The sequence below is a fragment of the Heterodontus francisci genome, chromosome 1 (genome assembly GCF_036365525.1).
Source record: "Heterodontus francisci isolate sHetFra1 chromosome 1, sHetFra1.hap1, whole genome shotgun sequence".
In the NCBI taxonomy this organism is placed as follows: domain Eukaryota; kingdom Metazoa; phylum Chordata; class Chondrichthyes; order Heterodontiformes; family Heterodontidae; genus Heterodontus; species Heterodontus francisci.
The window spans coordinates 60641862-60786040 of NC_090371.1; the positions used below are offsets into that span (position 1 = coordinate 60641862).

The 144179-nt window shown below is 42.4% G+C and overlaps 1 protein-coding gene across 1 annotated transcript; it reads right to left on the minus strand.

Annotated features, from left to right (window-relative positions):
- Nucleotides 1-7733: 7733 nt before the first annotated feature.
- lman1 (lectin, mannose-binding, 1) lies at nucleotides 7734-79719 on the minus strand. The gene is made up of 13 exons (XM_068031153.1): nucleotides 79510-79719; nucleotides 68270-68424; nucleotides 68078-68185; nucleotides 66578-66639; nucleotides 65061-65160; nucleotides 59515-59638; nucleotides 59293-59351; nucleotides 54757-54889; nucleotides 52103-52293; nucleotides 46719-46789; nucleotides 12429-12573; nucleotides 11007-11128; nucleotides 7734-7866 (listed from the first exon to the last, which is right to left on the minus strand). The coding sequence occupies exons 1-13, from the start codon at nucleotides 79691-79693 to the stop codon at nucleotides 7830-7832; spliced, it is 1491 nt and encodes a 496-aa protein (XP_067887254.1). The 5' UTR covers nucleotides 79694-79719; the 3' UTR covers nucleotides 7734-7829.
- Nucleotides 79720-144179: the final 64460 nt, after the last annotated feature.

Consider the following 144179-nt stretch of genomic DNA (forward strand, 5'->3'; position numbering starts at 1 on the left):
CCGAGGCCCCATCAATGATCTCAGGTAGATATAAAGGATACTTTGGCACTATTTGAAGAAGAGCAGTGTCCTAGTCAATATTCATCCCTCAAACAATATCACAAAAATGAATTATCTGGCCATTATCACATTACTGTTTGTGGGTGCTTTCTGTGTGCAAATTGGAAGCCAGGTTTCCTACATTACAACAGTAACTACACGTCAAAATTATTTCATTGGCTGTAAGCACTTTGGGATGTCTGGTAGTCATGAAAGGCATTATATAAATGCAAGACTTTCTTTTTGTAAAAAATTCCATTGACTTTTGAAATATTTATTTTTAAAGTTTATTTATGATGTTTCAGCTTCTACTTTAATCCCATGTGTATGCCCCAATCTTTATTTTGTTGTCTGTAAAATGACAAAATGAAGGAATCAGTACTTTTTGTTTCCTAGTTTACTGTCTGAGAGAATTCTTCAGTGTGATTGGTTGCTTAGTCTGCTTGATGACATCACTATTGCTGGATGCCAGAGATTCCCTTGAGCTGACACTGAATGAAATTAATGGCAGAAAAGGTGAAATGCACACTAAAGAGATCGCAAGATCTTTGTGGGCAGCTTTCTTCGTGGTCAGTGGCAAGTGGCATCACATCACCACTGACAGCAAATTCCGGGCCATTGTGAATTCCCCATTTCTCCAGGCTTTCTGACAATCTTCTGTGGAAATTACGACAATCAGAAGAAAACGGGTGAAAATTGTATCTATGTTTCTATATTGCACTGGTGAGTTGAAACTCGACTTAAAAAAATTTTGGGAAGGACTGGTTTTGGAGACTTTGATATTTTGGTTTTCCAAAATTGATTACAATCGTATACAAGTCAAGAATTGTATTGCAAATTATCTGTTATGCAATTGTTTGTTTCTGTGTAAATAAATTTACTACTTTTAACCTGAATTATGTGTACGTAAACACTTTTCAAAAAGGGTACAAGTGCACAATGAGAATGTTGTGCCTCCTTTAGCGCAAGGGAACTCAGTAAAAGATAGTAAAAAATATTAAATCATGTGGTATGCTACTCACTTTCATGTAAAGGTGCAAGTTTTATTATTGATCATAGGAGATTTAGACCTGCCTATTAGAACCACATTTTGCTGTGAATGTGAATAGAGAATATTAGGCCAAAATAAAAATTGTAAGTCACAACCCCTGCTAATATAGCTGCTCTGAGCAAGTTCCATGATTCTCTTTTTTACTTGTTCAATGGATGTGGGCATTGCTGGCCAGGCCAACATTTATTGTCCATCCCTAATTGCCCTTGAGAAGGTGGTGGCGAGCTGCCTTCTTGAACTACTGCAGTCCTTGGGGTGTAGGTACACCCACAGTATTGTTAGGAAGGGAGTTCCAGAATTTTGACTCAGCGACAGTGAAGGAACGGCAATATAATTCCAAGTCAGGATGATGTGTGGCTTGGAGGGGAACCTGCGGGTAGTGGTATTCTCATGTATCTGTTGCCCTTGCCCTTCTAGAAGGTAGAAGTCATGGGTTTGGAAGGTAATGTTGCAAGAGCCTTGGTGAGTTGTTGCAGCGCATCTTGTAGATGATACACACTGCTGCCACTGTGCGGGAAGTGAATGTTGAAGGTGGTGGATGGGGTGCCAGTCAAGTGGGTTGCTTTGTCCTGTATAGTATTGAGCTTCTTAAGTGTTGTTGGAGCTGCACCCATCCAGGCAAGTGAAGAATATTCCATCACATCCTGACTTGTGCCTTGTAGATGGTGGACAGGCATTGGGGAGAGAGGAGGTGAGTTACTTGCTGCAGAATCCCCAGCCTCTGACCTGCTCTTATAGCCACGGTATTTATGTGGCTGGTCTAGTTCAGGTTCTGGCCAATGGTAACCACAGGATGTTGATAGAGGGGGATTCAGCGATGGTAAAGCCATTGAACATCAAGAGGAGATGGTTAGATTCTCTCTTGTTTGAGATGCCATTGCCTGGCACGTGTGTGGTACAAATGTTACTTGCCACTTATCAGCCCAAGCTTATCAGCTTCTCTGATCAGTTTGTAACAAGAGTTACAACAAACCAATTACCCCCCTCCCAAAAAATTGAATGTTTTCAAAGCTAGCTTGAGACTGAGTAACGGTTTTTCCTTAAATATTTAAATTTGGGGGAAGTTTTATAAATAAATGCTGGAGCTTCCTTTCAATACTTTATCATTAAATTAACAGTCCTGGATGAAATGAATCAGATTGTTTTCCAGGTCCTATATTTTATAATGAATTCAATTTTATTAAGAATTAAATTAAGCTTCAATTGAGGAAGTGGTAGGAATCAATGTATATGCAAGACAAATCTGCAGCCATCTTAAAAAGTGACAGCACAGAATGAGACTTTCTCCCAAGTTACCTATGACAGACACATGAACACCTGCAATAGTTGTTGGACATGCTTCAACTAAATGGGGCTCAGTCCACTTTACAAGATAATTGAGAACCATAAGGATGCATTACTGACAATATCCTAAAGATTGATATCAGATAATTTAAATATAGACAACAGAGCTTCTTTAAATGATTGTGACTTCCGGTACGCTTAGAAGTTGTAGACTTTCCAGTTGAAGCAAAATCATTACCCTTTGATTAGACATGTCTTCTCTTCTGACTTTGTGAAGTAGTTCAATGAAAGAAAAACTTTGGAACTTCGTTGTAGGACACTTACTTTATCATAGATATAAATTTATAAAATGTATATATTTCAGGCAGTGATCAATGCATTTCAGGATTAAGCATATGAGAGGATTGCCTCTACCTTGTGTAGTGATAAATTAATGCCACTTTTTATTTAGAGATACAGCACTGAAACAGGCCCTTCGGCCCACCGAGTCTGTGCCGACCATCAACCACCCATGTGGTTGAATTTTACCAGCCCCTCACCATTGGGGGGCGTGGCGGGGGCCCGTAATAGTCTGACGGGAGAGACCCGCCTCAATCTCCAATGCCGAGAAGGCCCCGCCACATATTATCGGCGGCAGCGGGACCTCGGTGCAGCCCCCCACCGGCGCCACTCAGCAGCAGTACCCCAATTACCAGCTAAAACACGTTTCTGAGCTTTAGCAGAACTGACAGTGTTGTTTTCAGAGTTTATGCGGAGGGGATTCTCAGTGCTACTTGTCTGCACTGAGTGCTGCTGGAGGGCACAAAGTGTGAAGAAGGGAGTTTGGTGAGTGAATTTTAAGGGTTTATCTCTCAAGACCAGTTTTTTTTTTACATATAGCAATGAATTGAAATTTCTGGAATCACTCAGCAGGTCTGGCAGCATCTGTGGAAAGAGAAGCAGAGTTAACGTTTCGGGTCATTGTAATAAAATGTTTTAAAAGTTACGTTATGGCAGGTCAACTTGGACACGTTGAATGTACATCCTGCGGTATGTAGGAACTCATGGATGCACCACGTGTCCCAGACGAACACATCTGCAGGAAGTGTCATCGGCTGCAGCAGTTTGAGCTCCGGGTTTTGGAACTCGAGCTGCGGCTGGAGTCACTGTTGTGCATCCGTGAGACAGAGGACTACGTGGAAAGCACTTTTAGGGAGGTGGTCACACCGCAGGTTAGGAGCATGCAGGCAGAGAGGGAATGGGTGACCGCCAGGCACTCGAAGAGAACCAGGCAGACAGTGCAGGAGTCTCCTGAGTCTATCGTGCTTGCTAAACGGTTTTCCATTCTGGATACTGGCAAGAGCGATGGTTCCTCAGGGGAGTACAGCTAGAGCAACGCCTGTGGCACCACTGGTGGCTCAGCTGCACAGGAGGGAAGGAAGAGGAGTGGAAGAGCGATAATGATAGGGGATTTGATAGCCAGGGGATCAGACAGGTATTTCTGCAGCAGTAAACGTTACTCCAGGATGATGTGTTGCCTCCATGGTGCCAGGATCAAGGATGTCACAGAGCAGCTGCAGGATATCCTTCTGGGGGAGGGTGAACAGCCAGAGGCTGTGGTCCACATTGGTATCAATGACGTAGGTATGACGAGGAAATGACCTGAAAACAGATTTTTGGGAGTTCAGAAGGAAATTAAAAAGCAGGACCTCCAAAGCAGTAATTTCAGGATTACTCCCAGTGCCATGTGCTCGTGAGCAAAAGAATAGGAGGATTGATCGATTGAACACGTGGCTGGAGAACTGGTGTCGGAGGGAGGGCATCAGATTTCTGAGACGTTGGCATCAGTTCTGGGGCAGATGGGACCTGACCAAGATGGATGGGCCACACCTTAACACGACTGGAACTAACATCCTCACAGGGAGATTGCTAGTGCTGTTGGGGAGCATTTAAACTGGCTTGTCAGAGCGATGGTAACCAGAGGGGTAGCTCAAATTGGAAGGAAGTAAACAGCAGGTAGAAAAGGAGCAAGCAACATTCGAAGGCAGGCAAAACAAAGACAAGCATCAACTAGGTTCAGAATGCAGAAAAATGTCAAGACGACAAGGTTAAGGACATTCTACCTGAATGCATGCAAAATTCACAACAAGGTAGATGACTTAAAGGTCCAAATAGAGGTAAATGGTATGATCTGATTGCCATAACAGAAACGTGGCTACAGGGTGACCAAGACTGGGAACTGAATATTAAAGGATATTTGACATTTAGGAAGGACAGGCCAAAAGGAAAAGGAGGTGATGTTGTGCTGATAAGGGATGGAAGTGAAGATCTCCGATCAGAAGAACAAAATGTGGAATCTGTTTGGGTGGAGTTAAGAAACAACAAGGGACAGCAAACATTGGTAGGAGTTGTTTATATAGGCCAAACAATAGTAGTGTGGGGCATGGCAGTTATCAGGAGATTACCTATGCTACATGCTTCTCTATAGTAATCATGTGATTTCAATCTGCATATAGACTGGGTAAACCTAATGAGCACTAATGCTGCAGAGGACAAGTTTCTGGAGTGTGTTAGGGAGGTTTTCTAGAGCAGTATGTTGAGGAACCGACTAGAGAACAGGCTATTTTAGACCTAATATTATGTAATGAGAAAGGACTAATAATAATCTTCGTGTAAAAGAACCTCTAGTGATGAGTGACCATTATATGATAGAATTTTACATTACGTTTGAAAGTGAGATGGTTCAAGCTGAAGCCAGGGTGGTAACTTTGAACAAAGGAAATTATGAAGGTATGAGGGGCAAACTGGCGGAGGTGGATTAGGAAAATACGTTAAAAGGTATGACAGTACATAGGCAGTACATCAAAGAAATATTACATAGTTTACAGCAACTATACATTCCTTCAAGGTACAAAAACCCCAAAAGTAAAGGCAGTCAACCGTGGATAACAAAGGAAGTTAAGGATTGTACAAGTTTAAAAGAAAAGGCCTATAAATTTGCTAGAAATAGTAGTAAACCTGAGGATTGGGGGGATTTTAGAATACAGCAAATGAGGACCAAGAAACTGATAAATAAAGGGAGAACAGAATATGAAAGTAAGCTAGCAAAAAATATAAAAACAGACTGTAAAAGCTTCTACATCCCAGAGCGTTGAAAGAGGTAGCTATGGAGATAGTGGATGCATTGATCATCTTCCAAAATTCTATAAATTCTGGTTCCTGCAGATTGGAAGGCAGCATGTCACCCCACTATTTAAGAAGGGAGGGAGAGAGAGAAAAAAAAACAGGGAATTACAGACCTGTTAGCCTTACATCAGTCATTGGGAAAATGCTAGAATCTATTCTAAAGTTTGTGATAAATGGACACGGATAATAATGATCTGATTGGGCATAGTCAACATGGATTTATAGTTTAGTTTAGTTTAGTTTAGAGATACAGCACTGAAACAGGCCCTTCGGCCCACCGAGTCTGTGCGCCCTTCGGCCCACCGAGTCTGTGCCGACCATCAACCACCCATTTATACCAATCCTACGCTAATCCCATATTCCTATCACATCCCCACCTGTCCCTATATATTTCCCTACCACCTACCTATACTAGGGGCAATTTATAATGGCCAATTAACCTATCAACCTGCAAGTCTTTGGCATGTGGGAGGAAACCGGAGCACCCGGAGAAAACCCACGCAGACACAGGGAGAACTTGCAAACTCCACACAGGCAGTACCCAGAATCGAACCCGGGTCCCTGGAGCTGTGAGGCTGCAGTGCTAACCACTGCGCCACTGTGCCGCCCCAAAGGGAAATCATGTTTGACAAACCTGTTGGAGTTTTTTGAGGATGTTACTAACAGAATTGATAAAGTCAGTGGACGTGGTATACTTGGATTTTCAAAAGGCCTTTGATAAAGTTCCCTACAGGAGGTTGGTTAGCAAAATCAAAGCACATGGGTTAGGAGGCAATATACTGGAATGGATTAAGGATTGGTGAACAGGCAGAAGGAAGACATATCAGAAGCACTGTTGTGGAAGGTTGCATCATTTTTGTGCTTTTGGACAGAGCTGTTCATTATTCTGTATTTAACACTATCTGCACTAATGCTTTGTCTTTCATCACACCATTAGCACACTCCCTTTGCCTTTGCCCCATGACCTCCTTGTCAGCTAATCTCTCCTGCCCGATCACACACCTTCCTTTTTCTTCTCTTCCATCCCAACCCTGCTTCACATGCTTAAGACCTATTACATTTCTAACCTTTCCAAATTCTGATGAAAGGTCACAGACCTGAAATGTTAACTCTGCTTTTCCCTCCAGATGCTGCCAGACCTGCTGAGTATTTCCAGCACTTTGTTCTTATTTCAGATTTCCAGCATCTGCAGTATTTTGCTTTTTTTAAAAACAGTATAATGAATTTGGATTTCAAAACACTGAGGATTATAGGGGAGAGCAGCAGTATGTAGCATGGCACAGCTGGAGTTAAGAAACAAACAGAGGAAAAGTTCAAAGAAACACTAACCATAATGACGAGAATTAAGACTGAGATACAGAATTTTGACATGACAGATGAGGGGAGATTTTTGGTATCTTTTATTATTTAAATATCTGTATCATGTCTTTTCAACTGCTTTTTTGTGTATCCTATCTAGAAGGGGCAGAAATGGTATCAGAAGTACAATGATGAACAGTATTCAATTCCAAAATGTTTAGGCTATATAAAGCATTGAATTGTTAAGAAAACATCTGAGACAAAAAATGAAATCAAGCTTCTTTATAGGCCACTAACAATGGAGATGCAGGAGTTCCACTTGAGATCAGGTCAGGCAAAACATAATTTAAAGATACATTTTAAAAAATTTAACTTTTTAAAAAAAGTTTATTTTTATTTCCAAAGAACAACTTTATCCTGATGGGTAGGAAAAAAAAAATTCTAGATTGACAAAAAGTTACATGTGGCAGAATTTAAAAGTAAAGCTGGGTAAATGGGGGAAAAAAGTTAAACAGTCATAAAAAGGGGCACTTTTGCAGTATGCTATGTATGTATGTGAAGCATTTAAAAACAAGACACAGAGACAGCAAAGCAATATAATTGTTAAACCAAACAATGCTTTTTGGCACCTAAGCATTTTTATCCAGTGCTTGTCAACTCATTTGAGGGACATCTCCAAAATGAGCAGAAATCAGAATCTTTATTGCTTTCTTCCCCTATAAAGTGTATGCTTTATCATGTAAACATCCATTTAATTCTTCTGTAACTTTGTAACTCCATAATGCAGAATTTGAAAAAATAACGTCCACAGCTTCACCTTTAGCTGTAGAAAAATAATTCATATGCCCAAAATAGCCTTTACAATTCATAAGGAAATAACACCACAATAACTTAGTTTGTTGAAAAATATTTTTTTTAAAAAAATTCCATCATTTACAGTTTTCCTTTGTTTCATTCCAGGACATTAACAAAGTAAAAACTAACAATTACATCAAAAGAACTTCTTTGCGGCTGCTTCTTGCTGGCTCCTGTGTGAGAAAGGAATAATTATTAGTATGAAAAATGTAAGTACACAGGTTACAGAATTGTACTATACAGGTGAAGGGAAGTTCCCAAGTTCGCTGCACAAAGTAGGATGGGTGGGGGGGTTGACTAAAGAATAACATTTCCATTTTTCAAAATAATATTTTTCTGTAAGTTTCTAACATTTATAAAAAGGACAATGAGTGATTCTTATTCAGGCATCTATTTAAGTTGATTATCCCAAATAATACATTGGCAAGCAATATTCTTTACTGAAGAGTTATGATATAAACCAAAATATTGCAACTCAAGCAGTTTGTGATGCATGTGAATCCTTCAAGTTCTCTTTTGCTATGGTCCACAATAAAGGCCAGAACCAGGTCAGTTGATGTCTGAAGACTTCCTCAAAGAATAACCGTTATGATGTAATCACAAAAAAAGGCAATGATCAGTAGCAATTTCTCAGACTATGCCAATATCTATGTAAAAATGTTTTGGTGCTAAACTTGAATATTTTAAAATTACCAGTAGCGAAAAGGAGTATTTTCCACTGATAGTACCTCTCATGTTCTCCTTTAAATGTGTTTCAAATAACCGGTGGTTGACTTTTTAAAAAAATCTTTTACACAAAGGTCACTTTTTCATTCCAATGGTACAGTACATGTGCAAATTCATGACTTAAGTACTTAACAAATACAAAGTAAATTAAAAAGGAGGGATTGGTCTTCACACAAAAGACAACAGAGGATAGCTAAAGAATGCAGTAAAAAGAAACAGATAAAATTGCAAAGGGTAGCAAAAGAGATATATAAAGTTCACAACTTTATTATTAAAAGGAAGGTCAAAGAACAGGATAAACAGTAAAACTATTACAAATGAAACAGGATATGATAGCTATATTGAATTGATTCATCTCTAAATCAGAGTACACTAATTTCAGTCACAAAAGGATATTCCATAACATAGAAAAACAGGTTAGAGATTAAAGGAAGGATTAAATATCCACAAGGCACCTGGGCCATATGGGATACATCCTAGAATTGGTATGAAATTCTAAGGAGCAAATTAGCAATGTCTTGGCTCATGTTTTTAGAGCTTCATAAATACTGAATTAACAAGATTGAAGGATAACAAACATAGTTCCAATATTCAGAAAGAGTTAGGCAAGATCGTGGTAGTTACAGATCAATTAGTTTAACAGCTGTGGTGGGGAAAATGCTTGATGGTATTCTACAGAATATAGTCAAGAAGGATTTAGTGGTAGCAAGTCATACCACACATTTATGGGAATTCTTTAAGAGGCTAATCCATTAGATATAGTTCACTTAGATTTTCTATAGATATTTGAAAAAACTATGCAATCTTATTGAATATATAAATTATCTAGATGGATAAAGAACCAGCTAAACAGGAGATAGTGATAAAAATGCTGTTTGAGAAAGTAACCAGCAGTATTACATAAGGATCCATTTCAAGATCCATTCTGTTCATATTTATGAAGGATATGGAAACAATATTTAAATTTGATGAAAAAACTATGGAAAGATAGTGAAAAAAAAGATTCTCTTCAGAAAGAGTTGGATTAATTATATAGATATGATATACTGCAGACTTATTTTAAGGTTTATAAATACAGGGGAGTGCATTAAAGCAGGCAGAAATGGCACAGAAAGAGTAAACATGAACAGCATGAAAGGGGTTTACATTACAACTTCATTGACAGAAATTGGACAGGAGAAAGGATCTGGAAACAACCACTGATCACATCATAAAAAGGTAAGGTGAATGTGAAGCAATTAATTGAGCAAGTCAGGAACTGGGATGCACCAGAAACATTAGGCTACAAATCAGATGCTTTATATCATAACAGAAAAATATTGGAAATTCACAGGTCAGGTAACATCTGTGGCGAGAGAAACAATTAGTGTTTCAGTCAGTGACCATTCATCACTGATCTGAAACATTAACTCTATTCCTCTCTCCACAAATGCTGCCCGACCTGCTGAGTACTTCCAGCCCTGTCTGTTTTTACTTTAGATTTTCAGCATCTGCAGTATTTTGCTTAAGTTCTATATCGTGTTGATTAATCGTGAGGTCAGTTCTTGAGTGCAATATGCCGTTTTAGTGGCATTACCTCAAAAAGCATATAGATGCACTAGAAATGAATCAGAGAAAGATGAGCAGGATGATCAAGGAGACCAAGTTATGAAGAAAGGCACAAGCAATTAAACATTTTCGCTGAAGAAAGGATATTATACAGGTCTTTAAAGCAAAAAGAGAGAAGGCTGAAGCAATCTACAAGCAATGAGGAGACAACTAGAAGAATGAATAAAATTTGCAATCTCTGAATATGGTTAGCGATTAGGAACTGCTCTCTCAAAAGGCTACTGGGTATGTAAAAGAGTTCCGAATAGATACTTGATTTGGGGTGACCTTGCCCCTTTAAAAGATTGAAAGGAAAGTTAGCTATTGAGAAGCAGGGGTGGGGGGGGGGGGGGGGGGGGGGGGCGGGCAAGAAAGAGAAAGAGAGAGAGAGAGAGAGAGATGGGGTGAGCAGCTTTGCTAGCTATTGTAAGGGCAAGAAGCATAGCATTCCTTAAAATACAGACCATCTAGCGGCAGTGAACAAAGTCCATGATGCAGTAATCATAAGTGGACTCTGGATGGAGCATGCTTGACAAGCTAATGTCCCTTTCTTGTTCTGGACATTATGTTTATGACTAGATTTCACCTCTCGACATTTCCGCTCAATTCCTACAAATTAACCGGTTCAGTCCACCAATGCAGTGAGTCATTAGGCTCGTCAAGGCTTTTCATTATGATATACAAAGTATTAGGCATTTACAGAAAAATAATTTCTCTAGGTTTGACTAATGGAAAGCATGCACCATCAGGAAAAATGCAATCATGGTTAACTGAATAACTGTAACATTAAGACTTTAGCAGCAATGATGCTAAGCTAACTTTATATATCATAGGATCACATTCTTCACAGGAAATGGACTAACAATAAACTTCACACCTATTAATCTTCTGAATTTGCATAGCATCAAAATTAGCATTTGAAATTAGATTTACCACTTACATTCCTAGAAGGGCTACAAGGACAAGTAAAATCTACTTCATCAATAAAGAGTATACTTACCGATACATGATATAACCAATAAACAATACGGTTTGAACAGCCACAAACATGAAGAAATGAGTTGTAGACAAACATGATGGAAATGGAGGCAATTCTGGGCATTTAGGCTTTTCAACGTTTGCCTGTTAAAGACAATAACTATGTATTAGTCCTGAATTAAAACTAGTATTAATTAAATGTACAGTGGAACCTTCCCTCAAGATTGCCTTTATAAAGCACAAACCTGTCTGTAGTGAGCACAGTTGTCCAGACCATGAAAATACTCTAATACGATAAAGAACAGTTGCCTATGTATTTTATATTGTGGACACTGCTGCACAGAATTATCAGTCAGGATCCAGAGATGTTAAAGTCATAGTCCCTGAACCGTCTTAAACAACATTTTCCAGAAGGGCTGACCAGAATGCATTCAGTAGAATGGTTGTTTGGATCTTTCCAGGGAATGTACAAAAAGGTGGGTGTGAGTGTGTATGCAAAATACAGCAGGGGACAACAGCAAGGAGAATTCTCATACATGACCAGAGACTTTGTGTATATATTGTGCTCCAGATGATCAGACTGATAAAAGGTCATTCATCTGAAACATTAATTCCGTCTCTTTCTCTGCCGATTTGCTGAGTGTTTCCAGCATTTTGTTATTATTTCAGGTTCACCACTTTTGCAGTACTTTGTGTTTTGATGCTAATTGCCTGGAGCTGTGCCAAGCTATAATAATGCATGAAGTTAGGAGATTTAGCCCATCTCCTTGCTTGAGGATTTGAAGTCATCTCCTGGGCAGGGAGGCATCTAAGAAGAACTTGGGAGACATGCTCATAAAAAAAGTGTCAAAACTAGCATGCAAGGTTGCAAACAGGCAGCATATAGAAAAGGCTGGCAGTGAAGTGAGTGGAATTTTAAACTTCATGTTCCACAAATTGTTTATTCAAGTGTCATAAATCTAGAGAAGAAAGATACTCTACCTAAATTTAGATGCATGATAGAAATGAGATGGACACTGTATTTTCTAACTTGTTTACCACAATCAAAAGGCAATGAATACAAAAGCAATTTTGTAGTTTCAGCTGACTTACTGGAATGGACCAAATGCTGGATATTTAAGTTGTATTGAACAAATGAGAAATGTTTAAGAGTCTGCACTGTTAAAATTTGTTACTGCACAACAGAATGATATATTTATAATTCAATGTTCGCTCCATAACACCCAAAATTGGGTTTTCTGAACTTTCTTACATTATGTAGAAGTGGGCGGCAACATGTTGTAGAACTCTGCATGCATATTTGACCATAAGTTAAGGTTTCCTTTCTGAACAGTACAAAGGGAAAATTACATGAAACTGAAGATCTTCTGCAGCATGAAACATTTTACTGTACAATATTAAAATATAGTTTCTAAAATATAAACATTAGATTTAAAAGACTTACATTTCTCTGTACTAATGCAGCAAGGTCTCTTTTTACTGTATGAAGGTGTTCTTTTATATCATTGAAATGTTGAATTGTTTCATAGCCTCCAGTTGCACCACCTGGAAGTTGAGCTGCTTGATTCAGGGTATTAGCTACTGAATTCCTATAACAGACAATATACAAATCCCAGTAAGAGCGTTTAAAGGCATCTGCCATATTTAATCATCTGTTTGGAACAGATTATTATTACTGCAAAGAAAGAACTTGCAATTATACAGCACCTTTCATAACCTCAGGATATTCCAAAGCACTTAACTTAAGAAATAGGAGCAGGAGAAGACCATTTGGCCCCTCGCGCCTGTTCCACCATTCAATAAGATTACGGCTAATCTGATTGTGGTCTTAACGCCACTTTCCTGCCTGGCCCCCAAAACCCTCGACTCCATCGTAGATCAAAAATCTGTCTTAGTCAGCCTTGAATATATTCAATGACCCAGCTTCCATTGCTCTCTAGGGTAGAGAATTCCAAAGATTAACAAACCGCAGAAAGAAGAATTCCTCCACATCTCAGTCTTAAAAGGAAGACCCCTTATTTTGAAACTGTGACCCTTAGTTCCAGATTACCCTACAAAGGAAAACAGCCTCTACCCTGTCAAGCCCCTTCAGAATCTTATATGATTCAATAAGATCACCCCTCATTCTTCTAAACGCCAATGAATATCGGCCCAACCTTTCCTCATAAAGTAACCCCTCTATCTCAGGAATCAACCTAGTGAACCTTCTCTGAACTGCTTCCAATGCAAGTATATCCCTCCTGTATGCAGTACTCTAGGTGCGGTCTCACCAATGCCCTGTACAGTTGTAGCAAGCCTTCCCTACTGTTATACTTCATCCCCCTTGCAATAAAGGCCAACATTCCATTTTCCTTCCTAATTGCTTGCTGTACCTGCATGCTAACTTTTTGTGATTCATGTACAAGGACACCCAGATGCCTTTGTACCACAGCATTCTGCAGTCTCTCTCCATTGAAATAATATTCTGCTTTTCTATTCTTCCCGTCAAAGTGGATAATCTCACATTTTCCCACATTACACTCCATCTGCCAAATTTCTACCCACTCACTTAACCTATATCCCTTTGCAGACAGTGTCCTCCTCACAACTTGCTTTCCAACCTATCTTTGTATAGTAAGCAAACTTGGCTACAATACACTCAGTCTCTTCATTCGAGTCATTAATATAGATTGTAAATAGTTGAGGCCCAAGCATTGATTCCTGTGGCACCTCACTCGTTATAGTTTGCCAATCTGAAAATGACCCATGATCCTGACTCTCTGTTTCCTGTTAGTTAGCCAACCCTCTATCCATGCTAAATGTATTACCCCAACACCATAAGCTCTTATCTTGTGCAGCAGCCTTTTATGTCGCACCTTATCGAATACCTTTGGGAAATCTAAATACATTGCATCTACTTGTTTTCCTTTATCCACCTTGCTTGTTACATCCTCAAAGAATTCCAAAATTTGTCAAACACAAGTTTTCCTTTCACAAAACCATGTTACTCTGCCTGATTGTACTGATTTTCTAAATGTCCTCCTACTACTACCACCTTAATAAAGGATTCCAACATTTTCCTAATGACATGTTAGACTAAATGGCCTACAGTTTCCTTTCTTGAATAGGGGTGTTACATTTGTGGCTTTCCAATCCGCTGCGATCTTTCCAGAATCTAGGGCACTTTGGAAGATTACAACCAATGCATTCACTATCTCTGGAGCCATTTCTTTTAAAACCCTTGGATGCAGACCATCAGCTCCAGGGGATTCGTCAGCTTTTAGTCCCATTAGTTTTCCTAGTTCTTTTTCTCTAGTGATAGTGATTGTTTTAAGTTCCTCCCTCCCTTTTATCCCTTGATTTTCTACTATTCTTGGGATTTTTTTTGCCTTCTTCCATGAAGACAGATACAAAATGCTTGTTCAAAGTCTCTGCCATTTCCTTGTTGCCATTATTAATTCCCTAGTTTCATCCTCTGAGATTAATATTTACGTTAGCTACTCTCTTCCTTTTTATATACTTGTAGAAGCTTTTACATTTCATGCTAGTTTACTCTCATTCTAATTTCTCCCTCTTTTAAAGTCATCCTTTGATGGTTTTTAAACTTTTCCCAATTTCCTGGCCTAAACTTCGCAGCATTGTACGCCTTTTTCTTTCAATTTGATACTATTCTTAGCTACAGTCCTTCACATAGTCTTTCTTCCTCGATGGTATATATCTTTGTTGAGTGTTATGAAATATCTCCTAAATGTCTGCCACTGCTTATCTACGGTCTTACCTTTTAACCTATTTTCTCTGTCCACTATAGCCAACTTGTCTTCATATCTTCATAATTGCATTTATTTAAGTTTAGGACACTATTTTCAGACCCAGATTTCTCACCCTCAAACGGAATGTGAAATTCTATTATGTTATTATCCCTCTTGCCTAGAGGATCCTTTCCTAGATGATTAATCCTGTCTCATTCCACATTAGCAGGTCTAAAATAGCCTGTTCTCTGGTTTGTTCCAGACTTTACAGCCAATGATATACTTCTGACATTAGTCACTGATGTAATGTAGGAAACACTGCAGCCAAATTGCACACTAGGTCCCACAAACAACAATAAAAATCAATGACCAGATTTGTATCAAATGTTAGCTGAGGATAAATACTGACCAGGACACGAACAGAACTCTCTTACTCCTCTTCGAACAGTCCCATGAAATCTCTTACACCCACCCAAGGAGGCAGATGTGTTCTCTGCTGAACATCTCATCTAAAAAAAACTCTTCAGACAGTGCAGTACTGCCTCTGTACTATACTGAAATGCCAGCCTAGATTTTGTGTTTAAGTCTGGAGTAAGGCTTGAATTCAAGACCTTCTGACTCAGGCAAGAGTACTACCAAGTGAGCTGAGGATGACACCTATGCTGCAAGCAGGTAAACAGCACTTATTTTTGTAATTTAGCACACTTCAGGAATGTCTTGTGTTATGACCAGGTGACAGAGGTCTAGGGTTCCCTTTCAGCCTTCACCTGGTCTTACTGTTAACAGGGGTTTTTTTTTTTTTTAAAACACTGCTTTTAGCCTCCCCTTGGTGAATCCTTGTTCTCCACTTTCCAATTATAAGGCAAAGAAACTAGCACAAACAGGCTTTCTTAGGTTTAAAGAAGAAAGGTGAAATTTTATTAAACTTAAACTCTAATTCGGTTAACACCTACGGATACACGACATACCCACGCTAGCATGCATACGCGATACATACATGCAGATAGGGACAGAAAGAAGAAAAATAAAGTGGAAAAGTTTGAGGCAACCTGTGAAGAGGGTTTTTTTTGTTACTGTGCTTCGAGCTCACTGTAGTCCTTGATTTTAGGTGGAGCTTGCTTTTCATTAGGGCCCAGCATTCTTCTTAAACCTTGTTCACTGTAGGAAACTTTTCTCTCTTGGGGTTCATGTGTCTTCAGGGGGGGTTCAGTTTCGTGAGAAAGAGATGGGAGCAGACAGGCGGTCATCTTCAGTCCAGGAGCAAAGAACTTTCTGCAGTATTGTATGGGAGCAGGGGATATCTCCTTTGTTCCAACTCTATCTGCTAATATGCAAAAATGTCTTTCTGGCCAGGGGCCTGGCAATTCCTTGTAACAGGCCTTCTCTTCTTACCAACAACAATTTGAAATTTAATGTCCATGTGGCGAAATTAATGTGCCTCATTCTTGGCAGGTGGTGGCCTCCATGACACTTGGAATACTCTCCACTTGCCTCAGGAACCTCAACACTATCCAGGACAAAGCAGTCCGCTTGATTGGTACCCTAGCCACCACCTTAAACATTCACTTCCTCCACCAACGATGCACAGCGGCAGCAGCATGTACCATATACAAGATGCACTGCAGCAACTCACCAAGGCTCCTTTGACAGCACCTTCCAAACCAGTGACCTCTACCGCCTAGAAGTACAAGGACAGCAGGCACATGGGAACACCACTACCTGCAAATTCCCCTCCAAGTCAGACACCATCCTGGCTTGGAAATATAATTGCCGTTCCTTCACTGTTGCTGGATCAAAATCCCGGAACTGCCTCCCTAACAGCACTGTGGGTGCAACCACAGCAGATGGACTGCAGCGGTTCAAGGAGGCAGCTCACTACCCCCCTTCACAAGGGCAATTAGGGATGGGCAAGCCTTGCCAGCGATGCCCACATCCCATGAATGAATTAAAAAACTTCCATCCACCACTAAATTTACCATGGCTCACCTTGTTCAGATTGTCTCATCAAGCAGATCATTACAGATTTCATCAATATTGTCCTTCTTGTGGATATCGTTTATCCACTATGAAATACAATTAAACAGTGAGGAAGGGGTCAATCTCAGACAAAACCTCGAGACTGGGAAACAATCACATCCAGTTTGTGCAGAAATTTTAGTCATATCTCAATCAAAACTCAAGTCCTACTGAGATGGCATAATCCTTTAAAACTGCTGCTCCTGTGATTTTTCTTAAAGTAGAGAAACAGATCCATCTCTCTATCTCAATTTAGAACAATTTAATAAAAAATTACAGCTTGAAACAAAGATACTCAGTTTTTCTGGCTATTGGTCAGTTCTTTGCTTTAAAAGTTGGACAGCACAAGAAATTCAGCTGCTTCAACTGAGGCAAAACAAAGCTAAAGTAGTACAAGGTTACTTTCTTAATGAAGGATCAAACTGCTTATGTTAAAACAAACTGGGTGGACTGTAGTTATACTGTAGTGTTAATTCATGAGTTCACAGTAATTTAATTAGCTTGTTTAAAACAAACAGAAAAGCAGTGTCCGAATTCTTCAACAATGCAGGAATTCGTAGATTTTAAAAATATTAGAAGCTTAAAATTTTTCTTTTCCATTTTTAAAGGCAACAGACACTTCAAACTCATTACATAAAGTAAATTTGCAATTTTATGGAGATATGTGATTTTAATACAAGATATTGTAAGATTGTGCAATGCCTCTTCACTGTTCTAAAGTAGATTAAAATGAAAGCTAGAGGCATTTTTATTGGGCCTTTAATCCCTGTCTGTTAACATAATACACAATCATGAATTTGATCTTCGAATCATTCCTCAGTTAATCTGTCTGAAACCATACATTTCATTCAAATTGGGTCCTCATAAATCTCTACGCACTTTGTCGAACAGCAATACTACAGCAAATGAGGAGAAAAGAATCTTTTGTGGTAGTATTAAAGCAGTCAACACAGGCATGTATTTCACTTTACAGCTATAAAGGATTCAGTCACTTCATATTTCATTGTCATTTTAAAATGCTTCTAAAATTGAACACTTCTAAAAAGGCATTAAAATATTTGAACTTAAACCAAAGCAGAACTTAGTGGCAAGGAAAAAAAGAAAAAGAAAAGGCCTTAAGACATAAATAGATCTGTAATCACACTGTTAGAATGAACATTTCTTTGTATTCTGTAGTTCTTGTATACTAAAAACATGCTAAATAGCATAGCTGATGGATCTTTTTTTGTTTTAATCATTCAAATGATATGGGTGTCAATGGCAAGGCCAACATTTATTGTCCATCTGAGTAGCCTTTGCGAAGGTGATGAGCCGCCTTCTTGAATGCGGCAGAGTGGCTTGCTAGGCTATTTCAGAGGGCAGTTAATAGTCAACCAAACTTCTGGGTCAAATAAGCCAGACTGGATAAGGATATAAATGAACCAAATGGGTTTTTAAATGACAATACGATAGTTTCATGGTCACCATTACCGATACTAGCGTTATTCCAGATTTATTTAATTAATTGAAATTAATTTCCACAGCTATCATAGTGGAATTTGAACTTGTCTCTGGATCATTAGTTTAGGCTTCTGGATTACAAGTCCAGTAACATAACCATTATGCCACCATACCAGATTACTTTCAGTACAAAAGTCCATACAAAGTTTTTGAGCATGTCCAAGTGTACACTGACAGCAAAATCTGGCCCACTTATTCCTGATTTCATCATCATTTTAAAAACTACAGATTCTATTACATTTTCCAAATTCAAGCCAAAGCGGCGATCAGATTGAAGCCTGACAGATATTCCGTGACTTCACCTTTAGAAGCATGAGTGCTGAATTAAAAGAGTTATATAATTTTTAAAATAATCAAAAAGGAATATTTAGATCAATTAAAATATGGTGTACTTTACATATAGTAAAAAAATTATATAGCAAGGCTAGGACAAGACATATTTTGAAAATCGCCCCAAAAAAGCAGAACTTCCAAGTGATTTTGGGAGTGGGGGGCGGTGGTGGGGGGAGAAAGAGACAGTGGTAGTTACTGCTCTTGATTACATATTAGGTGTTGATAAATGGTTCTCAGCTATGGTGTCCAGTATGGTTGAATAGACTGCCAAGGCTCCAAAGAAAAGCAAATTAGAGTGTTTTAGGGAGGGAATTCTAGGGGTTAGGGCCCAGACAGCTCAAGGCACGGCCACCAAAGGTGGAGAAATTAAAACTGGAGATGCTCAAGAGGCCTGAATTTAGAGAAGCGCTGATATCTTGGAGGATTGTATGGCTGGAGAAAGTCACAGAAATAGGGAGGTGCACGACCATGGAGGAATTTGAAAAAACTGCTGAGATTTTTTTTTTTTTAAAAGGTGTGCCTTAACCAGCCAATGTTAGTCAGTGAGGAAAGGGGTGATGGGTGAGTTAGGACTTGGGCAGCAGAGATTTGGATGACCTTAACTTTACAGAGGGCAGAAAATGCGAGGCCATCCAGGAGTGCATTAGAATAGCCAAGTTGAGAGGTCACGAAGGTACGGATGAGGTTTTCAGAAACAGATGGGCTGAGGCTAGGGTGAAGTTGGGCGATGTTAGAGGTGGAAATAGGCAGTTCTAGTGATGGTGAAGGTGTGGGCTTGGAAACCGATCTTGGAGAACAAATATGGAACGGTGTGTGTACCAACACCACATGAACTGCAGTGGTTCAAGAAGGCAGATCACCATAACGTTCTCAAGGGTAATTAGGGACGGGCAATAAACAATGGCATTGACAGCAATGCTCAACAAAGAACAAAGAAAATTACAGCACAGGAACAGGCCCTTCGGCCCTCCAAGCCTGCGCCGATCCAGATCCTCTATCTAAACATGTCGCCTATTTTCTAAGGGTCTGTATCTCTTTTCTTCCTGCCCATTCATGTATCTGTCTAGATACATCTTAAAAGACGCCATCGTGCCCGCATCTACCACCTCCACTGGCAACGCGTTCCAGGCACCCACCACCCTCTGCGTAAAGAACTTTCCACGCATATCCCCCCTAAACTTTTCCCCTTTCACTTTGAACTCGTGTCCTCTAGTAATTGAATCCCCCACTCTGGGAAAAAGCCTCTTGCTATCCACCCTGTCTATATCTCTCATGATTTTGTACACCTCAATCAGGTCCCCCCTCAACCTCCGTCTTTCTAATGAAAATAATCCTAATCTACTCAACCTCTCTTCATAGCTAGCGCCCTTCATACCAGGCAACATCCTGGTGAACCTCCTCTGCACCCTCTCCAAAGCATCCACATCCTTTTGGTAATGTGGCGACCAGAACTGCACGCAGTATTCCAAATGTGGCCGAACCAAAGTCCTATACAACTGTAACATGACCTGCCAACTCTTGTACTCAATACCCCGTCCGATGAAGGAAAGCATGCCGTATGCCTTCTTGACCACTTTATTGACCTGCGTTGCCACCTTCAGGGAACAGTGGACCTGAACACCCAAATCTCTCTGGACATCAATTTTCCCCAGGACTTTTCCATTTACTGTATAGTTCACTCTTGAATTGGATCTTCCAAAATGCATCACCTCGCATTTGCCCCGATTGAACTCCATCTGCCATTTTTCTGCCCAACTCTCCAATCTATTGAGGTCAGTTGACAGTAAGGAGGTAGTAACAAAAGCCTGTAAGGAACTAGATAATGAAGTCAGTGTGACTAAGGGGAAGAACAGGCAGGGAGCAGATGATGAATATAAAGGGACTGGTGGTCTGAGGTGCATTTGTTTTAATGCAAGAAGTGTAGTAGGTAAGGCAGATGAACTTAGGGCTTGGATTAGTACCTGGGAGTATGATGTTATTGCTATTACTGAGACTTGGTTGAGGGAAGGGCATGATTGGCAACTAAATATCCCAGGATATCGATGCTTCAGGCGGGATAGAGAGGGAGGTAAAAGGGGTGGAGGAGTTGCATTACTGGTCAAAGAGGATATCACAGCTGTGCTGAAGGAGGGCACTATGGAGGACTCGAGCAGTGAGGCAATATGGACAGAACTCAGAAATAGGAAGGGTGCGGTAACAATGTTGGGGCTGTACTACAGGCCTCCCAACAGCGAGCGTGAGATAGAGGTACAAATATGTAAACAGATTATGGAAAGATGTAGGAGCAACAGGGTGGTGGTGATAGGAGATTTTAATTTTCCCAACATTGACTGGGATTCGCTTAGTGTTAGAGGTCCAGATGGAGCGGAATTTGTAAGGAGCATCCAGGAAGGTTTTCTAGAGCAGTATGTAAATAGTCCAACTCGGGAAGGGGCCATACTGGACCTGGTGTTGGGGAATGAGCCCGGCCAGGTTGTTGAAGTTTCAGTAGGGGACTACTTTGGGAATAGTGATCACAATTCCGTAAGCTTTAAAATACTCATGGACAAAGACGAGAGTGGTCCTAAAGGAAGAGTGCTAAATTGGGGGAAGGCCAACTATACCAAAATTCGGCAGGAGCTGGGAAATGTAGATTGGGAGCAGCTGTTTGAAGGTAAATCCACATGTGATATGTGGGAGGCTTTTAAAGAGAGGTTGATTAGCGTTCAGGAGAGACATGTTCCTGTGAAAATGAGGGATAGAAATGGCAAGATTAGGGAACCATGGATGACAGGTGAAATTGTGAGACTAGCTAAGAGGAAAAAGGAAGCATACATAAGGTGTAGGCGGCTGATGAAAGACGAAGCTTTGAAAGAATATCGGGAATGTAGGACCAATCTGAAACGAGGAATTAAGAGGGCTAAAAGGGGTCATGAAATATCTTTAGCAAACAGGGTTAAGGAAAATCCCAAAGCCTTTTATTCATATATAAGGAGAAAGAGGGTAACTAGAGAAAGGATTGGCCCACTAAAGGACAAAGGAGGAATGTTATGCTTGGATTCAGAGAAAATGGGTGAGATTCTAAACGAGTACTTTGCATCGGTATTCACCGAGGAGAGGGACATGACGGATGTTGAGGTTAGGAACAGATGTTTGATTACTCTAGGTCAAGTCGGCATAAGGAGGGAGGAAGTGTTGGGTATTCTAAAGGGCATTAAGGTGGACAAGTCCCCAGGTCCGGATGGGATCTATCCCAGGTTACTGAGGGAAGCGAGAGAGGAAATAGCTGGGGCCTTAACAGATATCTTTGCAGCATCCTTAAACACGGGTGAGGTCCCGGAGGACTGGAGAATTGCTAATGTTGTCCCCTTGTTTAAGAAGGGTAGCAGGGATAATCCAGGTAATTATAGACCGGTGAGCCTGACGTCAGTGGTAGGGAAGCTGCTGGAGAAGATACTGAGGGATAGGATCTATTCCCATTTGGAAGAAAATGGGCTCATCAGTGATAGGCAACATGGTTTTGTGCAGGGAAGGTCATGTCTTACCAACTTAATAGAATTCTTTGAGGAAGTGACAAAGTTGATTGATGAGGGAAGGGCTGTCGATGTCATATACATGGACTTCAGTAAGGCGTTTGATAAGGTTCCCCATGGCAGGCTGATGGAGAAAGTGAAGGCGCTTGGGGTCCAAGGTGTACTAGCTAGATGGATAAAGAACTGGCTGGGCAACAGGAGACAGAGAGTAGCAGTAGAGGGGAGTTTCTCAAAATGAAGACGTGTGACCAGTGGTGTTCCACAGGGATCCGTGCTGGGACCACTGTTGTTTGTGATATACATTAATGATTTGGAGGAAAGTATAGGTGGACTGATTAGCAAGTTTGCAGACGACACTAAGATTGGTGGAGTAGCAGATAGTGAAGGGGACTGTCAGAGAATACAGCAGAATATAGATAGATTAGAGAGTTGGGCAGAGAAATGGCAGATGGAGTTCAATCAGGGCAAATGCGAGGTGATGCATTTTGGAAGATCCAATTCAAGGGTGAACTATACAGTAAATGGAAAAGTCCTGTGGAAAATTGATGTCCAGAGAGATTTGGGTGTTCAGGTCCACTGTTCCCTGAAGGTGGCAACACAGGTAAATAGAGTGGTCAAGAAGGCATACGGCATGCTTTCCTTCATCGGACGGGGCATTGAGTACAAGAGTTGGCAGGTCATGTTACAGTTGTATAGGACTTTGATTCGGCCACATTTGGAATACTGCGTACAGTTCTGGTCGCCACATTATCAAAAGGATGTGGATGCTTTGGAGAGGGTGCAGAGGAGGTTCACCAGGATGTTGCCTGGTATGGAGGGCGCTAGCTATGAAGAGAGGTTGAGTAGATTAGGATTATTTTCATTAGAAAGACGGAGGTTGAGGGGGGACCTGATTGAGGTGTACAAAATCATGAGAGGTATAGACAGGGTGGACAGCAAGAGTCTTTTTCCCAGAGTGGGGGTTTCAATTACTAGAGGACACGAGTTCAAAGTGAAAGGGGAAATGTTTAGGGGGGATATGCGTGGAAAGTTCTTTACGCAGAGGGTGGTGGGCACCTGGAACGCGTTGCCAGCGGAGGTGGTAGACGCGGGCACGATGGAGTCTTTTAAGATGTATCTAGACAGATACATGAATGGGCAGGAAGAAAAGAGATACAGAACCTTAGAAAATAGGCGACATGTTTAGATAGAGGATCTGGATCGGCGCAGGCTTGGAGGGCCGAAGGGCCTGTTCCTGTGCTGTAATTATCTTTGTTCTTTGTTTGTTCTATCTATATTTTGCTGTATTCTCCGACAGTCCCCTTCACTATCTGCTACTCCACCAATCTTAGCGTCGTCTGCAAACTTACTAATCAGACCACCTATACTTTCCTCCAAATCATTTATGTATGTCACAAACAGTGGTCCCAGCACGGATCCCTGTGGAACACCACTGGTCACACGTCTCCATTTTGAGAAACTCCCTTCTACTGCTACTCTCCGTCTCCTGTTGCCCAGCCAGTTCTTTATCCATCTAGCTAGTACACCTTGGACCCCATGCGCCTTCACTTTCTCCATCAGCCTGCCATGGGGAACCTTATCAAACATCTTACTGAAGTCCATGTATATGACATCGACAGCCCTTCCCTCATCAATCAACTCTGTCACTTCCTCAAAGAATTCTATTAAGTTGGTAAGACATGACCTTCCCTGCACAAAACCATGTTGCCGATCACTGATAAGCCCATTTTCTTCCAAATGGGAATAGATCCTATCCCTCAGTATCTTCTCCAGCAGCTTCCCTACCACTGACGTCAGGCTCACCGGTCTAGAATTACCTGGATTATCCCTGCTACCCTTCTTAAACAAGGGGACAACATTAGCAATTCTCCAGTCCTCCGGGACCTCACCCGTGTTTAAGGATGCTGCAAAGATATCTGTTAAGGCCCCAGCTATTTCCTCTCTCGCTTCCCTCAGTAACCTGGGATAGATCCCATCTGGACCTGGGAACTTGTCCACCTTAATGCCCTTTAGAATACCCAACACTTCCTCCCTCCTTATGCCGACTTGACCTAGAGTAATCAAACATCTGTTCCTGACCTCAACATCCGTCATGTCCCTCTCCTCGGTGAATACCGATGCAAAGTACTCGTTTAGAATCTCACCCATTTTCTCTGAGTCCAAGCATAACATTCCTCCTTTGTCCTTTAGTGGGCCAATCCTTTCTCTAGTTACCCTCTTTCTCCTTATATATGAATAAAAGGCTTTGGGATTTTCTTTAACCCTGTTTGCTCAAGACAAGTCCGAAGAATAAAAAAAAAAGACACACCATGGTTGTGAACAGTTTGGTTCAGCTTCAGACAGTTGCCAGGGATGGAGGTGGTGGCGAGGGAGCAGAGTTTGTGGTGAGGATCAAAGTCGATGGCTTTGGTCTTTCCAATATTTACAAAGCACAAGAGACCTACCAGTGTCTACCTAACCATACCGTGGCTCAAGTCCATGAAAAGAAAATTTGGAAATAAAAGGTTTGCAGCAGTAAAAGTGGCCAGGAAGCTGTTCAACTGTTGTAAAAATACAACTGATTCACCAACGCCCTTTCGGGAAGGAATCCTAACATCTTTACCTGGTCTGGCCTATGTGACTGCAGTTTCACACTTGGGTGATTGACTTTTAACTGCTCTCTGTAGTGGCCTAGCAAGCCATGCAGTTGTCTAAGACTAGGCAAGTTGGGATGGGCAATAAATGCTGACCAAGCCAGCATTACCAACATCTTGAGAACAGTGAACCAGTTGGATTTTTATAAAAACAAAATACTGCAGATGTTGGAAATCTGATACAAAAACAGAAAATTAGAAATATTCAGTAAGTCTGGCAGCATCTGTGGAGAGAAAAACAGTTAACGTTTCAGGTCTGTAACCAGTCATCAGAACTGTGTTCCAGCGTTTTCTGTTTTTGTTTCAGTTGGATTTTATCTCTGTTGGAAAGACAGGGAGAAAAAGGAGACAGAAAATTGATTGAGAATATAGGGAGGCCTGCAGCAGGGAATAACATGTCACACTTAACCTTGCAAGCAAAACTCTAGCCTTGATCTACAAATTGCTATTACAACTGATGGCTCTTAACAGAAAAACCTGTTCATTCAAACCTGTACCAATAACACTCCAAGCTCGTACATTTCCTTTATCACACGCAGTTTGAATTTCTTGACATAATCTGATCCAGTGTTTGTTTGTGCAGTATCTCCCTCTCCTTGGCATGGCTGTCTTGGCTACTTTTCAGTGTCTTAGCTGTTGGGTTTATGTTGTGCATCACGTAAGCCTTATTTTTTGCATCAATGGCAGATATCATCCCAGCTAAACCAACCCTTGTTGCGGGTTACACTTTTACCAAAATGATGCTTCTGCTGCTCCACAGATGATTTGAGCTTAGTGACTTCCAAGCTTCAACAATGCCGGCATAGGTGCTTCCTGTTAAGGCTTTGGTGGGTAGCAAGCGTTCTAGTGACAGTGCGAAGTGCTGGTATTTGGCATCACTGTCTGTGTAACGGATGTTGACGTCATAGAGATACACAGCACTGAAACAGGCCTTTCGGCCCACCGAGTCTGTGCCGACCATCAACCACCCATTTGTACTAATCCCATATTCCCTACCACATCCCCACCTTCCCTCAATTCTCCTACCACCTACCTACACTAGGGGCAATTTACCTATCAACCTGCAAGTCTTTGGCTGTGGGAAGAAACCGGAGCACCCGGCGGAAATCCACGCGGTCGCGGGGAGAACTTGCAAACTCCGCACAGGCAGTACCCAGAACTGAACCGGGGTCACTGGAGCTGTGAGGTGATGGTGCTAACCACTGCGTCACTGTGCCACCCCCCACTGCACCGCCCCAATGTGTGTCAGGCCATCGTGTTTGGAGGGGTGGAACTTTCAGGGATGCACAGTCACTCTGCTGCTGTGGTCGGTGGTGCAATCTGTGCTACAGTAGATGTGGGTGTGAAGAATAATGGGCAGATCGCCCCTCCCCGTGATGACTAGCTGTAGTTGGTGCCAATGACTCGATGTCTTCCCTGGAAGAAGGTGTTGGTCATGCAGAGTTCGTTCATTCAGGGCACAAAGCTCAAGAAGGCAACAAAAACAAGAAATGCTGGATTCACTCAGCAGGTCTGGCAGCATCTGTGGAAAGAGAAGCAGAGTTAACGTTTCGGGTCAGTGACCCTTCTTCGGAACGTTTCCGAAACTGACCCGAAACGTTAACTCTGCTTCTCTTTCCACAGATGCTGCCAGACCTGCTGAGTGAATCCAGCATTTCTTGTTTTTGTTTCAGATTTCCAGCTTCCGCAGTATTTTGCTTTTATTTAAGCTCAAGAAGGCATTGTCTGTTATCGTTAATCTTGCACCCCCACACCTCCCACCCGCGCAAGATGACCGAGGCATGTTGGCCATGAATCACTGCCTGCTCCAACACATGCGTTGAAGTCACCCAGGAAGAATAGCCTTTTGCCATTTGGGATAGACCTCAGAATGCCACCTAGGAAGTCACAGAAATGCTCTTTTATGAGATGCTGGCCATCAGAGTTGGTGTGTACATGCATATGATGTTGACTGTGCCTCCGTCTGATGATAACCACAAGGGTGATGAGGCGCTCCAAGGTTGCTACTGGTGATTCAATTGACTGTCAGTTGATTGCTCACTGTGAAGCCTACACCATGATCAGGCGATCTTCGGCGCTCTTTCCATGCCAACATAAGGTGTAATTAGCCTCTAGAATAGAGGCTGTGTCAGCTAATCTGGTTTCTTATATAGCTCATGGTCAATCAGAACCGTCTTGCATATACTAGCTGTGGAATGTGGGTGGTTATTCATTCCAGAGCACAGTCCTCACATTCCAGCTCCCAAGCCAAAAGGTTACCTTTCTTTGTTTACTAGGCATGGTTTTAAGGAGGTGCAGACTTGTCTGGCATGTGCATCCCCCTCACGACCTTGTAGGCTAGTGTCTGAGGCCTATTCAGTTGTAGCAGTTGCTGAAAGGTGAGGGAAAACTTGAGGGAAACTCCAACTGCCTAATGTGACTCCACTCCAGATTTTGTCAGTGGACTACACTGGAACAAATATAAGATTCTGCTTCAGTCTATAATCCGCTGCACTTTTTTTTTTCTGATCTGTGGAAAAGATCAGGAAAAATCTAGATCTTCTTTGAAACTTGGCTTCAAATTTCTGGTCTTATCTCAGCATTAAGATGATGCTTTTGCTCTGGACTACACTGGTTATAACGCTAGACCCAACTCTGTCTCTGAATTGCTGCTCTGTGATAAACACACATTAAAAAGTGTTACAGGAAGTAAGATTTTTTTAGTCTGATTGTGCATGGCATGCACAAGATTTCGAAATACAAGGTCCATATTTCGTTTAGAGGGTTTTGTTTAAAACAAGCTGGCTCCAAAAATAATCCAGAAAAATCTTAAAGTTCATCTTAGGTTGAAAATATAACATAACATACTTAAGGAACGCAAAAATGTACAAATACTCCTGGAAAATTTTCTAATTATACAGCAAAATTGCAGATTCTCTCTGTTCTGGTGTGTTAGTAGATCATGGGAACAGGAATAAGCTATTCAGCCCCTGGACCACGTCCCACCATTCAACTAGATCATGGCTGATCTGCATCTCAACTCCATCTTTCCATCCTCGTTTCATAACCTTTAATACCTTTATCCAACAAAAATCCATCAATCTCAGTCTCGAAACCTTCAATGGAAATAGTCTCAACAACTTTTTGGGAGAGCTCCAGTTTTCCACTATCCTGTGCACGAAGAAATGCTCCTGAATTTACCACGAATGGCCTAGCTCTAATTTTAAGACTATGGCCGGAGTTTTACGTGGTGGCTTAAAAGTCGGGGGCGAACCCGCCTCCGCGGGGCCTGGAAGCAGCACAGCGATTATGCGTGGCCCAGGCCCTTAAATTGACCTTGGTCGGGACCTCCGCCCGAGGCTGTATGGCCAGCAGAGGCGCGACTATCAGCAGGCTGGCAGCTCTTCAATCCCACCAGTAGCAGTGGTCACTGCTGGGACTGTACCCAGTGTGAGTAGCTACACAGAGATGTGGGCCTCCATATAGGTGAGTGGGGTTTCAGGCCTTGCCAGCGACAATCGGCAGGCCTTGGCGAGGGTGGTTGGGAGTTGTTCAGTGGGGGGGTGGGGGGGGGGGGGGGGAGAAGAAGAGCAGGGGGTGCTCCATTGGGGATGGCTTGTGCTGCTCGGGGGGGCCCTCCATGGAGCAGAAGGTGCCCTATCAGGAGGGCCGCCCCCACCCGCCACCCCCCCCCCCCAATCCCCCAAAGAGGCTGTCTGGTATTACCGGGCGACCTCATCAGGTGCTGAAATTCCCGAACACCGCTGGTACTGGCAGTGGCAGGAGGAGGCCCTTAAGTGGCAAACAATTGTCCACTTAAGGTCCTCAATTGGCCTGGGACAGGCGGGCAGTTTTCAACCTCCCCTGCTGCTGGTAAAATGGCAGCAGGGGTGGGTAGGCGACGGGAACAGCACCCCTGCCTCACACTCGATTTTACGCGCACCCACACACTGCCCACTCATGGGGAGTGGGAGTTAAAACTCTAGCCTATGGCCCCAAGTTCTGGACTCTCCCACCAGAGGAAAGGGTAGTTAGTTTTTCCTTTATCAACTCCTTTACTCATTTTAAATACCTGAATAAGATCACTGTATAATATTCTAAATTCAAGGAAATACAATCCTAGTCTATGCAACCTGTCCTCATAATTTAACCCCTTTAGCCTCTATCATTCAGGTAAATTTGCGATGTACCCCTATCAAGGATAATATAGAGTCATAGAGCCATAGTGTTATACAGCACAGGAACAGGCCCTTTGGCTCACCGTATCGTGCCGGCCATCTAGCCTATCTATTCTAATGCCATTTACCAGTCCTTGGTCTGTAGCCTTGTATGCTATGGCGTTTCAAGTGCTCATCTAAATACTTCTTAAATGAGGGTTCCTGCCTCTACCACCCCTTCAGGGAGTGTGTTCCAGATTCCAACCACCCTCTGGGTGAAAATTTTTTTCCTCAAATCCCCTCTAAACCTTCTGCCCATTACCTTAAATCTATGCCCCTTATGCTCCGCTAAGGGAAAAAGTTTCTTCCTATCTACCTTATTTATACTCCTCAATTTTGTATACCTCAATCATGTCCCCCCTCAGCCTTCTCTGCTCTAAGGAAAACAACCCTAGCCTATCCAGTCTCTCTTCATATCTGAAATGCTCCAGCCCAGGCAACATCCTGGTGAATCTCCTCTGCACCCTCTCCAGTCTAATCACATCCTTCCTATAGTGCGGCGACCAGAACTGTACGCAGTACTCCAGCTGTGGTCTAACTTGTGTTTTATACAGCTCCATCATAACCTCCCTGCTCTTATATTCCATGCCTCGGCTAATAAAGACATGTATCCCATATGCCTTCCTAACCATCTCATCTACCTTTGCTGCTGCCTTCAGTGATCTATGGACATGTACACCAAGGTCCCTCTGACCTTCTGTACTTCCTAGGGTCCTACCATCCATTGTATATTCCCTTGCCTTGTTAGTCCTTCCAAAATGCATCACCTCACACTTCTCAGCATTAAATTCCATTTGCCACTGCTCTGCCCATCTTACCAGCCCATCTATATCATCCTGTAATCTAAGGCTTTCCTCCTCATTATTTACGACACCAATGTTCGTGTCACCTGCAAACTTACTGATCATACCTCTTATATTCACGTCTAAATCATTAACAAACACTACAAACAGCAAGGATCCCAGCACCGATCCCTGCGGTACACCACTGGTCACAGGCTTCCAAATGCAAAAACAACCCTCGACCATTACCCTCTGCCTCCTGCCATGAAGCCAATTTTGGATCCAATTTGCCAAATTGCCCTGGATCCCATGGGCTCTACCTTCTTGACCAATCTCCCATGCGGGACCTTGTCAAAAGCCTTACTGACGTCTATGTAGACTACATCAACTGCTTTACCCTCATCTACACATCTAGTCACCTCCTCGAAAGATTCAATCAAATTTGTTAGACATGATCTCCCCGACAAAGCCATGTGACTATCCTTGATTAATCCCTGCCTCTCCAAGTGGAGATTAATCCTGTCCCTCAGAATTTTTTCCAATAGTTTCCCTACCACTCACTGGCCTGTAATTACCTGGTTTATCCCTACTACCCTTCTTGAATATTTCATTCCTGAGTTGCAGTGCCTAGATCTGAATAAACAGGCCATTTGACCCTTTCAGTCTGCTCTGTCATCCGTTCTGAATACTGCTAACAGCTATGGTTCATCTGGGGCATGCAGACAGAGCCTAGTCCACAGCACCACAGACGACTTAGCTGTACGGGAGGGTGGGCGCGCGTGTAGGTGGAAGATCGGAAAAGCAATAATGGTGGAGGATTTGATAGTTAGGGGAACAAACAGACATTTTTGCGGCTGCAGATATGCATTCAGGATGTTGCCGCCCTGGTCAAGGATGTCACTGAGTGGCTGCAGAGCACTGGGGGGGGTGGGGGCAGAGGGTAAAACAGCTGGTGGTCATATCTGTACCGATGACACAGGGAGAAAGAGGGATGATGAGCTCCTGCAGGCAGAGTTTATGGGGCTAGGAAAGAAATCAAGACTTCAAAAGGTAGCAATCTCCAGATTACTCCTGGTACCACGTGACAGTATAGAAATAGGAGGTTAGAGCAGTTGAACGTGTGGCTGGAAAGATGGTGCAGAAGGGAAGGCTTTAGATTCCTGGGATATTGGGACCAGTTCTGAGGGGATGGGACCTGTACAGACCAGATGGGTTGTACCTGAACAGAGACAGGACCAATATCCTTGTGGGGCAGTTTTCTAGGGCTATTGGGGAGGGTTTAAACCATCTTGGCAAGGGTATGAGAACCAAGAATTATTAGAGAGGAAAATCAAGGTGCACAGAGAATTGGGAGAGAAGGATAGCACCAGAGTAGGAAATAGTGAGGTATTAGGTGGGGTCAGAGTAAGAGGGAATGTAATAAGGCATAATTAGGTTTACTGTTCATGTATGTGAATGCACAGAGTGTGGTAAATAAGGCTGGTGCACTGCAGGTGCAGAGAGTCACATAGAAAAATGATGTGGCAATAATGGAGACCCGGCTCAAAAAGGGGCAGGATTGGATACTAAGTATTCCTGGATACAAGGTTTGCAGGAAAGATAGGGAAGGAAGGAAAGGAGGAGGGGTAGCTGTATTGATTACAGTGCTGGAGAGAGAGGATGTCCTAGAGGGGTCAAGGACAGAATCTATTTAGTCAGAGCTTAGAAACAATAAAGGTACCATTACATTGCTGGGTGTAGTCTATTGACCACCAACTAGTGGGAAAAAATGTAGAGGAACAAATTTGCAAGAAAATTACAAAGAAGTGCAAGAAAGTAGTGATGATAGGGGACTTTAATTATCCCAATACAGACTGTGATAGTATTAGTGTAAAGGGCAGAGAGTGACAAGAGTTGAGTGTGTTCTCTGGAGAATTTTCTACATCTGTATGTTTCCAGTCCAACGAGGAAGGAGGCATTGCTGGATCTGATTCTGGAGAATGAGGTGGATCAAGTGGGTGGCACAGTGGCTAGCACCGCAGCCTCACAGCTCCAGCGACCTGGGTTCGGGTTCTGGGTATTGCCTGTGTGGAGTTTGCAAGTTCTCCCTGTGACCGCGTGGGTTTCCTCCGGGTGCTCCATGCCAAAGACTTGCAGGTTGATAGGTAAATTGGCCATTGTGGAAAAAAAAAATTGCCCCTAGTGTAGGTAGGTGGTAGGAGAATTGAGGGAAGGTGGGGATATGAGAGGTAAAATGGGATTAATGTAGGATTAGTATAAATGGGTGGTTGATGGTCGGCGCAGATTCAGTGGGCCGAAGGGCCTGTTTCGGTGCTGTATCTCTCTATGACTCTATAACTGAAAGTGTCATTGGGGGAACATTTAGGGGATAATGACCATAGCATCATAAGATTTAGGTTAGCTATGGAAAAGGACAAGGAGTAATCCAGAGTAAAAAATAATTAACTGGGGGAGGATCAACTACAATGGGGTGAGAACAGGCAAAGTGGAACTAAAGATTGGCAGGCAAAACGGAAACTGAACCTTTAAGAGAGAAAACAGTTCAGGTGCAGTCAAGGTACATTCCCACTTGGGGAAAAGGTTGGCCAAACAAATCCAGAGCTCCCTGGATGACAAAAGAGATAGAGAGCAAAATAAAGCAGAAAAAAGGGTGCATATACAATACAATCGAGAATCAGGCTGAATATAGAAGATTCAGAGGTGAAGAGAAAAAAACATAAGAAAAGCAAATACAGAGAATAAGAGACCGGCAGCTAAGGGAATCCAAAAGATTTCTATAGGCTTATAAATAATAAAGTGGTAAAAGGATGAGTGGGGCCAATTAGGGACCCAAATAGGGATTTACACATGGAGGCAGGAGGCCTGGCTAAGATACTAAATGAGTACTTTGCATCAGTCTTTACCAAGGAAGAAGATGCTTCCCAAGTCATAGTGAAAAAGGAGCGAGTTGAGATACTGGATGGGCTAAAAATTGATAAAGAGAAGGCAATAGAAAGGCTGGCTATTCTTAAAGTTGATAAGTCACTAGGACTAGATGAGATGTATACTGAGGGAAGTAAGGGAGGAAATTGCAGAGGCACTGGTCATAATCTTCCAATCCTCCCTAGATACAAGAATTGCAAATGTTATAACTTTTTTCAAAAAATATTTTATCCAAAAAAGGATAAACCTAGCAACTACAGGTCAGTCAATTTAATCTTGATGGTGGGAAAGATTTCAGCAACAATAATTCAGGACAAAATTAATATGACAATGACGATTAATTAAGGAAACCAGCACGGGTTAAGGGCAAATAGCGTTTAACGAACTTGCTTGAGTGTTTTTGATGAGGTAACAGAGTTGATGAGGGTAATGCGGTTGATGTGGTGTACATGGACTTCTAAATGGCACTTGATAAAGTATCACATAACAGACGTGCCAGCAAAGTTAGAGCCCATGGAATAAAAGGGACAGTAGCAGCATGGATACAAAATTTGCTGAGTGACAAGAAAAAGAGTAGTTGTGAATAGTTATTTTTCAGACTGGAGGAAGTGGGATTCTCCAGGGATTGGTGTTAGGACCCCTGTTTTTTTTATATATATATTGATGACCTAGACTTGGGTGCAGGGCACAATTTCAAAATTTGTCAATGACACAAAACTTGGAAATATTATTAAATATGAGGAGGATAGTGATAAACTTCAAGAGGACATAGACAGGATGGTAGACAAGTGGCCGATGAAATTTAATGTAGAGAAGTGTGAAGTGATTCATTTTAGCAGAAAGAAGGAAAGACAATATAGGGCACAATTCCAAAGGCAGGTACAGGAGCAGAAGGATTTGGGGGGTATATGTACATAAATCATTGAAGGTGGCATGGCAGGTTGAGAAAAGAGTTAAAGCATACAGGATCCTGGGCTTTATAAATAGGGGCACAGGGTCCAAAAACAAGGAGTTATGAAAAACCTTTATAAAACACTGGTTTGGCTTCAACCAGAGTATTGGGTCTAATTCTGGGCTCCACACTTCAGGAAGGATGTGAAGGCATTGGAGAGGATACAGAAAAGATTCACGAGAATGGTTCCAGGAATGAGGAACTTCAGTTACATGGATAAATTGGAGAAATGGGGCTGTCCTCCTTGGAGAAGATTAAGAGATGTGACAGACGTGTTCAAAATCATGAGGGGTCTAGACAGAGTATATAGGGAGAAACTGTTACCAGTGGCAGAAAGATCCAGAACAAGAGGACAACAATTTAAAAAGTAGTGATTGGCAAAAAGAACCAATGGCAACATGAAATTTTTTTTTTTTTTTTTTTTTTACACACAGCAAGTAGTTAGGATCTGGAATGCACTGCCTAAGTGTATGGTGGAGGCAGATTCAGTGGAGGCATTTAAAAGAGAATTGGATAATTTTCTGAAGAGATAAAATTTGCAAGGCTATGGGGTAAAGGTGGAGGAGTGGGACTATGCGAGTTGCTCTTGCAGAGAGCCAGCACAGATACAACAGGCTGAATGGCTTCCTCCTGTGCTGTAACCATTCTATAATTCAATAAGATCATGGCTGATCTTCGACCTCAACTCCACCTTCTCACACTTACCTCCATATCTCTCGATTCCCTCAGTATCCAACAACCCATCAATGTCTGTTTTGAATAGAGTCAATGACAATATCCACAGCTCCCTCAGGTAGGGAATTCCAAAGATTCACAACCCTTTGAGTGAAGAAATTTCTCCTCAACTCAGTCCTAAATGTCCCACCTCTTATTCCGAGAATGTGACCCCTAGTTCTAGACTCCCTAGTCAGGGGAAACATCCTCCCCCTATCTACCCTGTCAAGTCTCAATAATCTTATGTTTCAATGGGATCACTACTCATTCTTCTGAACTCAAGAGTATATTTGCACAGTCTACTCAATCTCCCCTCATAAGAAATTCCCCTCATCCCAGGAATCAGTCTAGTCAACTTTTGTTGCACGCCCTCTAAGGCAAGTATGTCCTCTTTAGGTAAGGAGACCAAAACTGTACACAGCAATCCAGGTGTGGTCTCACCAAGGCCCCAACATATTTGCAATAAGACTTATTTACTCTTATACTCCCAATCCCTTTGTAATAAAGGCTAACATACAATACGCTTTCTGTAACAGTAGGTTAACTTCCTGCAATTTGGACGAGGCATAGAGCACAAGAGCAGGGAGGTTATACTAAAATGTATAAAATACTAGTTAGGCAGCAACTAGAGTACTGCATACGGTTCTGCCACCGCATTACAGGAAGGCTGTGATCACACTAGACAGGGTACAGAGGTGATTTACAAGGATGTTGCCAGGAATAGAGAATTTTAGCTATGAGGAAATATTAGATAGGCTGGGGTTGTTTTCCGTTGGAACAGAGGAGACTGAGGTGTATAAAATTATGTGGGGCCTAGAGTGAATAGGAATAACCTATTTGTGTTAGCAGATGGGTCAATGACCAGGGGGCATAGATTTAAGGTAATTGGTAGAATTAGAGCAGAGTAGAGGAGAAATGTTTTCATTCAGAGGGTGGTGAGAATCTGGCACTCACTGCCTGAAAGGGTGGTTGGTACAGGCAGAAACCTTCATTGCATTTAAAAAATACTTGGATATGCACTTGAGGTGCCATAACCTACAGAGCGACAGACCAAGAGCTGGAAAGCAGAATTACGTTGGATAACTCATTTTCGGCCAGCCCAGACATGATGGGATATAAATTTTCTATGTTTTTATGTGGTTAATTGGATACAGAGGTCCCTCCGAATACCAACATTTCTCAGTCTCTCACCATTCAGAAAATATTCTGCTTTTCTATTTTCTTACCGAAGTGGTTGACTTCACACTTCTCCACGCGCTATTCGATTTGTTATTTTCTTTCCCATTCACTTAACCTGTCTATATCCTACTGCAGCCCCTTGCGTCCTCCTTACAGCTTACCTTCCCACCTAACTGTATCAGCAGCAAACATGGATACATTAAACTCAATCCCCTCCTCTAAGCCATTCATATAGATTGAGGCCCAAGCGCTATTTCTTGCGGTAACAGTAACAGCATTCCAACCTGTAAGTGACCTGTTTGTTCCGATTTCTGACCATTAACCAATCCTCAATCCTTGCTTACATCACCCTCATGCCACGAGTCTTAATTTTGTCGAATAACCTCGTGTGGCATCTTGATAAAAACTTTTTGAAAATCCAAATACACGGCATCCATTGGTTTGCCCTACATACCCTGCTAGTTACAACTTTAAAAAACTAAGACCAGTTAGACACTATTTCCCTTTCATAAATCAGTGCTAAATCTGCCCAATTATGATTTAAGTGCCCTGTTACCATGTCCTTAATAACAGATTCTGGGAGTCCAACCAGAGCTTTCTATAACTGTAACACATGTTCCACCTCATTGCCTTTTATCTTAAGGGGGTTGAAATACAATGTTGAATTGATCTTTTTAAAAAAACAATTTCTACTTGTCCAATAGCTTTGTGATTTCTGTAGGTCCTTGATCGCTGCCATTTCATCTCTAATATTGCTTCTACCTATTCCACCTTCTTTCGCTATATTGAAGAGATTCTAAAGCGAAAATTCTGTGATTTCAGCAAACAGCTGCACCCACGAGTGAGGGTGAGAGGTCACAAGGAGTGAGGCTTGCATTCAAACAGTGAGGGTGATATGAACCACCTGCAACAGGACATGGATAGGCTACCAGAATGGGCAGAGAGGTGGAAGGTGGAAGATGGAATTTAATACTGACAAGTGTGAGCCGACGCATTTTGGCAGAAGGAATGGGTAGAGGCAATATATTACTTAATGGCACAGTTCTAAAGCGTTTGCATTGTTCTTTGAAGGTGGCAGGACATATTGAGAGAGTAGTTAGTAAAACATATGGGCTCTTGGGGCTTTATAAATATAGGCATTGAGTACAAAAGCAGGGTAGCTGTTAAAAATAAGGGGTCGCCCATTTAAAAAAAAGAGTTGAGAAGAAATTATTTTTCTCAGAGGGTCATGAATCTTTGGAACACTCTTCCTCAGAAGGCAGTGGAAGCAGAGTCTTAAGGCAGAGGTAGATAGATTCTTGAACAAGGGGGTGAAAGGTTATTGAGGATAGGCGGGAATGTGGAGTTGAGGTTACAATCAGATCAGCCATGATCTTGTTGAATGGCGGAGCAGGCTCGAGAGTCCAAATGGCCTATTTCTGCTCCTAATTCGTATGTTTGGAGATATGTGGAACCTTTATAAAGATCTGGTTAGGCCCCAACTGGAGTACTGCATCCAGTTCTGGTCACCACACTTTAGGAAGGATGTGAGAACCCTCGAGAGGGTATACAGGAGATTTACCAGAATGGTTCCAGGGATGGAGGATTTTAGTTACAAGGTTAGGTTGGAAAAGCTGAGTTTGTTTTCCTTAGAACAAAGGAGATTGAGGGGAGATTCACTGGAGTCTATAAGATTATGACAACCTTGATAGGTTAGACGAGGAAAAACTGTTCCCATTAACAAATGGCACAAGGAATAGGGGACGCAGATTGGGCAAAAGATGCAGGGGGAATATGAGGAAGCACTTTTTTTTTAAATAAACGCAGCGGGCGGTAATGACCTGGAACATGCTGCCCACAAGGGTGGTGGAAGCGGACAGATCAATGAAGGCCAACTACAAGAAATAGACTTTCAGGGCTACAGGGATCGAGTCGGGGAGTGGGACTGACTGCATAGCTCCATGGAGAGTTGGCATGGACTCAATGGGCCTTCTTCTGTACCGTAAATGACTCCAGGATGAGAGATTAGGCTAAAACATTCTAACTCCAATTTTCTGCTCCCACCACCAACCGCCACCATTACTATGATTAACCACCGCCCCCCCACAGGGGTTTGTGGAATTATCCCCTAAATACTTGTCCAAATTTTGAAAATAGCAAATAGCTACAAGTGTAAGCAGTATTTTAGTTTTGAGATTCTGTTAAACTTAAACTACTTGCTCTGTTTTTGCTTTTTTCGTCTCATCAGTGCTGGTCAAATGACTACCTGGTAAGCCACCAGCAACTTTTATCCCAGTTTGGAGAATTTTTTTCTTTGAAGTGTAACTACTTATCGGTGAGCAGGTGAGTTATCAATTTTAGCTATTGTGTTCACAGGGCAGAAGGGGAAGGCGCTACAACGAAAACAAAATGCTGGAAACACTCAGCAGGTCAGGCAGCATCTGTGGAGAGAAAAACAAAGTTAACATTTAAGGTCTGTGACCATTCATCCGAACTGGCAAAAGTTAGAAATGTAATAGTTTTTCAGCAAGTGCAAAAGGAAAGGTCTGTGATAGGCTGGAGGGCAGGAGAAATTAAATGACTATGGTTTCATGGTACAAAGCCAAAGGGAGTGGGGAGTTGTGGTGGAGCGAAGATGCAACTTCACTAGAGGGAAGACAACAATTAAAACACAAGATTGTCACCTAGGTGCTCTCAAGTACCACCCAGCAGCCATTTCACCATATACTCTCTTGATCTGCTGTACTTGCATGTTTTCTCAGACCAACTGAATTAAAAGAAAATTTGGTTTTTAGACCAGAAAGCAAAATTTCCTTAAATAATTAACGATCCAAGCTCCAACTCCTTAATACTGCGAAAAGGTTGGTCAGTGAACAAAAATATCCACGGATAGAATTTAAGTTCTGGAAAGAACAATCCTAGTTTCTGTGTTCTTCTAAGAGGATATAGAGATTAATAAATGGGCATCTATATATACACACACAGCATCTTACAAAAAGCAATTAGGAATAATATTTAGAAATTAAATTGTTAGATTGAGCATACAAAGAAATCAAAAGGGCATGCAGGAAATTAAGCCCCAAACCTCTTGGACAATGCAAGTTATAATTTGGGAGTATTAGAGATGACAATTTTCCTAATCCTTCTGATAGAGATCACTGTTTAATAAAGAGATGATGTTGCCTTCAAAATTACAACTTGATCTATATATTTTTGCTGTTCTGATTAAAGCGATTAATACTTCTCAGCAATACAACAAGCAAATCCATTAGAAACCTAAAAGAAGTTGCTCTCTTATGACTTAAAATTCATGGCTGCAATTGTTGCTCATGTTTTTTTTTATTAGAGATTTCTTTAATCCAGTAAGTTTTGAGATCAGACATGCCATCTCTGCAATGCATGCTAATGTGCAACAAAAAGATGGAATGAGAGAAGAATTGCAAGAAAATCTAATCTGTTTTCTTCAAATAAAAGTCAAGATTATTAAAATCGAAGTCTGTCGAATGAAGTAATAAGGTTGCTGATTTGTCTAATCTATAATTTTCCAGAGATGATCGTCTCTGCTCAGCTGTCCCAGTAATTCAATAACATTTAATGTCCTGTAAAAATCTGACAAATCTGACATGACAAATATAAGCTACCCATTGGCTACAAATAATGTCAACTTACTTGTCCACAAACTGAAGTGAATGTCCCATTGTGAAAAAGTTCAATACTTTGTCATTTAAGTAGGAAATAGAAGATTAAATTTCCACACTGAGGTATACAAGCATAACAATTTAACCAGAGGCATTATTTCTCCAAAATGTCTCTAGTGGTGAGTTAAGAGAATAGCAAACAGAAGCAGATGTCCTGCATAACTGGAGTTGGAAATACTTTTGCTGGAAGCACTAATTTTTAATGTTACTAGCTACGTCTCTGTTGAAGCCCAAAATTGAAATCAACCAGATACTAGAGCTACCACATCTCAGCTCTTGACGGACACAAACAAAAACAAAAATTCCTTTAACGTTACTCATTTTCCATTCGAATTTAAAGGACAAACTTCAGGAACTCACTGTAAAGAGCATGGATTTCATTGTCAAAAACAGTAACTTTAAACAAGCATATTGTTCACATTTCCCTTCAAATTCTGTAAGTATTTTTTAAAAGTGTAAACTTTTTCATAATGTCTTTAGGAATGGAGGGGAAAAATTAGAATTAATGCCAAAAAATGAACATGTCTAATTCGGACTTTGCTTTTTATTGGCATTGCTGTTGTCACAATTAACAGTTGGTTAGAACAAATACCTCAATGACCAACCTTAGAAGTTACTCGTACAACAATGATCCTACAGTGCTTTGATACTAAATGTCATGCATTTCTATACGATCATGGATTTTCTAGTTAGGAGTGGAACCATTCAAGTACACAAAGATTACTAAAAAGAATATGAATCAAGACAGAAACTTAACCACAAATTAAAAAGCATCCTACTAAAATAAACAGGACTGGGAGCTCTTTCTAGACCTTACATTTGATAAGAACATAGATTTATATAGCAGCTTTCTTGACCGTGGGATATCCCAAAGTGGTTCATAGTCAATGAAAATCAGTGACTGCACTTCAAAAATAATGTAGGGAAGTATGTAAGCCATTTTGCACACAGCAAGGATCCACAGACAGCAATGAGATAAATTATCAGGCAGTGGTGTTAGTTGAGAGATAACTATTAATTCGGACAAGAAGAGAGAATACAGTTTTTCTTTGAATAGTGCCATGAAATCAATGATATCCACCTGTGGGAGCATAGGGGCTCTGACAGTGCAGTACTCCCTCAAGGTTTCACCATATATGTGCTCAAATATCTGGAACTGGACTTGAACACATGATCTCCGATTCAGTGGTCAGAGCACCACCACTGAGCCAAGACAGTCACCAGTGTAGAACTGAATGCTTTTGTTTCTTTAAGAAAGTCTAGGAAGTATTTTCTAAAGATTGAGGATAAACAAATATCCAGAATAGTGAACAACATTTAGAAATTCACTAGTTTAGCACCAAGCAAAATTCAGAATGCTTCTACTGATGGGACTTCACGGTCATGTTTCACCCCTTATGGATGATTCTAACATCAATGGATATAGTTTTATCTTTGTTTTCTGCAAAAAGTACAGCAGTTCCATTTGCAGACATCTGTCTTCTGATAGCCTTCCATTAGGACATTATACTCGGGGCTTAAGCTGCATGATGTCCAAAAGCAGCTTCCAATTCCTGGGTGATTTATAGATGCAATCAATTCCCTCGACTTCATGATCTTGCACACTTTAACCGTAGTTTGAAAAGTTTAACTAGGATAACCATGCTGGTCAACACTGCATGATCCATCTATCTTTGCCAAGGAAGGGTTTACAACCTTGAGTTTACTAGCAGTGGGGTCAGTTCAGATATTGAGGTACAGCTGACTAGAGAAGCTGATCCCTGCTGATATGACCTAACAGGAGGCATCTTTTAAATTAAGAATCCTCATCATCCTTGCTTTCTCTTCCACCACTATGAGGAGAGAACAATATGTAATGATTTTTTTAAAAAAAGAATCTCAATTATTTCTTTGTTCACTGGCTACATCAGCAAGTCAAGCCGGGGGAGAAAAAGAGGGGGGAAAAAACCCAAGAGCGGCTCATTTTTTTCCCCTTCCAGACATCCTGAGCTACTGCTGGAGTGTTTTCTCCTGTAGGTGGGCCTCACTAATGCCTACTGCCATCACCTTTTTATTGAGCATGTAACTACAGTTTCATAATTAAAAGTAAAACTTGTGGAAAATTTACTGTACCATACTCCAGCTTCATCCCACTTCCAATCTAGCATAGTGGCTTCTGACATCATACTCAACTTCACCCTTCTTGTGCCTCTTAAATGCCTCTAGCTTTGTCTCTCTCACATGAAAGAAATGGATGAGGCTGTGGAAAATGAAGTTCAGGAACATCCTGTTGCTCAGGAACTGCTTGGTAACAGAATTATATAATTGTTACAGCACAAAGCGACCATTCGGTCCCTTGTGTCCATGCCGACATTCTGCAAGAGCAACTCAGCTGGTCCCAACCTTCACCCTTTCTCTTTAGCTCTGCAAAACTCCATCTTCAGGTACTTATTCAATTTGCTTTTGAAACTGAATTTAAATTGAATCTGCTTCCACCACACTCTCAGGCAGTGGATTCCAGATCCTAACCACGCGCTGCGTAAAAACATATTCCCTCATATTACCGCTGGTTCTGTTGCCAATCATCTTAAATCGGTGCCCTCTGGTTCTCTACTCTTCCGCCAATGGGAACAGTTTCTCTCTATCTAGATCCTTCATAAGTTTGAACACCTCTATCAAATCTCGTCTCAACCTTCTCTTCTCCAAGAGCAACCCCTGCTTCTCCAATTAGCCACACAACTGAAATCACTTATCCCGCATAAACATTCTCATTCTTTTCTGTACCCTCTCTAAAGCCTTCACAATTAATCCACGCATGTGCAAATGACTTAATTTTATCCCAGATTATCGCTTCTAAAAGGTCAAACTGATTGGCATGTAGTTGCTGGGTTTATCCTTCAACCTTTTTTGAACAAGGGTGTAACCTTTGCAATTCTCCAGTCCTTTGGCACCATCCCATGTTTAAGGAGAAAAATTATTGCCAGTCCCTCTGCAATATCTACCCTTACTTCCCTCAACAACCTTGGATGCATCCCGTCTGGTCCTGATGCCCAATGTTAATACAGCCAGCTTTTCTATTACCTCTTTTTTTGTAAATCAATTTTTAGCCCATCCAGTATCTCAACTACCTTCTCTTTCACTATAACTTTGCAGCATCGTCTTCCGTGGCAAAGGCAGATACAAAGTACTCATTTAGTGCCTCAGTCATGCCCTCTGCCTTCATAAACATTTCGGTCCCCAACTGACCCACCCCTCCTCTTACTATTTATATACCTATAGAAGACTTTTGGATTCCCTTTTATAGCAGCCAGTCTCATCTCATTCTCTCTTTGCCTCTTTTTTCCTTTTTCATTTCCCCTCTGAACTTTCTATATTCAGACTGGTTCTTACTTGTATTATCAACCTGATATCTGTCATATACCCCCTTTTACTGCTTCATCTTTCTCTTTTGTCATCCAGGAAGCTCTGGCTTTGGCTGCCCTACATTTCTCCATGGTGAGAACATATAATGCATTCAAATGTCAACTAATCACCCTTTCCTTTCTGTTAGTGCCCGTCTACCATGTGTGTATTTGCCTGTCCTAGTGCTCCTACACAGTGCTACCTCAGTGATTGCAGCATGGCTGGTGGAAGGCTGCTGATGTTTAAGCGAAGATGGTCTTGGAGGATGGATGACCTCGAGCAGCTCTGGAACCAGCTTCTCAGTTTGAGTGGCAGCTATGTGGCTTGGGAGGGACCTTGGTCCACTTGTCCATAGATCACTGAAGGCAGCATCACAGGTGGATAAGGTGGTTAGGAAGGCATATGGGATACTTGCAATCTATGCCTCGGCTAATAAAGGCAAGAGCAGAGAGGTTATGATGGAGCTGTATAAAACGCTAGTTAGGCCACAGCCGGAGTACTGTGTACATTTCTGGTTGCCACTCTATAGGAAGGATGTGATTGCACTGGAGAGGGTGCAGAGGAGATTCACCAGGATTTTGCCTGGGCTGGAATATTTCAGCTATGAAGTGAGACAAGATAGGCTAGCGTTGCTTGCCTTAGAGTAGAGAAGGTTGAGGGGGTCCTGATTGAGGTTTACAAAATTATGAGGGGCATAGACAGGGTAGATAGGAAGAAACGTTTTCCCTTAGCGGAGGTGTCAATAACCAGGGGGCATAGATTTAAGGTAAGGGGCAGGAGGTTTAGAGGGGATTTGAGGAAAAATGTTTTCACCCAGAGGGTGGTTGGAATCTGGAACACACTGCCTGAAGGGGTGGTAGAGGCAAAAACCCTCACAACATTTAAGAAGCATACAAGGCTACGGGCCAAGTGCTGAAAAATGGGATTAGAATAGATAGGTGCTCGATGGCCAGCATAGACATGATGGGCCGAAAGGCCCGTTTGTGCTGTATAACTCTGACTATCTTGACTATACCCAAGTCATCTCCTCATTGACAGGCAAAACTGCAACAGAACAATCTTTGATTCAAACTGGCTGGGACAGATCCATGCTGAAATTGGTCCTCCTCCAGTTAAGTATTTTCACTCTTATCCTTGCATGGTTAACCTGAACCTTATAATACTATGACCACTGTTCCCTAAATGTTCCCCTACTGACCCTTGACCCACCTAATTCCCCGGAACCAGATCGAGCAATGCCTTCCTCATTGACTGGAAGCATGATCAAGAAAATTCTCCCGAACACACTTCAGAAACTCTTCCCCATCTCTGCCCTTTACGTTATTATCCAAGTTTATATTAGGATAATTGAAGTCCCCCATTATTATTACTCTATCGTTTTTGCACCTCTAATCTCCCTACAAATCTGCTCCTCTATATCTTTCTCGCTAGTTAGTGAATACATTCAGTAGCGTAACGGTACCTCTTGTTTCTCAACTCTAAACAAATAGATTCTTATATCTCTCTGGGACATCCTCTCCCTCTCTCTAATACTGTAATATTTTCCTTAGTCAATACTGCCACCCTTCCTCCCTTCTCTATCTTTCCTGAACACCTTGTATCCAGGGATATTTAGTAGCCAGTCCTGTGCTTTTTAGAGCCAGATCTTTCACCATATTCCCCTGTAGTGATTTGCACCTGCAGCTCATTTACCTTATTTAAGACACTTCAAGTATTTACATACAGGCACTGTAATTCAGACCTTATTGCATTCCCTCTTAGTCTCACCTTAGTACACCCAAGGATTTTCAGTTAAGATCACCAGATAATTACAGATGAGAAAGGCCATCAATTTAATTTAATCTATCCAAAAAGATTTTAAAGTTCCCATTGCTTCTTAAATGATTCCTGGGTTTTTACTTTTATTTCACTAACTTGACTTTTCCAAACATTGATCATTCTTTCATTTAAGAATACTTCCCAAACATCAGTTCTATATTTCAAACTAGTAAAAAGTAAACTGAGTCCACTGTCTGACTCTCTCAGTTTAACAACTGGGAGTTTTGGCCTCATAATGCACAGTGAAGTAGTACATGTGTACAAAGATGATTTTTTATACTTAAAAAAATGATTTCCTGCATATGAATAATGTTGGTAAGGCCACACTTAATATCAATCCTTGGGTTTCTGAGCAAATGGTAATGGGACTTGCCTTTAAACTTTGAAAAGTAAAAGCCATTTGTTGATTTGATACAACTGGAGAGATTGCCCTATTGGAATAAGGAAGTCATGAAAACCTAACTGGTTCACAAATGTCTTTTAGGGAAGGAAACCTGCCATCTTTATTCAGTCTGGCCTAAATGAATGCCAGTTCACACAGCAATATGGCTGACACTTAAGTGCCCTCTGAAGTGGCCTCGTAAGCCACCTGTTCTAAGCAATAAATGAATTTAAAAGAAGATACAAGACTGAGAAATTTTAAGCTTCTCAAAATAGTCAGATTAGCTGTGGCCGTCAAGATGAAAGGGTTGGAACCGCTGTGTGAATGGGCAAATACACAGATATAAATTGACAAGAAGAATGATAAAGCTTCAGGATGCAGCACAGCTTCACAGATTTTGACTTTTTTTTAAAGTAAAGGATTAACTCAGCCCACAATGTTGTGAAACATTGATACTAGTCTCTTCAGAAAAATTGACATATCCTACAGCATTAAGAATTTATCCAGATAATCTCCTCTACCCAATGCTTCTACTGTACGATTAACAGATAAAAATTTAATTTAGTAGAGCTATTCCATGAAGTACAACAATATCTGATCACCTTGTGACCGTGAGAAAGCTACAAAAAATTAGAACTTTTTGTACCTTGGATTTCATCTAATCCTTTTGGCGATCTAAATTATCTAATTTTGGATAGAACACAGAATTTTAATTTATGCTAACCCATCAGTTTGAGCTTTTTATTTTACAGGTCATATTTCTTAAAGACAAATAAGGACATATAAATTTATATTCATTTATAGATTTCCCAGTGTTGCGCACAATGGATCAGAAATTATGCAGCTGCAAGTGAGAGGTTCATGTTTTATTTTGTTTAGATGTTATAGGAATCAAGAATTTGCATCTATATAGTGCCTTCAATGTAGTAAAACATCTTAAGGGACTGAACAGGAACATTAAACAAAATTTGACACTGAGCCACATGAGATATTAGGATAGGTGATCAGAACCTTAGTCAAAGAGGTAGGTTTCAAGGTGCATCTTAAAAGGAGGAAAGATGGATAGGGAGGTAGAGGGGTTTAGGGAGGGAATTCCAGAGCTTCTGTCCTCTGCAGCTGAAGGCAAAGCTGCCAATGGTGGAGCAATTAAAACTGGGGATGTTCGAGGGGCCAGAATTGGAGGTGTGCAGAGATCTCTTGGCAGTGGGGGTGTGGTGGTAGTGGTTGGGGGGCGGTGCATTGTAAGGCTGGAGGAGTTTTTTTCTATTTATTCGATACTGGGATATGAGCGACACTGGCAAAGTGCCCATCCCTAATTGCCCTCCAGAAGATCATGATGAGCCGCCTTATGGAACCGCTGCAGTCCATGTCGTGTAGGGACGCCCACAGTGCTGTTAGGGAGAGTTCCAGGATTTTGACCCAACAACAGTAAAGGAACAGCGATATAGTACCAAGCCAGGAAAACGAGAGACTTGGAGGGGAACTTGAATTGCTGCAGTGTATCTTGTAGATGGTACACATGTGGTGGAGGCAGTGACTGTTTAAGGTGGAGGATGGGATGCTGATCAAGCAGCCTAATTTGTTCTGGATGGTGTTGAGCCTCCTGAGTGTTTTTGGAACTGTACTCATCAAGGCAACTGGAGACTATTCTATCACACTTCTGACTTGTGCCTTGCAGAAACTGTAAAGGTTTTGGGAGTCAGGAGGGGAGTCTCTCACCCTAAATACACCTCACCTTTGACCTACTCTCAGATAGCCACAGTGTTTACATGGCTGGTCCAGTTAAGTTTCTGGTCAATGGTGACTCCCACCCCTAGGATGCAGATGGCAGGGGACTCAGCGACTGTTGGATGCACAAAAAGCATTTAACGACTCACCACACAATTAAAATAGGATTTTCTGAACACAAGATTTAAAATGTTTGCAATACAATAATTTTAAATTACATCCTACACACAATATATAAATATCACGTAAAAAAGTATTACTGGAAACCATTCATCACTCACTTCAATTCACCAACATGCCTAAGCACCTCTTGCTGGTATCTCACAATATTGTCGAGTTCTCCTTGAGGGAACTAAAATAGAAAAACAAAAAATAAGTTTAAATTTTGACAGGACACCAATGGAACATGCAAAACAGCTATAAGAAAAAGATTGTTCTCCATATTTTGCATCAATTAGTATACATTGAACATCTAAAAAGCAGTTTCATGCATGTAGATACAAGGTGCATTAAAAAGCCATTTTCATATCAATGAATTCTTTTTGTATCTGTACACTTCAAGTCAATTGTTCCCATTATAAATACCTACATTTGCATTTATAAAGCAAACAACACATGTAAACTTGTCACTAATTACACCTTCACACCCAATGGAGCCACTGCAACACTGAAAGACTAATTAGTGTGCCAGGTTTAGGTAGTTTCAATTATAAATGCAAACACAGGAAATTTTAATGGAAATATAAAGATAAGCACAGAATGCATCACTTCAAAATTGGCACTAAATGATATCTCTGCACCATGGCCCAAACATCCCCACCCTCTAACCCTGATTCACCTGAAACCTTTATCCTGAACCCCCCAGACCTGCTATATGTATGGCACAAGAAACTAGATTTTAAATTTTACGATAATATAGCAGATATTTTAGTGAAAATTAAATCTAGATAAAGCCCACAATTTCACCAACTCAAATACACCTTTTTATAAATAAATGTTAAACTAATTAGTACACGCCGAGAACATCTAAAAAGCACAAAAAGCATTTGACTCACCACACAGTTAAAATAGGATTTTCTGAACACAAGATTTAAAATGTTTGCAATACAATAATTAAGTTACATTCTACACACAATATATAAATATCACGTGAAAAAATATTACCGGAAACCATCAGTCATATTTGGCACAATAGTGAAGTGAGCTGCTTGATAAATCATTAAAATATTTATATGGACATAATGCAACCACCTTTCATGGACTTTTTCTTGCTCATTTTGCACAAACTTTCAAAAAGATCTCCACAAACTTCCTTCAATTTTTTTTTGTATTCATTTGTGGGATGTGGGCATCTCTGGCTAGGTCAGCATTTAGAATCATAGAAAGTTTAAGGAGCAGAAAGAGTCCACTTGGCCAAATCGTGTCTGTGCCGGCCGAAAAACGATCCACCTATTCTAATCCCACCTTCCAGCATTTGGTTGGTAGCCCTGCAGCTTACGGCACTTGAGGTGCATATTCAGACTCCTTTTGAATGAGTTGAGAGACTCTGCCTCAACTACCCTTTCAGGCAGTGAGTTCCAGACCATCACCACCCTCTACGTGAAAAGGTTTTTCCTCATCTCCCCTCTAATTTTTCTATCAATCGCTAAATCTATGCCCCCTTATCAGTGACCTCTCTGCTAAGGTGAATAGACCCTAGACCTCCACTCTATCCAGGCCCCTCAGCATTTTGTACATTTCAATCAGATCTCCCCTCAGCCTTCTCTGTTCCAAGGAGAAGGACCCCAGCCTATCCAATCTTTCCTCAACAGCCAAATTTTTCCAGTCCTGGCAACATCCTCGTAAATCTCCTCTGTACCCTCGCTAGTGCAATTACAGCCTTTCTGTCATGAGGTGACCAGAACTGCACAAAGTACTCAAGTTGTGGCCTAACCAATGAGTTATACAATTCCAGCATAACTTCCCTGCTCTTGTATTCTATACCTCGGCTAATGAAGGAAATGATTCCTTATGCCTTCTTAACCACCTCATCAACCTGTGCTGCTACCTTCAGGGATCTGTGGACATTTACCCCAAGGTCCCTCACTTCCTCTACACCTCTCAGTATTTTCCCATTAATCGTGTATTCTTTTGCCTTGTTTGACCTCCACAAATGAATCACCTCACACTTCTCCAAGTTGAATTCCATTTGCCACTTTTCTGCCCATCTGACCAGACCATCAATATCTTCCTAAAGCCTATAGCTATCCTCCTTGCTATCTACCACACGGCCAATGTTTGTGTCATTCGCAAACTTCGTGATCATGTCCCCTACATTTACATCCAAATCGTTAATTTATACCACAAAAAGCAGGCGACCCAGTATTGAGCACTGTGGAACGCCACTGGAAACAGCCCTCCAGTTGCTAGAACAGCCATCAACAATTACCCTTTGTTTCCTGCCACTGAGCCAATTTTGTATCCACCTTGCTGCATTTTCCAGGATCCCATGGGATTTTATTTTTTTAACCAGTCTGCCATGTGGGATGGGACCTTGTCAAAAGCCTTGCTAAAATCCAAGTAGACCACATCAACTGCACTACCCTCATCTATCTTCCGGTTACTTCTTCAAAAAAATTCGATCAAGTTGGTCAAACAAGATCTTCCCTTAGCAAATCCATGCTGACAACCCTTGATTAACCTGTGCCTTTCTGAGTGACAGTTTATCCTGTGCCTCAGAATAGATTCCAATAATTTGCCCACTACTGAGGTTAGACTGACTGGCCTATAATTATTCGGTCTACCCTTCGCTCCCTTTTTAAAGAGGTATAACGTTAGCAGTTCTCCAATCCTCCGGTACCACATCTTTATCCAGTGAGGACTAGAAAATGATGGTCAGACCCTCTGCTATTTCCTCTCTTGCTTCTTTTATTTATTGCTCATTCCCAATTGCCCTTGAACTGAGTGGCTTGCTAGGCCATTTCAGAAGGCATTTTAAGAGTCCACCACATTGCTGAGTCTGGAGTCACATGTTGGCCAGACCAGATTTCCTTCCCTAAAAGGACATTAGTGAACCAGATGGGTTTTTACAATGATCGACAATGGTTTCATGGTCATCATTGGACTAGCCTTTTAATTCCAGATTTATTAATTGAATTCAAATTTCATCATCTGCTGTGGTGGGATTCGAACCCATGTCCAGGGCATTAGCCTGGGCTCCGGATTACTAGTTCAGTGACATTACCACTACGCAACCACTTCCCCACGTAAAAATGCTGCTTTTCCTAGATGTACAAATGCTACATGATCTGAAAGACATACCTTTACCTCATCCAGAGCTTGAATCTTACCTAGACTATTGGAGTAAGTGGCATTTCACCTTTGGTTGGAAATGAAAACTTGAGCCAGTCTCAATCTAGCTCCAAATGGGCACTGATTCATACTACACACATAAAATGCCTATAACCTAGTATAAATTGGAACCCTGAGGGTGGTTACAAGGGTATCTGGTCTCTGGAAATGTCTCGATGATGAAGTAAGATTGATCAAGTTAGAGGTTAAGCATATTGACGAACAAGAACTTCATTCAGCACCCAGTGTCTGCTGGATTTAACTTGAGGTTGCTAAATTGCTGATAGAGGACAGGAGGAGAGAGAAGAGGGAACAAAATTCATAAAAGTAAAGAAAAAGTTATGCTGGAATTTAATTCCCTTTAGAAGTGATACTTCTTTTCTCATTATATTAAGATTAGTCACAGGAGAGCTAATGTTGTACCATTGTTTAAAAAGGGAGAAAGGGGTAGACTGAGTACTTATAGGCCAGACTGCCTAACCTCAGAGATGGGAAAATTATTGGAAAAAATTCTGAGGGACAAGATACATCTTTTAGAAGGACACAGATTAATCAAAGACAGTCAGCACAAATTTGTTAAGAGGTCGTGTCTGACCAACCTGATTGAAATTTTTTGAGGAGGTAACAAGGAGTGTCGATGACGATAGTGCATTTGATGCATTAGCAAGGCTTTTGATAAGGTCCCACGTGGCAGACCGGTTGCGAAGTAAAAGCCCATGAGATCCAATACAAAGTGCCAAGTTGGATCTAAAAATGGCTCAGAGGCAGGAAGCAAAGGGTAATGGGTGTTTTTGAGACTGGAAGACTGTTTTCCAGTGGGGTTCTGCAGTGCCCAGTACTAGGTCCCTTGCTTTTTGTGGCCCATATCAATGATTTGGCTTTGAATACGGAGGTATGATTAAGAAGTTTGCAGACTATAGAAAAATTGGTTGTGTGGTTGATAATGAAGAAAGCTGTAGACTGCAGGAAGATATCAATGAATAGTCAGGTGGGCAGAACAGTGGCAAATGGAGTTCAGTCCAGAGAAGTGAGGTAATGCATTTGGGGAAGATACAAAAAGCAGGTGAATACACAATAAATTGCAGGATACTGAGAAGCGTAGAGGGACAGAGGCACTTTGGAATACATGTCCACAGATCCCTGAATGTAGCTGGATAGGTAGATATGGTGGTCAAGAAGGAATACTTGGGTTTATTAGCTCAGGCACAGAATACAAGAGCTGGGAGGCTATGCTGAAACTATATAAACACTAGTTAGGCTGCAGCTGGAGTAATGCATGCAATTCTGGTCACTGCACAACAAGAAAGATGTGATTACACTAAAGAGGGTACAGAGGAAATTTGAGGATGCAGCCTGTACTGGGGAATTTTAGTTATGAGGAAAGAGTGGCTAGGCTAGGTTATTTTCTTTGGAACAGGAGGCTGAAGGGAAACCTAACTGAAGTGTATAAAATTATGCTGGGTCTAGATAGAGTGGATAGGAAGGGCCAACCCCCTAGGTTGAGTGGCCCAAAACCAGGGGTATAGTTTTAGCCTAAGAGGTAGGTGGTGTACAGGGGATGAGGGTGATGGGGATCTGGAACTCACTGCCTGAAAGGGTGGTAGTGGCAGAAGCCCTCATAACATTTTAGTACTTGGATATGTACTCGAAGTGTTGTAACCTACAAAGCTACGGACCAAGAGCTGGAAAGTGGAATTAGGCTGGATGGCTCCTTGTTAGCGGGCATGGACACATGTCGAATGGCCTCCTCCGTGATGTAAATTTCTATCATTCTAAGTTTCTATTTTCTGACAGACAGTGGAAAGCTAGAAAAAAAATAAGTACCAGAGCAGAGAAAACGATTTACATAATTTTTTTTGTAATTTTGAGTTCAAGTTGAGTAATTTCAATTTTGTAGAATAGAACAGGGCATCCAATGTCTTGACTACAAAACAAACATATCAGATGCATAGTAAAGATTCTTGTACTTTTATACCAAATTGTCCCTTAATCTCAACTTCAGAAAAGCAATACGACCCCACTATATGCGCGGGAATGTTACATTTTTCCAAATTAGCTATTTTTATAGGTTGTTCTGGTTAGACTGCCAACTCAATATCAATTTGTGGGTGCAGAAGGCAGTTTGTTACTCAGTCAACACCTATAAGAACTAAGCTGAAACTGATGCGAGGCACAAGAGGAATACCTTCACAAGAGTGCTAACACTGAGTCGCTGCTGACAGCTTACCACTCAGCCCTTGATCAGCGTATGCCTAAAAACTTAGTGGTAAGAAATTTGAAGCACGTCTTTTAGTCTGAAAAACCAATTCAAACAGCCACATATTGCAGTACGTACCTGTCCTGTTTGGGGTGCGGTATTAGTCTCCCTCTTTGACATTTCTTCTGTCACGAGGGAGACATACCTCCTTTGTTCATCCAGAATCATGCTGAGTTGTCTGTTCAACTGTTTGATTTCATGGTGGATGCGGTTCTGACCTTCAAAGATTTGTCTCAATTCTCGCTCATTCACAGTTTCAAACAAATCAGCTGCAGAAATATAAAGTAAACTTGGGTTGACTTCCAGTCACATTAATTTAACTGAATGTTTGCCAGTTGCAGAATTATTTATACTCATTACAAAATATATCTGATGGAGGACCTCACAGTTCAAGAGTGCATAATTGGAAATTTGGACACATACTGCCTATGATTATCCAATCATTATTTTAAATGACCAGATAATCATGAACAACATTAATGATAAATGCTCTTAGGTGATGAGGCTCTCTGCCAAAAACACAATTAACTCTCAGCACTGAAAATCACTGCTTTTATTGAATACTTAAATCACAAGCTAAAAAAAGTTTATCCTTCAGGGATATAAACATTTCTTTAGGAACCTTACAGGACTTCTCCCACTACTGAATTGAAGTTCTACTTTCACAAATAGGAATATATTGTCAATTATCTAACCAAGTGAGAATTGGATTCCCTTTAAGAAATTGGCTCCTCCAATGGCAGTGAATTTATTTCGTGAGAAACTGAGCCACACAGAGCAAGCAGTTTCCCGATTAATTCCCTGGCCTGTGCAATTAGCAGATGCTAGCTAGCAGTGTAATAGGGGCATGACAATTGGTGTTGTATTGGAACCGAGCTAAAGAGGGATATAAAAATATTCTGAGCTCTTGAACACTATCCTTGCAAAACGTGTGTGGGGATTTGGGGAAGGACAGGATCAGGCACGGGTTTGATGTTGCCCTGTGGTCAAAGAGCTTGTCAATACTCACTGATTATATATCTCTAAGTAATCCTCATTGTTTAACCTTAATTGTGCTATCATAGATGCTTAATAAAAGTGTTGTACTGCAGTACTGTTGAGCTTCAATAATTAATCAATATAATTTGAGAATGTGGGGCAGCAAAGGCAAATAATTTAGGTATGTTATAAATCCTAGATATATATGGTAAATCCCAATGTAATCTTCTGAAATGTATAAGGTGGAGACAAGATGATCTTTTATCAATATAAATTACACATTGAAATCTCCATTAAATAATTCTTGCACATGTGGAATTTACCCATTCTACATACTATAGCAATATAAAAGCAAAATACTGCAGATGCTGGAAATCTGAAATAAAAACAAGAAATGCTGGACATACTCAGCAGGTCTGGCAGCATCTATGGAGAGAGAAGCAGAGTTAACGTTTCAAGTCAGTGACCTTTAATCATAGAACTGACAAATATAGAAATGTAAAAGATTTTAAGCAAGTAAAGCAGGGGTGGGGCAAGAGATAACAAAAGAGTAGGTGTTGATAGGACAAGGTCAGAGAATAACTGACCAGGTGGTCATGGAGCAAAGGCAAATGGTATGTTAATGGTCTGTTGAAAGACAAAGCGTTTGTACAGAGAGGGTGTGATAGACTAGAAAGCACAAAGCACTCTAAGCACAAACATTTAAAAAAATTAAACAGAAACAGTGGGTAGGCACAGTAGAAACAAACTAAACACAGTAAAAAAAACTAAAATAAAATAACTAAATAAAAAATAACTAAACATAAAAAAGGGGGAAACCGTCATGCTCTGAAATTATTGAATTCAATGTTCAGTCCGGCAGTCTGTAGTGTGCCTAAATCGGTAAATGAGATGCTGTTCCTTGAGCTTGCGTTGATGTTCACTGGAACACTGCAGCAAGCCCAGGACAGAGATGTGAGCATGAGAGCAGGGGGGGGGGGGGGGCGGGGGCTGTTGAAATGACCAGCAACCGGAAGCTTGGGGTCATGCTTACGGACTGAGCGGAGGTGTTCCGCAAAACGGTCACCCAATCTGCATTTGGTCTCCCCAATGTAGAGGAGACCAAACTGCGAGCAGCGAATACAGTATACTAAATTGAAAGTACAAGGAAATCGCTGCTTCACCTGAAGGGAGTGTTTGGGGCCTTGGATAATGAGGAGAGAGGAGGTAAATGGGCAGGTATTACACCTCCTGCGATTGCAGGGGAAGGTGCCGTGGGAAGGAGACGAGGTGGTGGGGGTAACGGAGGAGTGGACCAGGGTGTCTCAGAGGGAACGATCCCTTTGGAATGCTGACAGGGGAAGGGAGGGGAAGATGCCTTTGGTAGTGGCATCACGCTGGATGTGGCGGAAGTGGCGGAGGATGATTCTTTGGAGGTGGAGGCTAGTGGGGTGGAAAGTGAGGACAAGGGGAACCCTGTCGCAGTTCTGGGAGGGAGGAGAAGGGGTGAGGGTTGAAGGGCAGGAAATGGGCCAGACGCGGTTGAGGGCCCCGTCAACCACAGTGTAAGGAAAATGGAAGACATATCGGAAGCACTGTCGTGGAACATACTAAAGTACTAGTCAGAGACTGAAAATTTAACTTTTTTTCTTCAGAGGAAAAAAAAAGTTATTTACGTTAAAATTTCAAACATCTTCTCCGCACAACTATAAATCATAAGGGAACAATTAATACAAGTAACCAAAAAAACTTTTTAAAAAAAAACCTTCCCCAACCTGTTTCTCCTTGCATATCAGGGTGATCTTTTTGGAACTCTTCTTTCTTTTTATCAAGTGCCTGTTGGAAATTTTCATACTCCTCTCGATATTTCTCTTTTTCTTCTTGGGGAATTGCTGAATCAGCAGGCTCCTAATTCAGATGTCAAAAGTTTCTCGTATTTGAACCAAAAAATATATATATATATATATATAAAAAGTAACTTCCTCAGTTTAAAGGACAATAATTTTATTAAGCAGGCCCAGTTACTTATTAGAGCAACTGCATCTCCACAGTACCTGTAGGAAGTAGTAATAGTTCCACAGCTCTAAAAAACAGCGCAAAGTACAATAATGCTCATTAAAAAGAGATTTTAAGTTCAATTATGGGTCAGCAACTAAGTACAATATGTGGTATTGTACCGAACCATATACATCATGAAGGACCTGTTCAATCCATGGTCTCTGTTGAGTCAGCTGATCTCAACCAAGACAATAGTGAGGTGGTATAATGGGTCACAATCTTCCTGGGCTTGGATAGAACAAGTTATGTGGATTCAGTGGGCGTGGTCAGTCAGATGAGCATCGTTAGTACCTGAGTAACCAGGCCTCAGAATAAGCTACTAACTTTGGGGGAGAAGGTATGGAGAACAAAAAGTTTAAACTCAGTCATGTGGCTTTAACTCTAGAGCGAGTAATTAATTTAGTCATCTCTTACAAGTCAACATTTAAAGCTAAAATTCTAGTATTCGTAAGACCCTGTGACTGCCCAACAGATCACTTGCCACACTGTAACCATTTAAAATACTGCATTTCCTTTTCAATGGGAGGAAAGTAAGAGTAGAATTGATGACATTGTTACAGCATATTGATCACTATACTTTGTTTCCAATGACATGCTATCATAGTAATTTCCATTGCTTGTGACCAATTTTTATATGCTATAATTTCCAAAGTATAGAAAGTACGATTCAAAAAGATTAGATAGGAAAATCCAGACATTATATGCCAAATGCAAAATGTACCACTGGTACACTGTTGTATGGTTCTGTCCAAACTATTAAAACAAAATCCTAGATTGAAGAATTTATATATATAGTTTGGCTGGTTAGAGCTATACCACTATAAATTTGAAAGACACTAAAGAATTAACTATTCTTCTAGCATTACTTGACATACAGATTCAATCGTTGTATATTTTTTCACATGGTATTTGCAGGAGTCTACATCAATACATTAGGTCTGCTGGCATGAATCTGCATATTTGAAGAGCCTCGAACATTTTGAGGTCATGTCATTTCGTTGGTAATGAACCTGCAATTTTCTATCAATGATGTTTTTGGCACAAAGCAACATGCAAAATTTTATGAGAATATGCAGTTCCTTAGACACAAGGTAGCGTAGTTTATAAATAGCTCTTTAATTACGCATTCCAATTCTGGAGCTGACTACTGCATTAGAGAAACAAGAGAAACAATTGTTCTTCTGATTCTACTTCTCAGCATCTCTGTTGAGAATATGCAAAGGTTTACAATATCCAATCTCAATAAATACAATTTATTTCAGGGATCAGCTGGGTTTATCTCTACAGGCCACTTCTTACTTGGATGTAGAGACCTTAATTTTGATTCTCTGCAATCCATCATAGGATATAAAACTTGACCAACACTGAACTTTAGATACAGACATTTGATAATTGTCTTGGGGGTGGGGGTGACACTGTCCCAAGTACTGATATTCTTCACATTGATGAGCACAAAATCATTCCTGTTGAGAAGCCTCTTTTTCATAAAACCACACACATGGATCTATCTAGTTGCTCAGTGGACAATATTATTTACATTTTTGGTCCTCGAAATCTTTGTTACAACTGTGCACACAAATGCTTTGGGTTGCACAACCAAATTGGGTTATGTGTTCTCTGACCTGGTCAAAATTCACACACAGAAAACAATGGATGATAATATTGTGATCTCGTTTGATAAAATTGTCAAAGTGTCTGCATTTTCTTCACAACAACTTGGCATACGAATTAGGAGAAGCGGCCATTTTCGGCCCTTCTAGCCTGCTCCGTCATTTGTTAAGATCATGGCTAATCCGATTGTGGCCTCAATTCTACTTTCTTATCTATCTGCTATAGCCTTTGACTCCCTTGTAAATCAAGAATCCATCTAACTCAGCCTTAAAAATATGCAATGACCCTGTCTCCACTGCTCTCTGGGGAAGAGAATTCCTCAGATTAATGACCCTCAAAGAAAAAATCTCTTTTCATCGCCGTCTTAAATGGTTAGACCCCTAATTCTAGTCTCTTTCATAAGGGGAAACAGCCTCTCAGCATTCACCCTCTCAAGTCCCCCCAAAATCTTATATGTTTCAACAGGATCACCTCTCATTCTTCTAAACTCCAATGGATACAGGTGCAACTTGTCCAACCTTCATTCCAAGAATCAGTTGAGTGCATCAGAAAATGGCACAAGGGTAAAACAAAACAAAATGTATCAGGACTTCAAATAGCATATGAAACTTTTTTTTTTTAAATCTGGTCCAAACCATCTTCATACCAATACTGGATAAAAGTGATTCAACTTGCAAAATCAAGTACTGTCTCAAAATCATAAGGACTATTTGGAGCACTTGGAGAAGACAGCCTCGATGAGCTTACAAGGGATAGCTGCCATTAGCAGCAATTGACTGCTTTTACCTCTCGTATTTGTGGTCATCTATAATTTTATCATATATGGTCAACGTATCATAATTGGCACTCCATATATCTGTAACTGATATACAGGAGGATCTTGGACAATTATTCAACCCTAATTGAAAATTAATTCATTTAAGTGGACAGGGTTAGGTCACAGAATCCATCAATCATTTTCCTTGTTGGCATTAGTGCCTGGTTTGGATTTAATTTGTGACCATGCCAATCTTCAGTGTGCTTTTAACTAGCTGGAAAAACTGCCTTTAATATACATTCCAGAAGGTGGTCACTTCACAAGTCGACACAAACAGGGAAGCAGCAAAGAGGCAGGAACACACTGGGATATATAAGAGGTCCCCTATGAGTCTTGATTCAAATAGGTACACAGTCCTTGATAACTGTGAAATGGTCAAAGGCAGCAGCTCAAGGGCAAGTATCTACAAGAGCACCATAAATCAAGTAGTTACCTGGAGTAAATAATGTAATATTAATCCACAGAATTAAAAAGGCAGTGGCTGGATGGAATCAAAATCGGTTAAGGGACACTAAGTAGAAAGTGGTGGTGAATGGCGTGTTTACCAGACTGGAGGGGAAAAGACAGTGGTTTCCAACTCTTCCTCTGCTGCCACCGCTTCCCCTCCCCCCCCCCCCCCCCCACCCCTAAGTCTAAGACAACTAGGGCTGCATTCCCTCCAAATAAAGATCAAGGATGTTTTGATAAAGAAATAGAAAAGGTAAATAAATCATTTCCATTGAGAGGTAAATTAAAAACAAGCACAAACCATGTAAAGATAAGTGAGAAACATAAAAGGGGGAAGATCAGATGATACATTCTATTAACTCTAGAAAAGGTATAATGCTCTTCACAAGCATGATCGATGAAAAATCAACTACAACATTCAAAAATGTTGTTTATGGAGTATTTCATTAAAATGGGGAGTCTAAATTCAGTGCAGGTATAAATAGTCGAATGGTTTCCTACTGTGCTATAATTTCCATTGTAACACTGGTTTTCAGCCAATGGTTAAACATGTAGTCCTCCCTTTCAAAGGAGTCATAAGAAGCATGGAGGCAGAAAAAATAAGGCAATGAGTAAAGGAAAACAGGATAGGAAAGTAAAATTAAATTTGAAACAAAAAATATAGCAGACAGAAACTAGGGAAGATGATTGAATGACATTAGTAGTTCAAAGCTCATATTAGCATAATAAGGACATTCCAAAAGGTTGAGTAATTTTGTTATTTTAATAGTATATTTCACTGCATAAACTAATCAAATAAAATTAGTTAGCCCATGAAAATAGTTGTTGCTGAACCAGATAGCAACCCAAGGTTTAAATGGGCAGTCGGTTCCAAAAATGAAAATAAACAAACACTCATTAGCTCCTAGAATATCAGAAAATTTAGCCAAATAAGTTGAAATGTCTATTTTCCTTCAGTAGAGTAGAAAGTGCAAAGCAAAATGCTGCAAGAAAACTATGCTCAGCTCCATAGATACGTTTAATATATAAAAAATTCTTGCATTTCATTCCAAGCATTTCATGATGTTCATTGTCTAGCAGATTAAATTTAATTACAAACTTCCTATTTTAAATTATCCAACTACATACAAGCTTTGCGAAAAGGAAGCTATACCTTAATTTGGATTAATAAATCATACGAGAAAAAGGAAGTCTCCCCTCTCATTCTAGGCAAGATGCCAAAATGTGTTCACCTCCTTCAGTCATCCCATTCTCTTTCACTGTCACTACTTCCGAATTTACCCATATTCTCTGATTTGCAAGTAGTATTCTGCTGCATAATAATGTGCTCTGGCTTGTCATGCAACTTTTCAATTAATGATAATTTAAAAAATCTTACCACTGGTTTGCCAGGTTCCAAAAGTCTGAATGTCAGAAAAGACAAGACATCATGGTCATCTGTCAAGAAACAAATACAATGCAACATTTCTAAATAATGTGGAAGTCTGATGTGTGAACTTCACACTCAGCTATGCACAAGTTTCAGCTTCAAACAAACGTTTCTATAACCCTTAAAATAAATTTTGCACACCTTCATGTTTTTGCTGAAACAAAAACCCACCTGCAAGACCTCCAGTTGCTGCAGAAATTCCAAAATAACCCTCAGATGGAAGTACCATATTTTCTACTCTGGCACAAAGTTCATAATCGTCATTATTCGGAGTAAAGCCATTATGTAGCATAACCTACAACAGAAAACATGAACTTGTATTTTCATGAGCTTTATGGCTAAGTGCAATAGTGGCCTAGGTTTTTTTTTAAAAAGTTATGCAGGCTGGTTGTTTTTTCCCCTTCATTTTTGATGAAACATGCTGCGCATCTGCCTGAATAAAAGAACTACTTAAAAGGGATCCTCTTTGGCTGTCAATAGAACATAGTCAGGTGAGTTCTTTCTTCAAAAATGAAAACATTATAGCTTATTTTGGAGAGATCTTCAGACACAATTTAACAGTGGAAAAATATATACAATTGAGACCTTCTGCATCAAGACATAAAAGTCAATAGGAGGAAAGAGCCCTCAACAGACTGGAGCAAGGTTAATTATCAAGTGGTTCAAAAAAATACACCATTTATTAGATAATTATTAAAACAAACCAGCAATTATACTGTTCAAATGTTGGCTTTTTTATTTAAATAAAGGAATAAATTGAAGCCATCCTGATGGTTCAGTGATACCTGTCCTACCCTGTGTAGTTTTTGTCTGTGGTGGATTATTTGTGGGTTCTCTCACCGGTCTCAGTACATACATTGTTAAAGTTACCTTCGAGGTAAAAGTCAATACGGTGAGATGAAGAAAGCTACAAAATGAACTACTCTGGCTAGTCATCTCGAAGGCTAAAATTCGAAGCTAATGCTAGTGAATTATAACCCACTTAATCAGAACAAAAAGGCAACTTGCTCCGTGAAGTGATAAGAAGGCTGTGTGAGAACAGGTAAGTAACTTTCATGGAAGACTTCAATTAATCCAACATAAACTGGGAAAGCCTAAGTGGTTTAGACTTAAGAGTCAGTAAATGGCTTTCTTGGGCCACGACAGCAAAAAAGTCATGACAGGCAATCCTCATTTTGATTCAATATTTGCCCATGACCTAGAAAATGTACAAGATATAGAAGTCATGGCACCCTGGAGATGGCAACCAGAGTGACGGAGGTTAACTTGATCTGACAGTTAAAATTACTTAAGACAAGGACTTCAATGAAAATGAACAACTAAAGCAGATGAATTGGGGAAAAGATCTTCAATGGAAGACCTTTTCAAAAGGTGCAATACTGTGCAGGACTAAGAAAGATGGTTAAATCCACAGGCTGGAAACAAATAATATTCAGAGTCAGCATTCCTTCTTTTTTTTTTTGCAGTGTGAGATTAGTTTAAGTGCGCAGGCCCTATAAATTTTTTTTGCGCGGTGACGCAACTTAGAGGGAACATTATTCAAGGGTATTGAGTGTTTAAGATGTAGATGAAATAAACATGACCCTACTTAGACAAGCAAAGAGAGGTCTGTGGAAAAAAGCCTGGACAACGCCCACAGGTAGAACAGAGGAGTGGCTCACTGGGATGATTAACAAGGAAATGCAGAAACAAGATGAATGACTGAAGAGCAAAGAGTAACTTGGAAAATTATGAGGCTAAACAATAAAAAGGAAACTCTTCCAGTATTACAACAGCAAGTGGGCAGCAGACATAAAAGCTATAAAAGATGCAATCAGGTTTGAAACAGAGAACGAGCATAAACAATATGAATGTCTATTTCCTCCAAATATTGATGAGAACACACAAGCAACCTGCTCACTCCAGATAAAGATGCCCCAAGTAAAAGAATGACTGTGACTGAAAGTGGTGAGGCTGCCTCAAAGGACTTGATGAGAGGTACTTTTGAGATGAGAACATGTGCTTGAACTGCAAAAGTAGTTGGGAGTAGTTAATACATTCAATTAACACTTAATTAACCCTTATGGTCCAATATAGGCAGAAGTTTGGGATACGCAGGGAACGTGCAAGTGGTGAGGACTATATCCATATTTAAATTGAATGACAATACCGGCATCAATAACGACAGGCTTGTAAATTTTACTTCTATACCATTGTTATGGAAGTGCTTCTATTTTTAAAATATTTTTTAGTTTAGTTTTTAGTTTAGAGATACAGCACTGAAACAGGCCCTTCGGCCCAGAGTCTGTGCCGACCATCAACCACCCATTTATATTAACCCTACACTAATCCCATATTCCTACCACATCCCCACCTGTCCCTATATTTCCCTACCACCTACCTATACTAGGGGCAATTTATAATGGCCAATTTACCTACCAACCTGCAAGTCTTTTGGCTTGTGGGAGGAAACCGGAGCACCCGGAGAAAACCCACGCAGACACAGGGAGAACTTGCAAACTCCACACAGGCAGTACCCAGAATTGAACCCGGGTCACTGGAGCTGTGAGGCTGCGGTGCTAACCACTGCACCACTGTGTTTTAGAATTGTGGAGATGGATTCACTGGATGACCAAAGTGATTCCAGAAATGCTAGACTGTTTATTCTTTAAAGGGTCACTAGAAGGACTCTGTTTAAAAACAACTTTTACTGGATGTCACATATCTTCAGCTAAGTAAACAACAGGTGCCTTCTGACTATGGGAGTTATTTACAAGAGAAGTGACATGTCCAGATTTATGGTGCTCAAGAGTGGGTTTCATTTCTGAATACTGTTTTGAGGCAGTTGGAGGTCAGCCTGATAACAGAATACCAGTTAAGCTTTTTTCCACCTCTTTGAGAAACCATGAGACTCAATTGTAAGAAATAGGAGAAATGCTGCTTTGGTTTCTCGGAGAAGCGTCTGGAAGACTTCCTCTCGACATCTCCTGACTGAACTGCTTCTGAAAAGATTCCAGTGACCCATCTACGTGTACTCGGACACCAGACTATATGCCATGTGGAACATAACATATCTTGTCCTTTTCCATCAAGAATTAACAAGTACTTTGACCAAAGCATCTTTATTTTTCCTTTAACCTGTGTGTGTGTGTGTGTGTGTGTGTGTGTGTGTGTGTGTTTTGGGTATTTAGAAGGGAATTATTTCGCCACATGAACATTAAAACTTAAAATTGCAAGCCCCTGACTGGGAAGACGTTTGCATAGTAACAGTGTTGGAACAATGAAGATCCAGTCATTGCTTCTCCAATACACAGAAGAAGTGGTCAGACCAGTCTTAATCACATGACTAACTGGCTGTTGCAGAGGTTTGAACGGAGTTTTAAATTGGAGAAAACAGTGTTTGCAATCAGAAAGCCGTGCGCTCCCGGTTGGAGCGGAACCTCCTCTCCAGCCTTGCCTGCCTCCCTCCATCTCTCCCACAGAACAGAAACTTGCGAAAACGTGTGAACCTCAGAGAAAAGTCTCCTACTGAACAAGGTTTAAGAACACTGGGCCCCAACGAACAGCAAGACTACCTTCAATCAAGTGAGCTCGAAGCACAGTAAACAAGAAACACTTCTGATATTGCCTCAAACCCCTCTCTACTATATTTTCCTCTCTTTTCTCTCCCTATTTTCATGTGTTCATCTCATGCACATGCTAGCGTGGGGGTGTCGTATATCCGTAGGCGTTAACCGTATTAGAGTTTAAGTTTTAATAAAATTTCTTCTTTCTTCTTTAAACCTCAGAAAACCTGTGTGAATTGGTTTCTTCACAAAGTGGGAGCGCAAAACACTATTTAAAATTGAACCCTGTTACAATAGACCAGGTGAAGATAGTAACAGACCCCTAGATACCTTTTGCACCTGGTCGTAACAATATTTACTTTCATATTTGAAACTGTGTGGTAAAGCTTTGCATCTTTATTGACTAAGTATTATTTTATAATAATAGTTTTGTTGTTTGGTGGATTTTATTCTGAAACTAAAATAGATACAGTACATAATTCAGTAACTGGATACACATTTAAATATATGTTGTGATCTGTGGAGAAGTGGAACTAGAGAAAGACAGTGCACACCTCCCGCCATGGTCATAACACCACATAAAATAATGAAATGGATTCTTTTGGGCCTCCTTATCTCGAGAGACAATGGATACGCGCCTGGAGGTGGTCAGTGGTTTGTGAAGCAGCACCTGGAGTGGCTATAAAGGCCAATTCTGGAGTGACAGGCTCTTCCACAGGTGCTGCAGAGAAATTTGTTTGTCGGGGCTGTTGCACAGTTGGCTCTCCCCTTGCGCCTCTGTCTTTTTTCCTGCCAACTACTAAGTCTCTTCGACTCGCCACAATTTAGCCCTGTCTTTATGGCTGCCCGCCAGCTCTGGCGAATGCTGGCAACTGACTCCCACGACTTGTGATCAATGTCACACGATTTCATGTCGCGTTTGCAGACGTCTTTATAACGGAGACATGGACGGCCGGTGGGTCTAATACCAGTGGCGAGCTCGCTGTACAATGTGTCTTTGGGGATCCTGCCATCTTCCATGCGGTTCACATGGCCAAGCCATCTCAAGCGCCGCTGACTCAGTAGTGTGTATAAGCTGGGGATGTTGGCCGCTTCAAGGACTTCTGTGTTGGAGATATAGTCCTGCCACCTGATGCCAAGTATTCTCCGAAGGCAGCGAAGATGGAATGAATTGAGACGTCGCTCTTGGCTGGCATACGTTGTCCAGGCCTCGCTGCCGTAGAGCAAGGTACTGAGGACACAGGCCTGATACACTCGGACTTTTGTGTTCGGTGTCAGTGCGCCATTTTCCCACACTCTCTTGGCCAGTCTGAACATAGCAGTGGAAGCCTTACCCATGCGCTTGTTGATTTCTGCATCTAGAGACAGGTTACTGGTGAAATGATTACCGGCAGTAAATGAGAATTAATTGTACAATAGCCTAGTTAACAGCAGTCAAAGAAATGTGAATGGGGAAGATCCTGCCTGGCCAATTTCTTTAGCTTCTTTGAGAAGTGACAACCCAAGAGGACGGTCACAGGTTATGGTGCCCCTCAACTTCGAGAAGACTTTTGCAAATCCTAAGAATGGATAAGAAACTGGACCAAGAGTAGCAAATGAGAACTTGCTAGGAGAGTTGGAGCAGAGTGGGGGGTTGGTTGTTTAAAGTGGATTGGTGTGCCTCAGGATTCGATGCAGGTATCACGACTGTTTCTAATTAAATGACTTAGGCTCAGAAACGCAATGCAAAACTGTCAAATTTATCAACTTCACCAAACTAGGAGAGGAAGTGGAATCAAAGGAGTCAGGCCATAATATACAGAAATGGATATATATATATATTGGATAAAATATGCAAATGGTCAGATCACAGATGAAATGTAAAACAGACAACTGTAAAATACCATACATAGGAAGGACAAATATATAACACAATTCATGAATGGTGTTGAAATAACTATGCTGACAGGGCTAGTCTTACAGCAGCATCACAAAATCTAAAGTTTTGTAATTGATGTGAATCTTGGATATAATTGCTGAAAAAATATTATAAATACATTTTAAACAAATGATATGTTCTCCAGTTAAGCAGTGGTCCTTCCCAATATAATTGTTCAGAAGAGATTTCTTTGATAAAATTTGAGAAATCTCAAGGCTACAATATTTTTGAACACATCAAAATACGAGACTTACAGTCAGTGTTTTTCTATAGTAGATTATCCTAGCTCTCACAGGGTAAGGCTTGTTCCTAAAATCTCTCAGACAAGAGCCCAATGCTTGTGTTGCACCATCGCTGCAGAAGCAAGTTATTCCAATGTCAAAACAGGGTAATAAGTTAATCTTTTGAAGGCTATACAAAAGTTAAGTTCATCAGCAAATATAACAAAAATAAAATTAGGATATAGTTTCATATGCTTCCTTAATTTTGGTTTAAAAGCATTCAAAATTCAGTGTTCAATTTTCTTGCTATCCATTTCTACAGACCAAGTATCAAATGTATTTTTGGTCTACTTAATTTAGTTGTTAAAAGAGCTCTTTAAAATAATTTGGATCCCCTCTCCCCATTGATTAAAAAAAATCACTTTAAATGTATAGTGGGACCTTGATTATTTACCATAACTAATCACTGTGCAGTCAGTTTGCTAGAGAAAAAAGCTCTTCCATTGCAATTTTTACATCTCAGCTGGCCATGATTCAGAAGTGGCAGCAGATTCTTAGCTGCTATTCATAAATTGGGAGCTAAACATTAATTAAGTAATTCTTTGAAAGAAAAATTTGACATACATTTAAAAACAAAACATTAAATTTAGCATGCAATCATAGCATGATACAATTTGACAATTTACATATTAACAAGAGATAGGTCACTTTTTGCAAAGACATCTCCCCTTAAAAAAAGTATGAAATCAGCAGAGAGAAGGAACGTGCATCTACAACATGCATAGACACTTGTAGCTGTTTTGCTCACAGCAAGGTCCCACAAATAGCTATTAATCTATCTTCATTAGGAGGAGGAGCTAGCCAGGATCCAAGATCTGCCCTCTTCAAATCCCAGTATGGAATCATTAACATCCACTGAATCACGTAAGAGGGAGATGCTGGTTTAATGTCTCATCAAAAAGATGGCATTTTCAATAATGCAACACCCCCTCAGTATTGTACTAGAGGGTCAACTTAGATTACGAGCTCAAATGTTGGGCAGAACTTTGAATGCAAACCATTCTGATTCAGAGGTAAGACCTCTTTCAACTCAACCAAGCTGACAGTTGCAATGCTAAGATGTGTCAGAAAACAGTTGGTTAAATTGGCCATGTAAAACAATCAATATCTGAAGAATTGAGACTAGTCCTTCCTTCCTGTCAATTTTCTCTTTCCCTGCTGACTTTATTCATAGGTTCAGCAGACGTAAAGGCTAATGATGATGGAGCAAAGGAGACTGCAAAACCAAATTTTTTTTTTCAAAAATGACTTTTTGGCTTAAAATGAGGGCAACCTAGGCTGGTGGATGGAATACATGCGATTTGAGGCATTCTGCCTCAAGCACTCCCAGGTCAGATAAAGGCCAACAGATACAGAGTAAACCCCCTTCAATCCCCACCCACCCAAACTAGCCAACCAAACAATGTACCTCAGTCCAAACAGAATCTACATTAGTTACATAAAAGATAAATAATTGCAGAAATTAATTTAAATTTTCTTTAACAACTTACTTCTGATGATCATAAAGATATTGCCCATTGTTTCCAACGAGGAGTATTACTGGGTTATTCTTCTGCAAGTTACAAAAAGAAACCTTCAACTTAACTTTCCACAATAATTATTCTGCAACATAATTTGATTTTGTTTTAAATTGTAGTTTGCAAGATGGAAACATAACTATACACAACACCTTCTATTCACTGGCATAGCTTAAAAGATCCCACATCAGCAGTTCATTATAAACACATTATCAATTTATAATTAACGTTTAAGAAGCCTTTTTGACCTCAAGTGTTGGTTAAAACACCTCAAAAATATAGGGTAGAGAAGCAAACTAGCACGAGGATTATAGTCCATAGATTTAAAAATCAAAAGCTTGATGTATGAAGCAACTCTACACAACTATAACAGTAAGAGCCAAAACATGATGGCAGACATTGAACTGTAGAATTCAATGCATCACATCACAAGAATAGTATGGCAACTACATGCATGGCACATATTAAAGGCATATTTTGCAATCACATCAAGTCGATGCCAGATTAACAGTGGATGGGATACTAAAATCTAGAACCCTATCCAGTAAACTAACAAAGTGCTCTTCAATTTGCAATTAAATTCAGCCAACAAGTGCTGCGCCATCTGATATCAAAATACTAATGTTCCCCTCATAAGCAACAAAAAGCAGCTGCATTCAGAAAGTGCAAATGTTTCACATTGAAGGTTTAGCTCTACCCAAAAAAGGGAGAAAAATCAGATTAGTGCTTAGACCCAAATAACAGAACATTGCACACTGAACAGGTATGTTGGGGTTTCTCTTTAACCTATATTTAAAATGTAGAAATATAGCTACATACAGTTGATGAAATAATTCTTTCCAGTTCAGAAAGGTTATCAACTTTGGATAATTTCAGGTATCTTTGTGTGACCTCTATTTCTGAACTGACTCAGATTAATATTAAAGTCAATTCTGTACAGCACATGTTACCCTACTTGAGGCGGCGTCTACATGGCAAAATGTTTATGATGGACTAACATTCTTGTCTGTTAAATATTAAGTCTGAAAGGGTTGAAAAGCCACAATTTGCGGAAGAAAAGCTGGAGAGCTGAAAAATAACATGAGCCTTTATCACTTGTGGATTAAAAATGAACATGCATCATTGGATATCAAAAACAGAGAACTGTCAAATGGTTATTCAAATTCCCTCAAGACTGAGATTGATTGATTGTCATTGTGCCTAAAAAAAAATCTAAGGGATATGGCAGGAAAGTGGAGTTGATGGAGAAGTCCAGTCATTATCTTATTGAATAGCAAAGCAGGCTCAACGGGTCATATGGCCTACTCCTGTTCCTATTCATCTTATGAAATCCTGTTGATTGGTATGCTCAAAACGGCCCAAATCAGAGTGCACATGTACGAACATACTTTAGTAAAATGTCATTAATGATTGAGTTTAAACAACTGCTTTAATTTTTCATCTTGTGAAGTAATCTTTTGTATTTGTACATACCTTTCCATCATTGTCAAAGGAGTCAAAGAAAATACCAACACCATTCCATGAGTCAGCTGCTCCAAAAACTGGACCATCCAATCCTTGATCTACTGTGTACCAGATTGCCTAAATTGAAAGAGGTAGGAGAAGTGCATTATAGTTGCAAATAGCAATTTTCCACAATATAAAATAGAATTAAGATGTCTTTACCAATCCATCAGCTCCGACCCTTCCTCTCCCTGTCACACGGAAAGTAACTTCAATTTCCCAGTTTTCAAAGCTAAATTTGCTTTTTGTCCAAACAGATCCCTTCTGACTTCTCAGGGATGGGGTTATACGGATTTGCTCGGCACTCGGGATTGCATCTAAAAATAAAGAAAACCTCTCAATACATGATGCAACATTTAGGCTACTGAACAGATTCCTTCCAAAGATCACATTCAAATAATCTAAGCTTAGAGTTGACCCAGTCCACTCTCTTGACGTAGGCAACCAACCACAGGAAAGATCTCTGAAATTACATTGATGCTGAAAAGGTAACCAAGCAATACACTATGATATTAATCTAATTGCATGATATTGAACTCTGATCAGCTGCCTCCCACCAGATGACTCATTCACAGCAAGATTCACTATGTCTTATCTTCACAACCTTTAAATGATTATTTTTAAAGTCAAAGTCAAACATTCTAAACTATATTAAAATAATAAAGTTACCAAAACAAAGCATATTACACTCACATAAAAGGAAGCAAAAGATTTTCTTTAGATTTGATTACTGACGAAGTATACTGTACCCAAACAGGTGTTAGGGTCTGAAGTTCTGTTTATGGATGATAAATCCCTGGTAGTTCAAGATAATAGGGTGAGCAGGTGTTGGGTGTTAATTAGTTAATTGTATTCAAGTGTGTATATATAAAGAGCCAGCCAGCACTGGCTGGTGGTGTTGTTTGGAGAGCAGAAGTGAACTGTGACAAGCAATAAACAATCTACACTAAAGCATCCCAGTCTCAGCGTCTTCTTCACAAACAGGCTTGGAGATTTCTCTAACAGGAGCCACTCAAACAATTTATACAGCAAAAGCATTCACAGAAAATATCAGCAACATTCTGACAGCTGTTATATTTGGGAGCTTTATAGTGTATACTAGCGATATTTTGACTCATCAGAAACTCAACTCTCACATTTCAGCAAAAGATTGGAATCAAGACAAAATTAATTTTGAAGTCTTTCTTAGAATTGAAAAAGTAACTTTGTTGGTAGCACAACTATTTAATTTGCTTCAGATGTTAGAATTAAAAGCCTGCCTGCAAAACAAGTCACACACCAGCAGCTTCAGTAGGTGATGTAGCACTGCTCTCCCACCAAACTGATCAATGCAGAAACACATACTTAAAGATAAATGCCACTATAGATTTCACGTGGCATGTTCTAAACAGTGATCAGTAATATTTTGATTAGAAGTTCTTGGTTGAAATCAGAAGATAGCAAATTTTGGATCATGGTTTTAGGGAAAGTTTTTTTTTTAAGGCAAGTAACAGCCAAACATCTCAGTAGAAAAACACCCAAAACAAATTCAGAGCAACAAATCAGGGTGGGCCAAACCATGCTTTTGATGAACTAGTGCAGCCAAAAATGTTGAAACATCAAAAAGTAGAAATAAATTAGCCTATTGAGCTGAACATTTTGAAAGTAGGAAGGTAGTAATGAAACAAGATTCTCATTGAGAGCTGTTACATAAGTGTCTGTAAAATTTTTTTTTAGGTCTTTAGAATTTTCTCATGATCGGTGTCGCATCTGTCAAAGTTAAAATGTGGAAAGAGAACTTTGAAAGCATACACAAAAAAAATTAATTTGATTACTGCCAAGATAAAATGCAATGCAGTTACATTATCTCATTTATTATTCAATCTCCAACACCAAAAAAGCCACATGCCAGACTACAAAGGCGTGAAAGCTGAACTACCAAAAATACACCCAAATGGGGTGTTAGTTTTTACTTGGCATTATGCAGATTCGCCTGTGTCTTTCCAAGGTTGGCTGATATTTGCACATATCTAAGTTTTAAAAAAGTGAAAAACAGACATTGATAACTGTCAAGAAGTGAAGTAAAAATTCAAGCTTATAAATAAGATCTATCGCAAATATTTTAATCACTTATGAGAAATTAAAGTGAAAAATCCAACTTTATTTAGAACTTGTGCTGTTAAGCAAAAGTTGATGCCTCAAAATTCAGTATTTAATTAAATGTAACAATCCATGGATTGAAATACAATTTTAGTTTTGACTTTAAAACCACTAGGAAAATTGGCAATTCTTAAGATTTAGTCTTGTGTAGTAATGGTTAAAAGTACCAAAAAAATGAACTCAATCTTTCCTGTCCATTGTTCATGCAAAATAAATCTACAGTGTCAACCAGCTATTAGACCACATGAACCCTCATAACAGAACCAGTTCCTGTCTTCACCCAACATTCATTTCTAGCAAGGATCCTCAGCTATCAACAGAAGCCCTAGTCAACTTTTGCCTTCCTAACCCCAGGGAGCAGCCAACTGTTGTACCACCAGCACTCTAGCCAATATCAGTTAACTTTGCATTAATAAGGGACCAAGCCCAAAGGACCCTACTAATCTTTTATGCTACAGCTACTTCCCAGTTTACCAGTTGAGTTAATTTGATAATTTTGATGAAAGAAAAAAAAGTTCTGCAAAAACTGGGGAAATGTTTCACCCAGTACTAGACAGATTACATGCAGTGTTCGCATTCTCAAGATCACTTTTGTGCAATGTAACCTGTTTCAAACTGTATCCATATGGGCAGGATGCATCAGTCATTTCAGTATTAATGAATTTAAAACATCTACAGACACTTATGTGACAACTTGCAATGAGCAACTTGTTTCGTTATTACCTGCCTACTTTCAAAATGTTCAGCCCAATAGGCTAATTTATTTCTACTTTTTGATGTTTCAACATTTTTGGCTGCACTGGTTCATCATCAAAAGCATGTTTTGGCCCACCCTGGTTGTTGCTCTGAATGTGTGTTTTCAGTGTTTTCTACATATATTTCTTCAAATATTTGGCTGTTACTTGCCAAAAAAACTCTCCCAAAACCATGATCCAAAATTTACTACCTTCTGATTTCAACCAAGAACTCCTAATCAAAATATTAGCGATCACTTGACTTCTCCTGATCTTTACAGGAAAATAGCCTAAGGGCATATTTAAAGAACCTGCACATTATTTTCAAGCCAGTGGCCAGGTAAATAGGAACTCTGAACCTGCTTTCAGATTTCAAATAACAAATGCTAGAGTCAGAAGAATAATCAATAACAGTGTTTCAAATTCTAAAGAGAAGAAAAGTTACTGATTTTTAATTTATTCTTCATTCTGGAGGTGTGGGCATTTCAGGCAAAACTAGCACTTATTACCCCTCCCTAGTTGCTTACTGAAAGTGGTAGCCAGCCTTCTTGAATCATTGTAGTATGTTCATTTTCTCTTATGGCTGATGTAGATGCAGAACAACAATGATTTTGCATCGAGATGGTTAAGCCAAATAACTGCATCGGGAGTTGCAGAGAGCCTCGCTTTAATGCCTCCTTCGTATATGTGAATCAGACATTAAGTTGTTAAATGCTTCATGGTCTGTTCTGGATGGCTACAATTGCACACTAGGGTGCGTTTAGAATTTTCTGATGAAAGTAAATGTTTCAAATCGATGACCTAAGTTTCTCTCTCCACAGATGCTGCCAGACCTGCTGAGCCGGTCCAGCATTTTCTGTTTCTATTTCAGATTTCTAGCACCTGCAGTATTTTGCTTTTATAATTTTCCATTTGTGCATCAAATATCTGCCTCTACCATGGTTTGGACATTTTAGGGTTGCCTGTAAACTTTATGGAAGATCAAAGCCAGGGATCTCCTGGGCTGAATTTTACCAGACTCTCAACGTTGGGGTCGTGATTGGGGGGGGGGGGGGGGGGGTGGGGGAGCGTAAAATACTTGCGGGAGTGGCCCGCCATGACCCCTGATGCCGAGAGGCCCCGCCGCATTTTAGAGGGGGCAGCGAGGCCTCAGTGCAGCCCCACCCCCTGCTACTTGGCGGCAGGGCCTTCATTTACATATTTAAATTAATTTTTTTAAGTGCAAATTAACTTACCTGGTCCCGGCAGGCTGTCCCACGCTCATTTTACAGCCGCCAGCTGCACCAGGAGTTCTGAGACGTGACACTCATGGTGTGTGGGGGGGGGGGGGGGGGGGGAAAGGAGTAAAATTATCAGGGCAGGGTGGGGAGAAAGCAGGGAAAACACTTTTTATTGTCTGTGGGGATGGTGGGAAGGGGCTTAAGAGCAAATGTGAGAAGCTGGGGGGGGGGGGGGGGTGGGTTGTGAATAAAATAAGTTTTCTGAATATAGGGCAACAAAAATAACATGGGCAGGTGGGAAAGGGCCTCCATTTTTTTTTATATAAGCAGATGAAAAGTCATCCACCTTTAAAAATTAAAATTTTTGCTCAGGGCTTGAAGCCCTTTAAAAAATGGTACCGGCGCCTGCACGGTGGCGCCGGACGTTGTTGCAGGGGACGGTGCAGCCATCCCCTCGACATCATTGGGGGGGCCGCTCTGCCCTCTCCGTTTAAATGAACCCCCACGCAAAATATCATGGGATTCAATGGTGGCACTTGCGTGTCGGAAGGCCACCAAGTTCAAAGCATGCCGTCGCAACTTGTGGCACGCTATTAAATTTAAGCCCTCTGCATCAGCTAGTGTACAAGGTGTTTGTGACTTTGTGAACTCTATTTGGCTTTGCAAGCTTCATCAGCATTGAGGTCGCATTGTCCAAGGTTAAGTGTGTGGGTCCTAAAGTGCTTATGTGGCTTCAAGCAGTATTGAGGGATATTGCTGAGGTCCTGGTGAATGGGGTGACATTCGTTTTCCTCGATTTAGTAGACTTGCTGAAGGGCTGTGGCATTGCGATTGAATTGTAGCAACATATGACAGCACAGGCAGCCAAGGTGTTGGGGTCAACTTGAGGATTTAAGGGATACACTGCATTAAAATGTTCAGTTGGACAGCAAGTCGAGTGGCTACTTCTGGTCCATACCAATGCAAAGCACTCAGCTGAAGAGTACACAAGCACCATCACTGATGTCTGAAGAACTGATACTCCCCAATGTGTCTGCCAGTTTTTGGACCACATCGACCCTAGACCTCACCTTGGCAACTGCTTTAGGTGGTTGAGGAAGGTTGGCATGCATCCAGCCTCACTCTAGATATAGGTTGGAGTGGGATCAGGTTGCATGGTATTGCCATAGGTGATCATTTTCAGGCTGCGCTTAGCATTCTTACTGCAAAATGGAATACAGTGAGGGATGAGAGAGTTTGCCTTCAGCTTTCATTTCCAGAAATATTCCTCCATGGATTTTATGTCCCTGTTCAAGGTTGACTCGCACTTCGACCTAAAAAGTCCCTGAATGTTGAGAATCCTTGTTCCAGGACCTATCTGGTGTGTTGCTCAGTCCTGAAGAGGGCCATTATGGTGGTTTGAGTTGTTGCTCTGAAGACCAGGAAATAGTTGATTGATGGTTCTGATGCTGGGTTGACAGCATTAGTTGCGATTTCTCATTTATCAGACAGCCTGTATGAAGGCTGCAAACTTCCACTCCAATTCATTTAGTAGTTAGGATATAACTGCAGCTTACTAGGCAGCTCCAAAGCAGAGACCCACGTCATTGGGTCAAATATAGTTAAGTCCAGGTAAGGAAATTTCCTTCCCTAAAAAGGACATCAATTAATCAGTTGGATTTTTATCAATGCTTCATGGTCACTTTTACTGTGCCAACTGTTTTATTTTCAGCTGTTCAAATTCTCAAACTGTCATGGTCAGTTTTGAATACAGTCTTTGGATTATTAGTTCAGGACTCTGGATTATTAATATAACATCACAAGAGGTAAATACAATGTAACTATAATATTACTATTTCCATTGAGTGTAACTTTTTAAATAAATGTAAAGAAGCCTACCAACACCAAGCCAACAAATGACAAATCAGATTAGAGCATCCCAATAATGACATGTTTGCTGGTAATACAACAGCCAGCAAATTCCTTGCATACAAAAAAATGATAAGTCTACAATGTAGCAAATGGTACTTTCATAATAAATCATGTCTCGATGTTTTGAGGCTTATTGAAAATGATCAACTTCCCCTCCCCCAAACACATTATTGCTGTTGTACCTGCACAAATGTTACATGTTGAAATTTCAGTCCAATATTTCCTCACAATTATATTAGAAGCTTAAACACAGACATCAAGCTGTGTTTATAATCATTATAATCAGGAGCACAATCACAATAAAATTGAAATAACTTAAAGGATCGTGAATTTCAAATTGCTTAGCTCATTTACAGGAGTCTCATCTGCTATTTCATTAACTACGGGAAAAAAGTGAACAAAGACAAACTAAACATAACAATTAACACAGGCTGAAGGATAAAAAAGGATTGAGAAGATGGTAAACTAAGAACTGGCTGCTCATCGTATCATACGAACCTCTCAATGTGTTACTCCCTTGCAAGTGATTATCTTGTACAGTTTACTCCACTTAATTCAAATTGATAATTTAAACTAAATTCCTACTTTGCTATGTTAGTTACATTACTCAATTCAAATTACTGGATAATATAAAAACCTTTTATAGCGAAAACAATGAGTTACTAGGAACAGACAGTCATTGCTTTTTCAAAATGGAATCTGTATAGAAATTCTACAGGGTGCCCAAGGTCATCAGATTTCAGTCCACTTGGGGCTGGGGCATGAACACAGTGCATAAAGAATTAACATGCTAATTTTTTTTGTATTTGTTGACCTATTGGCAAGTTATATACTGAGCTGTACAAACCGAGCTTGCTTTATGATAATGCCAGGAACTGCTATCATATGTCTGCATTAGACTTGAGAGTATAAATCTTTACCAAACAAGGAAAAAACCTTCCCAGCATAAAGTTTGCTACAATAATTATAGTGACTGTCTTCTGAAAATCTAGATCGAAGCATCACTGTCTATATCTATTATAAATACTTGCAAATTTGTGGGTTTCTTTTTAACATTCCAAGCTAATTAAAGGCATTTAAAATTGAAATAAGTCAAAGATCGCAAATTTCAAATTGCTTAGCTCAACTGCAGGAATCTTATCTGCTATTGCATTAGCCACGGGCAAAAGTGCACAAAGACGAGATAAACCTAACAATTAACATAAGCTGGAGGATAAAACAGGGTTGAGAAGATGGTAAACTGGAAGAACTGACTGCTCATCGCATCATACCAACCTCTCAACATGCTTGATCCGTGATGATGTAGCTGGGTAGGGGTAGTGGTCCTGATAACTGGACTAAAAAAAGAGGTTCTGATTTCAAATCCTATTGTGCTAGGCTGTGCAATTAAATCTACTAAACTTAAAGTCATTTGTGGGCTAGCACCAGAAAACACCATAAAATGTCACTGGGCTGTCAAAAATCCAACTATCTTGCAAAGAACAGGCTCTACCACCTTCACTCAGTCTGGCTTACATTACATCACTTCCCACACAATACAACAAAACAACTTCAACCCAGCCACGAGGGCATAAGTTTAAATCCCACCACAGCAGTTGGGGAATTTAAATACAATTAAATAAATCTGGAATACATAAACTAGTATCAGTAATGGTGACCATGAATCTACCAGCTATTTGTAAATACCCATCTGGTTCACGAACTTTCTTTAGGGGAGGAAAACTGCCATCCTTACCCGATCTGGCCTAAATGTGACTCCAAACCCACAGCAATGTGGATGACTCCAAACTGCCCTCTGAAATAGCCGAGCGAGCTACTCAGTTGTATTCAAGAAGGTGACACACCATCACCTTCTCAGGAGCAATTAGAGATGGGCAATAAATGCTGGCTTTACCAGCGATGTTCACATCCTATGAATGAATTAAAAAAAAGCTAATTACCATTCCAACAACCTATTCACAATCAGCAAAGTAAAGAGTTGTCAACAGTGCTATCAAGCAGCATTTACAAGTCAATAACTGCACAGTTTGGGTTCCCCCAGACCCCATTACAGCCTTGGTCCAAATATTGGCACAAAAGCTGAATTCCAGACACGAGCGTGACTGCCCTTGACACCAAGGCCGCATGTGACTGTGTGGCACCAAGGAGCCCTGGCAAAATGAAAATCATTGGGAATCAGGGGAAAAAGCTCTCCAATGGCTGGAACGATACCTGACAAAAAAAGATGGTTGGCATCAGTGGAGGCCAAACACCTCAGCCCAAGGACATCAATGCAGGATCAGGGCAACTTCCTAGACACAACTATCTTGAGCTGCTTCAATGACCTTCCTCCATCGTAAGGTCAGAAAAGGGATGTTCAGCTCTTTATGCAACTCCTCAGAAAATGAAGCAGCCTGTGCCCACATGCAGCAAGAGCTGGATAACATTCAGGCTTGGGCTCAGGACTGCCAATTAATATTCACAGCACACAAGTATCAGGCAGTGGCTGACTTCAATGAGACAACGTATAACCACCTCGCCTCGACATTCAACAGCTTTACCAGAGTCTCCCACCATCGACAATCTGGATGTCACTATTGATCAAAACCACATAAATGTCGTGGCTACAATTATGTTAAGAAGTTAATTGTTCTGCAGAGAATGGCCGGGATTTAACCCTTGGTGGAGGGAAGCCGGCCACCGACTGAAAAGTCAGTGGCGTACCCGCTTCCTCCCGGCCTGGGGATCCGATCGTATTTTGCGGGTCCCCGGCCTTTAATTGTTCTGAGGTGGGTCTTCCACCCACTTGAAGCAGGAAGTCCCGCCTAATAGAGCAGCCAGCCAATCAGCAGGCCGGCAGCTCTCTGTCCCCGCAGCGCCACCGGGAGCGCTGGCCACTGCTGGGACAGCAGTCCAGCCTACAGATGATGTTGGAGTGCCCCGGACCTTAGGTAAATTTTTGTTGCTTCGCTGGCGTGATCAGTCAGGCCCCGGCAAGGCAAGGGTGGTCAATTGCGGGGACGGGGGAAGGGGGGGGGGGGGGCATGTTGGGTGTTTGGGGCAGCAGGGGCAGCCCTCCATCGGGCACAAGGTGTCTGATCAGGAAGCCCCCCACCCCCCCAGGCCATCAGAAAGCCTCGCCTCCTACTTTTGTCAGGCAGCTTTTCTCGGGTCTGTGACGCGTGCTTGCTGCACGTTAAATCCCCGTGGAGGCAGGCGAAGGCCCTTAAGTGGTCACTTAAGGGCCTTGATTGGCCTGAGGCGGGTGGACCGTTTTTTGCCGCCTCCAACCTGCGTAAAGTGGCAGCAGAAGCGGGTCGGGAAGGGTGCCCTGAGCCTCCCGCTCCATTTTACCCCACCCCCCGCCACCATTCCACTCTTTGGGGGGACATAAAATTCAGCCCAATGACTCACCTCTTGATGAGCAAAGCCTAAACCTTCTGCAAAGGCACAGATCAGGAGGGTGATGGCATACTATCCACTTGCTTGGATGGGTACAGCTACAAGAAGTCAGGAAACTCAATATATTTGAGAAGGCAGTCCACTTGATCAGCACCCCCCCCACACCCTCCATCATCAGGGAATGGTGGCTGCAATGTATACAATGTACAGGATTCACTGGCAAATCACCAAGATTGCTTCAGCAGCACCTTCCAAACCAGCAACATCAGAACAAATACAGTATGTGTGTGAGAACTCTATCACTTCAAAGTTCCCCTCCGAACATGTGGACATCCATCACTGTAATAAAATCCTGGAACCCTACCTAACAGCATTATGGCAGCAGCTTCGCCACACTGGATTTTACTTCAGGAACACCCAGCGCCATCTTAACAAGGGCAACGATCGATGGTCAATAAATGGCTACCATGCCATCTACACCCACATTCTCAGAATAAATTTTGACTTGATGCCTTCTGAAGTGGCCTAGCAAGCTACTGAGTTATATGGAGCAAGAATGCTCTACAAAAATAAGTTTCCTGTTAAGCTTATGTCTAGTATATTACTTTTATACAAAAATTTCCATAAAGTTCAGTCGTTAATAGTTGCATACATCAAAGGGTGGGGAAGCATAGAAAGATTTATGGCACAGAAGGCGGCCACTCAGCTCATCATGTCCGTACCAGCTGTAAAAGAATTATCCAGTCTAATCCCACCTTCCAGCTCATCAGCTGGAGCCTTGCAGGTTATTTTTAAAAATGTGATGAGGGTTTCTACCTCTCCCACCCTTTCAGGCAGTGAGTTCTAGACTCCCACCACCATGAGTGAAAAAATTCTTCTTAAATTCCCCTGCCAACAATTACTTTAATTCTTGTTATTGGCCTCCCTGCTAAGAAAATAGGTCCTTGCTATCCACTCCATTAGTTTTGTACACCTCAATATGTCCGCAGCCTCCCCATTTTCCAAAGAAAATATACCCAACCTATCCAGTCTTTCCTCATAGCTAAAATTCTCCATTCCTGGCAACATCCTCACACGTCTCTTCGATACCCTCTCTAGAGTGATCACATCCTTCCTGTAATGCAGTGACCAGAATTGTACCCAGTACTCCAGCTGCATCCTAATCACTCTTTTATACAGTTCTAGCATAACTCTTATGCTCTATGCCTTCTTGGCCTGCCATATCTTCAGCCATCTATAGACATACATTGCAAGGTTTCTCTACACTTTTCAGAATCCTACCATTTACTGTGTCTGTGTCAATCTATAGACATTGCCTTGTCTGTCTTCCCCAAATACATTACCTCACACTTCTCCAGACTGAATTCCAGTTGCCACTTTTCTGCCTGAAACAATTCTGTAACAGAACATAATTCCCTGCCATGCAGTCCATATACAGCAGCACTTGATGTCTGAATGCACCCAGAACAGTGTAGTCGAGAATTACGCGAATATCGTCATTTTCAAGTACATATGAGAATATCAAAACAAAAGAATACTGGACAACTTTTTAAACAGATCCCAGTAAACTTTCTTTTAAACTTTTAACAAAAGAGATACGGGCAATATGTGCACCCAAAACTGAAGTTTCACTGCCCAAAACGGAGAAATAGTGCAGAATGTTGATTTACATTTAACTCCGTGCAACTTTACACAGGAACTAAATGTTCCAGTGAAGAGAAAAAAAAGTGAAATAAAACGCGTTAGGGCCCTTTCATTTGGGAGCGTCTCATATTCTTGCTTTTACTAAAATATCATCTGATCTGACGTACAACACACTTTAAGAAAGGAAGGCTCATCAGGCTCTCTCCGACTTCCACTCTCACCCCCGTTGCTGAAAGCTCTGCCAACTTCACGAAAGGGGAAAAGGGGCAATGGTGACCTGCAGGGGCTGACACAGGCCTCGCTACCTGCCGCACTCCCCAAGGGGAGCTGCTTCGCCTGCCTGAACCCGCTGATGTTTCCAGTGACCACTTACTGCCCGTGTGTTTCCAGAAAGGGATGGAGCCGTCGCTGTGCACTAGGTGTGGACCCTTAAAACTGTACTTATATTCGAAACGGCGGGTGGGCAGCTCGGCGGCCACTTTGCTCCCATCGCCGCCGATTGCCCGCAGCAGCTGCAGGAGGATCAAGAAGCCGAAAACCGTTACCAGCGCCGCCATCTTAGCACTGCTGACGCATCGCCTGAGGCACGCCGGGAAAGCTGCTAGAGCCAACACGGCGCTTTCCCATTGGACAGTGCGGACACCGCTGGCCTGGGGTGAGGGAGTACTCAGGCAGACCCACACTTGCAGAGGCTTCACCTGGAAGAGCAGCCCAGGTGGAGTAAGACTGAGCAACTTCTCTTCACCATGACCTGTAACTAGTAATAAGAAGTAGTACAAATGCAGCTAGACCTGTACAATATCCAGGCTTGGGCTGATAAGTGGCAAGTAACATTCACACCACACAAGTGCCAGGCAATGACTATCTCCAACAAGAGAGAATCTAACCATCTTCCCTTGACATTCAATGGCATTACCATCGCTGAATCCCCAGCTATCAACATCCTGGGGGTTACCATTGACCAGAAACTGAACTGGAGTAGCCATATAAATACAGTGGCTACAAGAGCAGGGAAGAGGCTAGGAATCCTGCGGCAAGTAACTCACCTCCTGACTCCCCAAAGCCTGTCCACCATCTACAAGGCACAAGTCAGGAGTGTGATGGAATATTCTCCACTTGCCTAGATGGGTGCAGCTCCAACAACACTCAAGAAGCTCAACACTTTCCAGGACAAAGCAGCCTGCTTGATTGCCACCCCATCCACTACCTTCAACATTCACTCCCTCCACCACCAACACAGTGGCAGCAGTGTGTACCATCTACAAGATACACTGCAGCAACTCATCAAGACTCTTTTGACACGACCTTCCAAACCTGCAACCTCGACCACCTAGAAAGACAAGGCAGCAAATGCCTGGGCACACCACCACCTTAATTTCCCCTCCAAGCCACACACCACCCCACTGACTTGGAACTATATCACCGTTCCTTCACTGTCGTTGGGTCAAAATCCTGGAACTTCCATCCTCACAGCGCTGTGGGTGTATCTATACTCCAAGGACTGCCGCAGTTCAAGAAAGCAGCTCACCACCACCTTCTCACGGGCAGTTAGAGATGGCAAATAAATACTGGCTCTGCTGTACATGTACATCAGGAGGAGGGGTAGGCGGGACCTGCATCTGAGGAATAGTGGAGGCCTGTCTGTGATTGGTCACTGTGGCTGACAGCTGGCTGCCCAGGTGGAATGAGTGCCCCAGCTGTTTTTGCACAGTTCAGGGAGTGGGCATGAATGGGGGTGAGGAGCAGCAAACCATGAGCAGTGGTCAGTGAACGGCAAACCATGAAACATGTGCAACAAACAATGAGCGGGGGGCAGGGAGGAGTGAACCATGACCAAAGGGCAGGGAGTGGCAAACCATGAGCAGGAGGTAGGGAGTGGCAAACCATGACCAGGGGGCAGGGAGTGGCAAACCATGAGCAAGAGGCAGGGAGTGGCAATCCATGAGTGGGGAGCGACAAATCATGAGCAGATTGCGGCCAACTGGGATTAGGGAATGAGGAGCGGTGGACCACGAGTGGGGGGGGTGGGGGGGTGGTGCAGAGAGACACATAGAAAGGAGGGAGACAGAGACACATATAGGAAGGGGAAGAGAGAGGGAAGAGAAAGAGAGCAGGAGAGACAAAGAGGGGGAATGAGCAGAGAGAGACACATAGAGAGTGTGGGGAGAAAGAGTGACACGGGGAGAGAGAGAGATGCAGGGGTTGTGGGGGGAGGAAACAGAGAGAGGGAACAGGGAAGAAGCAACACATCACCCCTCTCCCCCTCTCCTCAAAAAGACCAACCCTTGACCTCACCATCCTTGCAAACGTACATCCCATCTCCAACCTCCCTTTCCTCTGTAACTTCCTTGAACATGTTTTTGCCTTCAAAATCCATTCCCATCTTTCCCAGAACTCCATTTTGAATTACTCTAATCAGGTTTCCGCCCCGCCGCAGTACCAAAACAGTTCTTAACAAAGCCACAAATGACATCCTATGTGACAGAGCTCAACAGGGTAGATGCAGGAAAGATGTTTCCCTGGTTGGATGGTCTAGAACCAGGTGGCACAGTCTCTGAGAAAGAGGTAGGCCAGTTATGACTGAGATAAGGAGGAATTTCCTCACTCAGAGGTTGGTGAATCTTTGGAATTCTCTACCCCAGAGGGCTGTGGAGGCTCAGTCATTCAGTATATTCAAGACAGAGATCAATAGATTTCTAGATATTAAAGATATTTTAGGATGGGGGATATTGCGGGGAAATGGCGTTGAGGTAGATGATCAGCCATGATCTAGTTGAATGGTAGAGCAGGCTTGAGGGGCCGAATGGCCTACTCCAGCTCCTATATCCTATGTAAACTTTCCCTCCTCATCCTTCTCAACCTGTCTGCAGCCTTTGACATGGTTCACGACACCATCCTCCTCCAATGCTTCGCCACTGTGGCCCAGATGGTTGGGACTGCTCTCACCTGGTTCCATTCTTATCTATCTAATCGTAGCCAGAGAATCACTTGCAATGGCTTCCCTTCCCATTCGCGCACTGTTACCTCTGGTGTCCCCCAAGGATCTATCCTTGGCCCCCTCCTATTTCTCATCCACAAGCTACCCCTCAATGACATCAGCGGAATGCACAATGTTAGTTTTCACGTGTACACTGACGACACCTAGCTTTGCCTCACCACCACCTCTCTCGATTCCTCCACTGTAGATAAATTATCAAACTGCCTATTCAACATCCAGTACTGGCTGAGCAGAAATTTCCTCCAATTAAATATTGGGAAGACTGAAGCCATTGTTTTCGGTCCCAGCTCCAACTCTGGGCCTAGCTACTGACTCCATCTCTCTCCCTGGCAACAGTCTGAGATTAAACCAGTCTGTTCGCAACCCTGGTGTCACATTTTACCCCGAGATGAATTTCTGACCTCATATTCGTGCTGTCACTAAGACACCTATTTCCACCTCCGTAGGTTGCCTGACTTTGCGCATTTCTCAGCTTATCTGCTACTGAAACCCTCATGCATTCATTACCTCTAGACCTGAATATTCCAATGCACTCCTGGCTTGTCTCCCACATTCTACTCTCTGTAAACTCGAGGCCATCAAAAACTCTGCTGCCCATGTCTTATCTCACACCTAGAGTCCCGGTCACCTGTCATCCCTGCTCTCACTGACGTGCATTGGCTTCTAGTCAAGTAGTGTCGACTTTAAAATTCTCATCCTTGTTTTCAAATCCCTCCATGGCCTTGCTCCTCCCTATTTTTGTAATATCCTCCAACCCCATAACCCTCTGAAGTTTCTGTGCTTCTCTAATTCTGGCCTCTTGAGCATTCCTGATTTTAATCACTCCACCATTGGTAGTCGAGCCTTTAGTCTCCATTAATCTGCCTGCTCCAAAGGAAAAGCTCTCTGTGTGGTGAGATTCTGCAATATGCAGCACACTACCACGATATGGGAGACTGTTTGTGATAGTTGTGTGCTTAATAATGATCCTGGTGATCCCTTTGCTTGATTAAACCTGTGTCGCTCAGGCATGTTGACATGCAGAAAGGTGTAACAAGCTACGTCTTTATATTAATTGTATATCAATTGTGTTTAATTATATGTAGGTGGAGGGCATTAGTTGGGGTTTCACTTGAGCACATATGAAGAGACACTTACGGAAACTGTGGTGTGGTTAAATTAGGAGTTACATGCTTGTATTTCACTCTGTAAATAAATGTAAGAGTAAAGATTGGCTCCAGTTTCAATCTTCACCAACTGACTTGCGGAATAGAACACCGGAAAGGGTATCCATACCACCCAGAAGTTATCTTCCCATGATCCTGGGAGAGTTGAATATTGAATATTGTAGACTGATGCTGGACAAATGCATTGTGAAAGCTGGCTGGGTATCTTGCAGAAATGTGCATCTTTCTGTTTCTGTGATCAGTCACATCGGCATATTGATGGAACTGTAGCCTGTTTAAAAATGTTACTAGCTGGTGTTCTGGGATCCTGATAGCTACATGTGTGCAATCAATGACACCCTGCACAGAGGGGAAGTCAACCTCTACTGCAAATCCTTGAGCTCTCTCTCTCTCTTGATATGACTGTTGAGGTCAAGGTGACGTATAGCTTACCCTTGGAAAGGAAGTCGGGAGGGGTCTGCGGCGGGTGGCTGATCTGCTACTGCCCATTTCATGCCACTATTCAAGTTGAAATTTCCACCCATTGTGGATTATACAGCTTTATGCCCCTCTTATATTAAACAGGCTCAACTTGATCAATAGGGTGGAAGATCCGTCTGTATATTACAGAAAAATTTATCAGCAATTATTTGATGTGTGGTAAAGTTCAATGATCAGGAGTAGGTTGCGATACTAAATTGCTTGTTAATCCAGTTTCAAAAGCATAAATTGCAAAATTAAATAAAATTATAACAGAAAATTCTAGAAATATACAGCAAGTCTGCCAACAGAGGGCAAGGCAGAAAATCTTCTAGCATTTTTTTTAGCAAAATGTAAATTATTTATTTATTATATTTCATAGATTCATAGAAATTTACAGCATAGAAGGAGACCATTCAGCCCATCATGTCCATGTTGCCCAAAAAGGAGCTAGGCCATTTTCTAGCTCTCGGTCCATAGCCTTGAAGGTTATGGAACTTCAGGTGCATATGCAAGTGCTTTTTAAATTCGATAGGGTTTCTGCCTTTACCTTTCAGGCAATGAGTTCTATACCCCCACCATCCACTGGGTAAAAACTAATCTTTCTACCTGTTACTTTAAATCTATGGCCCTTGGTTACTGACCTCTCTGCTAAGGGAAATAGGTCCTACCTATCCACTTTCTCTGTCAGCTGTGGCTCAGTTGGTAGCACTTTCACCTCTGTGTTCGAAGATTGTGGATTTAAATCCCAATCCAGAATTTGAGCACAAAAATGTAGGCTGACAATCTAGGGATTGCTGAGGAAATGCAGCACTGTCAGAGATGCTGTCTTTCGGAGGAGATGGTAAACTGAGGCACCATCTGCTCTCTCAAGTGGACTGTTACTAACAGGTAGTGATTTTTTTTTCTTTGAACGAATTTCCCTGTTTTTCCAACCACATGTCCCTCCCTTAAACCCTGATAATAAATGATCACAAGAACAACACAGTTGTTAAATCAAAGAATTACGGTTTATTTACACACTCTTAAACTCGGGAAGGGGTTGAACTTCACCATGCACACTTAAAAACGTACAAGGAAAGGTTAAAAGGCATAAAAAGGCATGGACATTTACTAAATTTAGAACTACACAATAACACGAATTTCAGTTAAAACTAGTGTCAGGAAGACCCCACCTACCACGAATGAGGCATATTAATTTCATCATATGAAACATCAATTTTAAACTGTTGCTGGATTGAAGAGATGAATTGTTTAAAGAGATGAGCAGTGGCTGGAGAAATTTGTGTTCTAAGAGACAGTTGCCTAGGAAAAGAAAATGGAACTGCTCCCTGATCCAATTAACCCAAATGGATTTTGATCACCAGACATTGAAGGTGGAACAAGCCAGCATTCCATTCCACCCCTCCCCCCGCCCATCACTACCCACAGCAGGTACCTGCTAAGATGAGAGGAATCCACAAAACGCAGGAGAGTTTGTTAAAAAAACAACTAGTCACATGACTAACCTGGTGGCCCAGGGTTTTTGAATTGTGTTCACAGGACAGTTTGAAGACAGAGACTGCTTTGAAGACAAAAGAGAAGGAAGGTCTCTCTCCCTGGCTCTCTCTTTCTCACGAATTCCAGATCCACTAAAGTCACTTAAACCTCAAGAGAGAAGACTCCTACATCAAAACAAGTTTGAAAGCGTGGACTGGGCCCAACGAAATGGGAAGATTTAGCTGCAATCAAAGACTACATTGAATTTAAAGGACAGTAAATGACAGTAAATTGCTTCAAACTTTTCCCCTTTATTCTTGATCCTTTTCTGCCTCTATCTGTGTGTGTGTTTATCGTGTGTGCATGTTAGCGTGATTGAGTCACGTATTCGTAGTCGTTTTAACCGAATTAGAGTTTTAAGGTTAATAAACTTCCAGCTTTCTTGCTTAAATCTAAGAAAACCTGTCTAGTTTATTTCTTTGCCTTACAATTGAAGAGCAGTGAACAAAGATTCACTGAGGGGGGAGCTAAAAACACAGTATTTTAAAAAATTAAACCCTGTTATGGTCAAACCAGCCTGAGAGGAACCCCTAGACCCCTTTCTCACCTGGTCATAACAGAAATTTGGGGGCTAGTGTCCCGGATTCGACCCACAGACAAATGAGAAATTGGAAGTGGGAAATCAAATAGATCCCAATCAAAATGAGAAAAGATTTCCATACAGGTTTTCTTGTGGTTGTGTGTGCTAGAATACTAACATGTCTGCAACTGAGGCCAGTACATCTTCAAGCCAGGGTGAAATATCTTGGGATAAGTTAAAAGCACTGTTTATGGAGGAGTTGAGAAAAATGGCTGAGCAGTGTGGGATCACTGTCTGTGCCAAGGCAAGAAAGTCTGAACTCCTAAGACTAGTGGCCAACCATTTTTCCCTTGAACCTGAAGAAGCAGAAACAGGGTTAGAAATAGACTCCGACAGGATATTGCTAGCAAAGATACAATTGGAACAGAGGAAACTTGAATTTGAAGAAAGAGAAAGAGAGAGACAGGCGAAAGAGAAAGAAAGAGCCTTCCAGAAGGAACGTGAGGAAAGAGAAAGAGAAAGAACCTACCTGAAGGAATGCAAAGAGAGAGAGCTGAGGCAGCTTGAGTTAACTAGGGGGGTGACAGAGTAACCCCAGTGAAAACATGGCCAATATGGAGGATCATAATTCAGGGCTGGGTACAGAATTGTTAAAATTTTCCCAATTGACTCCAAAATTCAATGAGGGAGACGTGGAAGCATTTTTGTACCTCTTGAAAAACTTGCAAGGCAGTTAAAAGTGGCCAGCTGAGACTTGGACTCTGCTGCTACAAAGCAAACTCACAGGAAAAGCCCATAAGGTTTATTCCCTGTTGCCAGATGAGAGTTTGTCAAATTATGAACTGACAAAAAATGAGATCCTCGGGGCATATGAGTTAGTACCGGAAGCCTATCGCCAAAAGTTTAGAATCCTCAAGAAGGAAGCTGATCAAACTTACCTGGAGTGTGAGAGAAATAAGCAGCTGGCTTTTGACCAGTGGCTGAGGGCTCTTAAAGTGCAATCAGCTATGAAGATCTCAGAGAGATAATTTTGCTTGAGGAATTAAAAAACTCTCTCCCACTCTCCGTAAAGACACATAGAGGAACAAAAGGTTTATAGAGCCCGGCAAACCGCAGTTCTGGCTGATGAGTTTGCTCTCAGTTATAAGTCGGTTCCCTAGAGAAAACCTTTCCTAATCACCCCCACTAATCTGAAAAGGGCAAAGGGTTGGAAGGTGATAGAAGCCCAAGCAGTCCTGGGAGAGAAAGAAAAGCAGGAGACACAGGGGGTTCTCCTCCAGCCAAAAAAGAAGGTGCTGTAAGTAGGAGTGAGACTCGGAGACTTATGTGCTTCCATTGTAATAAAGCAGGTCATCTAAGAGCTGACTGCTGGAAACTACAGGGAAAGCCTGTAGGGTTAATCAGGGCACACCCGCTCAGTGAAAGAGAAAGGACCCTGATGGAAAGCACAGCAGAACAAGCTGTGGCTTTAACTGCAGTAATAGTAAGACCCAGGAAGCCTACTGTTGCAAGTGCACGAAAATTTAATAGGATTCCTGAAGGTTATCAGGATTTTGTGTCTGAAAGGGCAAGCAAGCCCACAGTAATCCTCAGGGACACAGGGGCCACTAGATCTCCTTTACTGGGAAAAGGCCTGACCTTTCCCCCAGAGAGTGCAGTAAACACCAGAATGGTGGTGAATGGCATTGGAGGACAGTGTATGCCTGTACCTTTACACTGCATGCACTTGGAGTGCGACCTAGTTTTGGGACTGGTGACCATAGGGATTGTCCCTAGTTTGCCTGTAGACGGGGTTGACCTGCTCGTAGGTAATGATCTGGTGGGGACGAAGGTGGTAGCTTCCCCAGTAGTGAAAGAGAGACTGCCAGAGGTCAGAGAAACCGGGCAGTGGCATGAGACGGTCCTAAGCAGTTTCCCTGAATGTGTAGTGAATGAGGTCATGATCAAACCAGCTCCTCCAGAGGAGACTGAATTGGCATTGCAGGCGGATGACCATGAGGTCTGTCTGTCTGAGACTTTCTTTGGAAAATTAGAAGACCCAGGGAATGAGTTAAATGGATCTTCCCTAGCCGAGACTCAGCGAGCTGACCCAGTATTGAGAGAGTTAGCACAGGCTGCCCAGTATGAAATTGAAGCAGAGGGAGACCCTGATTGCGACAATTTAAAGAATGAGGTATTGATGAGGAAGTGGAGTTCTCCTCACAGACCAGAAAGCAAAGAGTGGACAGTGGTTCACCAGTTAGTGGTGCCGCAGAGGCACCGGAGAGAAATATTAAGAAAGGCCCTTAGGATTACAGTGGCTGTACATGTCGGGATATGAAAAACCAAAGCCCACATAAGACAGCAGTATGACTGGCCAAAACTCCACAAAGATGTGGTGGAGTACTGTAGGAGTTGCCGCATGTACCAGGTTGAGCGGAAACCCCAACCTACAGTGAAATCTGCACCCCTATGCCCTCCAGCAGAGGGCTGGTGAACAGTAAGGGACGCCTGCCGAGAAAAAAAGGGGACAGACAGGCACAAGGTTGGCAACAGGTTAGAAAGGAAAGTGGAAAAAGGGACAAAGAGGGCAGGTTAAAGGAAGTCTGGGAGGAATCCCAGCTGAAAACCCCTACTGTCCGGTCAGCCAACCCTGAAATGTTTGAAAAATTAGACCCCACATCCTCCTATGTAAATGCAGACACCAGAAGCACCCCACCAGAGCTGCTAACAGCATTTACAGAAACCCGCGGAGACAAAGAACGCCCTCAAGAGGGTGGAGAATTCGTGAGGGTGATGCCTCACCTAGTCGAATTGCCTCAGGGGAGTGCAGTCGAATCTGGACAAATACCTGCAAGCAGGAGTGTCCCAGAGGACAAAGGGAAGATTAGCAGAGAATTCTCCCCCACTGAAAGGAGAAAAGGAACCAACCATCCCCTAAGGTGAATAAAAGCAAAATACTGCGGATGCTGGAAATCTGAAACAAAAACAAGAAATGCTGGAATCACTCAGCAGGTCTGGCAGCATCTGTGGAAAGAGAAGCAGAGTTAACGTTTCGGGTCAGTGACCCTTCTTCGGAACTGGCAGTTTCCCCTAAGGTGAAATGCCCTTGCGTGACTCATCAAAGCACTGAAAGAGAGTTCAGAATGCATCCGCCCACTACTGACCCTCCTAAGCAGAATTCCAACTTAGGGCTAATGAAATTTAACCCTCCCCCTGCAGACCTCAACAGGAACAAAGACACCCTCGGCAGTCATGGAAATGTGCAAACTGAAAAACGTCCCCAAATATCATATGTTTATTAGGATGCCAAGAAGGGCAGTTGAAAGCAGCATTGCCAGCAAGAAAAGACAGGCGCTAACAATTTTTAGGATTTCTGAATAGTGCGCATTGGTACCAACATAGGTAGAAAGAGGGATGAGGTCCTGCAACAAGAATTTAGGGAGCTAGGTATCAGATTAAAAAGCAGGATCTCAAAGGTTATAATCTCTGGATTACCCGGTGCCATGTGCCAGTGAGTATAGGAATAGGGGGATAGAGCAGATGAATGCGTGGTTGAAGAGATAGTACAGGAGGAAGGGCTTTAGTTTCCCGGATTACTGGGTCTGTTTCTGGCGAAGGTGGGACCTATGCAAGTTGGACGGGTTGCACCTGAATCGGAACAGGACCAACATCCTTGCTGGGAGGTTTGCTAGTGCAGTTGGCGGGGGTGGGGGGTGGGGGGGCGGTTTAAACTAATTTGGCAGGGGGATGGGATACAGAGTGGAGGTAAAATAAGGGGTAATGCACAGTCAAATATAGAAGAGAGACTGAGTCAGTCTGGAAGGCAGAGCAAATATAGACCTGTTAAGGCACAAGCGAACAATGCAAGGCTGGATTGCATCTATTTTAACGCAAGGAGTCTTACTAGTAAGGCAGATGAATTGAGGGCGTTGATTAGCACATGGGATTATGATATTATTGCTTTCACAGAGACATGGCTGAGGGAGGGGCAGGACTGGCAGTTCAATATTCCAGGGTATAGGATCTTCAGGCATGACAGGGGATGGTTTAAAAGAGGAGGAGGCATTACAGTGTTGATCAAGGAGTCAATTACTGCAGTAAGGAGGGATGATATCTTAGAAGGTTCCTCAAATGAGGCCGTATGGGTAGAACTTAAAAACAAAAAGGAGGCAATCACTTGGCTGGGAGTGTACTATAGGCCTCCAAACTGTCAGGGAGAGATAGAGGAGCAGATATGTAGGCAAATCTCAGAGAGGTGTAAAAATAATAGGGTAATAACAGTAGGGGATTTTAACTTCCCCAATATCAACTGGGATAGTCTTAACGCAAAAGGCTTAAAGGGGGTGGAATTCTTAAAATGCATACAGGAGAGCTTTTTGAGACAGTATGTAGAAAGTCCTACAAGAGAAGGGGCGGTACTGGACCTAACCCTAGGAAATGAAGCCGGACAAGTGGCAGAAGTGTCAGTGGGGGAGTATTTCAGGGATAGTGACCATAACTCTGTAAGATTTAAGGTAGTTATGGAAAAGGACAAACAGGGACCGGAAATAAGAGTATTGAATTGGGGGAAGGCTGATTTCAATATGATAAAACAGGATCTGGCCAAAGTGGACTGGGAGCAGCTACTTGTAGAAAAGTCTACATAAGACCAGTGGGAGTCATTCAAAAAGGAAATAGTGAGAGTTCAGGGCCAACATGTTCCTGTAAAGGTGAAGGGTAGGACTATCAAGTCCAGGGAACCCTGGATGTCAAGGGATATAGAGGATTGGATAAGAAAAAAAAAGGAGGCTTATGGCAGATTTGGAGCGCTGAAAACAGCGGAGCCCCTAGAGGAGTATAGAAAGTGTAGGGGGGTACTTAAAAAAGTCATTAGGAGAGCAAAGAGGGGACATGAAAAAACACTGGCGGGCAAGATAAAGGAAAATCCCAAGGCGTTTTATAAGTATATTAAGGGCAGGAGGATAACCAGAGAAAGAGTGGGGCCATGAGGGACCAAAGTGGCAATCTGTGCGTGGAGACGGAGGACATAGGTGAAGTTTTAAATGATTATTTTTCATCTGTGTTCGCTATGGAAAAGGACAATGTAGGTGTAGAGATCAGGGAGGGGGATTGTGATATACTGAACCAAATTAGCAATGAAAGGGAGGAAGTATTAGCTGTTTTAGCGGGCTTAAGAGTGGATAAATCCCCAGGCCCAGATGAGATGTATCGCAGGCTGTTATGTGAGGCAAGGGAGGAGATAGCAGGGGCTTTGACACAAATTTTCAAATCCTGTCTGGCCACAGGGGAGGTTCCAGAGTACTGGAGGACAGTGAATGTGGTACCATTATTCAAGAAGGGTAGCAGGAAGAAACCAGGTAATTACAGGCCAGTGAGTCTAACATCAGTGGTAGGGAAACTATCGGAAAAAATTCTGAGGGACAGGATAAATCTCCACTTGGAGAGGCAGGGATTAATCAGGGATAGTCAGCATGGCTTTGTCAGAGGGAGATCGTGGCTAACAAACCTGATTGAATTTTTCGAGGCAGTGACTAGATGTGTAGATGAGTTAAGGCAGTTGATGTAGTCCACATGAACTTCAGTAAGGCTTTTGATAAGGTCCCGCATGGGAGATTGGTTAAGAAGGTAAGAGCCCACGGGATCCAGGGCAATTTGGCAAATTGGATCGAGAATTTCCTTAGTGGAAGGAGGCAGAGGGTGATGGTCGAGTGTTGCTTTTGCGAGTGGAAGCCTGTGATCAGTGGTGTACCACAGGGATCGGTGCTGGGACCCTTGCTGTTTGTAGTGTACATTAATGTTTAGATGTGAATATAGGCGATTTGATCAGTAAGTTCGCAGATGACATGCAAATTGGTGGTGTCGTAAATAGTGAGGAGGAAAGCCTTAGATTACAGGACGATATAGATGAGCTGGTAAGATGGGCAGAGCAGTGGCAAATGGAATTAAATCCTGAGAAGTGTGAGGTGATGCATTTTGGGAGGACAAACAAGGCAAGGGAATATACAATGGATGGTAGTACCCTAGGAAGTACAGAGGGTCAGAGGGCCCTTGGTGTACTTGTCCATAGATCATTGAAGGCAGCCGCACAGGTAGATAAGATGGTTAGGAAGGCATATGGGATACATGCCTTTATTAGCCGAGGCATAGAATATAAGAGCAGGGAGGTTATGATGGAGCTGTATAAAACGCTAGTTAGGTCACAGCTGGAGTACTGCGTACAGTTCTGGTCACCACACTATAGGAAGGATGTGATTGCACTGGAGAGGGTGCAGAGGAGATTCACCAGAATGTTGCCTGGGCTGGAGCATTTCAGCTATGAAGAGAGACTGGATAGGCTGGGGTTGTTTTCCTTAGAGCAGAGAAGGCTGAGGGGAGACCTGATTGAGGTATACAAAATTATGAGGGGCATAGACAGGGTAGATAGGAAGAAGCATTTTCCCTTAGTGGAGGGGTTAATAACCAGGGGGCATAGATTTAAGGTAAGGGGCAGGAGGTTTAGAGGGGATTTGAGGAAAACAATTTCCACTCAGAGGGTGGTTGGAATCTGGAACACACTACCTGAAGGGGTGGTAGAGACAGGAACCCTCACAACATTTAAGAAGTATTTATATGAGCACTTGAAATGCCATAGCATACAAGGCTACGTGCCAAGTGCTGGATAATGGGATTAGAATAGATAGGTGCTTGATGACCATCACAGACAAGATGGGCCAAAGGGCCTGTTTCTGTGCTGTATAACTCTATGACTCTATGAATGAATGAGAGAGATGCATGTGTGTTTTTGTGGACCTACTCTTCTCCCTAGTCCCTTTTAATGAAATGCTCTTCTAAAAATCGCATTTCATTCTGCTGGGTGTGAAGATATCTTTTTTTTTTAGAGATACAGCACTGAAACAGGCTCTTCGGCCCACCGAGTCTGTGCCGACCATTAACCACCCATTTATACTAATCCAACACTAATCCCATATTCCTACCACATCCCCACCTGTCCCTATATTTCCCTACCACCTACCTATACTAGGGGCAATTTATAATGGCCAATTTACCTACCAACCTGCAAGTCTTTTGGCTTGTGGGAGGAAACCGGAGCACCAGGAGAAAACCCACGCAGACTCAGGGAGAACTTGCAAACTCCACACAGGCAGTACCCAGAATTGAACCCGGGTCGCTGGAGCTGTGAGGCTGCGGTGCTAACCACTGCGCCACTGTGCCGCCCTATCATGAAGACCCCACCTGCCATGAGTGAGGCATATTAATTTTGTCATATGAAACATTAATTTTAAACTGTTGCTGGACTGAAGAGATGAATTGTTTAAAGAGATGAGCAGTGGCTGGAGAAATTTGTGTTCTAAGAGACAGTTGCCTCGGAAAAGAAAATGGAACTGCTCCTTGATCCAATTAACCCAAATGGATTTTGATCACTAGACATTGAAGGTGGATCAAGCCAGCATTCCATTCCCCTCCCCCCACAACCCCCGCCACTGCTGTTGTCTGCTAAGTTGAGAGGAATCCACAAAACGCAGGAGAGTTTGTTAATAAAACTAGTCACATGACTAACCTGGTGGCCCAGGGTTTTGAATTGTGTCACAGGATAGTTTGAAGACAGAGACTGATTTGAAGACAAAAGAGAAGGAAGGCCTCTCTCCCTGGCTCTCTCTCTCACAAATTTCCAGATCCACTGAAGTCACTTAAACCTCAAGAAAGAAGACTCCTACATCGAAACATGTTTGAAAGCATGCACCAGGCCCCAACAAATGACAAGATTGAACTGAAAGGACAGTAAATGACCTCCAGCTTCAAACTTTCCCCCTTTATTCTTGCTCCTTTTCTGCCTCTTATCTGCGTGTGTGTTTATCGTGTATGCATGCTAGCGTGGTCAAGTTGCGTATTCGTAGTCATTTTAACTGAATTAGAGTTTTAAGGTTAATAAACTTCCACCTTTCTTGTTTAAATCTAAGAAAACCTGTCTAGTTTATTTCTTTGCCTTACAATTGAAGAGCAGTGAACAAGGGGTAGCTAAAAACACGGTGTTTTAAAAAAATTAAAGCCTGTTACAGTCAAACCAGGTAAAGCCTGAGAGGGAACCCCTAGACCCCTTTCTCACCTGATTGTAGCACTAGTTCCCTTTAGAATATCAAAAAAAGTCCAAGTATTGGAGATCACCAACTGGAAATGCCGAATAGGGAAGTGCTGTTGGAAATATCTCTTCTCTTACAAATTTCTTCTTCTTTGCACTGTCAAAGCTAAATGGAGGTAGCTTGATTTGTCTGAAGTCATCTTTTTCTTAGATGGAGAGGAAGCTAGCAGAAGGCAGGTCTTCTTGCTATTTTTGCAAACTGTGTCTTTAATTTTCTTCGCTGTTTGGAGTCTGTATCTTCTTTAATTTTCTAGTTGTTGCAGTCTGTGTCTTAATGAAAGATTTGCATCTTCAGGCAGCTGGGCTAACCTGATCCAAAGGCAGCTGTGGAATGAAGACAGGCTGTACCCTCAAATTGTTCCAGTTTCAAGTCCAGGCAGGTTTGATGGGGGTTTCCTGGGTCCTAAAACTAGACTCTTTTCTAGTTGTTGTCCCATCTGACCTCTCGCTTCCATTTTGACAATCAGAACATAGAAGTAAGAACTTAAACATGATGTACAAAAATGGCAGTTCACATCAATACTCAAATGCACAAATCACAATTTACGGGGGTTTTCATCTATTCGTGACAGGACATAAAAGATCCCATGGCACTATTTCAAAGAAGAGCAGCGGATTTATCCCCAGTGTCCCGGTCAATATTTATCCCTCAATTAACTTCACAAAAAACAGATTATATATTCATTATCACGTTGTTGTTTGTGGGAATTTCCTGTGTGCAAATTGGCTGCCGTGTTTTCTACATTACAATAGTGAGTACACTTCAAAAAAGTACTTCATTAGCTGTAAAGTGCTTTAGGACATCCAGTGGCTGTGAAAAGGTGCTATATAAATGCAAGTCTTTCTTTTCATTTTTACTCTATTTAGGCCAATCATAATTTTATACACCTCAGTTAAATCTCCCCTCAGCCTCCTTACTTCCAAAGAAAACAACCCAAGCCTATCCAGTCTTTCCTTATAGCTATAATTTTCCAGTCCTGTGTTTAAAACTTTAGCTCCAAATAGCAAAAGATGTAAATTAACCCATAGCAGATGAGAGAATTTAAAATAAAAGCAAAATACTGTGGATGTTGGAAATCTGAAATAAAAACAAGAAATGCTGTAAATACTCAGCAGGTCTGGCAACATCTCTGGAAAGAGAAGCAGAGTTAACGTTTCGGGTCAGTGACCCTTCTTCGGAACTGGCAAATATTAGAAATGTCAAAGGTTATAAGCAAGTGAGGCGGGGGTGGGGCAAGAAATAACAAAGGAGAAGGTGTAGATTGGACAAGGAACAAGGTAAAAGAGACAAATGAAAATCCCGTCGGAGAGAAGAGCAGAACTTCTTCAAGGTAGGCATTCCTGGAAGAGAAGTGGCAGTGAATTAAACACTAAAGAGAGAATTTAAAATTTGAGGTAAGATCCTCATTCATTTCTGAATGTTATCCATTTTCTTTCAGATGCTGATAAGCTTGCAATTTCTCACATTTGCTATTTCAGATTGCCAACATCTGTGATTTTTCTTTTTCATCTAATAAGAATAAATTTGGCCTTCAATTCATATATGTGAGTTGTTGCCCAAATAAGGTGGTGCACAAATCAAATATTGTTGCTGAAATACCAAAAATTGCTTTAAAGAATGCTGTGTTTCTGTAATACAAACATACGAACTGAGAGCAGAAGTAGTCTATTCGGCCCCTCGAGCCTGCTCCACCATTCTATAAGATCATGGCTGATCTGTTTTTGGACACAACTCCATTTTCCTGCCTACCCCGAGACTCTTTGACTCCCTTGTTTGTCAAGAATCTGTCTACCTTTGCCTTAAAAACATTCAATGACCCTGCCTCCACCGCTCTTCGGGGAAGAGAGTTCCATGACTCACGACCCCCTGAGAGAAAAAAATTCTCCTCATCTCTGTCTTAAATGGGAGACTGTGCCCCCTAGTTTTAGTCTCCCCCACAAGGGGAAACATGCTTTCAACCTCAAGGTCTTAACTGGGTCATATTAATTTTATTAATATGCAATTTTTCTTTCAATGTGATATATGTTTTGATTATATAGGGTCCTAATTTTTCCACCAATTGCCAGTACGCGTGAAATAGAACATGTGGAATCTGGTGAATCTGTGCCATTTGCCAAGGACCAATGCAGAGTAGATTAAAGAGTCTCAGTTTTCCTAGTCTCTGTTTCTATGACAGCAGTAGCATTAACAAAATATAAAAGCTCCAAGTTGATTTTCTAATGCCTTGTATGTGGGAGACCTACGTCCAGACAAAACCTTTAGTCCATTTATCTAATTAGACTAAAATAGTTTTCAGTACCTCTAATCCCGTTAGTGTGCTAAAAACATCATAGGACAAGAGCTTTAAACCCGTACCGTTGACTGCTGCTATGTTAAACTGTCTTGTTATTATGGAATTTAGAAATTAGAATGCTTTAAAAAGACTATTAATTAGGTTTTGTTCCTTTATTAGCTGGTTTCAAAACACTTACAGGATTATATCGTAAATTATAAGATTAGAGACAATGCTGTTTCAGTTCTATTCTTTATTTGCTTTTACATGTTTCTGTGGATTATTTATTTGAAAGAAATAGAAGTCATATAAGCCTCTTTTGCACATTAAATTACATGCTCAATTAGCTCATACTCAAATACCAATTATAAGTGGGTGAGAATGCAGTAAAAATTAACTAGGTACAACTGCTCCAGTGAAACACAGAACCATGATTTTATCAGAACTGATCTATTTACTTATTTTATACTGAATAAACAAAAAACATGTTAACTATATAATATAATCAGATGTTGATCTTTATAAGCGCAAAGTAGCTTGGTTCTATTTCCATGATACAAGCACAGATGAAAATGAATTTGTTTCAGCAAAATTCATAATTAGTGATGCAGATTTAGAATAAAAATTGAAGATGCTGGAACTGGGCATTGCATCTTTACCCAGAATGCTCCTAGTTACCACAAGGAGTAGTTGAGGCAAATAGTTATATTTGTATTTAATGGAAAGCTAGATAAAAACATGGGGGAGAAAAAAATAGAAAGATAAGCTGATAGTCAGATGAATAGGATTGAGAGAAGGCTCATTTGGAGCAGAAACACCAGCATGGAGCAGGTGGGCCGAATGGCCTGTTTCTGTGCTGAACATTCTGTGTAATTTTAATCAGAATCTGAAAGAAAGATGCATGATTGCTTTGTGTGTGATTTTGCATCAGTGTCTCGTTGATCATTTTCAGGTTCTTGGCATCAAGTGATGGCGGGGGGAGCTGATCAACAGGATACTGATGCAGAATTTTATCCTGCTGTTGGAGAAGGGAGCAAAAGCGAGGGGGGCACACATAATGGCAAGAGGTGCCATACCTGACGTTGTACTGGCCTCCTGCCATTTTGTCCGGGGTGGGAAGGCTGTGGACGCCTTCACACCCTAGGCCATTTGAGGTGCTTAAGTGGGCAATTAATGACCACCTAAGGGCCTCTTCCCACTTCCACTCCAATTTTATGATAAATGGAGGGTCCTGCCTCCGCATGGAGACACCGCCAGAGAAAACCTGGCGGCCTCCTAGTGGGCTCTGTAGGGGGAGGGGGTCCGGAGGGCCCCTAGTGACCACTCTCGCCCCAGCAGGAACCACCACCCCCCCAACCCTACGCCACCCCCAATCACTGGGCCCTGCCTGATACCTGTGTTGTAGGATCTTCATCTTTGGCATTGCGGGCCTCCTGCAATACACGCAGTGGCCACTGCTCCCAGTGACGCTGTCAGTACTGCACAGCTGCTGACTCTCCAATTGGCCAGCTGTGCTAGAGGCGGGAGCTCATCCCTCATTAAATGGACGGTGTCCCCAACAGCGGGCAGTTAACTGGCTGCCCACTGTGAAATTGCAACTGGGGTCTCTTCCCACCTTCCAGCCTACCACTGGAATAAAATCCAGACCAAGGTCTTTGTGTCTGACATTTCTGTTTGTAGGTGCTAGAGGAATGATTCACAATTAAAGAGAGTTACGCCTCCATCAATTGGAATCTTAATTTGAAAACAAATCAACACGAAGTCAGCATTTAAACTCTCTCCATTGGTTCCTAGGCTTCCTTAGAAGTTTTCAAACAAAATAGAAAAAGAAAGAGCAGGATCTTTTCAGTCGTGGAATTATTCTCTAACATTCTAGAGCTGACTAGCAATCTCAAAAATTTCTATCTGTTCCGATTTTAGGTTAAACCTTTAGAATACTGAACAATGTAAATGTTTTAAGGTGTGGATAAAAGTTTTTTTATTCCCATAAAAATATACTGAATCACATTTGGGATAAGCAGATTGAGAAACATTTGCTGAAGTTTTATTTTAGACAAGAATCTTTTTCATTAAGATGGTTTTAAAGGATTGTTCATCTCAAAAATCTTTTGCAACTTGAAGTAAGGATATTAAAACACAAGCATCATCCGATCTTTCATTGCAGCAGCTTATTCGGAAGCAGAGAGTGCGAGCGAGTGATCAGCTGGGAAAGTCAGTTTCAACTTAAATTTTTAATTTCCTTTTGTTTTTGGCGGACCAGGGGGCTTCTGGGTAAGTAAAAACCTATATATTTGGGCCGTTTCTGAACCCAAGACACTACACGTGTAGTGTCTCCCACCCGCCCTCCTCCTCTAACCAAAAAAAAAGGACTCGGTGGTGTGTAGATAAGGTAAGGCTTTTTCTATTTCTCTCTTTTTTTTATCATGTGATTGGTAAAAACTTTTCGTTCCTTTTTCATTTATCTAAGTTAAGCTTAAGATTTAAAATGGCAGGAGATCTCAGACCTGTGTTAGGCTCCTCTTGCTCAATGTGGGAGCTCAGGGATACGGCTGATGTCCCTGACTCCTTCACGTGCAGGAATTGTGTCCAGCTGCAGCTCTTATTAGACCGCATGATGGCTCTGGAGCTGCGGGTGGACTCACTTTGGAGCATCCGCGATGCTGAGGAGGTCGTGGATAGCACGTTTAGCGAATTGGTCACACCGCAGATTAGGATTTTTGAGGGAGAAAGGGAATGGGTGACCAAAAGGCAGAGAAAGAGCAGGAAGACAGTGCAGGTGTCCCCTGCGGTCATCTCCCTCCAAAACAGATATACCGTTTTGGATACTGTTGAGGGAGATGTCTCACCAGGGGAAGGCAGCAGTAGCCAGGTTCATGGCACCGTGGCTGCCTCTGCTGTTCGGAAGGGCGAGAAAAAGAGTCAAAGGGCTATAGTCATAGGGGACTCGATTGTAAAGGGACTAGATAGGCGGTTCTGTGGTCGAAAACGAGACTCCCGAATGGTATGTTGCCTCCCAGGTGCACGGGTCAGGGATGTCTCAGATCGGCTGCAGAACATTCTGAAGGGGGAGGGTGAACAGCCAGTTGTCGTTGTGCACATAGGCACCAATGATATAGGTAAAAAACGGGATGAGGTCCTACAAGCAGAATTTAGGGAGTTAAGAGCCAAGTTAAAAAGTAGGACCTCAGAGGTAGTAATCTCAGGATTGCTACCAGTGCCACATGATAGTCAGAGTAGAAATGAAAGAATAGTCAGGATGAATGCGTGGCTTGAGAGATGGTGCAGGAGGGAGGGGTTCAGATTTTTGGGACATTGGGACCAGTTCTGGGGGAGGTGGGACTATTACAAATTGGACGGTCTACACCTGGGCCGGACTGGAACCAATGTCCTTGGGGGTGCTTTTGCTAACGCTGTTGGGGAGGGTTTAAACTAATGTGGCAGGGGGATGGGAACCAAATGAGGAGGTCAGTGGACAGTAAGGAGGTAGTAACTAAAGCCTGTAAGGAACTAGATAATGAAGTCAGCGTGACTAAGGGAAAGAGTAGGCAGGGAGCAGATGATGTACGCAAAGGGACTGGTGGTCTGAGGTGCATTTGTTTTAATGTGAGAAGTGTAGTAGGTAAGGCAGATGAACTTAGGGCTTGGATTAGTACCTGGGAGTATGATGTTATTGCTATTACTGAGACTTGGTTGAGGGAAGGGCATGATTGGCAACTAAATATCCCAGGATATCGATGCTTCAGGCGGGATAGAGAGGGAGGTAAAAGGGGTGGAGGAGTTGCATTACTGGTCAAAGAGGATATCACAGCTGTGCTGAAGGAGGGCACTATGGAGGAGTTGAGCAGTGAGGCAATATGGGCAGAACTCAGAAATAGGAAGGGTGCGGTAACAATGTTGGGGCTGTACTACAGGCCTCCCAACAGCGAGCGTGAGATAGAGGTACAAATATGTAAACAGATTATGGAAAGATGTAGGAGCAACAGGGTGGTGGTGATAGGAGATTTTAATTTTCCCAACATTGACTGAGATTCACTTAGTGTTAGAGGTCTAGATGGAGCAGAATTTGTAAGGAGCATCCAGGAGGGTTTTCTAGAGCAGTATGTAAATAGTCCAACTCGGGAAGGGGCATACTGGACCTGGTATTGGGGAATGAGCCCGGCCAGGTGGTTGAAGTTTCAGTAGGGAACTACTTTGGGAATAGTGATCACAATTCCGTAAGTTTTAGAATACTCATGGACAAAGACGAGAGTGGTCCTAAAGGAAGAGTGCTAAATTGGGGGAAGGCCAACTATACCAAAATTCGGCAGGAGCTGGGGATTGTAGATTGGGAGCAGCTGTTTGAAGGTAAATTCACATTTGATATGTGGGAGGCTTTTAAAGAGAGGTTGATTAGCGTGCAGGAGAGACATGTTCCTGTGAAAATGAGGGATAGAAATGGCAAAATTAGGGAACCATGGATGACAGGTGAAATTGTGAGACTAGCTAAGAGGAAAAAGGAAGCATACATAAGTCTCTAGGAGGCTGAAGAAAGACGAAGCTTTGAAAGAATATCGGGAATGTAGGACCAATCTGAAACAAGGAATTAAGAGGGCTAAAAGGGGTCATGAAATATCTTTAGCAAACAGGGGTAAGGAAAATCCCAAAGCCTTTTATTCATATATAAGGAGCAAGAGGGTAACTAGAGAAAGGATTGGCCCACTCAAGGACAAAGGAGGAAAGTTATGCGTGGAGTCAGAGAAAATGGGTGAGATTCTAAATGAGTACTTTGCATCGGTATTCACCGAGGAGAGGGACATGACGGATGTTGAGGTGAGGGACAGATGTTTGATTACTCTAGGTCAGGTCGGCATAAGGAGGGAGAAAGTGTTGGGTATTCTAAAAGGCATTAAGGTGGACAAGTCCCCAGGTCCGGATGGGATCTATCTCAGGTTACTGAGGGAAGCGAGAGAGGAAATAGTTGGGGCCTTAACAGATATCTTTGCAGCATCCTTAAACACGGGTGAGGTCCCAGAGTACTGGAGAATTGCTAATGTTGTCCCCTTGTTTAAGAAGGGTAACAGGGATAATCCAGGTAATTATAGACCGGTGAACCTGATGTCAGTGGTAGGGAAGCTGCTGGAGAAGATACTGAGGGAATGGATCTATTCCCATTTGGAAGAAAATGGGCTTATCAGTGATAGGCAACATGGTTTTGTGCAGGGAAGGTCATGTCTTACCAACTTAATAGAATTCTTTGAGGAAGTGACAAAGTTGATTGATGAGGGAAGGGCTGTAGATGTCATATACATGGACTTCAGTAAGGCGTTTGATAAGGTTCCCCATGGTAGGCTGATGGAGAAAGTGAAGTCGCATGGAGTCCAGGGTGTACTAGCTAGATGGATAAAGAACTGGCTGGGCAACAGGAGACAGAGAGTAGCAGTGGAAGGGAGTTTCTCAAAATGGAGACGTGTGACCAGTGGTGTTCCACAGGGATCCGTGCTGGGACCACTGTTGTTTGTGATATACATAAATGATTTGGAGGAAAGTATAGGTGGTCTGATTAGCAAGTTTGCAGACGACACTAAGATTGGTGGAGTAGCAGATAGTGAAGGGGACTGTCAGAGAATACGGCAGAATATAGATAGATTGGAGAGTTGGGCAGAGAAATGGCGGATGGAGTTCAATCAGGGCAAATGCGAGGTGATGCATTTTGGAAGTTCCAATTCAAGAGTGAACTATGCAGTAAATGGAAAAGTCCTGGGGAAAATTGATGTACAGAGAGATTTGGGTGTTCAGGTCCATTCTTCCCTGAAGGTGGCAACGCAGGTCAATAGAGTGGTCAAGAAGGCATATGGCATGCTTTCCTTCATCGGACGGGGTATTGAGTACAAGGGTTGGCAGGTCATGTTACAGTTGTATAAGACTTTGGTTCGGCCACATTTGGAATACTGCGTGCAGTTCTGGTCGCCACATTACCAAAAGGATGTAGATGCTTTGGAGAGGGTGCAGAGGAGGTTCACCAGGTTGTTGCCTGGTATGGAGGGCGCTAGCTATGAAGAGAGGTTGAGTAGATTAGGATTATTTTCATTAGAAAGACGGAGGTTGAGGGGGGACCTGATTGAGGTGTACAAAACATGAGGGGTATTGACAGGGTGGATAGCAAGAAGCTTTTTCCCAGAGTGGGGGATTCAATTACTGGGGGTCGCGAGTTCAAAGTGAGAGGGAAAAGTTTAGGGGGGATATGCGTGGAAATTTCTTTACGCAGAGGGTGGTGGGTGCCTGGAACGCGTTGCCAGCGGAGTTGGTAGACATGGGCACGATAGCGTCTTTTAAGATGTATCTAGACAGATACATGAATGGGCAGGAAGCAAAGAGATACAGACCCTTAGAAAATAGGCGACATGTTTAGATAGAGGATATGGATTGGCGCAGGCTTGGAGGGCCGAAGGGTCTGTTCCTGTGCTGTAATTTTCTTTGTTCTTTGTTATAATGATCCAACTTTTTTTCAAAGAAAGGAGGACCAACTTTGTGATCGTTATCTGTGAGGGTTTTCTTTGATACTTACAATGAGCTATGAATATCATCACACATACAAGTGATCTTTTGATAAGGACAAGATCCAGTATTATCCAAAACACTTGGGTTGAAATTGTACTGTGTGATAATTGGTAATGAAAATGTTAATGCAACAATATCAACAATCTGCATTTACATAGTGTCTTTAAAGTATAAAGATGCAGCGAGGCACTGCACAGAAGTCAAAACAGACAAAGAAAATGTCAAGCTAAAAGAGGGAGCTGTTAGGTTCAGGTATTAGAACTACTGTTGAACTCCAGCTACTTTGACTAGGTTTGTTCAAATTGTTTTTCAGCATGTACTGGATCTCTGCTTTCACTTGGGCCTGTTTGTCTGGACTCATGTGGTAAGGATGTCGTTTTAAAGGAACAGTTCCCCTATATCCACATCATGTGTGGCTAAGGTTGTACATCGTAGCTTATCCCTACAAACGTTATGAAAAGCCTGGTTAGGTCTTCACGTTGTTTTGCCTCTAAGTGCAAAAGCATAATGTCTAATTTTCCGAGCGATTCTGTATTTGCTAATCTGACAGTTGGAGGTTCACTCTGAGAATTTTCTCGGCCTGCTTCTGCCTCATCCTCACTATCTTTTTCCTTCTCAACAGTCCTGATTACCTGAAATACCTGTACTTATCCTCCTCCCTGTGATAATATTGCCTTAGCATATTGATGTGACACAACTGGTTCTTCATCTGGCCATCAGGGGTGTCATCAAGTAATCTACCTTACCCACTCTTTTGATGAATCTATATGGGCCACTGAACCGTGCTTTTAGTAATTCTCCCTGTAACGGTAACAACACTAATACTTCATCCCCTGGTTGAAAATCGCGGGCTTTTGCATTCTTGTCTGCCCATTTTTTCTTATTGGCTTGGGATGCTTTAAGGTGTACCTGAGCTACACTGCAAGCTTTCATGAGTCTTTCCCGGAACACAGATACATAGTCCAGTATCGAAGATTCATTCTTTTGTTCCAAGAATCTGTCTTTTATAAGTTTTAGAGGACCTCTTACTTCATGTCCGTAAACCAATTCGAAAGGACTGATGTCTGTAGACTCATTCGGTGAGTCTCTGGCAGCAACTAAAAGAAAGTTTAGTCCTTTATTCCAGTCATGTGGATATTCATGACAGGATGTTCTAATCATTGTTTTGAGAGTCTGATGAAATCTGTCTAAAGCTCCCTCTGACTGTGGGTGATATGCTGAAGATTTCAACTGTCTAATCCCCAAATTGTCCATGACTTCTTGAAATATCCTAGACATTAAATTAGAACCTTGATCTGATTGAACTTCAAGTGGTAACCCATATCTCGTAAAGAATTGGATTAACTTTCCACTACTATTCTAGCAGTAATTGTCCTCAAAAGAATAGCCTCTGGTAATCGAGTAGCCATATCCAGTATAGTAAGTATGTACTGATGTCCCGCTTTTGTTTTTGGCAACAGTCCTACACAGTCTACTAATACCCTTTTAAATGGTTCCTCAATCACTGGTATGGGAACTAGTGGTGCTGGTTTTATTTATTTATTTATTTATTTAAAGATACAGCACTGAAAAAGGCCCTTCGGCCCACCGAGTCTGTGCCGACCATCAACCACCCATTTATACTTCTTTGGCCTCCTTATCTCTAGAGACAATGGGTAAGCGCCTGGAGGAGGTCAGTGGTGTGTGGAGCAGCGCCTGGAGTGGCTATAAAGGCCAATTCTAGAGTGACAGGCTCTTCCGCAGGTGCTGCAGAAAAATTTGATTGTCGGGGCTGTTACACAGTTGGCTCTTCCCTTGCGCCTCTGTCTTTTTTCCTGCCAACTGCTAAGTCTCTTCGACTCGCCACACTTTAGCTGCGCCTTTATGGCTGTCCGCCAGCTCTGGCGAACGCTGGCAACTGACTCCCACGACTTGTGATCCTACATTAATCCCATATTCCTACCACATCCCCATCTTCCCTTAATTCCCCTACCACTTACCTATACTGGGGGCAATTTATAATGGCCAATTTACCTATCAACCTGCAAGTCTGTGAGAGGAGACTGGAGCACCCGGCGAAAACCCGCGCGGTCACAGGGAGAACTTGCAAACTCCACACAGGCAGTACCCAGAATCGAACCCGGGTCGCTGGAGCTGTGAGGCTGCGGTGCTAACCATTGTGGTAGGTTGTGGTTTTCCCACCATTTGACATGTATGCCTTGTCCAACAAAATTGTCTCACACCCTTTGTAAGACTTGGCCAGTAATAATGTTGGCTTACGTGTGATTTGGTCTTCCAAATTCCCCTATGTCCTGCAAAAGGAATGTCATGTGCTAACTTTAATAATCCTTGGTGATATTTAGGTGGTACCACTATCTGTTCAACAACTGTCCAGTCTTCGTCTGCAGGTCTATGAGGCTGTCTCCATTTCCTCCTCAAATCCTCGTTTCCCATATAATTGCCTTCTGGAACTCCTTTCGCCTCAGCTTCTGTCAGAGCCGTCTCTGCCATTCTGTATATCTCTGGATCAGCTTGCTGTGTTGCAATGATAGACGATCTGTTAAACATCTCATTTGGATTATCTAAATCCCCAAATAAGGTTTCAGATACTTGGCTATCTATTTGTGGAGCCCCTTTTACCTCCGACAATGAATCCTGTTTAGCCATTACTTGGGTGACTACACATGCAGGAAATATTCCCGAAACTTGCTCCTGTTAATACTGTATTTCCTTAATTTCGGTTGGTTCCTCTGTAATTATAGGAGAAACCAATACTTTTGATCCAGCCAAATCATTTCCTCGGAGTAGATCAATTCCCTCTACTGGGAAACAGTGGACAATTCCTATAGTTACTATCCGATATTATGTCACAATCTAGATGTACTTTATATAAAGGTATAGGTATATACTCCCGTCAATTCCATTATCTAAAACTTTAGCATTCACGGTGGTCTCTGGTGGAAACCTTATATCTTTCCCCAGCAAGAGCGTTTGGGTTGCTTCTCTATCTCCGAGTATAAAGATTGGTTTTCCTGCCTCACTTACAGGATATGGAGATACTTTCCCCTTTGACAAAAATCATTCTAACTTTCAGGTATTTTATTCTTAACCTCTACACTCCTTTTAGTTTTAGTATCTGGTTTCACAACTGTTGTTAAAGCTATAGCTTGATCTTTTGGTCAGAGTCTTTTCCTCTGCATGAGCTTTGCATACCCCAACAAGTCCTATGGGTTTACCTCACAATTTCCAGCATTCTAAATGAAGATGACCCGTTTTGTGGCAATGATAACACTTCGGCTTGCGAAGCTCACTTCTACCCTCAGCACCTTCCTTTCTGACCTGAGGAGGTGATCCTGGGGCATTCCCAGCTGTTCCTTCTTGTCCCTTGCTACTTGCCTTCCTTTCCGTCTCGCATTTTCTATCCTTCTTGGGTTTATGGGGGTGACAGACAAAAGGTTTTGGCTTATTCACAAACTCAAAATCATCAGCAATTTCTGCTGCTTGCCTAGCTTTCAAAACTTTCAGGCTATCTATATGAGTTCTCACTACTGAAGGAATGGAGTTTTTAAACTCTTCTAAGTAAGAGAATCAGTTCCCGAAGGTTCTCATATGTGCTTTCCATCTTTAATGCTCGTATCCAACGGTCAAAATTAATTTGCTTCACCCTCTCAAATTCTACATATGTCTGCCCAGCCAATCTCCGTAAGTTCCGAAACTTCTGATGGTTAGCTTCAGGGACTAACTCATATGCAGCGAGAATAGCCTTTCTTTCCATCTCATAATCTGCAGAAGCCTCTTCAGGAAGCATGGCATAAACTTCATGAGCTCTGCCTATCAACCTGCTTTGCATAAGCAGTGCCCAACTTTCCTTCAGCCATTCCATCTGTTTGGCTACTTTTTCAAAAGAAATGAAAAATGCCTCTACGTCCCTTTCCTCAAATTTAGGAAGAGCTTGTATAAATTTAAACAGCTTTTCGTTGGGTCTTGAGCTAAATTCAGATTCTTCCTGACCCAAATTTTCCCTGGATTCAAGACTACCCTTTTATCTTAGTTCCATCTCTTTTAGCCTAAATTCCCTATCTTCTCTTTCACTTTCTGAAGTTCAAGTTTTCTTATTGTTATTGCTTTTTCTGTTTCCTGTTGAAGCTCCAGTTTTTTTCATTTCTAACTGAATCCTAGCCAATTCCGCTGCATTACTCTATGACTTACGACCCTCTTGTCTCTCATATTCTCCTTCTCCTTCTTCTTCTTCTAATTCCAGATGTTGGACTATTATGTCAATTATCTCTGCTTTTTTGGCATCTGATTTCAATTTTAGCCCCAATTTTGCCGCCAATTCTTTTAATTTGTTCTTAGTTAAAGTTATCAAGCCACTGAGGGAAATACTCTGCTTTCCTAAAAACTCTGCTGCAACTGCTAATGTCATTCCTATGGTATGGACCTTATTATACAAGAGTCCTGGTTCCTTTTATTTCTTCATAATTGGCATTAGATTTAGATCCCAACTATTGAGTTTCCAATTGATATGATCCCGGATGCGAGAGCACTTAACATGATGCCAGATGCAAGACCCCAATTTGTATGCTATCCCAGAAACCAGCAATTAATATGATTCTAAATGCGAGCCCTCCAAATTAGTCTGATTCTGATCCCAGACACGAGCCGCCTAATTAAAATATGATTCGACCGCGGACGAGCCCCCAACTACAATATGTTAAGACTGCTCAGGACAAAACCCCCAATCAAAATATATGATTCTGATCGCAGTGGGAGCAACGCACTGTCAATTCAGTCCCATCACTCCACAGGTCACATCATATTTCTTTAAACTTTCCAAATCGGAAAGAAACAGCCAAATTGAACAATCTAGTAACCCCCGAATGAAGTGAACCAAACCAGGTATCGTTAGATATCAAAAAATTAATTATTATTCAAAAAACTGAAATCTTAAAGATAAACCAATATCTAAAGACCTTGTAACTTCTTATTTAAAAATCTAACTCCCACATTCACATACATATACTCGGTTTTAAATTAGCTGACTGAAAAATAGAAAAAAATAAAGTCTTTGCAGTTTACGCTCCTGATGAATGGTCTTCTAATACAACACAGTCAAAGTTCACTTGCAGTCTTCCAAGGTCCGATGAGAAAAGGGTCCTTTCAGAGATAGGGGTTCAAAAGTCCAGTTCGGCAGTTGTAATATTAAACTCTTTTTTCAGCGATGAACACAGCAGATCAATAATTTGTTGTGAAAGAAAAAAACCTTTTCTTATTCCTTTATGGAATTAATTTGGCTTGAAGCTTTTTAGAATTTTGAGAGAGAAACTACACAGGGTTTAAATTGACTTAGAAAGCTCTCCTTCTTCCTTCACGTGCTGGAACTGTCTGTCAACTGAACAAACCAGGTTTTTTTGCCAGCCAGTTTTCAAAAGTCAAAACGGATACATTGAATCTCTGTTCTCTCTCTCTGTATAGTTGTTGCCTGGCAACCAGAATGCACTTTAGCTCACAGTCTCTGGAGCCTGCTGCCTTAAAGACGTACTAATCTTTTACAGCCTTAAAGGCGCACTACAATATTTCCCGAGGGCGGGGAGGAAAAGACGCAGGACCGTGGCATGTAACATAAGCATAGAATCATAGAAAGTTTAAGGCACAGAAAGAGACCACTAGGCCAATCGTGTCTGTGCTGGCCGAAAAAATGATCCACGCATAATAATCCCACCTTCCAGTATTTGGTCCGTAGCCCTGCAGGTTACAGCACTTGAGGTGCATACCCAGACTCCTTTTGAATGAGTTGAGGGTCTCTGCCTCAACTACCCTTTCAGGCAATGAGTTCCAGATCATCACCACCCTCAGGGTGAAAAAGTTTTTCGTCATCTCTCCCTCTAATCTTTCTACCAATCACTTTAAATCTATGCCCCCTAGTCACTGACCTCTTCTAAGGTGAATAGGCCCTTTACCTCCATTCTATCCAGGCCCCTCAAAATATTGTACATTCAATCAGATCTCCCCACAGTCTTCTCTGCTCCAAGGAGAACAACCCCAGCCTATCCAATCTTTCCTCATAGCTGCATTTTTCCAGTCCTGGCAACATCCTCGTAAATCTCCTCTGTACCCTCTCTAGTGCAGTTACATCCTTTCTGTAGTGAGGTGACCAGAACTGCACACAGGACTCAAGTTGTGGCCTAACCAATGAGTTATACAGTTCCAGCATAAGCTCCCTGCTCTTATATATTGTATACCTCAGCTAATAAAGGAAAGGATTCCATATGCCTTCTTAACCAACTTATCACCCTGTCCTGCTACCTTCAGGGATCTGTGGATATTCACTACAAGGTCCCTCACTTCCTCTACACTTCTCAGTATTTTCCCATTAATTGTGTATTCCTTCGCCTTGTTTGACCTCCCCAAATGCATCACCTCACACTTCTCCAGGTTGAATTCCATTTGCCACTTTTCTGCCCAGACCATCAATATCTTCCTGCAGCCTACAGCTATCCTCCTCGCTATCTATCATTAGGCCAATATTTGTGTCGTCTGCAAACTTCTTGATCATGCCCCTTACATTTATGTCCAAGTCGTTAATATATACGACAAAAATCAGGGGACCCAGTATTGAGCACTGTGGAACGCTGCTGGAAACAGCCCTCCAGTTGCAAAAACACCCGTCAACAATTACCCTTTGTTTCCGGCCACTGAGCCAATTTTATTTCCACCTTGCTGCATTTCTCTGGATCTCATGGGATTTTATTTTTTAAACCAGTCTGCCATGTGGGACCTTGTCAAAAGCATTGCTAAAATCCATGTAGAACATAGAAACATAGAAAATAGGAGCAGGAGTAGGCCATTCGGCCCTTCGAGCCTGCTCCACCATTCATTATGATCATGGCTGATCATCCAACTCAGTAGCCTGTTCCCGCTTTCGCCCCATACCGTTTGATCCCTATAGACCCAAGAGCTATATCTAACTCCTTCTTGAAAACATACAATGTTTTGGCCTCAACTGCTTTCTGTGGTGGCAAATTTTACAGGCTCACCACTCTCTGGGTGAAGAAATTTCTCCTCATCTCAGTCCTGAAAGGTTTACCCCGTATTCTTAGACGATGACCCCTGGTTCTGGACTCCCCCATCATCGGGAACATCCTTCCTGCATCTACCCTGTCAAGTCCTGTTAGAATTTTATAGGTTTCTATGAGATCCCCCCTCACTCTTCTGAACTCCAGCGAATATAATCCTAACCGACTCAATTTCTCCTCATGTGTCAGTCCCACCGTCCCAGGAATCAGTCTGGTAAACCTTCGCTGCACTCCCTCTATAGCAAAAACATCCTTCCTCAGATAAGGAGACCAAAACTGCACACAATATTCCAGGTGTGGCCTCACCAAGGCCCTGTATAATTGCAGCAAAACATCCCTGCTCCTGTACTCGAATCCTCTCGCTATGAAGGCCAACATACCATTTGCATTTTTTACCGCCTGTTTGACCTGCATGCTTACCTTCAGCGACTGGTGTACGAGAACACCCAGGTCTCGCTGCATATTCCCCTCTCTCAGTTTATAGCCATTTAGGTAATAATCTGCCTTCCTGTTTTTGCTACCAAAGTGGATAACCTCACATTTATGCACATTATCCTGCATCTGCCATGCATTAGCCCACTCACTCAACTTGTCCAAATCACCCTGAAGCCTCTCTGCATCCTCCTCACAACTCACCCTCCCACCCAGTTTTTTGTCGTCTGCAAACTTGGAGATATTACATTTAGTTACCTCATCGAAATCATTAATGTATATTGTGAATAGCTGGGGTCCTAGCACCGATCCCTGTGGTACCCCACTAGTCACTGCCTGCCATTCAGAAAAAGACCCATTTATCCCTACTCATTGTTTCCTGTCCGCCAACCAATTTTCTATCCATCGCAATACACTACCCCCAATCCCATGCGCTTTAATTTTACATGCTAATCTCTTATGTGGGACTTTGTCGAAAGCCTTCTGAAAGTCCAAATAAACCACATCCACTGGCTCCCCCTCATCAACTCTACGAGTTACATTCTCGAAGAATTCTAGTTGATTTGTCAAGCATGATTTCCCTTTCATAAATCCATGCTGACTCTGCCTGATTCTACCACTGTTCTCTGCGTGCTCTGCTATAAAATCTTTGATAATGGACTCTAGAATTTTCCCCACTATCGACGTCTGGCTGACTGGTCTATAATTCCCTGCTTTCTCTCTACCTCCCTTTTTAAATAGTGGGGTTACATTAGCTACCCTCCAATCTGTAGGAACTGTTCCAGGGTTGATAGAATCTTGGAAGATGACCACCAATGCATCCATTATTTCTTGGGCCACTTCCTTAAGTACTCTGGGATGCAGACCATCAGGCCCTGGGGATTTATCGGCCTTCAATCCCATCAATTTCCCCAACACCATTTCTCTACTAATACTGATTTCTTTCAATTCCTCTCTCTCACTAAGCCCTGTGTTCCCCAACATTTCTGGTATGATATTTGTGTCCTCCTTTGTGAAGACAGAACCAAAATATGCCTTTAGTTGGTCAGCCGTTTCTTTATTCCCCATAATAAAACATGTGAATCAGAACTTTAAATTAGTGGTGGGGGACTGAAAGCCAGTGTAGATCAGTGAGGACCTGCATAATTTGATACATAAGGAGTTGCTTAGACAGGTGACCAAAAACCTGGTCAAAGAGGTAGGTTTTAAGGAAACTCTTAAAGGAGGAGAAAGAGGCTGAAAGGTGGAGTGGTTTAGGGAGAGAATTCCAGAGCTTAAGGCCTAGGCACCAATGGTGGGGTGATTCAAATTAGGGATGAGCAAGAGGCCAGTATTGAAGGGGCAGCCTGGAGAGCATTTGAATAGTGAAATCTGGACGTAACAAAGGCATTAATGTAGATTTCAACAGCAGATAAACTGAGGCATAAGCGGATATGGATGATGTAGCTGAGGTACAAGTAGACAGTTTTGGTGATGGAGCAGATATGGGCTTGAAGCTCACCTGAGGAACAAACAGCATGCCAAGATTGCAAACAGTCATACTGCACCAATCCACATCCCCAACCTGTTTGTACCTGGAATCACCCTTAATTGGTGGTTACTAGGCGACAAAGGATACCCTCTTCAAGTCTGGCTGATGACACCTCTGTGGAACCCCACCAAGGAATCCCAAGAGTATTACAAAGACTGCCATATGACATACAGATATGTTCTGATGAAAGGTCACAGTCCTGAAACATTAGCTCTGTTTCTCTCTCCACAGATGCTGCCAGATCTGCTGACTATTTCCAGCACTTGCTGTTTTTAAACAATTGTGCCATTGAGCAAGCCATCGGCATGTTAAAGATGCACTTCAGGTCCCTGGACAAATCTGGAGGCACCCTTCAGTACCCACCATTGAGGGTCTCTTGGATTAATTATTTATTGTGTGATGTGTTCTGCAAAAATCCATGTAGCAGCCTGGACTAGAGATGAAGGACTCAACCATTCATCACTCATAATCAGACGAGGATTTCAATGAAGAGGAGGACGAGGAAAAGGAAGAGGGGTAGATGAGGGTGGGACCTCTAATGCCATTTGCTCACATTGCTGCTTAGGGTTTCCTAATAGCTTGGAAGTTTACTTAGTCACTAACACTGGACCAAAGTAACAATCACATTCCCCTGTCCCTCCTCACACTCCATCCCTCACTGACAAAAAGCAGTCCTGTAACCAACCATCCACCTATTATACCAATTGGACCCCATGAACCTGTCTTCACATTCAACAATTGGAAATGCAAGTTGCAACTCGGCAGGCAACAATGGTCAGTGGAGCAAAATAAAAATAGCTGATGAGAAGAGGAAACTCCATAACATTTTCACCAAACACCCATGTGCATATTGTTGTTGACTGACAAAGTTTTTCTCTTTCTTTGCTTATGGTGGCACCCGGAATCATTCCAATGTGGTGCAACCCCTGTGTCTTCACCAGAGGTAGAGACAGGCTGCTCAGATCCCTGCTTTGACTGTTGAGATCTTCTTGACTGAACTCCTCTGGCTTTTGGAGCTCATGAGGGCCTCGTCCAAGACAACACCAGCTGCACCTGTGGAGGAGTAAATTTGGCCATTGGAAGAGGTGACAGCATATCAAGCAGTGGGTGGGATGATGGATGGTGAGTAGGGGCAATGCATGAAACATAGGAACACTTGAATGGAATTCCCACTTCTATGTCCCCTCCTACCTCTGTCGAATACTTTGGTGCAGAGCAATGATTTGTTATAAGGCCAAGACCTTAACAAATTACCTGGCATCCTGTTTAAAGCGGCAAACGTGTTGGCAGTTATAGTCGACACACCAACTGTCTTTAGACCTGCATGGACTGATTCAATTGCTGGGATTGAATTTTCAAGGAGGGGGCCAGTCTATCCATGGAAGATGTCCTCGCACTGGCCTACGACATCAATCTACAAATGCTTGAGCTGGACTTCTCCATCCTTTCTGCTATTGAGGACAGTGTGCATGGCAGGACTATCAATATCTCATAAATTTTCTGCTGTCCCTCTGTGATTATTCTTTTCACAGATGGCCCCGGAGGTTCAGCATCTGTGTCGAACTGACCAGAGCTTGTAAAGTGCTGCGCCCTCCGATGCGGAATCTCCATAGCTGTCCGTGTCACCACTCTCTACTTGTGCTCGTCAGTGAAGTGTGATAAGCCACCCGATGTTCTAAGAGAACCCACCAAAATTCTCATTTCTGTGCTGGTGCTTGGAAGGCATGTGCCCTGTGATGATTCGCCCTCAGAAGGAATCGATTCCTCTGAGGAATTGTTATCTGCAAAGGGTCAAACACTGCTGTTCTTTGTTTGATTTTTTTTAAATTATTCATTTCATGGGATGCGGGCATCGTTGGCTAGGCCAGCATTTATTGCCCATCCCTAATTGCCCATGAGAAGGTGGTGGTGAGCTGCCTTCTTGAACCGCTGCAGTCCATATGGGGTAGATACACCCACAGTGCTATTAGGAAGGGAGTTCCTGAATGTTGACCCAGCAACAGTGAAGGATCGACGATATAGTTCCAAGTCAGGATGGTGTGCGGCTTGGAGGGGAACTTGCAGGTGGTGGTGTTCCCATGCATCTGCTGCCCTTGTCCCTCTAGGTGGGAGAGGTCATGGGTTTGGAATGTGCTGCCTGAGTAGCCTTGGTGCGTTGCTGCAGTGCATCTTGTAGATGGTACACATTGCTGCCACTGTGCATTGGTGGTGGAGGGAGTGAATGTTTGTGGATGGGGTGCCAATCAAGAGGGCTGCTTTGTCCTGGATGATGTTGAGCTTCTTGAGTGTTGTTGGAGCTGCACCCATCCAGGCAAGTGGAGAGTATTCCATCACCCTCCTGACTTGCACCTTGTAGATGCTGGACAGGCTTTGGGGAGTCAGGAGGTGAGTTACTATCCACAGGATTCCTAGCCTCTGACTTGCTCTTGTAGCCATGGTATTTATTTCGCTACTCCAGTTCAGTTTCTGGTCAGTGGTAACCCCTAGAATGTTGATATTGGGGGATTCAGCGATTGTAATGCCATTGAATGTAAAGGGGGGATGGTTAGATTCTCTCTTGTTGGAGATGATCATTGGCTGGCACTTGTGTGGCACAAGTGTTACTTGCCACTTATCAGCCCAAGCCTGGATATTGTCCAGGTCTTGCTGCATTCCTACACGAACTGCTTCAGTATCTGAGGAGTCGGAAATGGTGCAGAACATTGTGCAATCATCAGCGAACATCCCCACTTCTGACATTATGATTGAAGGAAGGTCATTGATGAAGCAGCTGAAGATGGTTGGGCCTAGGACACTACTCTGAGGAACTCCTGCAGTGATGTCCTGGAGCTGTGATGATTGACCTCCAACAACCACAACCATCTTCATTTGTGCTAGGTACGATTCAAACCAGCGGACAGTTTTCCCCCTGATTCCCATTGACTCCAGTTTTGCTAGGGCTCCTTGATGCCATATTTGGTCAAATGCTGCCTTGCTGTCAAGGGCAGTCACTCTCACCTCATCTCTTGAGTTCAGCTCTTTTGTCCATGTTTGAACCAAGCCTGTAATGAGGTCAGGAGCTGAGTGGCCCTGGCAGAACCCAAACTGAGCATCAGTGAGCAGGTTATTGCTAAGCAAGTGCCGCTTGATGGCACTGTCACTTTACTGATGATCGAGAGTAGACCAATGGGGCAGTAATTGGCTGGCTTGAATTTGTCTTGCTTTTTGTGTACAGGACATACCTGGGAATTTTCCACATTGCAGGGTGGATGCCAGTGTTGTAGTTGTACTGGGACAGCTTGGCTAGGGGCGGGGCAAATTCTGAAACGCAGGTCTTCAGTACTATTATTTTTTTTTATATTTAGAGATACAGCACTGAAACAGGCCCTTCGGCCCACCGAGTCTGTGCCGACCAACAACCACCCATTTATACTAACCCTACAGTAATCCCATATGCCCTACCACCTACCTACACTAGGGGCAATTTGTAACAGCCAATTTACCTATCACCTGCAAGTCTTTTGGCGGTGGGAGGAAACTGGAGCACCCGGAGGAAACCCACGCCAACACAGGGAGAACTTGCAAACTCCACACAGACAGAACCCAGAATTAAACCCGGGTCCCTGGAGCTGTGAGGCTGCGGTGCTAACCACTGCGCCACTGTGCCGCCTTTATCAGAATATTGTCAGGGCCCATAGCCTTTGCAGTATCCAGTGCCTTCAGTCATTTCTTATCATGCGGAGTGAATTGAATTGGCTGAAGACTGGCATTTGTGTTGCTGGGCACTTCAGGAGGAGGCTGAGATGGATTATCCATTTGGCATTTCTGGCTGAAAATATTTGCAAATGCTTCAGCCTTGTCTTTTGCACTCATGTGCTGGGCTCCCCCATCATTGTGAATGGATATTATTGTGGAGCCACCTCCTCATGTCAGTTGTTTCATTGTCCATCACCATTCATGACAGGATGTGGCAGGATTGCAGACCTTAGATCTGATCTGTTGGTTGTGGGGTCGCTTAGCTCCGTCTATCGCATGCTGCTTATGCTGTTTGGTACACAAGTAGTCCTGCGTTGTAGCTTCACCAGGTTGACACCTCATTTTGAGGTATGCCTGGCGCTGCTCCTGGCATGCCCTCCTGCACTCTTCACTGAACCAGGGTTGATCTCCTGGCTCGATGGTAATGGTAGAGTGGGGGATATGCCAGGCCATGAGGTTACAGATTGTGGTTGAGTTCAATTCTGCTGCTGCTAATGGCCCACAGCGCCTCATAGATGCCCAGTTTTGAGTTGCTAGATCTGTCCAAAATCTATCCCATTTAGCACGGTGATAGTGCCACACAACATGATGGAGGATATCCTCAATGTGAAGACAGGACTTCGTCTCCACAAGGACTGTGCGGTGGTCACTCCTACCAATACTGTCATGGACAGATGCATCTGCGGCAGGCAGATTGGTGAGGATGAGGTCAAGTATGTTTTCCCTCTTGTTTGTTCCCTCACCACCTGCCACATACCCAGTCTTTTAGCTATGTCCTTTTGTGACCTGGCCAATTCGGTAAGAGGTGGTGCTACTAAGCCAGTCTTGCTGATGGACTTTGAAGTCCCCCACCCAGAGTACAGTCTAGCCCTTGCCACCCTCAGTGCTTTCTCCAAGTGATGTTCAACATGTACTTATTCATCAGCTGAGGTGGGGGGAGGGTAGGAGGTAATCAGCAGGAGGTTTCCTTTCCCATGTTTGACCTGATGCCATGAGACTTCATGGGGTCTGGAGTTGATTTTGAGGACTCCCAGGTCAACTCCCTCCTAACTGTATACCACTGTGCCTACACCTCTGCTGGATCTGTCCTTCCGGTGGAACAGGACATACCCAGGGATGATGATGGTCATGTCTGGGACATTTTCTGTAAGGTAGGATTAGGTGAGTTTGACTATGTCAGGCTGTTGCTTGACTAGTCTGTGGGACAGCTCTCCCAACTTTGGCACAAGACCTCAGATGTTAGTAAGGAGGACTTTGCAGATTGACAGGGCTGGATTTGCTGTTGTCATTTCTGGTGCTGGGTGGTCCATCCGGTTTCATTGCTTCTCGACTTTTTAGCGGTTGGTACAACTGAGTGGCTTGCTGGGCCATTTCAGAGGGCCCTGGAGGAGAGAACATAAGAACATAAGAAATAGGAGCAGGAGTAGGCCATTCAACCCCTCAAACCTGCCCCGTCATTCAATAAGATCATGGCTGATCTGTCCCAGGCCTCAACTCCTCTTTCGGGCATAACCCTCAACTCCTCGAGATTTCAAAAATCTATCTACCTCCTCCTTAAATACATTTAGTGACCTAGCCTCCACAACTCTCTGAGGTAGAGAATTCCAGAGATTCACCACCCTCTGTGAGAAGAAATTCCTTCGCATCTCAGTTTTAAATGTGTGACCCCTTATTCTGTAACTATGTTCCCTAGTTCGAGATTCCCCCACCAGTGGAAAAATATTCTCAACATCTACCCTATCAAGCCCCCTTAAAATCTTATATGTTTCAATAAGATCACCACTCATTCTTCTAAACTCCAATGAATAAAGGCCTAACCAGTTTAGCCGTTCTTGATAAGACAACCTCTTCATCCCAGGAATCAGTCTAGTGAACCTTTTCTGAACTGCCTCCAACGCTAGTATATCCTTCCTTAAATACGTGGACCAAAACTGTACGTAGCACCCCAGGTATGGCCGCACCAACGCCATGTACAGTTGTAACAAGATTTCCCTATTTTTAAACTCCAACCCCCTAGCAATAAAGGCCAAAATTCCATTTGTCTTCCTAATTACTTGCTGCACCTGCATGCTAACTTTTTGTGTTTCATGTACAAGAACACCCAGATCCCTCTGTACTGCAGTATTTTGTAGTCTTTCTCCATCTCAATAATAATCTGCCTTTTTATTCTTCCTACCAAAGTGGATGGCCTCACACTTTCCCACATTGAACTCCATCTGCCAAGTTTTTGCCCACTCAATTAACCTATCGATATCCCTTTGCAGATTCTTTGTGTCCTCATCACAACATGCCTTCCCACCTATTTTTGTATCGTCAGCAAATTTGGATATATTACACTCTGTCCCTTCCTCCAAGTCATTAATATAGATAGGCCCTCGGACCGATCCTTGTGGCACCCCACTAGTTACGGCTTTCCAACCTGAAAAAGACCCATTGATCCCAACTCTCTACCTTCTGTGTGTTAGCCAATCCTCAATCCATGCCAACATAGAACCCCCAATACCTTGAGCTCTTATTTTGTGCAATAATCTTTTATGTGGCACCTTATCGAATGCCTTCTGAAATCCAAATACACTACATCTACCGGTTCCCCTTTATCCACTCTGCTTGTTATATCATCAAAGAACTCTAACAAATTTGTCAAACATGATTTCCCTTTCATAAAACCATGTTGACTCTGTTTGATTGCATTGTGTTTCTCTAAATGTCCTGCTATTTCTTCCTTAATAATGGACTCTAGGATTTTCCCAATGACAGATGCCACTTCTTTTAAAACCCTTGGATGCAGGCCATCAGGTCCTGGCGACTTGTCAAGCATCTTTTCCCTCATGATAGAGATTGTTACAAGTTCCTCTCTCCCATTTACACCTTGCTCATCTATTATTGTTGGGATGTTTATTAAGTCCTCCCCATGAAGACCGATGCAAAATATTTGTTTAAATTATCTGCCATTTCCCTGTTCCCTGTTATTAATTCCCCAGTCTCATCCTCTAAGGGTCCCACACTTACTTTAGCTACTTTTTATATACCCGTAGAAGCTTTTACTGTTTGTTTTTATATTTCTTGCCAATTTACTCACATATTCAATTTTCTCCCTCTTTATTAGTTTTTTAGTCATCCGCTGCTGGTTTCTAAAAAAATCCCAATCCTCTGGCCTACCACTAGCTTTCGCCGCTTTGTACGCCTTTGTTTTTGATTTGATACTCTCCTTTGTTATTCACGGGTGGTTCATCGTTCTCATCAACTTCTTCCTTCTGACCGGAATAAATGTTTGCTGAGTGTTATGAAATATCTGCTTAAAAATCTGCCACTGCTCAGCTACTGACTATCCCTGCCTTCTATTTTCCCAGCCCGCTTTAGACAACTTTCTTCATACCTCTGTAATTGCCCTTGTTTAAGTTGAAGACACTGGTTTGAGACCTGAGTTACTCACCCTCAAACTAAATTTGAAATTCTACCATGTTATGATCGCTTCCTCCTAGAGGATCCTTAACTATGAGATCTCTTATTAATCCTACCTCATTACATATTACCAAATCTAAAATAGCCTGTTCCCGGGTAGGTTCTGCAACAAGAAACAATCCGTGATGCACTCTACAAATTTGTCTTTTATGCTACCCTTGCCAATTTGATTTGCCCGGTCTATATGTAGATTAAAATCACCCCCGATAATTGCAGCGCCCTTCTTACACACCTCCATTATTTCCTGATTAATACTTTGTCCTACAGAGAGGCAACTTCTCGGGGGCCTATAGATCACTCCCACCCGTGATTTCTTTCCCTTGATATTCCTTATTTCCACCCAAACTGATTCTACATCACAATCTATTACACCTATATCATTACTCACAACTGCACTGATCCCTTCCTTTAATAACAAAGCTACCCCACCTCCTTTCTGCCTATTCTTCCAGAACATTGAATATCCTTGAACATTGAATTTCCAGTCCTGGTCATCCTGCAACCATGTCTCTGTGATAGCTATCAAATCATATTCATTTATTTCTATCTCATTTATTTCAGCTCATCTATCTTGTTACAAATGCTATGTGCATTCAGATAAAGAGCCTTAAGCTTTGACTTTTTATGATTTTTACCTACTCTGGTTCTAATTTCTGCTGTACTCTGATACTTGCATTCTCTGTCCCTTCCTGTCACACTCTGATTAATGTATGCCCCTCTACTACCCTCCATCTCTGCTCTCTCTTTTGACTTTTTAAACTTCCCTTCAATTGAACCCTCCCCTCACTATTTAGTTTAAAGCCTCATCTACGACCCTAGTTATACGATTCACCAGGACATTGGTCCCAGCATGGTTCAAGTCCCAATGGAACAGCTCTCTCTTTCTCCAGTACTGGTGCCAGTGTCCCATGAATCAGAACCCATTTCTCCCACACCAATCTTTGAGCCACGCATTTACCTCTCTAATCTTTTTTACCCTATGCCAATTTGCACGTGACTCAGGTAGTAATCCAGAGATTATTACCATTGTGGCTCTGCTTTCTAATTTAGCCCTGAGCTGTTCATGGTCCCTTAGCAGAACCTCCTTCCTAGTCCTACCTATGTTGTTGGTACCTACGTGGACCACGACAACTGGATCCTTCCCCTCCCCCTCCAAGTTCCTCTCTAGCCCAGAAGAGATGTCCTTAACCTTGGCACCAGGTAGGCAACACAGCCTTTGGGGCTCTCCATCTTTGCTACAGAGAACAGTATCTATTCCCCTAACTATGCTATCCCCTATTACTGCTACATTTCTCTTTTCTCCCCCCACTTGAATGGCGCTCTGAACCACGGTGCTGTGGTCAGTTCACTCATCCTCCCTGCAGTCTGTGCCCTCGTCCACACTGGGAGTAAGAACCTTGTACCTATTGGATAAGGGCACTGACTGAGGCTCCTCCAAAGCTAAATTCTAGATCCCCATACCTGCCTCACTGGCAGTCACACCCTCCTGTCCCTGACCATGGTCCAAATTTGATGTAATTAATCTAAGGGGTGTGACTGTCTCCTGAAACTCAGTGTCCAGGTAACTCTCCCCCTCCCTGAAGTGTCGCTGTGTCCGCAGCTTGGACTCCAGCTCATCAGCTCTGAGCTAAAGTTCCTCGAGCAGCCAACACTAAAAGAAGTGATGGATATGAATTAGTACTGGCAATATAAAAGATGTTGCTAATTAATGTAGCATAATTAAGATGATCATATTTCACTCAGTGATGAAATCAAGTCATCATGACTGAGTCTTGTATGTGGTGTGAGACAGAGATAGTCACCAGGCAGCTGCAAAGTTCCAGTCTCTCCATTTCTGATGGTCAAGGGTATAGATATCCCACTGATCTCCATTGTCTTTCTCTGATGATGTCAGCTGCACCATGTGTGGTGTGTCACTCCAGTCTGATCCCTTTTCTTTATATTTTGTGTTTTTTTTTCCTGCAAGGAGGAACGATAGACCAATGAGTGCCTGTAAGGCTTGCATTCACCCGATGGATGCAGTACATTCAGTGAGGATGACTATCAGCCAGATGCATAATGAATGCCACTGGCATGTATTTGAGGATGTTGTTTAGAATCGGGTGAGCTGCCTGAATTGGCATGACATTGCATGTGGATTGGGGTGAGTGGCAGTGGGGGATGGATAAATGGGGACATGAGGAAATGAGGGAAAACAATGGATGCTCTTGAAACTCAAGTGGCTGTGACAGAGTTGGGGCGGAGATAGGATCATCATCATCGACATCAACATCATCAACAACAACAACTTGTATTTTTATAGCACTTTTAATGTAATAAAATGTCTCAAGATGCTTCACAGGAGAATCATAAAACAAAATATCATAACGAACACAAAAGGAGATATTAGGTCAGGTGGCCAAAAGCTTGGTCAAAGAGGTAGGTTTTAAGGAGTGTCTTAAAGAAGGAAAGAGAGGTAGAGAGCTGGAGAGGTTTAGGTCAGGAATTCCAGCGCTTAGGGGCTCGGCAGCTGAAGACACACCACCAATAGTGGAGTAATTAAAAATGGAGGATGCTCAAGAGGCCAGAATTGAATGAGTGCAGATATCTCAGAGGGTTGTGGCACTGGAGGAGATTACAGAGAAAGGGAGGTATGAGGCTATGGAGGAATTTAAAAACAAGGGTGAAAATTTTAAAATCAAGACATTGCGCGACCGGGAGCCAATATAGGTCAGTGAGCACAGGGGTGATAGGTGCGAATTAAGACACGGGCAGCAGAGTTTTGGATGACCGCAAGCTTACAGACGGTAGAACTGTGGGAGACTAGGCAGGAGTGCATTGGAATAGCAAGTCTAGAGGTAACAAAGGCATGAATGAGGGTTTCAACCATAGAGAAGCTGAGGCAAGGGCGAAGTTACAGAAGTGGAAATAGATGCCCATAGTGATGGCGTGGATATGAGGTCAGAAGCTCATCTCAGGGTCAAATATTTCACCAAGGTTGCAAACAGCCTTATTTAGTCTCAGACCGTTGTCAGTGAGAGGGATGGAATCACTAACCAGGTAACGGATCTAAGTGAATTTACAACTGTGCTCACCTTTCTTGACCTTTTAGGTCATTAAACCACATCCTGCACTGGATCCAGGCATGAGGCATTATACTCTTGCTCCTGATCTCCTCAGCCACATCTAACCATGTCTTCTTGGTGACAGCTGCAGGTTTCTCTTTGCTGTTGTTTAAGACGATTACCTCCTTCCTACTCCTTACTGCACCCAGTAGTATGTCAAGGGAGGCGTCAGTGAAATGAAGTGCAGGCTTTATCCTGACTCCATTTCTAAATGTTTCCTCTCTACTGAAATCCTCCCAATGTTTCCATGTTCTGTGATTGCATTAATCCTTTACATCGTTCAGGTGAAATCGTGCCATGCAGCTGTACATTATGCCCACACAGGTGCATTGAAGATGTAAAACCCTGAAGTAAAATGATAATGAGCTTTTTCTGTTGAAATCAGACTATCTTATATAATCTTATATTATCTTGAGCCTTTCACACCCACAATTGTAACCCCCTACCACACCATCCCTCCCCCCACTCCCCCCCAATCACTCAAAACCTGCCTGCACTTTATTATCAGGCCCAATAATTGGGAGGGAATGTGGCTACCTGACTTACAAGTTATGATGATACCCATTACAGCCCAGTTATACTGCCAAAAATGCACTAAAGTGGCACGTAACCTGTAGTTGAAAATAAGTTCAGTTTTCAAGTGCTGGCACTTAACTAAAGCAGAAGAAGAAGATGTAAAGTTGAATGTTTATGTTGCTGTGAAAGTGAAGGAGTGGGATATGAGATTTCAGTTTACCAAGGTAGAAAAGTGATGTGTTCAGACTACATTAGGGGTGAAGAGATAGGGACAGGAAAATGAATGACAGAAGTATTGTTATTTCAAAGTGCCACCCATTGGGAAACATTGGCTTCTGTCTGAAAGAGACGCCTTCAGGGATCATGTAATCAGAATCACCTTGAATGCTGTGTCATCTTAGCTTGACCAGCTCTGCAAGAACATATTAACCTCCTCTTGTGATTTCAAAAAAACATTCTAATTTAGCAAGTAATTAAGGGTCACATGTAGACTAAGGAGCAGGATAATCTGGGATTACGTACAGGAAGCTTTGTTTCCAAGGCAACCTGAGCAGCAGGGGTGTTAATGCTGAGGTCAGTCAGTTAATGAACTGGGAATGGTTGTCAGTTCTGAAACACTGAAGCTCGGAAAATGGAAGGGGATGGAATAAACAGTGCAACTTCAAATGTTGCTTCCTTGTCCAGAATTGCAAACATGCCACCCTACATATAAACCCCTCCCTGCATCCTTACTGTGTTGAAATAGAAAACTATCTTACCATCTCCTACTTTACCTCAAGGACATCAGAACTATAGTATTGTTTTATTGCTCTCAGCTTTCACCTACAACTACAATCTGCAGGCATTTAAAACCCAAACTTGGCATCACCTAATCACCACATCAATTTACTTCATCTCTCATAATCTTTTCAACTCTGGCAGTGTTCTGCAAAATGGCCTTTGGTTCTTCACTTAGATTTCTCAAAGAATGCAAATCTGATAAATTGCAGTTCAGTCAATGCAACCAAGTACACCGCAAAATTGTTTATCAAACTGTTCAGTTGCTTGAATGGCTACCAGATTTATGGGCAGTGTAACTGAATTCATTCAGTCACAACTATGTACTTGCAATAAGTTTATTTAAATAATCACTGAATAGAAAGGTATGTAAAAGTTACTTTATCTTTTACAAATAAATTTATCCCCTCCTCTGATTTTTTTGATCAGTTTATCTTTTATCTCCTCCATGCCCTATTCTATTCCATGGCTAAGGGAGTGGAAGCCTATTCTGTAATTTACAACCGCAATGGTTTAGGCTGTTAATTGGATAGCAATTGAGTGTTTAATTGTTTGCATGTTATGGGCATTAACTGGGGATTCACTTGTGCTCCTGTAAACAGGAGCAGACTGAAGCTATGGTGTTTGGTTTTGGAGGTGCATGTTTGCAATGTGTATCTCTATAAATAAAAGCTAATAAAGTCTGTAAATATTTGGCTCCAGTTCTATCTTTCACCACCTGGATTTCTGGAGTAGAACATGGCAGCAAAAGATGGTTGCCTAAAGGTGAAGGTTGGAAACTATTAAAAAAAATCAGGTATGGGGCAAAGACAGAAATATTTTCATCCTGCATTTTATTGACCTGACTACCAGATTTAGTATTTCTACAATAATGTATAGTAAAGGACAAAGGGTTATTATAGACAAAATTATGGAGAAATGAATAGTGACTGGGCGAGGGACACCAGAAAAGGTTCCAACTGATAATTGAGAGGAGTTTGCTAATGACGAGTTCAGCGATGTGAAAATATGAATATCATGATCATGAACCCGATAGCTGAGTCCTTCTAGCAATGGCTTTTCTGGAAGGAAGCAACGATCCTATTTAGAGAGTCTTACTCGAACACGGAAAAAGCCACGACCCGGCCCCAGTTGACTCCATCGCGGAACAGCTCCTCGGCCACAACTTCAAAGTGCCCGCGGGAGGTATGCGGCTCGTAGCGCATCTGCAGCGCAATGTCGGCGAATTCCTGCTGGTACTGGCGCCCGAGGCTGTCACCCACCTCCCGGAGGACGCGGATGAGCTTTCTCGGCGTCGATGGTGGGAACTGTTGAAATGTTTTATTACCTGCACCCCCTTCCCCACCCCCCCCGCTTCCCCTTCCCAGCTCCCCCCTTCCAGCTCCCCCGTCCCCCCTTCCCCCACCCCCTCCCCCACTTCATCCCCTCCCCCGCTCGCACCCCCTTCCCAGCTCTCCCCTTGCACCATCTTCCCCTTGCACCCACTTCCCCTGCACCCCCTCCCCTACGCCCCTTTCCCAGCTCCCCCTCGCAGCCCCTTCCCTCCACCCCTCCCCCTCGCACCCCCTCCTCCCACCGGCATCGACCTATCCCTGAGTAGGGGCCCTAACAACCCCACTGCCTTGTGGGTGTCTTGGGAGAGTCCAAGGCTAAGGGAGTAAACCCTAATAGAAAACCCGGAGCGGAACCGCGTAGGGTGTCATGTGTCACCCTTGGCATGTTTCCAGCAGTTCCTGCAGCTCTGCACTCCTTTGGACCCCACCAGGAAGGCCGAGAGGGGGTGTTTTGATGCTTGGGCAACCCACAACCTCCATACATCCGCCCAGGCATGCGCCATGGAGAGGTCACTCCACAGTCGCCTCACAGCAACCGAACCAACATGGAAGGCAGCAGTTACGGGTTATAAGTCCAACTCAATTGGCGTAGAGATTGGGCGCCATGGGTTGCCTTTGTCAATGGGAGAGGTCATCGCATCTCATTGGACAGCTACCGCCTGCCTCAAACTGGGCAGTCCCCGGTCAATAAGGTTCTGTCCCGCCACAGTCCACCTGCTTCAATGGGTGCTTGGAGCTCAGGTTCATTGCCCGAAAAGCGGACTGCAACACCACACCAAACAGCACGACAAAAAAAGGAAAGAAGGTACCAGCCCTTTGTTTTGCAAGCTGGAACGTCAGAACGATGTGTCCTGGCCTGTTGGAAGACCTTATACAAATCAACGATTCTCGGAAGACCGCCATCATTAACAACAAGCTCAGTAGACTCAACGTGGACATTGCAGCACTTCAGGAGACACGACTCCCTGCGAGCGGATCTCTAGCAGAGCAAGACTACACCTTCTTCTGGCAGGGTAGGGATCCTGAAGAACCAAGACAGCATGGATTGGGCTTTGCCATCAGAAACTCTTTGCTCAGCATGATAGAGCCACCTTCAAATGGCTCAGAACGCATACTGTCCATCCGACTGCTCACCGCCTCTGGTCCAGTACACCTACTCAGCATCTATGCTCCAACACTCTGCTCCCCACATGAAGTTAAAGACCAGTTCTACAAGAAACTCCATAATATCATTAGTAGCATCCCCAATACCGAACATCTGTTCCTGCTGGGGGACTTTAATGCCAGGGTTGGGGCCGACCATGACTCATGGCCCTCCTGCCTTGGGCGCTATGGCATTGGAAGGATGAATGAGAATGGACAGAGACTGCTTGAATTGTGTACCTATCATAACCTCTGCATCACCAACTCGTTCTTTCACAATAAACCCTGTCACCAGGTTTCTTGGAGGCACCCAAGATCACGTCGTTGGCACCAGCTGGACCTCAACGTCACAAGGCGAGCCTCCTTAAACAGCGTTCAAATCACACGCAGCTTCCACAGTGCGGACTGTGACACCGACCACTCCCTGGTGTGCAGCAAGGTTAGACTCAAACCAAAGAAGCTGCATCACTCCAAGCAGAAGGGCCACCCGCGCATCAACATGAGCAGAATTTCTTATCCACAGCTGTTACATAAATTTCTAAATTCACTTGAAAAAGCCCTTCAAAACACTCCCACAGGGGATGCAGAGACCAGGTGGGCCCACATCAGAGACGTCATCTATGAGTCAGCTATGACCACCTATGGCAAACGTGTGAAGCAGAATGCAGACTGGTTTCAATCTCATACTGAAGAGCTGGAACCTGTCATAGCCGCTAAGCGCATTGCACTGTTGAACTACAAGAAAGCCCCCAGCGAGTTAACATCTGTAGCACTTAAAGCAGCCAGAAGCGCTGCACAAAGAACAGCCAGGCACTGTGCTAATGACTACTGGCAACACCTATACAGCCATATTCAGCTGGCCTCAGACACCGGAAACATCAGAGGAATGTATGATGGCATTAAGAGAGCTTTTGGGCCAACCATCAAAAAGATCGTCCCCCTCAAATCTAAATCAGGGGACACAATCTCTGACCAACGCAAGCAAATGGACCGCTGTGTGGAGCAAAACCTGGAACTGTACTCCAGGGAAAATGTTGTCACTGAGACCGCCCTCAATGCAGCCCAGTCTCTGCCAGTCATGGATGAGCTGGACGGACAGCCAACAAAATCAGTACTCAGTGATGCCATTGATTCTTTAGCCAGTGGAAAAGTCCCTGGGAAGGACGGCATTACCCCTGAAATAATCAAGAGTGCTAAGCCTGCTATACTCTCAGCACTCTACGAACTGCTTTGCCTGTGCTGGGACGAGGGAGCAGTACCACAGGACATGCGCGATGCCAATATCATCACCTTCGATAAGAACAAAGGTGACCGCTGTGACTGCAACAACTACCGTGGAATCTCCCTGCTCAGCATAGTGGGGAAAGTCTTTGCTCGAGTCGCTTTAAACAGGCTCCAGAAGCTGGCTGAGCGTGTCTACCCTGAGGCACAGTGTGGCTTTCGAGCAGAGAGATCGACCATTTACATGCTGTTCTCCCTTCGTCAGCTAAAGGAGAAATGCCGCGAACAACAGATGCCCCTCTATGTTGCTTTCATTGATCTCACCAAAACCGTTGACCTCGTCAGCAGACGTGGTCTCTTCAGACTACTAGAAAAGATCGGATGTCCATCAAAGCTACTAAGTATCATCACCTCATTCCATGACAATATGAAAGGCACAATTCAGCAAAGCGGCGCCTCCTCAGACCCCTTTCCTATTCTGAGCGGCGTGAAACAGGGCTATGTTCTCGCACTCACACTGTTTGGGATCTTCTTTTCCCTGCTGCTCTCACATACGTTCAAGTCTTCAGAAGAAGGAATTTTTCTCCACACAAGATCAGGTGGCAGGTTGTTCAACCTTGCCCGTCTAAGAGCGAAGACCAAAGTATGGAAAGTGCTCATCAGGGAACTCTTCTTTGCTGACGATGCTGCATTAACATCTCACACTGAAGAGTGTCTGCAGAGTCTCATCGACAGGTTTGCGGCTGCCTGCAATGAATTTGGCCTAACCATCAACCTCAAGAAAATTAACATCATGGGACAGGACGTCAGAAATGCTCCATCCATCAATATCGGTGACCACGCTCTGGAAGTGGTTCAAGAATTCACCTACCTAGGCTCAACTATCACCAGTTACCTGTCTCTTGATGCAGAAATCAACAAGCGCATGGGAAAGGCTTCCACTGCTATGTCCAGACTGGCCAAGAGAGTGTGGGCAAATGGCGCACTGACACGGAACACAAAAGTCTGAGTGTATCAAGCCGTGTCCTCAGCACCTTGCTCTACGGCAGCGAGGCCTGGACAACGTATGTCAGCCAAGAGCGACATCTCAATTCATTCCATCTTCTCTGCCTCCGGTGAATCCTTGGCATCAGGTGGCAGGACTGAATCTCCAACACAGAAGTCCTCGAGGCGGCCAACATCCCCAGCTTATACACCCTACTGAGCCAGCGGCGCTTGAGATGGCTTGGCCATGTGAGCCGCATGGAAGCTGGCAGGATACCCAAGGACACATTGTACAGCGAGCTCGCCACTGGTATCAGACCCACCGGCCGTCCATGTCTCCGCTTTAAAGACGTCTGCAAATGCGACATGAAGTCCTGTGACATTGATCACAAGTCGTGGGAGTCAGTTGCCAATGATTGCCAGAGCTGGCGGGCAGCCATAAAGGCGGGGCTAAAGTGTGGCAAGTCGAAGAGATTAGCAGTTGGCAGGAAAAAAGACAGAAGCACAAGGGGAGAGCCAACTGCGTAACAGCCCTGACAACCAATTTTATCTGCAGCACCTGTGGAAGAGTCTGTCACTCTAGAATTGGCCTTTATGGCCACTCCAGGTGCTGCTTCGCAATCCACTGACCACCTCCAGGCGCTTCCCCATTGTCTCTTGAGACAAGGAGGCCTGGTTAATAATACTATGTTATCACAGAAAGATTATGTTATATCTAAAGAGACAGAGCAATTGCGATGCTTGATTGATCACTTGAACTAGTTGTGTACCCAGTCTACACCTGATACTAGTTTTGGTGTGTTAGAGTTAAGTACTATGATGAAAGACCCTAAAGTTAAAAATTTTTTAAGGGCAAATACAACATTAAGAATCTAAAATCTGGATAAATGCACATTTAAGTTTCCATCCTTAGACGACCCAGAAAATATGAAGCATACTAATGTTCCTGATGGGTATTCTAGTGCAGCTGTTTTCATAATATTCCTTATGGGTGAGAATGGGAAATGTTTTAGATTAGAGATACAGCACTGAAACAGGCCCTTCGGCCCACCGAGTCTGTGCCGAACATCAACCACCCATTTATACTAATCCTACACTAATCCCATATTCCTACCAAACATCCCCACCTGTCCCTATATTTCCCTACCACCTACCTATACTAGTGACAATTTATAATGGCCAATTTACCTATCAACCTGCAAGTCTTTTGGCTTGTGGGAGGAAACCGGAGCACCCGGAGAAAACCCACGCAGACACAGGGAGAACTTGCAAACTCCACACAGGCAGTACCCGGAATCGAACCCGGGTCCCTGGAGCTGTGAGGCTGCGGTGCTAACCACTGCGCCACTGTGCCGCCCCTTTAGTTTGGGAAGCTAAGAAAATAGAAAGAGTTGGTAAAAGTACTCTGGCTGCTGAAACAGCAGCTCTTATGGAGGCAGTGGATATGGGATTCTATTTGTTAAATATTTTAAGTGTGATTCCATACTGGGCACAATGGGCTTACTGAAGATAGTATATCCATTGCATGTTATGCAGATAATCATTCGTTGTGGGTAATGTATAATCTACGAAAAGTGTGAGTGAGAAAGGTTACGGATTGACCTTGCTGGCGTGAAACAAAAGCTGGAGAGAAAAAGGAAGTCTTGAAAATTAAATGGGTGGATGCAAGCATCAACTGTCAGTTTGTTTTATAAAAAGAAAGGCATATATGAAGAAATTGTTAAGGGTCCTAGAGGAGGGATGTCTTACAACGTAATGCTTTGTACAGAAATGGAAGTCTTCGATTTAATTTATTTTGAAATTTTGTGTGTATATATATATATATATATATGCCTATTTTTCATTTAAAGAGAAAGAAGAGGATCTGTTAATTGTATATTAATTGAGTGTTGTATGCAGGTGGTGGGTATTAAGTGGGGATTCACTTGTACACCTATAAATAGGACCAGACTGAAACTGTGGTGGTTCTACCCTTTGCTGGCTAGGCTCACGTATGCCAAGTGGCCAAGTGTACTGAAGCAACAGTTTACCTTCAGGAGAGAAGAGGAAATTGGAGAAAAATATGCAAAAAAAGAGACCATTTTTGTCTACCTGCACCTCAAATTTTTCAGTAAAAATGAATAATTTGGCACTTATGGTACTTGCTTATGGCACTTGTTTATGGCAGTTGGCAGACAAAACTTAAAAAAGATCCACTACCTTGTCACCCAAGGTCTGCCCAGTTTAGTTTTCAATTGGGCCTCGACATAAGCAACCAGCAGTCCTACCTGAAACAGGAGCCCCATTAACATATGTAAATTGTGGTTCTAAAGCGTGGTATTTCTCCATTTGGACTTTCATTGGATGGAGTGCCTGCTCTGCTACTTCACTCAGTGGAACTAAGCTTTCAGTGGCTTAGCCAGTAATCCTCCTGGCTCCACAAAAATTGTCCCACCTGTTGTCAGTCCTTCTGTGGCCCCATCCCTGGGATCTGCCCATCCCCTTTAAAAGGATTCTCCCAGCGCAGAGGAGTCATTGGATTTCCCAATCCATCCTCAACCTCCCACCCCACCGCCCCACCTCTTCCCCGCAAACCTTCCAATTAGCGAGCCAGCTTTTGGCACTTGCTTAATGCTAGCTGCTTACTAATTTAATATCAATAAGGCCCAACTTGAAAAACAGTTCAGGCCTTCGTTGAGTTTCTTTGGGTAGGCAGTGTAGTTGCTGCATTCACCACCTGTCCGATGAATGTCGAAACCTGGCCTGAAGAATCTTGACAAACGTTTCTTTTTTGACAGATTTCAGCCCATCCCCAAATTGATATATGCAAGTTTGGGAGTTGTTTTTGCTTCATGTGAGAAAAGGTTATGGATTGTCCTTGCCGGCTTGAAACAAATGCTGGAGAGAAATTAAATCTTGAAAATTAAATGGGTGGATGCAAGCATCAACTGCCAGATTGTTTTATAAAAAGAAAGGCATGGTCCAAAATATGAGGGTTGAAATCAAAGTGTTCAATAATAGTAACAAATGCGGTTGCTACTAAAACTGCACACTGGATTTGAACCCATGACTTTTTCCTGCTCTGTTTCCTGTACATCTTTCATGTGATGGCAACTTGTGAAATTCTGCTTTATTTTCAGAGTAATGCAAAATTGAACCATACTTCTTTCTGAGAAACAGAAAAAAAATCTGCCTTTGCTTTCAAATAGTTCCGGGTCAACAAACTGTCAGATTAGTTCAATTAACCTTGTCAATTGGCATTTCAAGGAGCTGCTATTGGGAACTGGGAACATTACAACTTGTTTCAGCAGAAGTCTCTTCAAAGGGGAAAACAATCAAGGGGCATTCAGTTAATTGCAGATATAATAAATTTATTACTACATAACCTGACAGCCTTGCTGTGATGAGAAGCAGATTTAGTAAATCATGGCATAAAAGTCGAAATGAGATTTTAATTTAATTAAAGCATCAGATAGAGGTGCAATTGGAGCCCTTTCACACTTGCAAATTGCTTCCTCTTAGATTATCAACTCTTTTGACCAAATTGGTTCCAAGTTTGATTAATGTCTTCATTGGGGACTTGGGTGCTATTTCAGTATTTTTTTTTCTTACTTCTCTAAGAACATAAGAAATAGGAACAGGAATAGGCCATACAGTCCCTTGAGCCTGTTCCACCATTTAAACAGATCATGGCTGATCCTTGCCCACAACTCCACTTTCCCACCCTATTCCCATATCCCTAGATTCACTTAAAAGTCCAAAATTCTAACGATCTCAGCCTTGAACACATTCAATGACTAGGTATGCACAGCCCTCTGGAGTAGAGAATTCCAAAGATTCACAATCCTCAGAGTAAAGAAATTTCTCCTCATTTCAGTCCGAAATGGCCGTCTCTTAACCTGAAACTGTGCCTCCGATTTCTGGACTCTTCTTCCAGTGGAAACAGCCTCTCAGCATCTAGCCTGTCATGCCCTCTCACCTTCTTATATGTTTCAAAGAGATCAACACTCATTCTTCTAAATTTGAGATTAGACTGTTCATAGAGTCATTTATGGCATAGGAGGAGATCATTTGGCCCATTGAGTCCCTGCTGGCTCTCTATGGAGCAATCCAGCCAGTCCTACTCACCCGCTCGATCACCATAGCCTTGCAAGTTTATTTCCTTCAAGCGCTCATCCAATTTCCTTTTGAAATCGTTGATTGTCTCCACTTTCACCTCCTGCATGGGCAGAGAGTTCCAGGTCATTACCACTCGCTACGTAAAAAAGTTCTTCCTCACATTCCTCCTGCATCTCTTGCCCAAAACCTTCAATCTGTGTTCCCCAGTCCTTGTATATTCAGTGAAGGGGAACAGCTTTTCCTTGTCTAACTCATTTAAGCCTGTCATAATCTTGTGCACCTCTATCAAATCCCCCCTCAATCTCCTTTGCTCCAGGGAGAACAACTCCAGCTTTTCCAACCTAACCTTGTAACTAAAATCCCCCATCCTTGGAATCATTCTGGTAAATCTCCTCTGCACCCTCTCAAGGACCCTCACATCCTTCCTAAAGTGTGGTGACCAGAACTGGATGCAATACTCTAGTTGGGGCCTAACCAGAGCTTTTTAAAGGTTCAGCATAACTTCCCTGCTTTTGTACTCAATGCCTCTATTTAGGAAGCCCAAGATCCAATATGCTTTGCTAACCACTCTCTCAATATGTCCTGCCACCATCAAAGATCTATGCATATCCACTCACAGGTCTGTCTGTTCCTGCACACTCTTTAGAACTGTGCCATTAAGTCTATATTGCCTCACCCTATCCCTTCTGCCAGAATGCATCACCTCACACATGTCTGTATTAAATGCAATCTGCCACTTGTCTGCCAATCTGCTAGCCTATCTATGTACTGTCACAGGTGGATCATATCATCCTCAATGTTTGCCACGCCTCCAAGTTTGGTATCATCGGCAAATTCTGAAATTCTACTCTGTCTTCCAAGATCCGAATCGTTTATTTATTTATTTTATTTAGAGATACAGCACTGAAACAGGCCCTTCGGCCCACCGAGTCTGTGCCGACCAACAACCACCCATTTATACTAACCCTACAGTAATCCCATATTCCCTACCACCTACCTACACTCGGGGCAATCTACAATGGCCAATTTACCTATCAACCTGCAAGTCTTTGGCTGTGGGAGGAAACCGGAGCACCCGGCGAAAACCCACGCGGTCACAGGGAGAACTTGCAAACTCCGCACAGGCAGTACCCAGAATCGAACCCGGGTCCCTGGAGCTGTAAGGCTGCAGTGCTAACCACTGCGCCACTGTGCCGCCCAAAAAAGCAGAGGTCCCAGCATTGACGCTTGGGGAACATCACTGTCTGCCATCCTCCAGTCTGAAAAACAACCATTTACCATGACTTGCTGTTTTCTGTCCTTAAGTCAAATTTTTTTATCCAGTTGGACAAAACTGACCCTCCTATTCCACGAGCCTCAATTTTGTTAACCAATCTTTTATCTGGTACTTTATTGAACGGTTTCTTAAAATCGATATAGACAACATCCATTGCTTCCCCTTCATCAACCTTTTCTGTTACTGTATCAAAAAATGTTATTAGATTAGTCAAGCATGATCTGCCTTTTACAAATCCGTGCTAGCTATCTTTAATTAACTCGAACCTCTCCAACTGCTGGTTGATTTTTTCGCTGATTATTATTTATAAAACCTTACCCACCACTGATGTTAAATTAACTGGTCAGTAGTTGCTAGGGCCATCCTTTTCTTGAATAAGGGTGTTACATTTGCCACTCTTCAATCCTCTGGCACCTCCTCATATCTAGGGAAGATTGGGAGGTTATGGCAAGTCCTTCCAATATCTCCACCCCCCACTTCCTTTAGCAACCTGGGATGTAAGTCATCTGGACCAGGTGACTTATCTACCCAAAGCATAGCCAACCTTTCCAGTACCTCCTCACTCTCAATTATTACCCTATCCATTGCCTCTACTCTCTCCACTTCTACCAATATTTTGTCAAATTCTTCTTAATGAGTACTTTGTATCAGTGTTTACTAAGTATTCTAGCCTTGCCTTGTGCCTCTAAGCATATATTAACCTCTTTGTCCCTGATAAGCCCCACTGTGCCTCTTACTACTGTTACAAGTTTTTTATTTTTGTATGAAAAACTTAGGATGCTGTGTATTTTAAAAAAAATGAAAAAGGGTTTTTCAGTTTGAATGGAAGCTGAACTTGTATACAAGGACAGGAAAGCGTGCAATTTCAAGGAAACCAGAAGGGGGTTTGACTCCTCAGAGCAATTCTTTGAATCCCTGCATCAAGTGTGGTTCCTGTTGCCTCCTGTGTTTTAAGAAATCCTGAAATCTGAAAAAATCTTCTACTGCTATACTGCTGCTGTAAGACCTAAGCAGACCTGTTGCTACACCCTTGATGAAAGACCTATGTGAAGCCTGCTGCAGTTGAATTGCCTTGAATGTCTACCCATCACAGACTGTTCATCAACCTTGCCTGGAGAGACTTTGAGTGGCATCCGACTATTCAACTCTGGGACACTTCACCAAACCGAAGAACTTCCTACCAGAAGGTGACAAACTAAGTTATTTTCTTATTTCTTCTATTCCTATGAAACAGCTTTAAAACAAAATCCTTTTTCCCCGGTTAACCATTTTTTTTTGGATATATGTATGTGAGCATGAGGGCTAAGGAAATAAGCAGCTTCTCGTATATAGATTTATCTCACTATTGGTTAAGACTTGTTTCTATAATAAACAGTTGATTTTGTTGTTGTTTAAAGAAACCTAGTTAGTGTGTTTTATTCTGGGGGACAAATAGAGCATGTAATTGGCTGTTTTTCGGTAGGTGGGAAAATTTATTGATATGCTCTGACCCATGGACAAGTGGGACTGAATTAAAGTGTACTCCTCCCACCTTGGTCATAACACTACCCATTTACTACGTACATGCTGGTAGAAGATTTTTGGCTTCTCTTTTACGTTGACTGCCATTCTATTTTCATATTCTCTTTGCCAGTCTTATTCACCTTTCCTCTCAACTTATTGTATTTGTACTGGTTCTCACTTGAAGAATTCACCTGGCATGCATCATGCACCCTCTTTCTCAGTTTTATCATAATCTCTGTCTCTCTCATTATCCAAGGAGCCCTGTTTTCGGTTCCCCTACCTTTCGCCCTGGTTGAAATGTACCTGGCCTGTACCTGGAGCATCTCTTCCTTAAAGATAACCCATTGTTCCGTTACAGATTTTCCTGTCAGTCTTTGCTTCCATTTTATCTTGGCTAGATCTTATCTCATCGCATTGAAATTAGCCCTCTTCCAATCTAACTATTCTACCTTATATTGTTCCTTGCTTTTCTGCATTACTGGTCCAAACCTTATGATACAATGATCATTCTTACTCAAGTTCTACCCCACAGACACTTAGTCCACCTCATTTCCCAGCAACAGATCCAACAAGGCCTCCTTTCTAGATTGGCTGAGAACATACTGATCAAGGAAATTCTCTTGAGCACAATCCAGAAATTCTTCCCCCTCCTTTACCTTTACTCTAACATTATCCCAATCAATATTTGAGGAATTAAAGTCCCCCAATATCACCACTCTACATTCCTTGCACATCTCTGTGATTTCCCTACAGATTTGCTCCTCTCTCTCTCTCTCACTCACTATTTGGAGGCCTATAAATTACCCCCAATAGCATGATCATACCTTTTTTGCTTCTGAACTCTAACCAAATGGATTTTGTCTTTTCCCTCTCAAGGACATCCTCTCATTCCAACACTAAAATGTCTTCCCTAATCAGTACTGCCACTCCACTTCCCTTTTTTCCTTCTCTATCTTTTCTGCACACTTCACATACTTGTATATTAAGTGCCTAGTCCTCACCATTTTTAAGCCATATTTCTGTGATTGCCACGTCATCATATTCCCATACTGCCTTTGCGCTTGTAGCTCACCAACCTTATTCACAGCAATTTGTGTGTTTACATACATGCATTGTAATCCTGTCTTTGTATTTGTCGTAGCCCTTCTCAGTCTGCTCCTATCTAATGGAACTACTTCCTTCTCTAGTATTGTCTAGCACTCTCACATTTATACACTTTATGCACCTTATTCCTCTTTTCTATTGCTATAGGCTGATGTCCATCCCCTTGCCAATTTAGTTTAAACCCTCCCCAACCATACTAGTGAACAACCCCACAAAGACATTGGTCCCAGTCCTGTTGAGGTGCAATGAGTCCCTTTGAATAGGTGCCTTCTGCCCCAGAACTGGTCCCAATGACCCAAGAATCTGAGCCCCAAACACGTGCACCATGCCTCAAGCCATGCATTGATCCTCCCTATCTTCCTAATTCTACTCTTGCTAGCATGTGGCCCTGGGAGTAATCCAGAGATTATTACCTTCCAGGTCCTATTCTTTAACTTCCTCCTTAGTTCCTGAAAATCTGACCATAGGACCTCAAAACCTGCCCTTGCTATTTCGTTGGTGCCAATGTGTACTACAATTTCTGGCTCACTCTCTTTCCCTTAAAGAACATCCAGCTCCCTATCCATGATGTCTCTTACCCTGGCACCAGGGAGGCAACACAGCACGCGTGACTCACAATGATGGTTACAGAAACGCCTGTTTGTCCCCGTGACAATGGAATCTCCAGTAACATCTGCATTTCTACACTTTGCTGCTCCCTCCTGTACCGTCCCTTGCTCATTGGTGCCATGGTTTGGACTGCATTTCTTCAGGGTATTATCACTCCCAGCAGTCTCCAATGCTGAGTGTCTGTTTGAGAGTGGCACACAACCCGAAGACTCCTGCACCTCCTGCGTCTTCCTAGTCTTCTGGGTGGCCACCCACCTAGTATCCTGAACTCTTACTGCCTGTGTGGTGACCACCTCCTGGAAAGTATGATCCAGGAAACTCTCCTGCTCCCTGATGCTCCGCAGTGACTCCAACTACCTCTCAAGCTTGGAAATCCTGAGCTCGAGCTGAAGCAGCTTGCAACACTTCCCACACATGTGTTTGCCCAAGACACATGAAGTGTCTTGGAGTTCCCACATGGCACAGGAATTGCAAGGAACAAGTCGCAACGGCCCATCTATGAACTAAAAAGACTCTATTCCTGCTTTTTAGAATGGAGTGTTTCCTGACAGAGCAGAGCAAGCGCAGAGCAATTGCCAACATCATCAGTGCATCCAACCATTTGCCAGCTTGCCAGTATGGGTCTGCGCATACACGTGTTAATGTCACCACATAATGACATCAGATGTAATGACATCAGAAGTGATGATGTCCGAGTGCTACTTCACCCCTCCATCGCCGCGATCACCGCCTCCATCCCCTCCAACAGTACCCTGCTCCCTCCCGCATTCGGCTCCTCAATCGTTGCTTCTCTTCCCTGCTCCCTCCTGCCATTCTCTCCTGTGTCCGCCTGCTAGCCGCTCCATCCTGCCGCTCCTGATTCTTCACCGCATTATCCCGCCGTTTGTTTCCCACCTTGCCGCTAGCACCTTGCTCACTGCCCCCCACCTGCCTCTTCTTCGGCTGGTGCCTCGGGTAGTGAGCGGCAAGTTGGATCGGTGAGTAGATGGGAGTGGGAGAGAATGGCAGGATGGAGCGGTGAGCAATCGGGAGCAGCGAGAAGGTGGGAATGGTAGGGAGCGGGGAAGAGAAGCATGGGCAATAAATGCTGTCCTAGTCAGAGATGCCCATGTCCCATGAATGAATTTTAAAAAGTGGCGATCGCGGGAGGGAGCGGGAAACTGAATGTAGCGATTGAGGCACCAATCGCAGGAGGGAGCGGGGAAGAGAAGTGGCGATCGTGAGAGGGAGTGGGGTACTGTTGGAGGTGGGGTGTGGAGGCAGCGATCGTGGCCAATTTGTTTTTTGTGTCAAATTGAGCAGCGCCATTTTTATTACTGGCAGTTGCCTAAGACGCTGCAGGCAGTGAGGTTTCAGTTGTTGAGGTTGCATTTGCACATGTGCCTGTACTGTGCCACCTAGTGGTTACATTGTCAGTAAACGCAGCCCTTTTAGAATCTATTTGGTACCTTGTTTAAACTATTAATTTTAATTAATACCTCTAGACCTCTCGCCGTGTGCTACTACCCTTATTAATTCACTCACTGTTATACTCACCCTGATTGAGGTTATAAATTTCCCATCTGCTAATCTGAAAAACTGCCCTAGTTTAGAGGGAGAAAAGAAGTAGACCATGTGGCCCATCGAGCCTGCTCTGCCATTCAATACGATCATGGGTTTCAATTCCACTTTTCTGCCCGCTCCCCATATCTCTTGATTCCCTGTGAGACCAAAAATCTATCTATCCCAGCCTTAAATGTATTCAACAATGGAGCATCCACAACTCTCTTGGGTAGAGAATTCCAAAGATTCACAAACCTTTGAGTGTAGCAATTTCTCCTCATCTCAGTCCTGAATGATTGGGCCCTTATCCTGAGACTGTGTCCCTGTGTTCTAGATTCCCTGACCAGTGGAAACAATCTCTCAGCTTCTACCCTATCAAGCCCTTTCAGAATCTTGTATGTCTCAATTAGATCGCCTCTCATTCTTCTAAAGTCCAGAGAATATAGGCCCAATTTACTCAGCCTCTCATCATAGGACAACCTCCCCATCCCAGGGACCAATTTAGTAAATCTTCACTGCACTGCCTCCAGTGCAAGCATATCCTTTCTTAAATGTGGAGACCAAAACTGCACACAGTATTCCAGGTGCGGTCTCAGTAAAGCCCTGTACAATTTTAGTAAGACTTCTTTATTCCTGTTCTCCAATCCCCTTACATTAAAGGCCAACATGCCATTTGCCTTCCTAATAGCCTGCTATACCTTTTGTTTTTGAACGGAATGTACTTTTATTGAACCCTTTGAATTGTTTCTTCTAAATGTTTCCCATACCTTCCAGTATATTTACCCAATTAACCTTCGCAAGTTCTCCCCTTGTACCTTCGTAATTGGCTTTAAGTTTAAGATTCTTGTTTGTGATTGAAATGTGTCACTTTCAAACTTAACATGAAATTCAATGGTATGATGATCACAATTTCCCAGTGGATCTTTTATTTTTTACTTTTCTTTCGGAACAGAGACCAACATTTTACACAATACTCGAGATGTGTTCTCACCAAAGCCCTGTACAATTGCAGCAAGACTTCCTTACTCTTGTACTCCAAACCCCTTGCAAGAAAGGCCAACATACTATTTGCCTTCTGAATTGCTTGCTGTACCTGCATATTAACTTCTGTGTTTCTCATACAAGGAAATCCAAATTCCTCTGAACACCAGCATTTAATAGCATCTCAGCATTTTAAAAATATTCAGTTCTTCTCTTCCTCCCAATCTCAAATTTCCCCATATTATAATCCATCTGCCACCTTTTTGCTCACTCACTTAACCTATCTGTATCCCTTTGGGCGGAACTTTAACTGCCAAGGGAGTTGGGTTTGGCTGTGGGCGGGGTGGAGTTAAAGAGCTGAAATGTTGAGTAGGGAACCTGACATAATCCCACCCACTTCTGGGTTTAACCTGGATGGGTTTGCAGGCGAACGAGAAATCCTTCCGTCAGCTAAATTATTAAAATATGCAAAGAGGCAATTAACTCAGGATTTGACCAAGAATTCTGGCTTTAACAGCCAGCGCACAGTTTTCCAGAGTTGGGTAGGGCTCGCCAGGGTCAACGAGGTGAGAGCAGAGCAGGAGTAGGGGTGCTACTTTAGTGCAGCTGAGAGGCTGGGAAGCCTTCAAACAGTGAAGCTGAAGATCTGCAGGCTTGCCTAGGTGAGAGGCTGGTGCTCACAGCACTTCTTCCGTGTTTGTGCTCTTACTGCTTAACGGGTGATCGCTAACTTCTTGGAAGTCAGTTCATCTTTCTTGCACTTCACTGACCTTGAGCTTCAGTTCCCTGCTGTCAGCCCTCACACAGCATGAGAGCAGGTTACGCAGCTCTACCTTGACCCTCTGGTGAGGAACAAAAGGAGCAGCATCAACACCAAAAGCACCAGCAACATCAACAGCACCAGGAGTAGAAGGAGCAACACCAGCCGTCGCACTAGCTGCCTTCTCGGCCACATGCTGCTCCATAGGACAGAGGGGATGGACACAGAGATCCAACTGAAAAGAGGCGAGATCCCCAACACAGGCAGAGGATCAGCTCTCTCGACATGTGTGAGCACCAGTGCCTCAGGAGGCTCAGGCTTTTATGGCAGTTTGTTGCAGGTATCTGCAGCCTCCTTCCCAGTGGACTAGGTGAGCATGCAATGCCACTGGCCATCAAGGTGGCTGTCACTGAAGGGCCACCCATCCACCCCTAGAGAGGTGTGAGTGTTTGTAATGGCTTGTGTGGAGAGGTGGGAAGGACAACATTTGCGGAGGGTGACTACGAGGCATGGGTGTGAGACTGCATAAAGCCGAGGGTGTGTGAGAGTGTTGGCTGTTCCGATAGAGATGTGAGGAGGCGCCTGGAGAGAGAAGAATCAGTGGACCTACATGGCGTGTTGTTCTGACCAGTCCTTTCATTTAAGTCATTAATATAGATTATATATAGCTGAGGCCCCAGCATTGATCCTAATGGCAATCCACTAGCAACAGCCTGCCAATCTGAAATGATCTGTTTATTCTTACCCTCTATTTTATGTCTGTTAGCCGAATCTCTAACCATGCTAATACATTTCCCCAAACACCATGAGCCCTTATCTTGTGCAACAACCTTTTGTGTGGCACATTATCGAATGCCTTTTGAAAATCTAAATATACTATATCCACTGGTTCCCTTTTATCTACCCTGCTACTCACATCCTCAAAATATTCTAATAGATTTGCCAAACACAATTTCACTTTCATAAAAACATGGCTTTGCCTAATCATATTATTTTCTAAGCACCCAGTTATCACTTCTTTACATATGAACATACAAATTAGGAGCAGGAGTAGGCCACTCAGCCCATCGAGCCTAGTTCGCCATTCAACAATCATAGCTGGTCTGATTGTAACCTCAACTCCACATTCCCACCTACCCTCAGTAACCTTTCACCTCCTTGCATATCAAGAATCTATCGACCTCTGCCTTAAAATACTCCAAGATTTTGTTTCTACCACCTTTTGAGGAAGAGAGTTCCAAAGACTTAGGACCCTCTGACAGAAAAAAATTCTTCTCATCTCTGACTTACATGGACAACTGCTTACTTTTTAAACAGTGACCCCTAGTTCGAGATTCTCCCACAAGAAGAAACATCCTTTCCACATCCACTCTGTCAAGATCCCTCAGGATCTTATATGTTTCAATCAAGTCACCTCTTATTCTTCTAAACTTCGGTGGATACAAGCCTAGCTTGTCCAACCTTTCCTCATAAGACAATCTGCCCAGTTCGGGTATTAGTCTAGTAAACCTTCTCTGAACTGCTTCCAATGTATTTACATCCTTCCTTAAATAAGGAGACCAGTACTATACACAATGCTCCAGATGTGGTCTTACCAATGCCCTGTATAACTGAAGCATAACCTCCCTACTTTTGTATTCATTTCCCCTTGCAATAAACAATAACATTCTATTAGCTTTCCTAATTACTTGCTGTACCTGCATACTAACCTTTTGCGATTTATTCACTAGGGCACCCAGATCCCTCTGCATCTATGAGCTCTGTAATCTCTCACCATTTAGATAATATGATTCTTTTTTATTCTTCCTATAAAAATGGGCAATTTCACATTTTAATGGATGCCAGCATTTTCCCTATGATTGATGTCAATCTAAATAGCTTGTAGTTCCCTATTTTCTCTCTTCCTCCTTTCTTGAATGGTGGTATTCTGCTACCTTCCAAGTCCAGAATCTAGTGCAGTTTGGAAGATTGCAACCAGTGTATTCACTATCTTTGCAGCTGCCTCTTTTATAACCCTAGGATGTAGCCATCAGGTCCAGGGATTTGTCAGTTTTCAGTCCCATTAATTTCTCCAGTATTTTTTCTTTACAAATATTTATTTATTTATTTATTTAGAGATATAGCACTGAAACAGGCCCTTCGGCCCACCGAGTCTGTGCCGACCAACTAACCCTACAGTAATCCCATATTCCCTACCACCTACCTACACTAGGGGCAATTTACAACAGCCAATTTACCTATCACCTGCAAGTCTTTGGCAGTGGGAGGAAACCGGAGCACCTGGCGAAAACCCACGCGGTCACAAGGAGAACTTGCAAACTCCGCACAGGCAGTACCCAGAATCGAACCCAGGTCCCTGGAGCTGTGAGGCTGCGGTGCTAACCACTGCACCTTAGGTTTCTCACTCTCATTAGACCCTTGGTTCCCCAATATTTCTGGTATTTTTTGTGTCTTCTACTATGAAGACAGACACAAAATATTTGTTTAACCCTTCTGCCATTTCCTGTTCCCCATTCTAATTTCTCATGTCTCAACCTCTAAGGGATCCACGTTTACATTTGATATTTTGTTTACATAATTGTAGAAGCTCTTACAAACTGTTTTTATATTTTTGGCTAGTTTACTCTCATATTCTATTTCTTCCTCTTTATGAAATGTTTGGTCATCCTTTGCTGGTATCTAAAAATCTCCCAATCCTCTTGCCCACTCATTTAACCTGTCTATATCCCTTTCCAGCCTCTTTGCTTCCTCCTCCTAGCTTACTTTCCCACCAAGCTTTGTATCATCAGCAAAATTGGATACATTGCACTTGGTTCCCTCATCCACATCGTTGATATAGATTTAAATAGCTGAGGCCCTTTGCACTGATCCTTGCAGGAGATAATGTGAGAATTTAACCCCTTACTCACAACGGGATCAGACATGACAAAAGTTCAGTTGTGAAGCTACTTATTGAGACAAAGTCAGAACAAGTTTATTAATTTCATGCAAACTATGGCAATAAACTCAGGCAGCCGATTTACAGTTGAACACAGGCTATAGACTTCCTGTATTAGTCCTGGACAGGGAGCGCACATCTTTTCTTGCACTTTTTGGTCTTTGAACTTTTCCTTTCTCTTTGTTTCTCTTTCTGTCTTGTCTTTTCTCTTTGTTTTCTTGTTTCTGGTTCTCCCCACTGTACAAAACTGATCGGTAGGCTCTCTTTCATTGGGGCTCTTATTCAATTAACCCCTCCCCATCACCAATCATATTCATCCCTGTGGCTATTATGCCCTTGGATGCCTTCCTTGATCAGTCAGTTGGCTGTTACTAATCTTACATAATACCTTTCATTACAATACTGTCTTATTCTCTCCTTATCTCAAGGTCTTTACATCCTGTGCCTTCATATCAACTTGAGAGAGGCCTGCTAGAAATTTCTCAGCCAACTCTTCAAGGACTTTTAGCTCCAGCTTGATACAGTTTGACATGATTTCCCACAGTCCCTCTACCTTGGGATTGTTTATATTATGCCCCATTTTTCTAATATATGTACAAGAGTTCTTTAGTAGGGTTAAATGTTTAATAATGCCTCAGCATCATAGGAGGTATCTCATCCGGAGCAGGTGACTTATCTACTTTAAATACTGCCAACCTTTCAAGTATTTCCTCTTTATTTATTTGTGTCTCAGCCAATATCCTGACATCCTACCATATACTTGGCAAAGCCCTCTTTCTTGGTAAGATGCAAAGTACTGATGCTGGTGCTCACATCCTGTGAACAAATAAAAAAAGTACATTTCTCTGTTTTCACTGAATAATCTCTCTAGCCTTGTGCTGTAAATCCTCATTCATTATATTGTATTATTACAACTCTGATGATGGCTCAGTGAACTTACCCATTGACTTATGGACTCATACAAACCAGGAGGGTCACTTATTTTCTAATTGGTCTATGCTGGACCAGAAGGCAACAGCTAAAGTGGGAAAAGGTATGCAATAATTGGTCTGAACATCATTGGAGCAGCAAGAGAAACATTGTCTAGAATTCCTATTTTTGATCTCCTTGATTGAAGTGCCTGGTGTGGATGTTGGGAGATGGCCCCACAGTTAAGTAACCTTCTGACACTTCATCTGGTTCTGATGAAGGGTCCACATCGGAAATGTCAGCTTACTTCGTCTATTCTGTCCACAGTTGCTGCCTTTCCAGTATTTGTTTTGTTTCATATTTCCAACATCTACTGTATTTAATTTTTTTTTAACCTAAACTCACTGTCTGGTCTAAA

What these genes read in the sequence shown, in the direction of transcription:
- lman1 (XM_068031153.1), bottom strand. Translation starts at nt 79,693, where the DNA reads ATGGCGGCGCTGGTAACGGTTTTCGGCTTCTTGATCCTCCTGCAGCTG. An exon ending in TTTCTGGAAACACACGGGCA is followed by an intron (nt 68,425 to 79,509) that starts GTAAGTGGTCAC and finishes CTTTATTTTTAG; the next exon opens with ATGCAATCCCGAGTGCCGAG. An exon ending in AGCAACTGGAGGTCTTGCAG is followed by an intron (nt 59,352 to 59,514) that starts GTGGGTTTTTGT and finishes GTTTCTTGACAG; the next exon opens with ATGACCATGATGTCTTGTCT.